Source organism: Eumetopias jubatus, unplaced genomic scaffold (assembly GCF_037043125.1).
Source record: "Eumetopias jubatus isolate StellerSeaLion01/CBP00866 unplaced genomic scaffold, mEumJub1_p1.0 scaffold_2, whole genome shotgun sequence".
NCBI lineage: Eukaryota > Metazoa > Chordata > Mammalia > Carnivora > Otariidae > Eumetopias > Eumetopias jubatus.
The window spans coordinates 132,059,396-132,181,291 of record NW_028274808.1 but is presented as its reverse complement, the minus strand read 5'-3'; the positions used below and the strand labels follow the sequence as shown (position 1 = coordinate 132,181,291).

General features: G+C 38.6%; 1 protein-coding gene, 1 long non-coding RNA gene and 1 pseudogene across 6 annotated transcripts; 1 reads left to right on the top strand and 2 right to left on the bottom strand.

Moving 5' to 3' along the window:
* Positions 1-2,834: 2,834 nt before the first annotated feature.
* Positions 2,835-61,412, bottom strand: KLHL8 (kelch like family member 8). 5 transcript variants are annotated; one of them, XM_028117802.1, is made up of 12 exons: positions 61,209-61,412; positions 51,096-51,138; positions 30,082-30,437; positions 22,366-22,512; positions 21,964-22,284; positions 20,551-20,737; positions 16,081-16,224; positions 15,027-15,138; positions 8,727-8,895; positions 8,341-8,500; positions 5,818-6,019; positions 2,835-5,575 (listed from the first exon to the last, which is right to left on the bottom strand). In XM_028117802.1, exons 3-12 carry the CDS (start codon positions 30,289-30,291, stop codon positions 5,452-5,454), a joined length of 1,776 nt encoding a protein of 591 aa, XP_027973603.1. In that variant the 5' UTR covers positions 30,292-30,437; positions 51,096-51,138; positions 61,209-61,412; the 3' UTR covers positions 2,835-5,451. The 5 variants fall into 5 exon arrangements, with proteins under 5 accessions (XP_027973603.1, XP_027973601.1, XP_027973604.1 ...); XM_028117800.1 differs by having other exon boundaries at positions 21,964-22,512; XM_028117803.1 differs by having other exon boundaries at positions 22,114-22,512.
* Positions 39,254-39,475, top strand: LOC148164895 (dynein light chain 1, cytoplasmic pseudogene; annotated as a pseudogene).
* Positions 61,413-80,255: 18,843 nt separating the features above from the next.
* Positions 80,256-84,861, bottom strand: LOC114220084 (uncharacterized). The gene is made up of 3 exons (XR_003611517.2): positions 84,776-84,861; positions 83,534-83,689; positions 80,256-80,440 (listed from the first exon to the last, which is right to left on the bottom strand). It is a non-coding gene; the product is annotated as an uncharacterized LOC114220084 (long non-coding RNA).
* Positions 84,862-121,896: the final 37,035 nt, after the last annotated feature.

Genomic DNA, 121,896 nt, shown 5'->3' with positions numbered 1-121,896 from the left:
ACATATATTGAATCATGGTGTACACCTAAAACTGTTACATGCCAATTACATCTCAGTTAAAAAATAGTGACCACTTTTATATTGCTAGACACTATGAAAAAGGAAATCATCTTCCCTTAAATGTTATGTATACTACCTTGTAAAAGCAGATGTATAGTATAGCTGGTTAGGTGGAACAGTGGGATTTTTTTGGTCACAAAGAATACTGGTCGTAACCACTCACTAGTTGTGGATCTTGGACAAGTCACTTAATGTCTTTGGCTCTTTTAACTGTAAAATACAGAATTATAAAGATTAAAATGCTATAAAGTGGTACAAACTACACATTTTTAAAAAATTATAGTTATTAATTCTCCCCTTGACTATTACCACAATTTAAGAAACCCCCTTATAGGGCACCTGGGTGGCTCAGTCGGTTAAGCGTCCAACTCTTGATTTCAGTTCAGGTCATGATCTCAGGGTCCTGGGATCAAGCTCTGCGTCAGGCTTCCTGCTCAGCAGAGAGCCTGCTCAGGGATTTCGCTCCCTCTCCCTCTACCCCCCTCCCCACATGTGCTCTCTAAAATAAATCAATCTTTTTTTTTTAAGATTTTATTCATTTATTTAATTGACAGAGAGAGACAGCAAGAGAGGGAACACAAGCGGGGGGAGTGGGAGAGGGAGAAGCAGGCTTCCCACCAAGCAGGGAGCCCGATGTGGGGTTCGATCCCAGAACCCTGGGATCATGACCTGAGCTGAAGGCAGTCGCTTAACCGCTGAGCCATCCAGGAGCCCTAAATCAATCTTTTAAAAAAAGAAAAAGCAGCCCCTTATATTCTAAAGAGTTTGCTCAGGTAGGCTGAACTTACCTTCAACCATTAATATAATGGAAGAGTAACTGTTTGAAACAACAAAACCACCAGAATTTTTGCATCAAATGTTTCCCCTCAAAGAAGCTATATACTTCTTTCACTGAAGTTACTATTGCTCAGGGGTGCCTGGGTGGCTCAGTTGGTTAAGCATCTACTTTCCGTTCAGGTCATGATCCCAGGGTCCTGGGATGGAGCCCCGCATCATGCTCCCTACTCAGCAGGGAGTCTCCTTCTCCCTCTCCTGCTCCCCCTGCTTGTGCTCTCACACACACTCGCTCTCTAATAAATAAATAAAATCTTAAAAAAAAATTATCACTTACGGTGATTTTCGAAATCTTCCATTGCAATGGTCTATTTGCGAAAAAATTTTTCCAGTAAAGGAAAATCTTAATTTTTTGAGGGTAGATGTCCCCTGTTGTAACTATATTTTTAATCAAGCTTGATGAATAAAGGACACATGGCCATAATCAAGATTTTCGTCAAAATTAACATGACTGGAGTGCCTGGCTGGCTCAGCAGGTAGAGCATGCAACTCTTGATCTCGGGGTTGTAAATTCAAACCCCACACTGGGTGTAAAGATTACTTAAAAATAAAATCTTTAAAAAAAAACTTTTAAAGGCTTCCCACCAAGCAGGGAGCCCGATGTGGGGCTCGATCCCAGGACCCTGGGACCATGACCCAAGCGGAAGGCAGACGCTTAACGACTGAGCCACCCAGGCGCCCCTTAAAAAATTTTTTAATTAAAAATAGCGTATGACTAAAATGACAAGACTAATTCTCTTGGATGCCTTACAAATGGATTCTTCCGGCCATTTTCAGAAAAATATTTAGCAATGGCAACAGAATTGGGAAAGAAAAAACAAACTTGGAAGGACAACATTCATCCTAATGCATAAAGAATCTCATTTCGGGGCGCCTGGGTGGCTCAGTCGGTTAAGCGGCTGCCTACAGCTCAGGTCATGATCCTGGGGTCCTGGGATCGAGCCCCACATCCGGCTCCCTGCTCAGTGGAGAGCCTGCTTCTCCCTCTCCCTCTGCCTGCCACTCTGCCTACTTGTGCTATCTGTTGAGTAAATAAATAAAATCTTAAAAAAAAAAAAAAAAAGAGGGCGCCTGGGTGGCTCAGTTGGTTGAGCGACTGCCTTCGGCTCAGGTCATGATCCTGGAGTCCCTGGATCGAGTCCCGCATCGGGCTCCCTGCTCAGCAGGGAGTCTGCTTCTCCCTCTGACCCTTCCCCCCTCATGTGCTTTCTCTCTCTCATTCTCTCTCAAATAAATAAAATCTTTCAAAAAAAAAAATCTCATTTCTATACAAGTCTGCAGTTGCTGAAGAGACCATTGCTTTAATCAGTTACTAAGATTAGAGAAACTACTTACATTAGTTGCCCACATCCTTTATTTTTTAATTATTATTATTTTAAGTAGGCTCCATGCCCAGCATGGAGCCCAATGCAGGCCTTGAACTCACGACCCTGAGATCAAGACTTGAGCTGAGATCAAGAGTCAGATGCTTGGGGCACCTGGGTGGCTCAGTCGTTACATGTCTGCCTTCGGCTCACGTCATGATCCCAGGGTCCTGGGATTGAGCCCCACGTTGGGCTCCCTGCTCGGCAAGAAGCCTGCTTCTTCCTCTCCCACTCCCCCTGCTTGTGTTACCTCTCTCGCTGTGTCTGTCAACGAAATAAATCTTAAAAAAAAAAAAGTCTGATGTAAAAAAAAAAACAGAAAACGTTCTTGACTGATAAGATATGAATTAGATTCTAAATGCATTCTCTACATGTAAGACATGGAGAGAAAAAAGAAAGAAAATTCTTAAGTTTACCCTTGGCAATAGGAGTTTATATAATTTCAACAATCTCTTATCTAGACATTTAACAGCATTATAAATTCAAATGTGTGTAGGAATTAAGAGAATAAATAATATTCCTCAGAGGGAGTACAAAGTTTATTCAAACATTTAAAACAATTTAAAATAATCAGTTACACAGAGTACAATGAAATTAACCAAAACCAATTATCAAGTAATTTGTTTTTAAAGTGGCAATATAATATAGGAAAACAGTGGCTTTAATAACTTTATAGGACAATCACACAAAAGCACCTATAATACTTCTTGAAGAAATAAATATGCAAATTTTCACCATTTCAAAATTTTATCTCTATTTTATATCACTTTTTGGTTTTCTTATTAACCTCTGAGGTTAAAATGAAAGGCCTCACAATTAAGTAGCCATATTCTTTTAATAATGTCATCTCTTTATTCCTATGAATTTAATCATCTTTCAATTGCACGATTCCTTCAGCCTGATTCTCATTTTATATCTCAAAGAACATTTTTAATAAACTGTGAATACTTGTTCCACTATTTATCTTTCATAACCATTTTCAGGTCCTTCAAAACTATGCTTCTAACGATCTACACATAACAGACAGCCACATGTTTTCTTCACTTCACTTTACTTCCCTTATGAGTAGTTCCTATTTTATGGGTAGCTAGGGTATGTTTGTATGTTAGATGACTACGGTATAGTAAAAACCAGAAATAGACATTTAACACCTTAAAATAAAAAATTTAACACCTTTATGTTCCTAAACTCTACACATGTGACAAAGGCAGAAATATGTTAAAGAAAAAAACCATTTTAAATAATCTTAGAAACAATAAGATCATGATCCTCTCTCCCACAAAATAAATATAACATACTAGTAACCATAGCCAGACAAGCATTATAATACAAGAATTCCAGACAGTTGAAGCCAGGTGTTGAGATTTATGCTCCACATCCAGCTAGTTATAACCAGTCCAGTGAATTCTAGAGAGTTAAATGCTTTGAGGAATGACTGAAATATGGTTATAGTTATACAAGAGAAGAACCCTGATTCAGATCCAGCAAAGACTTATGAACTTGCCTACAGGGTGATAGCAAAAAGTGGCATAATTTGGGAATTTTTAAATTTGCCTCATGAAAGACCTTTATCTGCTAGCCTGAGATCCTCTTACAATTTTTTTTTCTTTTTTTGGTCTAAAATACTCAATAGACACTGGCTTTTGTAATGTGGCTTTCTAACCCTACTATACTGACAAGCCAGGCTACATTTTAATGAGGACCATCAGAGTTAGTAGGCAATGAACTTTAGAGCTGGGTGGATGGGGGTAGTGTTCCTCAGTGACCCAGCTTCCTTGTGAACCAGCAATGAACTACACTAAATTATGAGGCATGTTGACAGGAAAATTCAGGGAGGCCTGAAAGAGAGGTACCAAAGTGCATTGCAAATACAAAACAGAATATTTTAATATTCACCATAAGTATTTATACAAATATTTACATATTATGAATAGGCAATTTTATAATACTGGCTAAAACCATGGAAGAGCTATTAAGTCAGTAGGTTTATCAATATCCTGGCTTCAAATTAATGCATAGAAATATTTTCAGTTGAAGTTCAATAAATAAATATACTGAAGGTGATTAAACAGAAAAAACAGGAAATTTCAATATTGCTCTGTTTTTAACAATATCTTTTATTGGTAATAATGGACTTGAACTAATCAGTAAACCATAATCTATAAAGAATTTTTGTAAAAATGCATTCATTTTCTGATAATAAATACATCCAAATTCCAGTTTTTTTAAAAACCAGGATGGTGGAAAAGAGCAAAATGGAAAGGTAATAATCCTGGGCTCAAAACCAAATGATTAAATCAAAGAGAGAAATATTTTCAGATTCCTCTCAGGGAATCATGTAATCGGCACCATTTCTTCTCAAGGTCTCTCAACTGGACAATAGAGTAATATCAACTCTAAAGCCTTCTCCTCTAATATTTCTTCTCGTTCAATTTTTGCTAATATGAAACAAATCCTTTTTGCATGAGATGAAAAAATAAAAGTGTAGATTTATTTAGATGGGATTAGTTCAGATAGATATTTGGTGCCCTACACAAGTCAAACTGAAATTAAGAGCTTCTTACAGCACTCCCATAAAGCTTCTGAAAATCCAGCCAAGTGGCACTGAGAAAGAGTAAACATTTTTTCTACTTCTATAAATATCCAAGAAATTGAAAAATCGACATCTAGAAAAAAGCAAGGCATAAATTCATCAGCACCAAGTAGAAATGATCTTCAAAAGGAGCAGTCTTTTATGTGTTCTGATATACTTGTGTTGATGAATAGGTTCTAATCTCCCCTCTAAGAAAAGTCCACTGCCTACAGTTAACACTTTTAGGCAAAAGAGAAGGTAAAACTCAGGTAAAATGGAAATGATTCCATTCTACATTTTGATTTATCCAAAATGTCTTTAAAGAGGGATTTCAAGGTTTCGGTACTACCTTAAACATTTTTCAGAGGAGGCATGGTTTCAGGTTAGATTGTTTTTCTTCCCTATCCCATTATTTGCTAAAGCGGGAAGTATCAAATTTACTTTTATTACAATAGATCTTCAGCTACCATTCTAAATGTTGCACTTAGTCACAATACAACAGTTTCCATTTAAAATAAGACTCTAGCAGTAGTGAAAACTATTCAAAGGTGGTCAAACAAGATCCTGGTTGTCCTTCTTGTCTATCAAATATGACCAAACTGTTGGTGGCTGGAGCTCATATTACATACAATCAACCACATTATTGGATCCATGACCTACATCTCGAATTTGGCTAGTTAAACAGGCACACACAGCTACGCCTGCTCCAGCTCTGCAGTGAGACACAGATCCAACCAGCTCCCACCTGAAAAGACAGAGAAAGTATGTTATCTTAAAACAAAGCATGATTTACTTTACTCAAAATACCAACCACAAACAAAAACTCCCTATTATTGGGACTGGTTCTGAAAGACAGCAAGGTTCCTCAGGGAGGTAAGATATCCCTAATGTTTTATCTTAATAGGTATGTCTAGTAGTATTTTAGCACTCTGGAATAAGCAATTACTGGAAGATCCCATTAAAGCATACAGAAAAAATGAAAATTACCTATTCAACACTGGATCAAATGCTTCCACTGTATTTAAGTATGCATTGCCATTATGCCCACCAACTGCAAAGATTTTGCCCATCACTGTTGCAATCCCCACTCCACCCCTGGGAGTGGTAAGTGCTGCTACATAATCCCATCTGTTGTTTCGAGGATCATACCGCTCAACTGAACTCAGAGGAGAATTATCATCAAAACCACCTATATATATATATATAAAAAAAAAAGATTTTAAAAATAGTACTACATTTCATAGAAATTAACTATTAAATCTCAATCCAATAGCTTCTACAACCCAATCTTTTAAAAACATTTTAGAAAATAGAGAAAATCGGGAAAAAATTCACCCCATTACCTGTCATCACTACCGACTCCTATTAGACATTTTTCTATAATTTGAGATAACTTAGTATTTTACCTCAATACTAAGATTAAAAATCTTAAAATAGAAAAACTGAAGTCCCTGTATCTAAGCAGGTAATTTAGGAGAAAAAAAACCCCTCATAACATTCATAATTTGTCCTTCACCTCCTAGAGGCAAGTAAGACAGTATTGAGATTCCTTCTCTGTATGTTGTGTATTATATTTTTAAACAGTAAGAGTGCCTGAGAAGAGAATCAACTACTACTGAATCATTTGACTCTAAAGTTTTCCAACTGTTTCCCCTAATACTGTAATTGTCATAATTACAGAGACGGCTATGACTGATCTCACCAATTTTTGCCAAAACTACATCTTCATGCTACATAATCTAGATGATGACAGTTCTCTCTATACATCATTCTAACAATGCTACTTATTATATTCCTGAGGGTTAAATATAGAGACTGTTATTTTGACAGTGTTCTTTCCCTTAAAAATAAATGTGCCTCTTTTTAGACTCCATCTCAGTCTACATGAGTAATAACTCTCTTCAGCAGCTAAGCCTATTTTCCTGAGGACAGGAAGTGTTGCTATTATGATCAGTCTATTCAGAAACAAGGTCAGTTTACAAAAAAAAAAAAAACAGTTAACTTCTCTAATAGGTTTAATTAAATCAATTTAATTGAAATAAAATTCACCAATTTTATGTGTAACTTGATAAATATTGACAAATGTGTACAGCAGTTTCCTCACCACCGCAACCATGATACAGAACATATTTTCATGACAATAAAGGGTTTAGCTCTCCTAAGTAGGGAGCTGTAAGAGGTAGCAACTGTGTACTGCAAGAACTCTGGTTTCTCATAGACCCAAGTTCAAATTCCAGCTTTGTCACTAGTTTAGAAGGTGTGTGACTATGAGGTAAATTATTCACGCTCTCTGAGTCTTTGCTACCTCACAGAGCTGTGAGCATCAGACAAGATCTAAAGTAAATTATGTTACCTATATTTCCAAGCACTGGAATATTCAGCATTACTTCTATTACTTGCAGATATTTCAATGCTAATAATATCCCACACTCTCTTGTCAAGAACTGTAAGTTATGTAATACCAAAGAGTTTACATCAACATAAGTGCGACATATGCTAGTTACAACCTCTCTGAACAATTTCTTTCTCTGTAAAGGAGGGAATTACTAACCACAATATTGCCATCCATGTACTGGGTAACTACAAAGCACCAGATGCAGTTTGAGATGCTTCATATATACTATCTCTAATTCTTAGAATAATTCTCTCAAAGATAATTCTCATTATTAGTTCTCATTAATAATTCTCATCATTATTCCCATCTCATAGTTCTTTAAAACCTTGCTACTGGAAGTGTGCTGAATGGACCAGAAGCAGCATTGATTATCATTTGGGAGCTGTTAGAAATACAGAATCTAGAGGCGCCTGGGTGGTTCAGTCGTTAAGCGTCTGCCTTCGGCTCAGGTCATGATCCCGGGGTGGGATCAAGCCCCACACCGGGCTCCTTGCTCTGCAGGGAGCCTGCTTCTCCCTCTCCCACTCCCCCTGCTTGTGTTCCCTCTCTCGCTGTGTCTCTCTCTGTCAAATAAATAAAAACCTAAAAAAAAAAAAAGAAAGAAATGCAGAATCTGGGCTCCACTCCTGCCGCTTAACAGTATCTTCAGAATATTCACATGCATATTAAAGTTTGAGAAAGCAATGCCCTATGGTTCCTTCCAATTCTGCAATTCAGTAAGTAAAAAGCAAGATAGAGATACCAACAGCCATTATGCATATGAAATAGCCACTGCTTTGCTTAAAAGAGTCAACGTATAATTCCCTTGAAATGAAGATAAGAAAAAAATTTCTTAAATCTTTAAAGATTTTAGCAAAGCACATTTGTGTTCTTACATTAAAAAATATGTATCTTATTTAAATATTATCCTCTACCTTAGATGTATTTGCTACTCCTAAAACATGAAACATGAAGGCATAAGCAAAAAAACACGAATGTGAACCTTAGTAATTTGAAAGCAAATCTTAGGACTATTCCATTTGAGCCTAAATGCAATATAATTTGTGTTATTGTGTTGTCTTATGACACTACCACTGTACATCCTGCAATAAATTAGAGAAATACCATCCACTCACCAACAACGTATAAGCAACCATGGAGCTCACTAACTCCATTGCCCGCTCTTCGTTGACCCATTTCTTTAACTTCTATCCACTTGTCCAGATGTGGATCATACCTCTCCACACTAGATAAAGAAGCTACTCCATCATTGCCACCTACTGCATAAACATGATTCTAAATAAACAAAGAATAAAAACACAAGACATTAGACTTTTAAGTGATTTATATGTGATTTATCGGTAGACCAGAATGTGTAAGAAAGCAGTGTTTCATGAGATAATATGGTATACAATCATTATCTGCATCCTGGAGATATGAATATAGCAGACCTTTCTTTACTTATTAGGGTATTAGGGCTATGATACAATGCAATCCATGAGCCAACTGCTACATAACTTACTACAAGAGCCACAGAGCCAACTCCTCCACGGGGACTATTCATTGGTGCCACTGTACTCCACTGATCAGATTCTATGTCATATCTTTCCACATCATTGAAGCAAGTGTTGTCATCTAACCCTCCAATTGCATAAATTGGACCTCCCAAGGAGGCCAAGGCAATTCCTCGCCTGCAAAGACAATAAAACATACTTTAGTATCCGGTTCTGTTTCCAGAAAAAAGGTAGTAAAAATATGCTAAAGAAAGTCATTTACTTTTTTAAACCTCAGTGAGGTTTTTGTCCCCATTATTTTTAGATTTATCAAGGCTTTTGAATAGATGGCTACAAGGCTGCCAAATTGTGTGACTATATGTGAATAGTGCCCTCTGGAGTTTTATAATGCACAGCCTACACAGGTTAAACTCAAATGAAATAAAGTGAAACCCAACAAAATAATATAAATGGAGTCCAAAACATTCAACAGTAAAACACTCCATAATAAGAGATTAACAAACTGACAGAAATGTTTTGCTGTGGAGGTCAGAAGTCAATCTCATTTCTAAATTCAAGTCATTGCAGAGCACATGTTTTGATGCAGGTTTTCATGGTACTACACAAAAGAACATCAATTTTTATATTACAAGCTTTATATCACATTGCTTAACTTCTGAAGGGCATTTATTTCTCTTCTTGGAAAGAGGGAGACTTAGCCCTTGTTAAAAGCTAATTCACTGTAATAGTGATCAGAAAAAAATTATACCAATTTCTTAAACAAACACTGCAGCAATAAAAAATTGAACTATTCTAAAACTATAAACTACCATTGACTTGATATGTACTTTGGACAGTGTATTTGCTAAACTTCTACCTTGCTTCTTCATCTGTAACCCATTTGAGAAAGGAGCAGACACAGGAGATATAGAGATAATATAGGTAAAGCACTTAAAACAGTGACTGGCCCATCATTAGTGCTATGTTATTAGCTATATTACTGGAGAGTGCAGCTGGTCAACCGAGATTCTAAGTTTACCAAAGAGAATCCTAAGAAGGATTCTTAAGGGTAATGTTGTTACTCATTTTCAATCCCCTTAATCTCTTTTGAGAATAGAGCAATGACTTACAAAATACTGTGGCTATAAAAATTTGCAGGTGTGTAAACGTGTGTGCACTCTAGAACATACAGGTATTATAATAATGACAGATGTGTACCTAGTAAATATCCCACCCCCTCACCATCCCAAACCAAAATAACTAATAATGTTATTTCCTACTCCTCAAAACTCTCTTGATTTTCATGAAATCACATCTTTGAATTCCCTCCTAAATCTTTGGCTGATGCTATTCTGTTTCCTTTATCAGTGCCTTCCTCTCTACCCCATCATTAAATTATCAAGTTCCCTAAAGGCCTATTATCACTTAAACGCTCTCTGCCAAGGCAAACTCATTCTTTCCATGGATTTATGATAACTCAAATGTATATTTCCAGACACATATCCAACTTCTACATTAAATCTGTCATGTTAGCTATTCAACCTTAATTTTTTTTTGCAAGTGAGTGAGGAGGGAGGAGACTAGAGGAAGAGGGAGAGGGAGAATCTTCAGCAGGCTCCCTGACACAGGGCTCAATCTCATGACCCTGAGATCATGACCTGAGCTGAAATCAAGAGTCAGATGCTTAACCAACTGAGCCACCCAGGCACCCCTCTTCTACCTTAACTTTAATCTGAGATCAAACTCACTGCTTACTTCCCTGTGATAGGCAAATTTTAAGATGTACCCCCCCACACACACACACCCAGTATATTCATCCTCTAGTTTTATTCCCATGCTTATACTACATTATATGGCATAAAGGAGATTACTTGAATGGTCCCAATCTAATCACACAAGCCCTATTAGAGAGGTTTCTCCAGCTGGTAGCAGAAGACAACTCAAAAACTCAAAGAATGAGATGGATTCTGCATGCCACTGCTTGTTTGAAGACAGACAGGAGCACCTGGGAAGGACCTGGGAGTGGCTTCTAGGAATTGAGACGGACACCTGGCAACAGCCAGTAGAAATGAGAAACTCAGTCCTACGGTCTCAAGGAACAGAGTTCTATCAAAAACCTAAATGACCTTGGAAGTAGATTGTTTCCCAGAGCCTCCAGGTAAGAGCTTAGTCCAGCCTACACCTTTATTTTGGCCTTGTAAGACCCTAAGTGGAAAACCCAGTCAAACCCACTAGACTTCTGATCTACAGAACTGTGAGCTTTAATAAACAGATACAAGCTGCTAAGTGTGTGATAAATGGTTTCACAGCAGTAGAAAACAAATACACCCATCACAAGGGAAACAAAAATTTTATCCTGTTCATTGTCTTTTTTTTCCTAATGCAGAAAATTATACCACTATCCACACCCAACTGCTTAAGCCAAAAACTGAAGGATCATCCTTGCTTCTTGTTCTTTCCACCTTACACATCTGATTATCATAAAATCTTGTTGATTGTATACTTCTGAATTATATCTCAAATATGTCCTCTCTCTCCCAACTTTTTCCACTTTAGTCCAAGCCACCATTATTTCTTGACTAAAATATTACAATAACTCTATTGGTCTCCCAAACTGTTTTTACTCTGGTCAAATCCTTTCTCCATTTCATTCCCCTGCTATTAAAAACACACACACACACACGTGTGTGTGTGTGACAGAGAGAGAGAGAAAGCTCACCAGATAAAATAAAAAAACTCTTGGCAAACCTGAAAGGCCCTCATCCTTTCCTATTGTTTCAGCCTTATTTTTTCACACCATTCACCTTGATCTTTCAGCCATACTAGACTTCCTTTATGCTCTCTCCTCTTGTTGACTTCCAGATTTTCAGACTTCATTTCTTTCCACCCATCACCCTTCTATCCACCAACACTTAACCAGAATATATTCTTCTATTCCTTCAGATCTTAGTTTAAACGGAACTTCTTTAAGATTTTTTCCATTCTCAAGCACCCTTTACTTAACCCTATGCTTAGAATTATTGCCCTTGGGGCGCCTGGGTGGCTCAGTCGGGTAAGCATCTGCCTTCAGCTCAGGTCATGATCTCAGGGCCCTGGGATGGAGCCCCACATCAGGCTCCCTGCTCAGCAGGGAGTCTGCTTCTCCCTCTCCCTCTGCCCCTCCCCCTGATCATGCTTGTTCGCTCTCTCAAATAAATGAAATCTTTTTTTAAAAAAAGAATTATTGCCCTTGTAATTATGTCTTTATTTGTATCTTTCCTTCTAGAATGTAAGATCTACAGAAGTAGACCCATGAGATCATGACCTGAGCTGATATCAAGAATCACTTAACTGACTGAGCCACCCAGGAACCCCTGTTGCATGTCTATACACTAATAATGAAGCAGCAGAAAAAAAAAAATTAAGAAAACTATCTTGTTTACAACTGCACAAAAAAGAATAAAATACCTAGGAATAAACCTAACCAGAGGTGAAAAACCTATACTCTGAAAACTATAAAGCAATGATGAAAGAAATTCAAGACAACACAAATGGAAAGATATTCCATGCTCATGGATAAGAACAATTTGTTAAAATGTCTATCCTACTCAAAGCAATCTATAGATTTAATGTAATCTCTATCAAAATATCAACAGCATTTTTCATAGAATTAGAACAAACAACCCTAAAATTTGTATGGAATCACAAAAGACCCTGAATAGCCAAAGCAATCTTGAAAAAGAAAAAGAAAACTGGAGGTGTCATAGTTCCAGACTGCAAGTTATATTACAAAGATGTAGTAATCAAAACAGTATGGTACTGGCACAAAAAGAGAAATATAGGTCAATGGAACAGAACAGAAAGCCTAGAAATAAACCCACAATTATATGGTCAATTAATCGTCGTAAAAGGAGCAAAGAATATGCAATGGAAAAGAGAGTCTCCTCAACAAATGGTGTTGGGAAAACTGGACAGCAACATGCAAAATGAAACTAGACCACTTTCTTTCATACACAAAAACACACTCAAAGTGGATTAAGGACCTCTATGTGAGACCAGAAACCATAAAAATCCGAGAAGAGAGCAAAGGCAGTATTTCCTGACATTGATTATAGCAACATCTTTCTAGATATGTCTCTTAAGGCAAGGGAAACAAAAGCAAAAATAAACTATTGGGACAACATCAAAATAAAAAGCTTCGGCACAGCAAAGGAAACAATAAACAAAACTAAAAGGCAACCTACTGAATGGGAGATGTTTGCAAATGACTTCCCAAAAAAGGGTTGGTATCCAAAGTCTATAAAGACCTTATCAAACTCAACACCCAAAACCCAAATAATCCAGTTAAGAAATGGGAGCAAGACATGAATAGACATTTTCCCAAAGAAGACATCCAGATGGCTAACAAATGAAAAGATGCTCAGCATCACTTATCATCAGGGAAATCAAAATGCAAATCAAAACCACAATGAGATATTACCTGACATCTCTCAGAATGGCTAAAATCAAAAACACAAGAAACAACGCTGTTGGTAAGGATGTGGAGAAAAAGGAACCCTTGTGCATTGTTAGTGGGAATGCAAACTCGTGTAGCCACTGTGAACACAGCATGGAAGTTCCTCAAAAAATTAAAAATGGAACTACCCTAAGATACACTACTGGGTATTTACCCAAAGAATATGAAAACACTAATTCAAAGGAGTATAGGCACCCCTATGTTCACTGCAGCATTATTTACAATAGCCAAACTATGGAAGCATCCCAAGTATCCACTGACAGAGAAATGGATAAAGAAAATGTGGTGTATATATATGTGTGTATACACACACGCACACACATGCACACACACAATGGAATGTTACTCAGCCACAAAAAAAGAATGAAATCTTGCCATTTGCAACACATGGATGGAGCTACAGAGTATAATGTTAAGCAAAATAAGTCAGATAAAGACAAATACCATATGATTTCACTCATATGTGGAATTTAAGAAATAAAGGGGAAGGAAGAAGAGATAAACCAAAAAAACAGACTTAAATATAGAGAACAGGGGAGATGGGTGGGGAATGGGTGAAACCGATGAAGGAGATTAAGAGTACACTTATCTTGGGTGATGGCTATTAAGGACACTTGTGATGAGCACAGCTAGCTCATCATGACCTGAGCTGAAGGCAGATCCTTAACCGACTGAGCCACCCAGGCGCCCTGAGGGATTTTTTTTTATTTTTTTATTTTTTTTTTTAATTTTTATTTTTTTTAAAGATTTTATTTATTTATTTGAGAGAGAGAATGAGATAGAGAGAGAGAGCATGAGACGGGGGGAGGGTCAGAGGGAGAAGCAGACTCCCCGCTGAGCAGGGAGCCCGATGTGGACTCGATCCCGGGACTCCAGGATCATGACCTGAGCCGAAGGCAGTCGCTTAACCAACTGAGCCACCCAGGCGCCCAGGGATATTTTTTTAGTATCTTAAAATACCTATGCCTTAGTCATAAAGGCAGTATCTCACTTAATAGGGAAACATTAGAGACATTTCCACTAAGATCAGAAATAAGACAAAAATAACTACCATCTCTGCTACTATTCACACTGTATTAGATTAATAGGCAATATAAAGAGACAAAAAAAAATTCAAAGCATAGGAATATGTAGAAAAACTGGCAAAAGTTGAATAAGATCTATATTAATTAATACCATTGTATTAATGTTAGTTTCCTGGTTTCAATAATTTTACTATGATGGTGTAAGATGTCAACATTATGGGAGCTGGATTGAGTATGCAGCAGGATTTCTCTATCTCACCACTACTGATATTTGGGGCAGGGAAAATTCTCTGCTGTGGGGGGGCTTTCTTGTGCATTATAGGATTTTTAGTAGCATCCATGGCCTCTCCCAACTAGGTGCCAGCAGCCCTCCCCCAACATCCCCACCCCCAAATTGTGACAACCAAAAAACGTCTCCAGATATTGCCAAGTATTCCACAGAGGAAGTAAAATCATCTTTTGCTAAGCATCACTGGTAAATAGGAACTCTACTATTTTTGCAACTTTCCTTAAATCTAAAATTATTTCAGAGTTAAAGTAAAAAAAAAAAAAATCAATGTTCAGGTTTAGGTGGAAACTATGTTAATCATTACCATATTCTAAAACATAAAAAAATATAAAATATATTCTCAAGAAGGAAAACATAAAAAGTTATAACAAAGCATCACATTGGATGCTAAATTTAACAAAATGTGTTTAAGACAGTATTTAAAGTTTCTAAAAATGTAAAAAGTAGAAAATTGGCCCCTTCAATTATTGGAAGCTTTATTCTCCATCAACAAATCAAAAAAATTTCCATGCTGATTCACCTCTTTGTGTTCATTGATGCCTTCATCATCCATTTATTAGTGAGAGGATCAAACATCTCCATGCTACCTAAATGTTCATTTCCATCATGTCCACCTACTGCATACACTTTACCTGTCAAACAGAGAAGCATGTTCATGATTCCAACTTAAGTAAATTGATATTTATGTATATAACATATACATAAGATCAAAATAGAATAGCATAATTTTCAACAAATATTCTTCTGTTCAACATCATGAATAATGTCATTTAAATAGTCAAATGAAAATAATCATAAGCTTCTACTTAATAAAATGCCAGGAATATGCTGTTAGATATGAAGTTATTTAAATGCTCAAACACTATCCCTACTTTGGTTTCCCAACTTTTTATTACTAAGTAGATGAAATCACTAATAATGCTGTCAAAGAATGTTTAATAAAATTAAAAAATGCTCCATGTTATATGAAGAAAAATAAAATTCAATCCAGTATGATCAAACTTTCTAAGTGAAGTTATTAAAAATACATATACAATAAATAATTTTAAAGGTTACATACAAGAATGTCAACTGTGACTATTTTTATTAGAATGTTTTCATATTTTCCCAAAAAGAATTTACACTTCTATAATCAGAAAAAAAAAGGTATTTTTTTAAAGTCCCCTAACAATTTACCCATGGTTCTGTAATTATTTCATTTTCAGTAACCAGTAAAAAATCCTCTCATTTCAATAATTAGGTATAGAAAAAAGCTGATATATATTTATTAAGTTCAATAAACACTTTTTGTAGTTTGATTATTTTACAAATATAACTCAGAAGAGTTTAACTCTTTATTTTAACTCCCTTTCCCCTAATACTCCTCTCCCAACAAGCACCTACATGCAAGAGATTATTCATTGAGCATCTATGGGCATAAGGCAAGTAAATAAAAAATCACCACACAAATATTTTATTGATATAGTAAAACATTTTATAATTTAGCAATTTTCTTACAGAAAGAAATTCTCATTTAAATATTTTAAAAGAATGTTATCATCATGTGCTATGACTTAAGACAATAATGGACCCACCTTCCACAGAGATTACACCCACGTGCCGCCTTCGACTATTCATTTCTGGCCCAAAAAACCAACTGTTTTTGTTTATAGAATAGCATTCAATACTGCGAAAGGGGTCACCAGATCCACCTCTACCACCTACACAAAACAGCACGCCTAAAGGTAAAGCCAGAAAATACAGATCAAAATTATAGCTCCCTAAATTTTTTTAATTAGTGTGGAAAAAATACTTAGAAAGTCAAAATTTTGATGAACTGCTAAAAAAATGAGTTATTTGGATAACTTCAATGTCATTATGTTACTAAAAATCTAATTTTTCCCCCTTATTTGAATTCCTCAAAGAATAGGATACATCAGCTATCTCTGTTTGCTAACATCCCATTATAGTATGGTTTAGATTTTCACCCACTCTGTAAAACTGCTCTTGCTAAGGTCATAACTACATCCAATTAACTCTTAATTTTAAGATTTTATTTATTTATATTTGAGAGAGAGAGCGTGAGAGCATGAGAGAGCATGAGCTGGGGGAGAGGTAGATGGAGAGGGAGAGGTAGGCTCCCCGCTGAGCAGGGAACCTGATCCGGCCTCTATCCCAGGACCCCAGGATCATGACCTGAGCCGAAGGCAGATGCTTAACGACTGAGCCACCCAGGTGCCCCTTAAGTTAATTTCTTACAAATGCAACACTCAATATGTTGATCACCCTGCGTTTTGGGAAACTCCTTAACTCTCTTGATTTCCATAATACTGAAGTATTATGGAAGTCTTTTGTCTCCAATAATTTCTCTTTCCTATGTTTCCCATGTTTCATCCTTTGCATACTTCTCACATACTTCATACGTTCACACAGGAAAAGTACATTCCTTAATTTTAAATTCCATCTGTATCATAATGCCTTCCAAGCTACGTATCTAAGCCACATTTCCACTTGATGTCCCACAGGCACCTCAAATCCAGTTTATTCAAAAGGATCACCCTTCCTCACCTACCTGAAACCTCTTCCTTCCCGGAGGGGCCCTGCCCTTCCTCTCCCTCACAATTCCACTGCTTTAGTTCAGGCCCTCATCTGCTATTACCCAACTACTGCAAAATCCTGTCCTTTCTTATCACTTAGTAATCTTTTTGCTTTCAGACCTTCAACAGAGTAAACTAATTAAAAGGCTCTTTCAACAGCTTTCTATTACCTAAATCAGTAGTTTTTAAAAACTTTAGCCAATGCCACTAAATTGTAGAGTTAAAAATGGTTAAAATGACAATTTTTATATTATACATATTTCACTGCAATCTAAAAAAACCAAAAAAAAACTCCAGTGTGGTTCAACAATCACCTGGAAGGCATAAACCACAGACTGATGGTCCTGACCTCCAGAGTTTCTGAATCAGTCGGCGTGGGGTAGATCCAAGAATTTATATTTCTAACAAGTTCCCAAGTGAATGCTTATGCTTCTGGGCCAGGGGCCACCACTTCTTTTATACTTTGAGAACCACTGCCCTACAGGATAAAACCCAGCACAGCATAAAGGCCTTGCACTGTCTAATCTGATCTTCTCCCTCCCTTTCTCTCAAACTTCATGTTCCCACAACACGCATACAGGGCTCATCCTCGATGTTCCAAAGCCAATTTTTGGTAACTATCATTCACTTAACACAGTACAGAAATGATCCATTATGCTGATATCTGTCTCCAGAGTCTAAGATAGGTTAGGACTGTATGTTAAGCATTTTGTACTAATCAGGGCTAGCACAGTGCCTGGCATGTACTAGGCATTCAACAGATGAAAAATGAACTGAATACCCCTTTCCTTAACTGACACCTAGAAAAACATCTGTTTATTATTCAAAACTAAGACTGAGGTTTACTTTCTCTATAAAACCTTTTCTGACCGTTCCAAGGTAAAAACAACCACTCTTTTGTGTTCCCCACTATACTTATATCAACTTCCCTTTACCACTTCATTGCATTTATTTATTCACATGTCTATCTCCCTATATTGGACTGCAAGTTCTCTCAAAATAGGACTGGCTATATTCTATGTGTATCTGCATTTCTAATGCCTACCCCAGAACCTGGCATGTGGTAGGTACTAAATAAATATTTGCTGAATGACTGTATTAAAAAATGTACAGAATTGCTTGTGTCATCTTTTCCAACTCAATCCTTGATTTTCCAAGTCAATACTTTAAGTCAAAGAAATTTAAAGTTGGAAAAGGCTTTAAAGATCATTTAAATCAAAATCGTTTATAAATAAACAGGCCTTCAGAGATTACAAAATCTGTCCCAAATTGTAATATTTAATGGCACAGCTGGAATTATAATCCCAGAACGTAATCTCAATGATTGAATAGATTTTCAGTAGAAACTAGTATTTCAGTTATACAGTTCACCAAGGAACATGGAATGAAGGGAAAAAAAGCTAAAAATGAAACAAAAAGATCAGGATATACATACTTTTTATGCTATTTCTCTGTGTGGCCTTGGGCATATTTTTAACCCTCTCTGAGTCTTAGTCTCTTCATCCATAAAATGGAATAACACAATCTGTCTCATAGTAAGTATTGAATCCTACACTAAAACCTACTCATTAAGTTCCTGCAATCATGTGAGAGATCATGTATACAAGGGTCTACGATATGCCTACTATATGCATATAATTCAGGCTACCAAGATGTTGTTTAAATTTAAAACTTAAAGAGGAATTTAATTAAATACCTTGACTTCCTGAAACAGGTTTCACAACTTAAAAAAGCCCTACACTTCAAAAAATTTAATTCTTGACAGCAACCTACAAAAAGAGGAGAATAAGCAGTCCTTTCCATGTTAAACTATATTTGACACTTGAACAACCCAGGACTTATGGATGCCAACTTCCTGTGTAGTTGAAAATCTGCATACACTTTTGACTCCCCCAAAACTTAACTCCTAATAATCTACTGCTGACTGGAAGTCTTACTGGTAACATGAACAGTCGGTTAACACATATTTTGTGTATGTATTATATACCATATTCTTACAATAGAGTAAGCTAGAGAAAAGAAAATGTTATTTAAAAAAATCATAAGAGGGGCACCTGGTTGCCTCAGTCAGTTAAGCATCTGACTCTTGACCTCAGCTCAGGTCTTGATCTTAAGGTTGTGAGTTCAAGCCCCTCACTAGGCTCCATGCTGGGCGTAGAGCCTGCTTAAGATTAAAAAAATAAGAAGAAAGAGAAAAGATATTTATAGTGCTGCAAAAAATGTACATACAAGTGGACCCATGCATGTAGTTCAAACCCATGTTGTTCCAGAGTCAACTGTATTTAGAAGAACGACTTCTTCATAGGTACATATATGGCAGTCATATTTTCTTTACCTAGATAAAATCCCACTATTCATAATCAAGTACTGCCCTTTGTTGTTTTTTTAGGCTGTTCCACAGATCTCTTTATTTGATAACTATACTGGGTAGCAACAAATGCAGACAAACTCTGTTTAGAATACCGCTTCCTGAATTCCTGGACTTTCATTTATCTTCCATCATCCCTCAAATATATTTTTTATACTTGTAAAAAGGAACATAAGTGAACATGAACCAATTAGGAAAATATAGTCTGAAAATTGTGGCAAATCAAGGTAAAATTGCATGCCTCCTTAAATATTAGACCTTTAGATTCTAAGAGTCTAACAATCTATTACACAAATTTTAAATGTATTTAGTGACTTTCAAGTTTGTTTTTTAATTTTTTTTTTTTGTAATCTGTACACCCAACGTGGGGCTAAGCTCATGACCCCAAGATCAAGAGTGACATTGCTCTTCCAACTGAGTCAGCTAGAGGCCCCGTTTAGTGCCTTTCTTTTGATAAAACACAAAAACTAGTAATATTTAAACACAAAATATGTGTCAAGTTCCATCCTTGACACTAGAGATATAAACCTGAATAAGATATTTACCTGTCTTTGAAGAGCTCAAAACATGTCAAATAAATAAACTTCAATGCAACACAGTAAGAGAAAACAAGTGAAAGTATTCTAAAAGTACAAATGACAGAGGAATGAACTCTGCTAGAAGCATCAAGAAAACTTCAAAAAAAAAAAAGATTTCAGCAGGCTCTTCAAAGTACATAGGACTTATGGCTTTTTAAAAAATTGGCTTATTACAGCGCCTGGGTGGCTCAGTCATTAAGTGTCTGCCTTCGGCTCAGGTCAAGATCCCAGGGTCCTGGGATAGAGCCCCACGTCGGGCTCCCTGCTCAGCAGAGAGCCTGCTTCTCCCTCCCCCTCTGCCTGCCTCTTGTGCTCTCTCTGTCAGATAAATAAATAAAATCTTAAAAAAAAAAAAAAACTGGCTTATTGGCAAAACTACCTGAATCATGTCCAGTAAGAATTCACATTATATAACCATACTTGCCAATTACTACTTTAAGACAATCAGATACTAATCATCTTACAATTAAGTTTGGGAATACAATCCTTCAGTAGAGATGATAAAATGAGTAATTTAATTACCAGCAGTTTGCTTCCTTGGGGTAGTCCGAATGGAGTATTCAAAGTCAGGTACTGCTCTGCTACTCAAGTGAAGATGGTAATTTCTTGCTTCATCCAATAAATCTCTACATTTTAGATTTTGCTTGACAATCTGTTCTTTTGCCACAACACCCATAAGAAAATCAACTGGCAACAGCGGCAAACGAACCTAAGATCATGAATAGTTGCAGATGTAAAATTTAAGTTGTAATCAGATAGTTTATGCTCTACTTTGTAGTATTTTATGTTGTCTTTTTAAAACTCATTTACTACACAAAGCCTTTCTAACATGTGAAGGAAGTTCAATGAGCCAAGTTCTAAAATGATTTCTAGTATGGTCTACACTAATGAAATCAGATTATGTGTTAAATGCATCCTCCCCCCTTTAAATACAGATTTAAGTAGACTGGATAAAATAATTCAATTGTATTCATTCAAGTTTCTTACTTCCAAAAATGGTAGTGTCATAATCAAAAGGCCCCACTGCTGCTAGAAAAAGGCACAATCAAAACAAAATTGCCATGTTTTGTTATTTTGCCTTTTAAAGCTAAGACTGAACAAATGGAAATGGGATTTCTTCATTACTTGAACACAGAAACATTCATAATATTAAATCAGTGTTGTTTTCTCCAAATCAATCACCTTGGAAGTTTATATATTAAATCAGGGATGCATTCCTACTTCAAGTAGAGGCACTCACCTTTCTTCCCTTAAAGATGCACTGATTTTCTAGTGGATTAAGGGGATGATCAAACCAGGTAATATGATTTTGAGTTAAAAGTACATATGCATACACACAAATAAGATAGCTGCAAGATAATGAAACTTTTTGTTTCTGTTGACAAACTTGTTTTCAAAGTAATTCTAAGGCCCATTTATTATCTCCCGACCCAGGTTACCCCGTTGACCGTAAGTAAGTAAATAAGTAAATAAATAAGTAAGTAAGAAAAAAGCCATGTTTCTGAGGTTACAGAAGTGAAACTGTGGTGAGGAAAGAAAATGGAAAGTTACATTTTGTGGTTCTTTCCAGCTAGCAAAGTAATTCACTACAACTCAGAAACTTCACTATAAAACAATACTTAGAGCTTGTTTCCTCAGAACCAGTTTCTATCAGCATAAATAAAATATTTATTACTACAATTTCAAAGGGCTATTTTCAACATTCAGGTTAAAAAGCAAAGAATTATATTTCTAATTAAATGTAACAAATTCAGACTTATCCTTAAATAGCATAGTGAATAAATAGGAAAGTAAAGAGAAAGCCATTTTCACATTGTATTACACAAAGATTTCTATATTCCTTTGGATAATCTACATGTTTCACGATCAATGAAACAATGTAATTTGCTTCCATATCACTTCATTTCTATACACAATCTTATTTCAGCCCCCTACCTGTGCAAGTGTTTCATCCAACCATTTGGAATGATGCTGAGGATTGGCAAGAAGCCACTTGATGGCTGCACTATAGACCTGCTTTTCATTCTCAATATTTAAATCACTGGAGGACAAAAGCTTATGGAGATGTTGGGGTGACACACTTACAAAGTCTTCACACTCCACTACTTCAGTAAAATGCTCACAGGCGTACTGATCCGCCATGTCCATTAAGTCTATTCGGTTGTGACTTTCAGCAAAGGCTCTCACTGCCAGGCAGTTGGAGGGATGAAAATGTAACTTCATGTATTCACAACAAGCTCTAGCCACCAGTTCAACCTGTAGAATACAGGCTGCATATAAGAGAGGTTGGACATTGTCAACAGTCAAAGTGAGCCGTGAAGAATAGACAAATTTTACCAAGTCTTCTATTGCATCACCATCAAAATCTCTGATCTCAATCAGTGTTTGCTTAGCTTCAGCCATTTCAGAGAGAAACATGGCTCTGAAGTAGGGGATAACACAAGCCAATACTAGTTTGTGACAAGAGATTAGCTTTGAGCCAACCTGTTCAAAGCAAAGAAACAAAAGAAGACTCAGTTTCACATAAATAACAGTTTTAGATCAGCATTGAGCATATGGGTAGCAGGGACAAAAACCCACGCGGATTTAGTGTATTTGTTTTAACAATGCAATCCTTTGGTCACTTATTTTAATCTAGGCCAGCTGCAATTTTCTTCTTCCAAATAAGCCACTTATCGTCTATATATTGTCTATAATGTATATATAGTAAAATCATAAACTATGATTTTCTATATTATCTCAAATTTCAGGAGCATTCTGTGAATAAATGAGAAGAGCAACACACATCATCTAGCACTAGTTGGGCACTATTTTTGTTTTAGGTCTGTGAATCCCTTTCTAAAAAAAATTTTTTTTCCAGTCTTATTGATATAATTGACATATGACATTTTGTAAGCTTAAGTTATACAACGTAGTGATTTCATATATGTATATATCATGAAATGATTACCACAGTGTTTATTAACTAACACCTCACATAATTACAATTTTTTCTTTCCTTGTGATAAGAGCTTTTTAAGATCTCTTCTCTTAGGGGCACCAGGGTGGCTCAGTCGGTTGGGCATCTGTCTCTCGGTTTCCGCTCAAGTCATAATCTCTAATGGGTCATGAGAGCGAGCCCCGCGCTGGGCTCCACACTCAGTGAGGAGTCTGCTTGGGATTCTCTCCCTCTGCCCCTCTCCCCAACCCGTGCTGAGGTATGCATGCTCTCTCAAATAAATAAATCTCTTTTTTAAAAAAAAAAGATCTCTTCTCGGGCGCCTGGGTGGCTCAGTCGTTAAGCGTCTGCCTTCAGCTCGGGTAATGATCCCAGGTCCTGGGATCGAGCCCCACATCGGGCTCCCTGCTCAGCGGGGAGCCTGCCTCTCCCTCTCCCACTCCCCCTGCTTGTGTTCCCTCTCTTGCTGTGTCTCCCTCTGTCAAATAAATAAAATCTTTAAAAAAAAAAAGATCTCTTCTCTTAGCAACTTCTAAATATACAACACAGTATTAATTACAGTCACCATGTCAAGCACTATTCTAAGTGCTTTTCACATATTAACTCAATTGTCCCAATGCCCCTATAAGTAGATACTATTATGATCCACTATTTATCAGTGAGAACATTGAAGCACAGAATAAACCATTAGTTAGTAGTATTTACTAAGAGCTTAACTAAAGTTTTTTCATTTCTTAAATTATTTTGAAATAATAAAAACACTGAAATCTTACCTTATTTGTTGAAAAATTACACTACTGTCAATAGTTTGCTGTTGTTATTGACACAGTAAACTTTGCTCACTAAATCTGTTCACACTCCATTATTTCCTACAGATAAATTCCTAAAAGTAGAAATGGTATTTCAAAGTATAGGTGCAGTTTGGATTTACACTGCTAAATTGTCTATTTCTGATCTACCTACAATATCTGTGCCATATTTTGACTGCTAACTTATTAAAAAATATGTCAATTTGATGAATGAAATATTATCCCACTGTTTTATCTTTTACTAATATATCATTGAATCATTCATTAATTTGGGGCTATTTTTATCTATGAACTTTTTCCTATGTGACTTTTTTCATATGTATTTGTAAGAACTCCTCATACATTTAGAGTGTGAGTCGTTTGTCATATTTCAAGCTTTTCTCTTTTATGATGTACTTTTTTTTATTCACCCCCTATAGATTTTTACACAATCAAATCGATCTTTGTCTTTATTATTTCTGCCTTAGATGTTATGCTTAAAATTGGAATCATTCTAATAGTCCATAAATGTTAACTTCAGGTATTCCAGTATTTTTATGACTTTACTGTTTTACACTTACATCTTTATTTCCATCTGGAAGTTTCTGGTACTGAGTATCCAGTTTTCCAAGCACTTTATGTTAAATAATCATTAAGTACAAGTAATAGGATAGTGTTTTATAAATTTTCCTGTTTGCCTGTAGCAGTTTGACTGTATAATACACTTATAGTTGTGTCTCATTATTTGGGAATGAATTTTAAAATGAGAACTTCTAAAGAAAAAGGCCTGAGGAGTATTACAATGTATAAAGGCTTTTGTTTATAAATGTTCCTCCCTGACCTTTTTTCACTAACGTGGAAGAAAAATGAATATCCCTTCAACAAATACAGGATAATCATTTCTTAGTTATACTATATTTAATTTTCTAAAAGAATTCACAAGGCAGGATTTAGATTCTACTGAGATTCAAGGTGTAACCTAGACTAAAGCAGAAAGCTTGGCATGTTTTCAAATTCACTTCAGTCCTAAAATGGGATCTGAAACCTGATATTAAACATTTTAAAAACAGGCTAAAAATATCTTTTTTTTAAGAATATCTGCATATGCTGGTGGCACCTGGGTGGCTCAGTCGTTAAGTGTCTGCCTTCGGCTCAGGTCATGATCCCAGGGTCCTGGGATTGAGCCCTGCATCGGGCTCTCTGCTCTGCGGGAAGCCTGCTTCTCCCTCTCCCACTTTCCCTGCTTGTGTTCTCTCTTGCTGTGTCTCTCTCTGTCAAATAAATAAACAAAATCTTAAAAAAAAAAAAAAAGAATATCTGCATACGCCACCATTGAGATTTCGTTTCTATGTAAATATCTGTAAATCTCACATGACATAAATCTGCTTCAACAACCTGCCATTACAAAAAACAGAATTCTACAATTTCCAGTTAAACATTATTTTAACACTGCTTTCTTATCCAAGCTGTATAAATCGATGGACCACAAACTATTTTCATATTGTTCATGAGGCTTTGTCTTGCAATAACTCTTTTAATTTGATTCAAATAAACTAAAATTTGAATATTTAATACACACACAATCACACCCCCTATGTGCGCTTTTAGAATAAAGACCCATATTAATTTTAAAAAGGTCTTTGAGCCATGCGTATGAAATAGCAACATCAAAATATTTGGCTTTTTATGCATTGATTCTCCTTTGACATTATATAGTCTCATTATATTACTGAAACTTTATTTCTATATTCTTCTGCTCTGGTACATAAAAATAATTATCAATTACCAAAAACATTTCATCAGAAATTTAGGAATGAAAGAACACTTCATCAGAAATTTAGAAATGAGGGATGCCTGGGTGGCTTAGTTGGTTAAGCGTCTGCCTTCGGCCCAGGTCATGATCCCAGGGTGCTGGAATCAAGCCCCGCATTGGGCTTCCTGCTCAGTGGGGAGTCTGCTTCTCCCCCTGCTTGTGCTCTCTCCCTCTCTCCCTCTCTCTTGCTCTCTCAAATAAATAAAATCTTTAAAAAAAATAAATTTAGAAATGAGGGACAACTGGGTGGCTCAGTCAGTTAAGCCTTTAGCTCAGGTCATGATCCCAGGGTCCTGGAATCGAGTCCCACATCAGGCTTCTTGCTCAGTAGGGAGCCTGCTTCTCCCTCAGCCTGCCACCCGCGCCCCCCCCCGCCGCTTGGGCATGCTTGCGCTCTCTCTCTCTCTCTCTCTGACAAATAAATAAAATCTTTTTAAAAACCTGCATAATGGAAACAATGGATAACATTTTAGAGATCGAATAAACAAGGATGGACAAATATAAATATTTAAATAGCTCCTTTTCTGAACATGAAAAAATCAAAATATCAATTTATTACTTGAACGTCAGAAAGTAAAAGTGATCATTTATTACACTGTTTAACATAGAATGCTTAAGTGTTAAATATAAAATCACCTCCTCTATCATTTTTCTTTTATTAGATCTGTCTGCCTTCCAGTCAGGAGTTATCTGTTACATTTATAAGGCTAATAATTTTATCATTTCTACCTCTTGGAAGTATGCTAGTATAATGTAGTTCATATATTTTGTTTCCCTGAAATCTTTTGGAGGACTTATTCATATCTGGTCATTTAGAAGTTTGACACCAAAAAATTATGACACTTAGTCTTGAAAGTATTTATTAGAATTCTATAAATATTTGTTTAAAAAATTACAGAAACATGTACCTTCAAAAAAAAAAGCCAAAAGATATGAATAAAACATATTCAGTGGCAGCATCAACAGGTGATGTGGGAGGTTTCCCTCCTCTAATAATCTGTTAACCTCTTTAAGTAAAATTAACTATAATCTTTAATAAGAATTACATTTCCTCAAACTACATAAAGCATGAGTATAAGCATCTTTGTAATGTTACTCCTTTTGATCTATAACATATAATTTAAGCATTATGAGTGCCATGCAATACCTCTGCAAGACAAATTTCCCCATCCTTTATCCAACCAAATTGTTGCCCTTAAGAAGCTTGCCCCATACATAATTTTAGACCTGCTACTGGATATACTGTTCAAAATGTTTTCATTAATAAACAATATATAAACAAGTTTTACCTCTCCCTGGAATGACCTCTAGATAATAATCTCTTATGTGAAGCCTTTCCAATCACCTCTCAGGCATAATTCATAAATCCTCTCCTTGGGGCGCCTGGGTGGCTCAGTTGGTTAAGCGACTGCCTTCGGCTCAGGTCATGATCCTGGAGTCCCGGGATCGAGTCCCACATCGGGCTCCCTGCTCGGCGGGGAGTCTGCTTCTCCCTCTGACCCTCTTCCCTCTCATGTACTCTCTCTCTCTCATTCTCTCTCTCTCAAATAAATAAAATCTTTTAAAAAAAATAAATAAATCCTCTCCTTTGCTACCATAAAAATAACAAAAATGATAATCACTAAATTGTACTATCATTCACTGTGTTTGTGCCTATCTCTGGCTAAATTTCAAATGCCTTCAAGGCAAGAAAAGAATATTATTCAAATTTCAAGTTTATTTATACTCTCCACGTACTAGAGTAAGACCTTAGTAAATATATGCTAAATAAATTTGTTATTTCTAATATAGGTGCTCATTTTGGAATTTAAAAATCAGCTAATGACCTTATATACAAATAAAATCTGGATAACTGCCTTTTTTTAAAAAGGATTTTATTTTTTTAAAGATTTTATTTATTTATTTGAGAGAGAGAGAGAGCACAAGTGGGGGTAAGGGCAGAAGGAGAAGCAGACTCCCCGCTGAGCAGGGAGCCCAAAGCAGGGCTCAATCCCAGCACTCCGGGATCATGTCCTGAACCAAAGGCAGATGCTTAACCGACGGAGTCACCCAGGCGCCCCTAAAGATTTTATTTTTGAGTAATCTCTATACCCAATGTAGGGCTCAAATTTACAACCCCGAGATCAGGGGTCACATACTCCACTGACTGAGCCAGCTCAATGATCTTTCTAAAATGTGTGTCTCAGGGCACCTGGGTGGCTCAGTCGTTAAGTGTCTGCCTTCAGCTCAGGTCATGATCCCAGGATCCTGGGATTGAGCCCCACGTCGGGCTCCCTGCTCAGCGGGAAGCCTGATTCTCCCTCTCCCACTCCCCCTGCTTGTGTTCCCTCTCTCGCTGGGTCTCTGTCAAATAAATAAAATCTTTAAAATAAATAAAATAAAATAAAATGTGTGCATTAAAAGCAATAATGGTCAAAGGAAACATACTAATAAAAGAATGGAGTGACTTTATATTAAAGAATCCTAAAAGTTATATGAATATAAAAAGTGAAGTTTATGTTGAACAGGGCATCATAAATTATCCATAACCCTATTTGACTTAGTTGTTCTATGACAGTTAAATTCTGACAGGTGAAGAAATGTTGAATTAGAGTTAAGAAACAATCCAGTAATAGACCTGTTAAAAGATTAAGTTGTAATACTTTTTAAAGATTTTATTTATTTATTTGTCAGAGAGAAAAAGAGCACAAGCAGGGGGAGCAGTGGGCAGAGGAAGAAGCAGGCTCCCCAGTGAGCAGGGAGCCCGATGCGGGACTCAATCCCAGGACTCTGGGATCATGACCTAAGCCAAAGGCAGACCCTTAACTGACTGAGCCACCCAGGCATCCCAAGTTGTAATACTTTAATCAATAGGAACAAAATATACCATAGCAGAATTATCTGATACCCTTGGAACAACAATAATAGTACACATAATGATCCAAATAGAGGATATTTGTGATCTATTCTATACCAAGCCTGCCATAAGGACTTCACTTGTATCAATTCACTTATTCCTCACAAAAACCTAATCACTCTAATTTTATAGTTGAAAAAGTAAAAATGATAGTCCCTTGAAATTAATGAAGTGTTTCTCATTCCCAAAAGATCTCTGTCACTGTTTAAAACACAGTATTTTAGTTTTCAACCACTGATTCTGTGGGAGTTTCTATTTCAATCTATTGCCTATGTTATGCAATAAAGTTATGAGTTTAGTTCTCACTTGCCCTAAAATGGCTATATCCCTATTTTTTACTTAAGAAAATCTGTATGCACTATGTTGTAAAAATCATTCTAAAATTCAATTATAAAATTTATAAAATCAATTCTTATTTTCCATTCATACATTGATATGTTGAATGATAACTGAATTAAAATAATCTATTTTACAGTTTTTGTTTTTGCCAAAGCCAGTGTGGGTCACTGAATTTCACAGCAAGGGTGAAAATTAGGGCAATGACATAAAATTAAACATACCATACAGAACAAAAAAACTTAAGTGTTCCTACATTAAAATATATACATGGCTAAATTTCACACAGAGCTAGAATTATATAATGGTTTTCTTCTCAATATCTTAGGACTTGGAAATACATAGGGAACAGTAACAGTTTATTCACAATATAATACTATAGTCCCAGACATTCTGGACCTGAAACTCAAAGCTTATGCTTTCAGTTTATAGACTTTTGTTGAGTGTTCTCTGATCTGATTCTTGAAGTAGGTTTTCAATCCCTATGACTCAGCTCTAAAAACTTGCCTGATCAAGAGCAGAAAGCAACATTTTAAGAGATTTCAAAGTGGCAAATCAAATGTGGAAAATGCTCCATGAATGCATATGAATCACCAAAAAAAATTTTCATATTACACTGACATAGAAGAATAGTAAAAAAAGTACCTTAAACAAGTAATGACAAACAATTAGAACATGGATTCTTCCACACTGCTTTATCACTCTTCCAATTTTACTAAAACTGTCTTTTGCAGAATAACATGATTCTATAGACCACAGATTTAAAATTTACTACACATTTTCATCCAAGTCTAAATAGATTCTACTTCACTATCAGGTATAGATAATCTCACTCAAGTGACAACTGTTTTAAAGTAGCACTTAAATTACCAGATAGGAACATACACTAAAATACTAGTGCAGCTGAATAAATAACCAAGACTTCCTAACTTTCTAAGTAATTTCTAAATTCATGAGTTAAAAGCTTACTGGTCAACAGCACTTTATTAATTTCATTAATAACTATTTAACGTTTTAAAGTTCCAGAACTCTCAGAAGTTAAATTAACCAAGAAATAATGAATATTAACATTTAATTAGTACAATAATTTTATCTTAGGCTAACCTCCCTTTATATACCTTCCCTTATGTCTTTTCACCTTCAATAAAAAAGGATGAAAACTAAAATCACCTTGACTGTAACAAATAAGTATGGCACCAAAAATCTGCCTTGTGTGGTTCTAGAAACCTTCATTTTTCATAATGCAATAAAGAGGTTGAAAAAGAAAAAAAGAGAGTCTCACCTTTAGTGTGACATCACAGAGTTCTCCATTTTCATAAAACCGAAGAAGGGAACCATGAAAATCTTTCCAAGCTTCATTTGCTTCAAAGATAAAGGAGTCTTCTCCATCACCATCACTAATTGAAGACCTATTCTTTATTTGCTGCTGCTGCCTTTTCCCCTTTGTGCAGTGATTCCTAGCTTGTTTTGCATTCACAGATTCTGAAGCCATTTGCAACACTCTTCTTTTAATATAGCTCTCTTCTCAAACATCCCATTTATTCTTTTGTAAAGAGTGGGGAAAGGCAGAAGATAGATGCTGCCCGCTAACCTTCAGACATTTTTCAAAATCCACTCAAACTGTCATTGTCCAGTTTCCTGAGATTAAAAAACAAAACATACAAAAATTCACCGAAAGAAAAAAATCATTGGTAATTAGTTTACCAAAGCTACATATGTAAAATGACCACATAAATTATTACTTAAAAAAGAAAAAAGTAACTTTGTAGCTTTATGATAAATGTCATGTAAGTTACCTCAGCTAATTATTTCAGTGAAGGAATGCCTTTAAAATCTAATTTGAAAATTCTGGGGGGCGCCTGGGTGGCTCAGTTGGTTAAGCGACTGCCTTCGGCTCAGGTCCTGCTCCTGGAGTCCCGGGATTGAGTCCTGCATCGGGCTCCCTGCTCAGCGGGGAGTCTGCTTCTCCCTCTGACCCTCTTCCCTCTCGTGCTCTCTATCTCTCATTCTCTCTCTCAAATAAATGAATAAAATCTTTAAAAAAAAAAAAAAGAAAATTCTGGGAAGATGGTGGAATAGAAGCATCAGGAATCTGTCTTCCCCACCTAAGCAACAATTGCACTAGCAGAATCTGCCTAATATAACTATTTTGGAACTCTGTGGAGTCTGTTGAAGGCTTGCAATTTCCAGGGAAAGACTTGAGATGTTTAGTTTTGGTCATTTTCAGCAGCAGCAGCGGCCCATCCCCACATCCTCAGTCAAGTGGCAAGTAAGCAGCTGTGTGCACGTTCCTGAGAGTTTGCACAGTTTTCAGGAATCAGGGTGGACAAAAAGGACCCAGTCCTCCAAATATCAGGGATCTCTGCTGATTGCTTACAGCTTCTGATCACAGAGGTGTAGATAAAGAGGTGGATAGCCATGTTAATACACCTCCATCTATTGCTGCAAGTCCCTCCCTCTTGGCTGAAGTGACTTCCAGAGGATTTAAAAGGCTTGTGTCCTTCCTTCCCACTCATTTGTTTTTCTTTTTTCTTTTCAGAAGCAAGACAATATAAAATAAGAGTATATACAAGTAAAATTAGAAAGTGACAATGCATGCCAAAGGAAATGCTCAGAAAAGACCTAAGACGACCTTAAATTATACCTCAGCTCAATCCTCAGCATAGAGATGGCCTATAATAATCAAAAAGGGGGAAAAAGTAACAAAAAAAATAGAACTTGAAGCAGAATTGGATTAAATCTGGACACTGATTTCCAGAAGTACTACATTATTAAATTCAAATGCCCAGTGTTCAACAAAAGAATCACAAGGCATACGATGGAATACATTTGGGGGGGGGGCAGGTGGCCAAACAATAAACTGTCCTAAAAAAAAAAAGGAACTGACAGGATTTATACTAAATGAAGACTTTAAAACAACTCTTTTAAAGATGCTTTAGGGGCTGACTGAACAAAATAAACAAATAAATAAATAAAGATGCTCAAAGAACTAAAGGAAGATGTGGAGTCAGGAAAACAATCAATACCATCAAACAGGAAAACTAAATAGAGACCAAAAAGAGTTTCTGGAACTGAAAAATACAATAACTGAAATAAAAAATTCACTAGAGGGACTCAGGAAAGATTTGAACAGGCAGAAGAATTATCAACCCTGAAACAAGACAATGGAAATTATTGACTCTGAAAAAAAAATTGAAGAAACATGAACAGAACCTAAAAGACTTGTGGAACACCACACAGACCAATATACACATTGTAGAAATCCTAGAAGAGTGAGAGAGAGAGAAAAGGGAAGAAATAATGACTAAAAACTCCCCAAATTTGATGAATATAAACATTCAAAAAGTTCTACAAAAGAGAACTCAAAGAAAACCACACCAAGGGCGCCTGGGTGGCTCAGTTGGTTAAGCAACTGCCTTCAGCTCAGGTCATGATCCTGGAGTCCTGGGATCGAGTCCCACATCAGGCTCCCTGCTCGGCAGGGAGTCTGCCTCTCCCTCTCACCCTCTTCCTTCTCGTGCTCTCTATCTCTCATTCTCTCTCTCTCAAATAAATAAATAAAATCTTAAAAAAAAAAAAAAGAAAACCACACCAAGACATCATAATCAAGCTTCCAAAAGACAAAGATAAAAAGAGAATCTATAACAAGAGAAAAGTAAATCATCAGATACAGGATTCCTCAATAAGAGTATCAGATTTTTTTATAAGAAACTTAGGAAGCCAGAAAGGGTGGGCAGATATGTTCAAGGTACTAAAAGACAAAAATTGTCAATCAAAAATACTGTATCAGCAATAATATCCTTCAAAAGTGAGGGAAGAATTAAGACATTCCCAGATAAACTAAAGCTGGGACAGTTTGTGACCATTAGACCCAGCCTGCAAGAAATATTCAAGAGAGACAAGTGGCTCAGCCGGTTAAGTGTCTGCCTTTGGCTCAGGTCATGATCCCAGGGCCCTGGGATCGAGCCCCGCATTGGGCTCTCTGCTCAGCGGAGAGCCTGCTTCTCCCTCTGCCTGCCACTCTGCCTATCTGTACTCTCTATCTCTCTGTCAAATAAATATATATTCAAGAAATATTCAAGCATTCAAGAAAGAATGCTAAACAGTAACTCAAAGCCATATGGAAAAATAAAGAGTTCAGTAAAAGTAAATACATGGGTAATTACAAAAGCTGGTATTACTGTAGCAATGGTTTGTAACCACATTTTGTTTTCTACAGATTTAAGAGACTAATACATCTAAAGAAGAAAAAGCAATTATTAAAGTAAAAGCTGATATTACTGTAACTTTCATTTGTAACACCAAATCTTATTTCCTATACAACCTAAGGAGGACTAATTTAAAATAAACTGAAAATCAGAAATTAAAAATTTTAGATCAAAATTTAATAATTACTAATTGTGTCCAAAGACACAAACAAGTTAAAATGAAAAGAATGGAAAAAATATTCCATGCAAATAGTAACCAAAAGAGAGCAAATACAGCTATACTAGTACCAGGTCAAAAAATGTTACAAGAAACAAAGAAAGATATTATAAATTAACAAAGGATCAACACAGCAAGAAGATATAACAATTACAAAGATTTATGCCTGTAATGACAAATCATGAAAATACAAGAAGCAAAAACTAAAAGAAATGAAGTGACAAATAGTTCCAGAATTACTGGAGACTCCAATACTCCAATGCATAGAACAACCAGACAGAATAGAGAACAACACACACAATAAACCCACTAGATCTAAGACATAAAAAGAACACTCTACCCAACAACACAATACACATCCTTCTCAAGTGCACATGGGACATTTTCCAGAATAGACCATTGTTAGGCCACAAATTAAGCCTCATAGATTTAAAAAGATAAACAGCATACCAAGTATCTTCTAACTACAAAAGGATGGATTTAGACATCAATGACAAAAGAAAAATGGGAAATTGGCAGGACTGGGAAAAATAATACACTTTTAAACAACCAATGGATCAAAGAAGAAATCACAAAACAGAAAATACTTAGCAAATGAAAATAAAAACACAACATACCAAAACTGACAAGTAGCCACAGTGAAAGCAGTGCTAAGGAGGAAACTTATGCTATAAACATATTTTTTAAAATCTCAAATAAAATCTCAAATCAAAAATCTCAAATCTAGCTTTACAACTTAAACAAGAAAAGGGGGCACCTGAGTGGCTCAGTCAGTTAAGCGTCTGCCTTTGGCTCAGGTCATGATCCCAGGGCCCTGGGATTGAGCCCGCATCGGGCTCTCTGCTTAGTGGAGAGCCTGCTTCTCCCTCTGCCTGCCACTGTGCCTATCTGTGCTCTCTCTCTGTCAAATAAATATATAAATTCTTAAAAAAAAAAAAACACTAGAAAAAGGAAAACAAACTAAACCCAAAGCTAGGAGAAATGAAATTAAGATTAGAAGAGAGATAAATGAAATAGAAAACAGATACACAATAGAGGAAAACAAACCAAAAGTTGGTTCTTTGAAGAGATCAACACAATTGACAAAACTTCAGCTGAATCAAGTAAGACAAAAAGAGACAAGGTTCAAATTAATAAAATCAGAAATGAAAGTGGGAACATTACTTCTGACTCTACAAAAATAAAAAGAATTATAAGAGAATACTATGAACAATTGTACAACAAATTGAGTATGAAATTGACAAGTTCCTAGGAAACAAAATCTAAATCACAAAGAAATAGAAAATCTGAATAGACATAACTATTAAGAAGATTGAATCAATAATCAAAAATCTCCCAACAAATTAAAGACTTAGACCTAAGGGCTTCACTAGTGAATTCTACCAAACATTTAAAGAAGAACTAATATTATTCCTTCCAAACTTTTCCCAAAAAATTGAAGAGGACAGAAAACATCCTAACTCATTCAATGAGGCCAGCACTACCCCGATACCAAAGTTAAACAAAGACTATGAGAAAACTACAAACCTATAAATCTTAGGAACACTGATGCCTGAAACTATAAAACTCCTAGAAGAAATCACAGAGGAAAAACTTCATGACACTAGATGTGGCATGACTGCTTGGATTTAACACCAAAAGCACAGACAACAAGAAAAAAAAACAGACAAATGGGACTACATCAAACTTTAAAACGTCCGTGCAGCACAGGAAACAACAGTGAAAAGGGAACCCACAGAAAGGAAGAAAATATTTGCAAGCCATAATATATATATAAAGGGTTAATACCCAGAAAAAAAGTCCTTCAACTCAACAATAACAAAAAAACCTCAAACAGTCCAATTTAAAAATGGACAAGGGACTTGAATAGACATTTCTCCAAAAAAATAGAAACGACCAATAAACACATGAAAAGATGTTCAACATCACTATCAGGAGTATGCAAATCATGACTCCAAACCATTAGGATGGCCACAATCAAAAATTCAGAAAATAACAGGGCGCTGGATGGCTCAGTCGTTAAGAGTCTGCCTTCGGCTGGGTAATGGTCCCAGGGTCCTGGGATCAAGCCCCACTTCGGGCTCCCTGCTTGGCAGGAAGCCTGCTTCTCCCTCTCCCACTCCCCCTGCTTGTGTTCTGTCTCTTGCTGTGTCTCTGTCAAATAAATAAATAAAATCTTTGAAAAAAAAAATTTTTTCCCCCAGAAAATAACAAGCATTGGCCAGGATGTGGAAAATTGGAACCCTTATGCACTGTTGCTAGGAATGTTAAAATGGTGCAGATGTAAGGTGCAGGAGAAAAATAGCAGATTGGGAGGATTCTGAGCTCACCTCGTCCCACAAACACTCCTAGAAAGCCACATCAGAGGAACTAACAGGATGCCTGGGTGGCTCAGTCGGTTAAGCGTCTGCATTCGGCTCAGGTCATGATCCCGAAGTCCTGGGATTGAGTCCCACATCAGGCTCCTTGCTCAGCAGGGAGTCTGCTTTTCCCTCTGCCTGTTGTTCCCCCTGCTTGTGCATGCTCACTCTCTCTCTCTCTCTCTCTCTCTCTGACAAATAAATAAAATCTTAAAAAAAAAAAAAAGAGGAACTAACTTAGAAAATGACCCAAAGACTGGCAGAACAAACTTTCCAAAGTTAATCATGGGGAAGAGGTCACATAAAAAAAGGGTAAGAGGGACAGAGACATAATCAGCAAACTAACTCCTGGCAAGACTAACCACAAATGGGAGGGTTACCACAAGCACAGAGAAGGGAGAAGACCCCACATGAGACTTGCACTGGTAAAACAATCCCCACATTTGGCTTTGAAAACCAGTAAGGATTAACTTGAGTTTTTACAACCAGTGGGGCTTAAAATCAGCAAGGCCTGGCTCTGGCAGAGCCAGAAGGTGATAGGAAACTGAGTCCTTGCTCTGAAAGACCCAGCATAAAAGCAACAATTTGAAAAGGGCCTGGGGTATGCAGGAAGAAGAGTTATTTAATCTCAGAACATATGCTGGAGAGGCAGGATCTTAAGAAGACTTCTTCAAGAACAAAAGAGCCGATGGGTGTCATTCCTCTTTCCACCCCCAAGCATAGAGAGCTGGACACTTCTGGGAACATACTCCATCTAGCTTGCTAACACCACACACCCTGACCCTACATTCTCCTGCAGATCTGCCCCATCCAACCCCGTCCCACTTGGCAAGCATCCCTCCAAAGCAGCCCAACTGGGGAACAGCACCACTTCAAAGTGACTCCTGTGCTGGGAAGAGGGGAAGATAACCACACACAGCAGTGTAACTGCAGCCTCAGAAGACTTACTGAGGGCAGGCATGTGGTCTGATTTCAGGCCTGCAATCAGATAAAAAGAACCAAAAGAAAAGAGATGAAAAACTCAGTATCTGAAATTAAAATTGTATACGCTAGAGGGAATCAATGCCAGACTAGAAAAGGCAAAAGAATGGATAAGCAAATTAAAAGACAGAGTAATGAAAAGCAACCAAGATGAACAAAAAAAATAGAATAATAAAAATTAGAATAGGTTATGGGAATTGACTGACATCATCAAGTGTAATAATACTTGCATTATAGTGATCCCAGAAGGAGAACAGGAGAAAAGGGAAGAGAAAACTTATTTGAAGAAAGAATAGCTGAAAACTTCCCAAATCTGGGGAAAGAAAGAGATGTCCATATCTAGAAGGCACAGAGAACTCCCAAGAAAATAACCCCCAATGAGGTCTACACCATGATACATAACAAAGTGGCAAAAAGTAGTGAAAAAGAGAGAATTTTAAAAACAGCAAGAGAGGGGGAGCCTGGGTGACTCAGTCATTAAGCGTCTGCATTTGGCTCAGGTCATGGTCCCAGAGTCATGGGATCGAGCCCCACATTGGGCTCCCTGCTCGGCAGGAAGCCTGCTTCTCCCTCTTCCACTTCCCCTGCTTGTGTTCCCTCTCTCGCTGTGTCTCTCTCTGTCAAATAAATAAATAAAATCTTAAAAAAAAATAAAAAAATAAAATAAAATAAAAACAGCAAGAGAAAAGAAAACAGTTACTTGTATACAAGGGAAACCCCATAGGGCTATCAACTGAATTTTAGGCAGAACATTGCAGGCCAGAAGGGAGTGGCATGATAGAGTCAAAGTGCTGAAAAGAAAAAACCTGCAACCAAGAATACTCTACCCAGCAAGGCTATCATTCAGAAAAGAACAGATAAAGACTTTCCCACACCAACAGAAGTTAAAGGAACTTCTCTGAGTGGAAAGGAAAAACCATAATCAAGAGTAAGAAAATTAGGGAAGGAACAAATTTCACAGGTAAATACAAATATAATAAAAGTACTAGATCAATCGGTTATAAAACCAGAACAGAGGTTAAAGCACAAAAGTAGTAAAAATCAATTATTTCTAAAATGTCAGCCAAGGGATTCACAAAAGGATATGAAATATTATATCATATACATAAAATGTGGGGATTAAAGATTTAGTGCTTTTAGAATGGGTTCAAAGTAAGCAACCATCAGCTTAATATAGACTGGTATATGCATAAAATATTACATGTGAACTTAATGGTAACCACAAATCAAAAATCTGTAATTGATATGCAAAAAATAAACAAAAAGGAATCCCCAAGCATTTCACTAAAGAAAGCCATCAAACCACAAGGAAAGAAAGCAAGGGAAGGAACAGAGAAGAACTACAAAAACAACCATATAAAGTAACAAAATGGCATTAAGTATATACCTATCAATAATTACTTTGAATATAAAATAACTAAATGCTATAATCAAAAGACATAGGGTGACTGAATGTGTATAAAAGCAAGATCCATTGATACACTGCCTACAAAATACTCACCTCAGATCTGAAGACACATGCAGATTGAAAGTGAAAGGATTAATTTATCATACAAATGGAAGTGAAAACAGAGCTGGGAATGTCCACAATAGCCAAAATCTGAAAAGAGCAGATGAACGGATAAAGAAGATGTGGTGTGCACACACACACACACACACACACACACACACACACACACACACTGGAATATTATGCAGCCATCAAAAAGAATGGAATCTTACCATTTGCAATGATGTGGCTGGAACTAGCAGATATTATGCTAAGCGAAATAAGTTAATCAGAGAAAGACAATTATCATATGATCTTATTGATATGTGGAATTTAAGAAAAAAGGCAGAGGATCATAGGGGGAGAGAGCAAAAATTAAGACAAAACCAGAGAGGGAGACAAACCATAAGAAACTCTCAATCTTAGGAAACAAACTGAGGGTGCCTGGAGGGGAGGTAAGTGGGGGGATGGAGTAATGGGAGATGGGCATTAAGGAGGGCACTTGATGGAATGAGCAATTGGTGTTTGCTATATGCAACTGATGATTCTCTAAATTCTACCTCTGAAACTAGTAATACACTATATGTTAATTAAATTGAATTTAAATTTAAAAAATTTTTAAATGAAAATAAAGCTGGGGTAGCAATATTTATATTGAACAAAATAAACTTTAAAACAGAGACTGTGACAAGAGACAAAGGAAACTACATAATGATAAACAGCACAATCCAACAAGAGGATAAAACAATTCTAAATATTTATGCACACAACATAAAAGCACTTAAATACATAAACTATTAACAGACGTAAAGAAAAGAATTTCAGTAATACAATAACAGTAGGGAACTTTAACACCCTCACTTACATTAATGGATAGATCATCCAGACAGAAAAACAAGGCAACAATGGCTTTGAATGACACAATGGATCAGATAGATGTATTCAGAACATTCCATCCCCAAACAGTGGAACAATGAATGGGCTAACCTAGAAATCAAAGAGGAAATCACAAAATACACAGAGACAGACTAGATGGCAGCAGCTGGCATACAGCTCCTTAGATGCCATGGCTTCAACAGCACGGTAGCTCCCACCAGGTGTGAGCGTCACCAGCCTCTCCCCCAGGAGGCCATTGCAGTCCGCCACCCCTGCTCCTCTGCAACCATGTGCTTACTGGAAGTCTGTAATCAAATGCCAGTATGTCAGAGAAGACACAACAGGACTCAGTGGAGTGTGCTACTCAGACACAATATAGGGAAGGACACTTCAGCTCATATTAAGGAGTTTAACAAGAAGTACAACCCCACCTTGCACTGCATCGTGGGGAGAAACTTCAGTAGTTACGTGACACATGAAACCAAACACTTCATCTACTACTACACCTGGGCCAAGTGGCCATTCTTCTGTTCATATTTGGTTAAAAGCAGGGACTGGGTGTCACATACCCAGTGGTCCACTCAAAAACAAGGACTACAGCCTAAATTCCAAATACCAGAGACTGAAATCTTAAGCCTTGCATGAGAGAACACCCTGATCTCTGAACCTCTATGGGCATTCTCTGTACAATTTTGTTATTGGTTATTAAATTACCAAAACAAAACAAAGGCAAATGAAAATGAAAACACAATGGTCCAAAATCTTTGGGATGCAACAAAAACTCAGGAAGATTAAGCAGTACAGGCTTACATCAAGAAGCAAGAACAATCACAAATAAAAAACCTTACACCTAAAGTAACTAGAAAAAGAACAAAGCCCAAAACCAGAAGGAAGGAAATAATAGTGATTAGAGGAGAAATGAAATAGACCCTCCCCCCAAAATCAATAAAACCAGCAGTTGGTTCTTTGAAAAGATCAATAAAATTTATAAACCTTTAGCCAGACTTATTGAAAAAAAAAAAGAGGAACCAAGTAAAATCAGAAATGAAGGAGAAATAACTGACACCCCAGAAATTCAAAGGATTATAAGAGGATATTAGGAAAAATTATACGCCAACAAATAAGAATAACCTATAAGAAACAACCTATAAGAAATGGATAAATTCCTAGAAACATAACCTTGCAAAACTGAACCAGGAAGTAACAGAAAATTTGAAAAGACTGACTACTGGCAATGAAATTAAATCAGTAATCAAAAAGTTTCTCAAAAACAAAAGTCCAGGAGAAGATGGTTTCAGAGACGTTTCTACCAGACATTTAAAGAAGAATACCTATCTTTCTCAAACTATTCCAAAAATAGAAGAGAAAGGAAAGCTTTCAAATTTATTCTATAAGGCCAGCATTGCCCTGATACCAAAAAAAGACACTACAAGAAAAAGAAAACTACAGGACAATATCTCTGATGATCATACATACATACCTATGATAAAGTTTAATATATAAGTTAGACACAGTAAGAGATTAACTATTAATATAAAACAATTATAATATATGGTAGTAAAAGTTATGTGAATGTGCTCTCTCAAAATATCTTACTGTATTACACCCACACTTACTGTCATGTGAGATGACAAAACGCCTACATGATAAGATGAAGTAAGATGAATGACACAGGCATTACGATGTACTGTTAGGCTACAATTGACCTTCTGATGATCATCAGGAGGATGATCCTCCATCTGCTTCTCAACAGCAGCTGACCTCACAAAACTGAACCTGCAGAAAATGAAGCCATGGATAAAGGAGGGGTGGGGGGACCACCCACATTGGTACTGTGAAATGTACCAATCTTGCCTAGATTATAATAGCCCCCATTAACCAATCACCATGGCCCTATCATCCCTAAACATCTATTACAGGCAATGCTGCCAGACTTACCTAGCTCTCAGTGTCAATTCCAAACTGTTTGATATATGTAGTTCAAACTGCTTATCCTGGCATTCATTGCTCTGGTTCCAACTTACCTTCTAGTCTTTTCCTCCATTAATTTTTGACATAAAGTAGGGGAAAGGAGGGGGAAAGGCTACTTACTAAACCACTATGTGTCACATATTTTGCCAGAAATCTTACATAAACTTTCTCATGTAAACATCATGAATACATTATAGATGGCCTAAACATCCCTGATTTGCCCAAAGTGACACAGATACAACATGGGAACTTAGGATTTTTTTTAAGATTTTATTTATTTATTTGAGAGAGCGTGCGCACACCAATGGGGGGAGGGGCAGAGTGAGAGGGAGAAGCGGGCTCCATGTGGGGCTCGATCCCAGGACCCTGAGATCATGACCCCAGCTGAAGTCCGATTTAACCCACTAAACCATCCAGGCACCCTGGGAGCTAGAATTTCAATTCGGCTCTGATTAAGCCCATTCTTTTTCTATTAAATGAGACTTCACTATTCCACTTTTCTCAAATATATGTGGAAGTACTCAAGCTATTTCTTGTGAGGGAATGATGTGTAGGCCCAACTTAAACAATGTTTCTGAATTGCATGAAGCCTCTAAATTCTCCCAATGGGGTGTGATCACCCTTCTGTGAACCCATATGGTACAATGTACTTCTGACTTTATTCCTTTTGTATTTTAGATTTGTCTACTTAACACAGTGTTAACTCTTAGAGAAAAGTATCTTAATGATATCTATGTATCTTGCCCACATAAGCCTGGGTCATAAGTGATTGAGTCAAAATGATTTTTGTGGGCTATATGTTTTTTCCCCCAATATAAAATAACTGAGTCAACTCTTCTTTACTGGTTAGGCTATTGAGTCTTCTTTCATCAAGAACTTTCATCATACCATATTTTGTGCCCTAAGAGTCTGAGTATTAGTAATGGCAAGCATTACTAATACGTTACTTCTAAATTTCACTAGGTTTACTTACCTACAATTCAAAATTTTTTGATTCATTACATTCATTACATTTTTTCATTCAATTTTTACATTGATATCAGATTTGGGCAAGACACAACAGCTCAAAAACTTTCTATACCAAATTCTCTTAAAATGGTCCATTCAAAAAAAATGCACTGTCCTCAACTTTTTAAAAAATCTATCATATATAAATAAAATAGGAAGACAAGATCAGGAAAAGAATATTTACCCTGACATTTCACTCCTCTAAGGAACTTCACAGATTTTGGGACTCCTAAAGACTGTATTAAGTGGAAGTAAACTCTAACCCAAAATGTTAAAAAACTGTATCTAAGATTCTGACCCTTAGGGAGAAAAAAATAAGATACTCCCCCTTCCCCAATATATTAAGAGATTTAAAAAAAAGAAAAAAAGAGATGATTCATGGAAGTCTATCACACCATAGTGTGTTATGACACTGAAGCAGACAAGAAGTGTCTCTAAGTGCTAGTAAAGTCATTCTTAATCCAACAAAATAAGTTCTGAAGAAAAAAGTATTTCAAACAGAGGCAGATAGGTTTTACTGGTCCAGTGCAGAGACTATATAATAAAACTAATGTGTTTTTACATTTAAACACAACTTACAATGAATTTCAGAAAACAAAACTTACAGCAAAAGGATAACGATACTATGTTAAGTCACTCTTCTTTTTCTAATTTCTTTGTAGTTATAATCTGTATCACATATTAGCATGTACTATCAATATATATAATACCACTATGTAGAACATTGTATTAACTCATACTGTACTGTTCTCATAGCTAAAATCTTTGTAGGCAAAGAGTGACTTTTATACTACACATTAATCAGAAGAGTACTAAGTAGAAAGAGGAACTTCAAAGGGCACTGCCGCAGTACCTACTACCGGCAGCAACAGTACTCTTAGACTCATTCTTCTTTTATTTTTTTTAATTGAAGTACAGTTGACATAACTGATTAGTTTCATGGGTACAACATAGTGATTCAACAGTTCTACACATTATGCAATGCTCACCACAGTGAGTGTAGTTACCATATGTCACCAAAGTTATTACAATATTATTGACTATATTCCCTATGCTGTATTTTTCATTCCTGTGATTTATTTTGTAACTGGAAATTTGTACCTCTTGATTCACTTCACCTATTTCACCAATCCCCCCCAACCTCACCACTGGCAACCACTGTCTTGTTCTCTGTATTTAAGAGTCTCTTTAGTTTTTTGTTTGTTCATTTTTTTAGGTTCCAAATATAAATGAAATCATATGGTATTTGTCTTTTCCTGTCTGATTGATTTTACTTACCATAATATCCTCTAGCTCCATCCATGCTGTTACAAATGGCAAAATTTTGTTCTTTTTTATGGCTGGGTAATATTCCACTGTAGTTATAACACATCTTTATCCACTCACTATTGATGGACACTAGGGCTGCTTCCACATCTTGGCTATTGTAAATAATGTTGCAATAAACATAGTGGTACATAGGCATTCCCATTTTTAATTTTTTGAGGAACCGCCATACTGTTTTCCATAATGGCTGCACCAATTTATATTACCAACAGTGCATAAGACTTCTCTTTTCTTCATATCCTTGCCAAGACTTGTTATTTCTTGTCTTTTTTTTAACAATTTAGAGAGAGAACACATGTGTGTACATGGGGGAGAGGGGAGGAGCAGAGAGAGACCCAAACAGACTCTGTGCTCAGTGTGGAACCTGATGTGGGGCTCAATCTCACAACCCTGAGATCATGACCTAAGCTGAAACTAAGAGTTGGACACTTAAGCAACTGCACCACCCAAGAGCCCCTTATTTCTTGTCTTTTTGATAACTGCCATTCTGACAGGTATGAGGTGATATTGCATTGTGGTTTTAATTTGCATTTCTCTGATGACTAGTAATATTGAGCATCTTTTTATGTGTCTTTTGGCCATCTGTCTTCTTTGGGAAAATGTCTATCCACGCCCTCTGCTTGTTTTTCATATATAGCCTTTATTATGTTGAGGTATATTCCCTCTAAACCCACCTTGTTGACTTTTTATCATGAACGAATATTGCATTTTGTTAAATGCTTTTTCTGCATCTATTGATACATGATTTTTCTTTCCTCTTGTTAATATGATATATCACATTGATTGAGTTGTGAATATTGAACCATTCTTGTATCCCTGGAAAAAATCCCACTTAATTGTGGTGAATGATCCCTTTGTATTGTTGAATTTGGTTTGCTAATATTTTGTAGAGAACTTTTGCATCTATGTTCATCAGAGATACTAGCCTATAATTTTCTTTTTTTGTGGTGTCTCTGGTTTTGGTATTAGAGTAATGCTGGCTTGGTAAAATAAATTTGGAAATACTCCTTCCTCTTCTATTTTTTGGAATAATTTCATAAGAATAGGTACTAATTCTTCTTCAAATGTTTGGTAGAATTCAGGTGTTTGGGAAAGCACCTGGTCCTGGACTTGTGTTTGTTGGGAGTTTGATAACCAATTCAATTTTGTTACTAGTAACCAGTCTGTTCAGATTTCTATTTCTTCCTAATTCAGTCTTAGAAGATATTTCTAGAAATTTATCCATTTCTTCTAAGTTGTCCAACTTGTTTTCATAGTAGTCTATTATAATCCTTTGTATTTCTGTGGTGTTGGTTCTAACTTCTTTTTCATTTCTGATTTTATATACCTGAGTCTTTTTCTTCTTGATGAGTCTAGCTAAAGATTTGTCAATTTTATGTTTTCAAAGAAACAGTTTTTAGTTTCACTGATCATCTACCATTTTTTAAAGTCTCTATTTCATTTATTTCTGCTCTGATCTTTGTTATTTTTTTCCTCCTACTAATTTGGGGCTTTATTCTTTTTCTAGTTCCTTTAGGTATAAGGTTAGATTGTGTGAGAATTTTCTTATTTCTTGAGGTAGGCCTTTGCCACATACCAGAGAATTTGCATTGTGTTTCCATTTTCATCTGTCTCCAGGTATTTTTTTAATTCCCTCTCTGATTTCTTCATTGACCCACTAGTTGTTTAGTAGCATGTTGTTCAGCTTCCATGTTTATGTTTTTCAAGTTTTTTTTTCCTGTAAAAAATCGTTATGGTGAGAAAAGATGCTTGATATGATTTCAACCTTCTTAAATGTATTGAGACTTGTTTTCTAGCCTAACACGATCCTGGAAAATGTTCCATGTGCACTTTTAAAGAATGTGCACTCTGCCCTTTTTGGATGGAATGTTGTATATTTATATGTTAAGCCCATCTGGTCTAATGTGTTGTTCAAGCCCTGTTTCCTTATCTGGATGATCCGTCTCCTGGTATGAGTGGGGTTTTAAAATTCCCTACTATCATTGTATACTGTCAACTTCTCCCTTTATGTATGTTAATATTAACTTTTTATATTTAGGTGCTCCTATGTTGGGTGCATAGATATTCATAACTGTTATATCTTCTTGTTGGAGGGATCTCTTTATCATTATGTAATGCCCTTCTCTCTTGTTACAGTCTTTGTTTTAAAATCTATTTTGTCTGATATAAGAATTGCTACTCCAGCTTTTCTTTCACTTCCATTTACATGGAATATGTTTTTTTTTTTTTTTTTAAGATTTATTTATTTGAGGGTTTCCTGGGTGGCTCAGCCGGCTAGGCATTCGACTCTTGGTTTCAGCTCAAATCATAATCTCAGGGTTGTGAGACTGAGCCCCACATCAGGCTCTGCACTCAGGGGGAGGGGGAGTCTACTTCTCTCCTTCTCCCCTTCCCCCTCCCCCTGCTTACGCACTCTCTAAAATAAATCTTTAAAAAAAAAAAGATTTGAGAGAGAGAGGCACCCCAACATGGAGTATCTTTCCGCATCCCTTCACTTTCAGTCTGTATCTTTAGGTCTGAAGTGAGTCTCTTATAGCATATAGATTGGTCCTGATTCATTATTCAGTCACCCAATGTTTTTAAGATTTTATTTATTTGAGAGAGCGAGCGAGTGAGAGATTGAGAGAATGAGTGGGGGGAGGGGCAGAGGGAGAAACAGACTACCTGTGGAGCAGGGAGCCAGAAGTGGGACTCGATCCCAGGACCCTGGGATCATGCCCTGAGCTGAAGGCAGCAGCTTAATGACTGAGCCACCCAGGCGTCCACCCTATGTCTTTTTACGGAGCATTCAGTTCATTCACATTTAAAGTAACTACTGATAGGGGTGCCTGGATGGCTCAGTAAGTTGAGCGGCAAACTCTTGCTTTCAGTTCAGGTCATGAGATCAAGCCCCATGTTAGGCTCTGTGCTCAGCATGGAGTCTGCTTGTCCCTCTCCCTCCCACTCTGCCTCTCCCCTAACTTGCATGTGTGCACTCTAATAAATAAATAAAATCTTTAAAAAAAAATAAGTAACTACTGATAGATATGTACTTATTGCCGTTTTGTTGTTTTCTGGGTTTTTTTTTATAATTCTTCACTGTTCCATTCTTCTCGTACTCTCTTCCCTTGTGATTTGATGACATTCTTTAGTTGTATGACTGGATTCCTTTATCTTTAGTGTATCCATTAAAGGATTTTGATCTGTGGTTACCATGAAGTTCATATTTAACATCCTGTGCAATACAGCAGTCTATTTTAAGTTGATAGTCACTTAAGTTTGAACCCATTCTAAAAGCACATTTTTATTCTCCCCTTCCATGCTTATGTCATATTTTACATCTCTTAAATTTGTGTATCTTTTAACTAATTACTGTAGATATAACTAGTTATAATAAATTTGTCTTACAACCTTCATACTAGCATTATAAGTGACTGATCTACTACCTTTACTATTATGTTTGCCTTTACCAGTGGAACTTTTTCCTTTCATGATTTTCTTCTAGTTTTGGCCATTCTTTTCCACTTAAAGAAGTCCCTTTAAAATTTCCTATAAGGTCGATTTAGTGGTAATGAATTCCAACTTTTTTTGTCTGGGAAACTCTTTAACTCTCTTTCAATTCTGAATGATCTTGCTGGGTAGAGTATTCTTGGTTATAGGTTTTTTCCTTTAGCACTGTGAATATATCATGCCACTCTGTTATGGCCTGAATAGTTTCTACTGAAAAATCAACAATGGCCTTAGGTTTCCCTTGTATGTAACTAGTTGCTTTTCTCTTGCTTTTAAGACTCTGTTTTTAATTTTTTATATTTTAATTAGTATGTCTTGGTGTGGACCTCTTTGGGTTCATCTAGTTTAGGGCTCTCTGTACTTTCTGGACCTGGATGCCTGTTTCCTTCCTCAGGCTAGGGAAGTTCTCAGCAATCATTTCTTTTTTTCTTTTTTCGATTTATTTATTTATTTATTTGAGAGAGAGAGAGAGAGAGAGAGAGAGAGAGAGAGAGAACACAAGCAGGTGGAGCAGGAGGGAGAGGGAGAACACTCCCCACTGAGCAGGGAGCCTGATGTGGGGCTCAATCCCAGGACCCTGAGATCATGACCTGAGCCCGAGCCAAATGCAGATGCTCAACCAAATGAGCCGCCCAGGTGCCCCTTCAGCAATCATTTCTACAGATAAGTTATCTGCCACTTTCTCTCTCTCTTTGCTTTCTGAAGCCCCTATAATGCAAATGTCAGTATGCATGATATTGTCACAGAGGTCCCTTAACCTACTCTCATTTTTTTTAAACAGTCTTTCTTCTTTTTTGCTGTTCAACTTGGATGATTTCCACTCCCCCCCCCTTCCAGATCAGTGATCCATTTTTCTGTATCTTCTAATTCACTGGTGATTCCCTCTAGTGTCTTCTTTGAGTTATTATACCCTTAAGCTCTGACTGGTTCTTTCTTATATTTTCTCTTTGTTAAAATCCTCACTCAGTTCATCCACTCTTCTCTCAAATCTGGCAGGCATGTTCATGACCATTATTTTGAACTCTGTATCAGGTATATTGCTTATCTGTTTCATTTAGTTCTTTTTCTGAGGTTTGTCTTCTTTTATTTGGAACATATTCCTCTCTCCCCTCATGTTGTCCGACTCTGTTCCTATGTCAAGTGGGTCAGATATGTCTCCTTGTCTTGAAAGTAGTGGCCTTGTGTGAAGGGCCTCCTATGCAGCCCAGGAGCACAATCCCACCCCTGGTCACCAGAACCAGGTGCTCCAGGGGTATCACCTGTGTGGCTGCATGTGCCCTCCTATTGTAACTGGTCCATGACCGCTGCCAAGTACATTGGTGGGTGGGGATGGCCCCCACCCAGGATGACTACATTGACCAGCCTCAACTACCATGGGCACACTGATGAGCAGGGCTGGTCCCTAGCACAGCTGGCTAAATGGCCTGGCTGCAGCTACTATGGGCATGCTGGAGGGTGGGGTTAGCCCCTGGTACAGCTGACTGAGAGGCCTAGCTGCAACTGTTGTGGGAGTGCTGGTGGGCAGGGTTTCCCCAACCTGGGGCAGGAATTACTTGGGAAGAGCTGCCTGCTTGGTATGAGGGGGCAGCAGTTGCTTTGGCGGGGAGGGAGACACCAAGGCTGCCTGCTGGGTATGACAGGATGGAAGCTACTTTGGAGGTACACCTGCAGATTGGGTGGGGCAGATCCACAAGAGAATGCTGGGCAGAGGAGCAATACCAGCAGGCTAGAAGGAGAGTATCAGAACTGAGTCCCACCAGCTTTGGGCCAGTTAGGCTGAAGGAGGGTAAGAAAAATGATGCCTGCCAGGACTTCCATTCCCAGAGAAAGTTCCTACAGATCTCAGCCTCTTCAGCACATTCTCTAAAATTAGTCAATAAATCTCCTTCATATATAAGCTAGGCATTTTTCAAACTGCTGCCTCTGTGCTGGGTCTCAGAGAGAGTAATATAGGGTGCTGGCCCTTTAAAAGCAGAGAGTCTCAGTTTCCTTTAGCCCTCCAGCTCTTCTACAGTTAAACCCTGCTGATTTTCAAAGCTAGATGTTATGGAGGCTCATTTTCTCAGTACAGATCTCTGGAGTGTGGGGTACCCAATGTGGGGCTTGATCCCTTCACTCAAGGAAGACCTCCAGGCTTGTGATATCCCTCCCACTGTGCAGAGTTTTGGTTCCCAGCCACATCTCTGCCCTTCCTACCCTTCTCAATGTGACCTTTTCTTTATGTCTTAAGCTGTGGAACAGCTGTTCTGTTAGTCCTTATGTCATTTTCAAAGTGAGTTGCACTTTATGTAGCTGCACCCTGATGTGTCCATGAGAGGAGGGCTCAGAATCCTATTCCATCATCTTCCCAAGCTCCTGTTCCAGAAAGTCTAGATTCATTACTCCTTAAAATAACTGGAGGGTATTATGCTGAGCGAAATAAGTCAATCAGAGAAAGACATGTATCATATGACCTGATATGAGGAATTCCTAATCTCAGGAAACAAACTGAGGGTTGCTGGAGTGGTGGGGGGTGGGAGGGATGGGGTGGCTGGGTGATAGACATTGGGGAGGGTATGTGCTATGGTGAGCACTGTGAATTGTGTAAGACTGTTGAATCACAGACCTGTACCTCTGAAACAAATAATGCATTATATGTTTAAAAAAAAAAAGAAGAAGATAGCAGGAAGGGAAGAATGAAGGGGGAGGAATCGGAGGGGGATAAGAACCATGAGAGACTACGGACTCTGAGAAACAAACTGAGGGTTCTAGAGGGGAGGGGGGATGCGTTGGCCTGGTGATGGGTATTAAGGAGGGCACGTACTGAATGGAGCACTGGGTGTTATATGCAAACAATGAATCATGGAACACTACATCAAAAACTAATGATGTAATGTATAGTGATTAACATAATAATAAAAAATAAATAAATACCTGTAGTTTGTACTCTTTATGATTCAGTTAGGTGAAGATTTTAAAATGATACAAAATATTACATTTAATACAGTATCTGATAGGCTATACTCATTATTTCATTTTTATTTACAAAAGCAAATAATAGAGATTTTAAATTTTGAATCAAGCAGTCCAAAAGAAAATACATTATGCCAATAATTAAAGGAGAAGCTGCTGCTTTGATGAACTGGGTTACAGATACAGTAGTTCCTACTTAGTCAAGGTATATATGACTTCGAAAAATTTACTGCTGTAATTCAAAACATGTTTTTCTTAGCATTACCATGTATAAGATTCAATTGTTATCAAAATCTGCTTGTTAATGTAATGTATGGTGATTAACATAAAAAAATTTTTTAAAAAATCTGCTTGTTAAATACTCGTGTCATTTCCAGAGTTGTTCTACATGTTGTTCTACAAACAACATTTTCACTGCACTGAATACTTTGTAAGATGTTTCTATTTTGGGGTCTGCTTTATTAAGAAGGCCATCTATTAATATTTCACTACTATAATCATTCTTTTGAACTGGACCACATAACTTATAGTCATTATAGTTGGGAAGTCCAGTATAAAGTAGTAAAAAAAATTTTTATTTTATTTTTAAAGATTTATTTATTTTTAGAGGAGTGGAGGGGCAGAGGAAGAAAGAATCTTAAGCAGACTCCAAGCTAAGAATGGAGCCCCATGCAGGGCTTGATCCCATGACCCTGAGATCACAACCTAAGCGAAAACCAGGAGTTAGACACTTAACCAATTGCACCACCCAGGTACCCCTAAAAAATAAAAATTTTTTAAAAAGACTTGAATTTTACCTAAGTATGTGAACAACATGTATGAACTGTCTCTTAGGTAGGGACTCTATTACTTACTCGTTTTGTTTAAGAATGTCATAGAAGTCACAGGGTTGTACTTAAAGATAACAAATGATAATTATTTGAATAAAAATATAAAGTCTACCAAAAAATAAATTTACCAATAATCTGTTTCTAAGTGTGAAAAGGTATTTCCCATTCAATATCTGAAATGAAACAAAACACACAAAGCTAGATAATAATTACTTACTTAGAGAAAGCTATGCTTCAGGCACAGTCCTTCTGAGTACAGCAGATTGCTAATCTTATATAGGTTTTAGGAGGAAATGTGGAGTCCAGGGATTGGTGGATTTTCAGAGGCTTTGAAGCGTTACTAGAAGAGCTACCACTGACTGGCTGGCTTGCAAAATCCTGTTCACTAAGGCAGGTTGTTGTTGATTGATTACACTGACTTAAAAACAATTCTAAAGAACTGTCAATTACTCAGTAAGCAGGTTTAAAACTGGTTTGAGTGACTGTTACCATGACTATACAAGAATCAGTCTTCTCCTAGGAGCTTGGAAACTTCCTTTCATTTTCACAAGGTAAGCACATAAACCAACATAGACATACATATACATACCATGTATGTAAATCATATGGTTTTATAATCACATTTCAAGAAACTGCAATAAAAAAATAGAAATACTGTCAGTGTTAAGGGGAAATACCACTTGTCTTACAATATATTCATTTAATCAGTCAGTCATCACACAGTATACTGCAGATTATGTTAATTCAAAGACAAATACAAAAAGCAACAAACAAGTGCTTTTTTTTTTTTTAAGATTTTATTTATTTGACACACAGAGAAGCACTGTGCCACAGAGAGAAGCACTACTTCATAAGACTCGGAAAGTTAATATCCACAATAGATGAGGGTGTTATGTTTTGCTATGAGGATACAGGCAAAAAGAATGTGTATCACATACCAAGCAGGTAGACACCTGCATCAAAACTGGAAGAATGGTGGGGTGCCTGAATGGCTCAGTTGGTTAGGTGGCTGCCTTTGGCTTGGGTCGTGGTCCCAGGGTCCTGGGATCGAGTCCCACGTCAGGCTCCCTGCTTAGCAGGGAGTCTGCTTCTCCCTCTACCTCTGTTCCTCCCCTCTGCTCATGCTCTCTCTCTCTCAAAATAAAAACTTTTTTTTAAAGATTTTATTTATTTATTTGACAGAGAGAGACACAGTGAGAGAGGGAACACAAGCAGGGGGAGTGGGAGAGGGAGAAGCAGGCTTTCCGCTGAGCAGGGAGCCCGATGCGGGGCTCGATCCCAGGACCCTGGGATCATGACCTGAGCCGAAGGCAGATGCTTAACGACTGAGCCACCCAGGCACCCCTCAAAATAAATAAAATCTTAAAAAAAAAAAATTGGAAGAACGGTGACAAAATTGGAAGAATGATGACAAAGCACATTTAAAGGCTGTATCATCTATCCCCTGGATGCAGATTATGCTGTATGAAAAAACAAATGACTCTGAGATAAAAACTGCTTCAAAAGAATCAGACTCTAAATGTGAAGAAATTTAGGAACACCTTAACCTATCTATCTCTTCTGTTTTCCTTAAAAAAAACAAAAAAAGTATGCACAAAAGTAATCTAATCTTTAAAAAGGTTATCTAAGATAAGTCTCCCCTAAAAAAAGATGATTAAGACATGACATAATTCCTACCATTAATGAGCCTGAATTATCCAGATGGGACAAAAACAGATGCTAATAATAACGTGGTAAAGGCAATAGTAAAGAGATATACTGGATATTATGGGAGAACCCAAACTAGTCTGAATGATCAAGGCTCCCCACTGAATGTGAAAGCTCCCATGTACTCAAAATTCCCAATCCACTCTACCAAACTATAACCAAGTTCCATACAGTCTACTTCCTCAGTTCCTCTCATACTGTTGGCCCTGCTTCTCCAGCAATCCCACTTTAGTCCCAGGCCCCATCATCTCACAGCTATAATGACAGCTTCCCAACAGCCTCTTCTCTTACCAGTGCATTCTTCCTACTGCTGCCAGTGATCATTCCCAAATTTAAATCAGATCATATCACCTCAATGCTTAAAAAATTCCATGAATAATGTTAAAAAATTCCACGAATAATGCAAAAGTAAGGAGAAAGAAAACTGGATATAAGATGTATGATCTCTATTTTGTAAAGATGTACATGTGAGGGCGCCTGGGTGGCTCAGTTGGTTAAGCGACTGCCTTCGGCTCAGGTCATGATCCTGGAGTCCCGGGATGGAGTCCCACATCAGGCTCCCTGCTCAGCAGGGAGTCTGCTTCTCCCTCTGACCCTCCCCCCTCTCGTGCTCTCTCTCTTCCATTCTCTCTCTCTCAAATAAATAAAATTAAAAAAAAAAAAAGATGTATATGGGATAGGTTTCCAACCACAAGATAGTTCCAAGTGCAATTGCTGTTTTGGAATCAATTAATGAAATGATTCCAAGTCTCTATTTATTATAGAGAAATCTGTGGAGGAAAATAAGGAAACGTAAGTTTAACATGGGTCACAGAAATTTACAGAATGGGGCATACAAATTATATTCCCAAAGCTTCATCAAATTCTAAGAACGAAAGGGAAATGACTTTATTTACTGTTATTACAGCAAGCGTGCCTGTTTTAACTAGGTTAAATATTCTTATAGGTCATAAACATTTTATAATGCTTTAAAGTCCCTTATATAATGACCATAAGGTACAGCTGCTGATTTTATAGAACTTAAAAAGAGGTAGCATGGGGCACCTGACTGGCTCAGTTGGAAGAGCATGTGACGCTTGATCTTGAGGTTGTAAGTTCGAGCCCCATGTTCAGTGTAGAGAGTACTTAAATGAATAAATTAAAACTTTAAAAAATAAAAACAGGGGTGTGCCTGGGTGGCACTGTCAGCTAAGTGTCCAACTCTTGGTTTCGGCTCAGGTCGTAATCTCAGGGTTGTGAGAATGAGCTCTGCGACAGGCTCCATGCTCAGCACACAGAGTCTGCTTGAGATTCTCTCCCTCTTCCTCTGCCCCTCCCATTTGTGCGCTCTTGCTCTCTCTCTAGAATAAATAAATCTTAAAAATAAAATTTAGGGGCACCTGCGTGGCTCAGATGGTTGAGCGTCTGCTTTCGGCTCAGGTCATGATCCCAGGGTGCTGGGATCGAGCCCCACATCAGGCTCCTGGCTCAGCGGGGAGTCTGCTTCTCCCTCTCCCTCTGCCTCTCCCCCTGCTCATGCTCTCTCTCTTTCTGTATCTCTGTGTCTCAAATGAGTAAATAAAATCTTTAAAAAAATAAATAAAATTTAAAAATGAAAATAAATAAAAAGAGGTGGCATGGTATAGCAGAAATAAGAGTGACTTAGGTATCAGGATAATTGGATTTTAACTAGTTACATTTTTGGGAAGTTACCTAATCTCTCCAAGTCCCAGTTTTTTCATTTATAAAAGAACAGGATTGGATAGGTCATGGATCGGTAATCTTTTCTGTGAAGGGCCAAAGAGTAAACATTTTAGGCTTTGTGGGCCATACAGTCTCTTTCATGACCACTCAACTATGCCATAGTAGTATGAAAGCAGCCAGAGACAATACATAAAGAAATGAGTGTGGCTGTGCTCCAATAAAAATTTATTTACAAAAGTTAGAGGGGTGCCTGGGTGGCTCAGTCATTAAGCATCTGCCTTCGGCTCAGGTCATGATCCCAGTGTCTGGGGATCGAGCCCCATATCGGGCTCCCTGCTCCGCGGGAAGCCTGCTTCTCCCTCTCCCACTCCCCCTGCTTGTGTTCCGTCTCTCGCTATGTCTCTCTGTGTCAAATAAATAAAATCTTAAAAAAAAAAAAAAATGAGAGCAAGGGGTGCCTGGGTGGCTCAGTGGGTTAAGCGCCTGCCTTCGGCTCAGATCATGATCCCAGTATGCTGGGATAGCGCCCTGCATCACGCTCCCTTCTCAGTGGGGAGTCTGCTCCCCCTCTTGTGCTCTAATAAATAAATAAAATCTTTAAAAAAAAGTGAGAGCAAGCTGTTTAGCCTGTAAGAACCTAGTTTTAGGTAATCACTGTTTACCTTTAAAATATGAGAGTATTTTTTTTCTATTTAAAATTCCCTAAGCTGTTACCTTTATTTTTATATATTTTAAAAGATTTATTTTTTAAAAGATTTTATTTATTTGAGTGAGAGAGAAATAATGAGGGGGGGAGAGGGGCAGAGGGAGAGGGAAAAGCAGGCTCCCCGATCCCAGCTTGATCCCAGGACTCTGAGATCATGACCTGAGCCAAAGACAGAGCTTAACCAACTGAACCACCCAGGTGCCCCTAAAGATTTATTTGAGACAGAGAGAGAGAGAGAGACAGAGAGCACCTGTGCATGCAGTGAGGAAGGGCAGAAGGGGAGGGGGAGGGAATCTCAAGCAGACTCCCTGCTGAGCACAGTGCCCCAAGCAGGGCTCCATCCCACAATCCTCAGATCATGACCTAGGCTAAATCAAGACTCCAATGTTTAACTAACTAAGCCAGGTGCCCTGGTTGCCTTGATTTTTAGAGAAATCTGTTAGCCATATGTAACACAGGGCACACAGACTAGTGATTAATAGCAGACTTTAGGATCAGACAGCTTTGGGATTCTCTATTAGCTGTCAGCCTTGGACAAGTCACTTAAAATCACTCTGAGCCTCAGCTTTCTTGTAAGGTTCTTGTGAAGTTTAAATGAACTAATAATAGGGGTGCCTGGCTAGCTCAGTCAGAAGAGCATGCAACTCTTGATTTTGGGGTTGTGAGTTGGAGCCCCATATCGGGTGTAGAGAGCACTTAAAGAACTTTTTTTTAAAAAGTTTAAATGAAGTAATAATATATGAAGTATTTAACCCTATATCTAGTATACAATAAGCATTCAATAAACGAACATTACTTTTGCAATAATTTTACATTACTAATATATTACATATAACATATTACTTAATATTACATTATTATAAATTTATTTTTTTAAAGATGTATTTGACAGAGAAAGAGACAGAAAGAGAGGGAACACAAGCAGGGGGAGCAGGAGACGGGAGAAGCAGGCTCCCCACGGGCTCCATCCCAGGACATGGAGATCACGACATGAGCTGAAGGCAGACACTTAACAACTGAGCCACCCATGCGCCTCATAAATTTTTTTTTTTAAACTATGTGATCCTGAGTCCTTGGTCAGGAACACAATACTCCATTTTTTTCCAGCAAACAAATAAAATATGCTTTATAATGATCTACATTCAGATGCATTTTTCACTAAAGCAAAAGATGAGGACTGGCTATATTACCCTAAGTCTTCCTGTTGTTTTGTTTTGTTTTTAAATGACAACAGTCAACTTTGTAGACAGCAGATAGGAGGGGCAGGGGAAGAGGGAGAGAGAAGATAGTTGGCACTACCTACTTACTAGCTGTATGACCTTGGTAAAGTTATATAACTTTTTATTAGCCTCCATTTCTTCACCTGTAAAAATGTGAAAGTAACAGTACCAACTTCATAGGACTGTTATTAGAATTAACTGAGTTAATAAATCGTCTGGCACATAAACTATATAGTAACTGTTATTATCTGAGTTAGATATTTAACATTTGTTCATTTCAGTCCTCGGACAACCTGAAGAGGTATTATTCCTATATTTACAGCTGTAGATAATAAGGTTCAGAGAAGCTAAGAAACCTACCCAAGGTCACCAGTGATTAAGTGGCAATGCCCAGGACTCAACATAGGCTTGCCTGACTACAAAGCCAAAACTCTTACCACAAGGCTAAAGATGACATCAACTATATCTCTGTATGGTATATACAAAGGAATTTTAAGAACTAAAATAGGGGTATTAATAATAATCTCCCCAGGCAGGAAAAGTTTTTGAATTTTTTAAAGTTCAAGGGTAAGAGAATACACAAAATCACGGATCTTCTTAAAATGATAGTATTCCCATAAGTAAAATTTTTCCTGAAATGATTCCTCTTTTTAACTTATGTCTAATTAATTTAACTCAAACGTTCATTATTAAAGTAATAAGCAATCCTCGGCACTAAAATAACTAAAGATGCAGCATAGTGACTTATCTTGTACACAGAAAGTACTATGCAAATGCTGGCATTCACCTCTACTTGATCTCTGAGATTTATATAGGACTCTCAGACTAATTTTATAAGAAGCAAACGTAGAGAGCCAAACACACTTCTGTTTACTTTATTCCATAAATTCCCAAGTATTGATTTAGAACTTGAGCTTTGAAAAGCTTTCCCGTTCAAATGAAAACAGTAACCAATATTAAAGGGGAAAAGTAAAAGACACCTCAAGGAAAAAGACCAAAAGACATTACTCCACTGCATAGATTTATTCTTAAGTTTTCTGCATTATTTCATTCACCCCATACTCTTTAGGCCTTGTGAGTGCCTGGCCTGGTAACTGATCCAGAAGAGAAGTTGGCTTCACACTGTAAAGCCTCAGAGCTCAGCAACCTAATACTAACAAGAAACATACGGCAGGTTGATGTAGCTTATTTCCAAACTCTATTACAAGAATGAACCCAAACTTAGAACTCTAACCTAACTCTAAAATTCCCCAAGTGCAAATAAGATTAATCTTCAATGTTATAAAATTACAAATTATAATCTAATCTACTTAAGCAGATTGTCAATTTTTTTCAAACCAGAAATTCTGAAAGTCAAAATAACCATTAATTAAGAATTAATAAAACATTACACTCTGTGCTATACAGGAAGAAATATAACAACAAATACACTATGTAAATGTCATTATCTAGTTTGGAAGACAAAATAATTTTCTTTAGCATTTGGTGTTCTGTTGAGAAAAGAAAAAATGTTCAAATTTTAAGTTAAGGAAACCAAATCATCTTTTAGCATTTCAAAATAATATTCTAACATGCTGGATTGTATTAGGGTATCATTCCTTGCCAAGTATTCTGTTGCCCATCAAGACGGGAGGGGAGGGGAGGAATGGACAGTATCTGCCTAACAATAATGGATCCATCAGTAGTGTCATCTCCACATATAAGAAACAGCACTATCATTCATATGAACACAGTATATCATAAATATCAACCTCTAGTTCTAGAAGAAAAACAGGCACTCATGGTGGTTCAAAAATTACCTTTCTCAAAAAAAAAACAAATATTAAAAATAATCTGCAAGGGGTGCCTGGATGGCTCAGTCAGCTAAATGTCTAACTCTTGATCTCGGCTGAGGTCTTGATTGTGAGTTTGAGCTTAAGTTGGACTCCATGATGGGCGTGGAACTTACTTTAAAAATAATAATAATCTGCAAAACTTTGTTTAGTAAAGAAGACTGCCTAGATAACTGATGCTAACAGTTCTTCAACCTTTGCCAGGGGTTGTCCATGAACCCCCTTTGAACAGCTGTTGAAAGTTATAGGTCTTTTCCCCACAAAGTACAGATATACAGAGTTCAGACTCTTGTAAGACTATGGACATGTCCATAGATCTAGGTTAAGAACCAGAAACATGAAGTAGAAATTTTCCCAAGGTACCTTTGACTCTCTTTCATAATTTTACCTCTGACTCACAAGACCCAACTAAATCATTCATAACCAGACAATGAACTCTCATGTAAAGCCAGCCCTTAAAAAAAAAAGTTTGATAGTATTTACTTAAGCAGTATTCACCTGAAAATACACTGATAGCATTTTATTTTATTTTTTAAAGATTTTATTTATTTATTTGACAGAGAGACAGAGAGAGAGCATAAGCAGGCAGAGCGGCAGGCAAAGGGAGAGGGAGAAGCAGGCTCCCTGCTGAACAGGGAGCCTGACAGGGGGATCATGCCCTGAGCCAAAGGCAGATGCTTAACCCACTGAGCCACCCAGGTGCCCCAACAGACAGCATTTTAAAATACAGCACGTAACTAAGTGATATCAATAAACATTATAGTGTATTAATTTATAAAATGATTTCACATAACAATTAATACTCTATCTCCCTTTTAGAGCTAACAAAATGGAGGTTCAGAAAATAACTTGCCCTGGTCACACAGCCAACAAATGGAGAGCTGGGATTCTAATTGAGTTGTCTAGTTCCAGAACTGAGCTTACTTAGTACATTATTATATCCTGATGCTGCCACAAAAACCCCTCAGAGAAAACAGATTTAAAAAAAAAAGAAAGCCTAATGGGTCACATTCTATTGTAGATACATCTTGACATCAGTAAAAAAAAAATTAGTGTATTTAAAATGTTTGATTTCCTCTTGCTTCATTGGTTAACATAAAACATGGTTTTCAGAAAAATAAATGGTCAAGCTAATGAGTTTCAGGACTGAAAAATAAGGATATTTTGTTATTCTATGAAGCATTCCTTCTCATTCATCTCTTTAATTCTTAACATGCAATGTTAAGAAATGTAAATGTAAATATAAGAAACTGAAAGTTTAAACATCCAATTTCTTTTAAAACACAAAAACTATTTGAAATTAATTTTTAGGATGTTCAAAATATTCCTTGTAATCTTTTTTTTAAATAACAATACTTCCATTCTCTACAAATCAAAATTTCTTGATTTTTTTTTTAAGTGTCATTTGTCTAAACCCATAGGATACACAACACCCTACTGTAAACTATAAACTTTAGGTGATAATGATCTGTCAGTGTAGATTCATCGATTGTAACAAACGTACCATTTCCATGTGGGAATGGAATGATGGTGCAGGAGGTGTGCCTATGTGGAGCCAGGCAGGGGGCATATGGAGGCAGAGGGTACACGGGAAATCTGTACCTTTCACTCAATCCTGCTATGAACCTAAAACTGCCATAAATATAAACTATTTTGCAAAAGGGCTGGGGCGGAGGTGTCAAAATTTACCTCATTTTGTTAACAAATGAGGAAATAATTGTCTTCTAAAAATTACCCTGTGGAAAAAAAAATAAAAATAAAAATTACCCTGTGAATTAAGTTTCCTGCCAGAATACAGAATGTGCAATTATTACAGCATATATCATTTAAAAAGCCATTAACAGTAATCTTATTAAATGCTAAAAGAATTAGTTTTAAATGTTAATACGAAGCTAAGTGCACATGTGAGTATAGTTATCTTAAGATTCCTTTTTATATTTATGTTCATACTATTTGGTATTTTAGGGGACTAAAAGTCTGAAGTGGGTGGCGGGTTGACTGACAAACTAAATGGGGTGCCAGTGGGAGGAGGAAAAGCAACAACCAATGAAAAAAGCCACCGCCAAGCAGAGGTCCTCTGTTCTCCCAAGTCGACCCTCTGCCAGGGTCAGGATTCAAGGGACATGGAGAAAGGATTTCCTCATAGAGTGAGAATGAAGAACAGCAAGAGTCAAACAATCATCGACTCATATAAAAGAAAAACAATAAAAAAAAGAAGAAAAGAAAAAGTGCAACTAGTAGATAAAATACTTGTGTCAACCCAGGTTTTTCAAGCTTTCCCCAAAGTATCTTCCAAATGTGGTAACCACCCACAGGGGTAACATTAGCATAAAGGGCCAAAAATAGTTATGTTATTAAAACAGATTAAAAGGCGGGGCGCCTGGGTGGCTCAGTCGTTAAGGTCTGCCTTCGGCTCAGGTCATGATCCCGGGATCCTGGGATCGAGTCCCACATCGGGCTCCCTGCTCCGCGGGAAGCCTTCTTCTCCCTCTCCCACTCCCCCTGCTTGTGTTCCCTCTCTCGCTATGTCTGTCAAATAAATTAAATTAAATTAAATTAAAAACAGATTAAAAAGAATACTGACTGAGAAAGGTTCAATTTTCTACGAAAGTCCTCTGATTCAACACTGCCCAGTGGGAATACACGTAGAACGCTTTTCACACCCAGGCGCGCAAACGCTACGACTGTGCAAATCCAGTAAAGGACAAGCCCCGGGCTAGAAAACTCCCAACTCTGTAGACAAATAGCCCAGCCTGAAGAAGCCAGCAAGTTAACTAAGCCCAGAACTGAGTGGAAGGAAGAAACAGCTGGCTCTGGGGCAGTAAAACAAACTCCGCGGAGCGGCTGCGCCTTCGGAAAGGGGCTGCAGTTGCTGATGTCACACCAGGAGGCACTCTTCCACAGGGTCTCCACCACCGCGGAAGAGACACTTGGCACGAGCCGCAAACCCCCAGTACCAGCAGATTCCGTCTAGCAGCAAGCTCCGCGGAGAGCCAAGTGCCGACAGGCAGCGAGCCCCTCCGGCGGGTCAGTCCCGGGCCGGCGACAAGCCCCCTGGGCAGGCCAGTCCCGGGCGGGCTGCGAGTCCCCATGCCGCAGAGCCGGGAGAGAGCGCACCTGCCGCGCGCGCCCACGGGCCGGCCGCCCTCCCCCGGCCCCCGAACCCAGCCGGCCGCACCGCTCCTGCTCATTCCTTGCACCCCACCAAGCACCTGCCTGTCCCTCTCTTCCTGGAAAGACCGACCAAGAGGAGAGAGCCAAGGGAGCCACCGACGCGGCTGACAAAGCCAGAGGCTGGGGATCTCCTCCGGGAAATGCAACCCTGTTCCTCCCGCCAACGGGAGCGACAGAAAACGTGCAGCGGTTTAATGGGCCCCAAACCCTCTCAGCTGCGGAGTTTTAGTTACTGCTCGTAAGGCTGGAGTTTCCTCGAGCCGGAGGCGCAAGCCCGGGCGGCGTTACGATTTCGGGTTGGGGTAAGGGAGGGCTCGGCGTGAACCGACAGCACCGCACAAAGGGAAGAGAGGAGTGAGGGGGGGAATGAACGCAGTTACCTCGGTCCTCGGCTCGTCTCTCCTCTCGGTTCCTGCCGGCCTCGCCAAGGCTGCAGCTGCCCTGCCAGGTTCCCGCAACCCAGCGTTCTCCCGCAGCACCCAGCAGCGCCGCACTAACCCAGCTGGAGCACCCGACGGACGCGCGCCCTCCTGCGCGGCCCCGTAGAGCCCCGGTCGGCGCCCGGCGTCCTCCCGGCTCAGCCCCGAGAGCGGCGGCCTCTGAGGTTGCGAGCGGAGCGCGCGCCGGAGCCTGCGCACTGCACCCTGGGAGGTGTGGTTTATGGTTACCTCCTCCGGGTGCCCGTCCCCCCACGTCCTCTCCGCCCCGCTGGCTCCCGGGCGGCGGGAGAGTTCCCGGGACTCGCGGTGCTGTGCTGCTGGGGGAAGGTAGACCAGGGCCTAGGGGACGTCCTCAAAACAGTTCTGGATAGTTTATTAATATCTCTGAAGTTATTCGTTTCTTCACTTCGGTGGCCGTACAGAATTTGGTTTCTTTTTATATCCATCAACTCCCCTGCCGCGCGCGTTGAGTGTTCCTTGGGTTTCTATCGCTTTCTTAAAAATGGTGGGGGAGGGGGGAAGACTTCTGTTTTTATTCCTATGTCACTTTCTCCACATGTTCCCCAGAGGATATACAACAGCAGCTTGTGAGACCCACAGTTTATAAACCTAAGGAAGCAGTTAATTGACCTAAGCAGACACTGGCAAAAATCATTGCAAATAAAAATGATGTTGAAATAAACCAATTTTTCAATAAAGTCAGTGGAATGTAGAGGTGGGAGATTAAGAGAGAGCAAAGAAAAATTTTTTAAAAGATATTCTCCTAACACTGTGTCTTTTATTAGAACAATCTCAAGCTTTCACAATCCCAGGAATCTATGTCAGAATAAATTCAACCCTAGGTACATTTATGAATGTTAACGTATACGTTTGTATTGATTTTGCTCGAAAAAGAGCTTTTTCAAAAGTAGTAGCATCTTATGTTAAAACCCCAAAATGACTACTTGAATTTGAAGTTTCATTTCTAAAAAACATCACCTTTTTTACATAAAAGAAATTGAAATAATCCTTAATATTTCAAAATATTCCTCTTCAGAGCAATGTATTTTGCAAATTTGATGTCAATGCCCTTAGAAAGATAGAACAAGACCAGTTTTAAAGTATACACTCACACACACAATTATAAAATTTGTCTGGAAGCATGATGCAATATATATTTAATAAAACCATGTTCTAGTAGAATTTTTTATATAATATGAACTTTTCTTTTTAGTCAGGTGTACTATGTCTCCTAAAAAATGCTCTATAGGGGTGCCTGGCTGGCTCAGTTGGTAGAGCATGTGATTCTTGACCTCAGGGTCATGAGTTCAAGCCCCATGTTGGGCCTAGAGTTTACTTTAAAAAAAATTAAAATGAAATAAAAAATGCTTATAGAACAGAGTGGATTTTTTTTAAGATTTTATTTATTTATTTGACAGAGAGAGACACAGTGAGAGAGGGGACACAAGCAGGGGGAGTGGGAGAGGGAGAAGCAGGCTTCCCACGGAGCAGGGAGCCTGATGCGGGGCTCGATCCCAGGACCCTGGGACCATGACCTGAGCCGAAGGCAGCTGCTTAACGACTGAGCCACCCAGGCGCCCCCAGAGTGGCTTTTTCTTTTTTTTTTTCAAAGATTTTATTTATTCATGAGAGACAGAGAGAGAGAGAGAGGCAGAGGGAGAAGCAGGCTCCCAAGGAGCAGGGAGCCCGATGCGGGACTCGATCCCAGAACCCTGGGATCATGACCTGAGCCAAAGGCAGACACTTAACCATCTGAGCCACCCAGGCGCCTGGCTTTTTCTCTTCTAATTGACATATACAAAGCAATAGATTTCTTGTAATTACCAACTACATCAAAGAAATATACACAAAATTTTAATACTCTTATCATTTATTTATTCAAGAATAGTTATTGAGCATTTAACTATGTGCTAGACACTGAGCCAGAAAATGGGAAATACACAGTGAACAAAACTAAACAGACCTGGCATTCTAGCGGAGGAGACAGAAAACTAACAGAGAAATGAAAAGGTATGCATAGAGTTACAAGAGAAGTGGAGAGCATACAAGGTACACCAATCTAGAGCTTTTTGTTGGGAGAGAAGAATCACACACAAAAAAATCTGAAAATTAAATGAAATTTTCAAACCAAATGTCAATAAACTAGGGGTAGGGGAGAGAGAGTCCTTCTCTAAAAAGTAATATGTCAGGGCACCTGGGTGGCTCAGTCGGTTAGGTGTCTGCCTTTGGCTCAGGTGGTGATCCTGGGGTCCTGGGATCAAGCCCCACATTGGGCTCCCTGCTCCGCGGGGAGGAGGCTTCTCTCTCCCCTTCTCCTTCTGTATGTGGGCTCTCTCTCTCTCTAGTTCTCACTCTCTCTCAAATAAATAAAATCTTTTAAAAAATAAATAAAAAGTAGTATGTCCACAGAAATACTCTCGGGCACTGGGTGGCTCAGTTGGTTAAGCGACTGCCTTTGGCTCAGGTCATGATCTTGGAGTCCCAGGATCGAGTCCTGCATCAGGCTCCCTGCTCGGCAGGGAGTCCGCTTCTCCCTCTGACCCTCCCCCCTCTTGTGCTCTCTCTCTTTCATTCTCTCTCTCAAATAAATAAAATCTTAAAAAAAAAAAAGAGGGCGCCTGGGTGGCTCAGTTGGTTAAGCGACTGCCTTCAGCTCAGGTCATGATCCTGGAGTCCCGGGATGGAGTCCCGCATCAGGCACCCTGCTCAGCAGGGAGTCTGCTTCTCCCTCGGACCCTCTTCCCTCTCATGCTCTCTATCTCTCATTCTCTCTCTCAAATAAATAAATAAAATCTTAAAAAAAAAAAAACCTGCCATGTAAAAGGTGTACCAGGAGGAAAGACATTTTTATCACCAGAAATGGAATTTAGGGCCAAGAAGTCTATATAAACAAACTTTGTTAAACTTACCCTTATCTTCCTAGTTACTTCACTATTTGGTACCCCCAGCCCAAATCCCTTTGTCTTGTCAGTTTGTCCCAAATTTCTTACTTCTTTGTCTAAAAGTATGAAAGCTTCCTACTCTGGTCACTTCTTCGGGTCTTCATTGGGAAAATGCCCATGTACATGTAAAAGTTCAATAAAATGTGTATACTTTTCTCCCGTTCATCTGTTTTTATCAGTTTCATCTTCAGACCCAGCCAGGGATCCTAGAAGGGTCAAGTAAAACGTTTTCGTCCCTAACCTCGACTGAAAGAAAAGAACACATATTTCCATAATCTGACAAGGATTATTTTCTTAGCTTTTACTGATTCCTCTCTAGCTCCATTTGCGAATAAACAGCACTGGCCTTAATAAGTGAAGATCTTTCTTCCCTTCCCTAAATCTCACAAAGTCCCATAAATTAAAACTGGAAAAGGGCTGATATCTGTTGACTCATTGTCTGATGTACTTTGGTCTGAATAAATCACAGTGTTTTAACCTTAATTGACATTTGCATTTTAAGCTAAAATAGAAGGCATCTTTATCTCTAATCCTGAAATAAAAGGCTTTATAATCTCCAAAAGAATTTCAGATGTGGCCTGCGGAGGGATATAGGAAGATTAATGAAGAGGACAATTTTTATCTTCATTTGCAGTGGGGGCACAGATTTGCAGCCAGAGAGACTGCCAGAATAGAACTTCCTTGAAGAGCCTGAACACTACTAGCAAGACCACCACCTCTCCCTGCCCAAGTCAGAGTCACTGGCTTGCGCTTTCTTGCCCCCCTCCCCCCTTATCTTATCACCCTCTTGCATGACCAAACTTGACTGAAGTGCTTCAGCTTCCCTTTAACAATTACCACTTCCTGCCTTCTGGCCCACAACACACCGGATGCCTACATTTTCTGGCCTTTGTCCAGCGGCCCAGCTTATGCTATTTTAGTTAATTTATGACCGTTCTAATATCCATTACCCTTGCCAATAATCTGACATAGTTATCTCTAAACCTTTGCTAACCTTTTTCCGTTGTGGTCTCTGAAATACTTGCATTTCCCTAATTTCCTTCTGGGCCTTTGTAATTGTTGTGCCTTCTCCCTCTTTGCCTGACTCCCACTCATCATCCAATATTAACTTAGATACTATTTTCATGAGGAAGTCTTCCCTGGTTAAGGGCCCTCTCCCCAATTCTGGGTTAGCTCTTTACAGTTATGCTCACACTGCAACAACCTATTTTTGCCCCAAAGGTAGCACTTACCAGTGAGCATTTTAATTAAGTTATCTACCTCTTTCATTTATCTGAAAGACTCTTAAATAGAAAGTAGGAGCATAGTACTTGATATATAGTAGCTGTTTAATAAACACTCTAGCAACAAATGAATGCATATCAACTGAGTGCCATAAAGAAGGTTTGAGCAAATATTTTCTGTAAAGGGCCAAATAGTAAATATTTAAGGCTTGCAGACTCTAAGACCCTGTCACAACTATACAACTCTGCTTCCTAAAGGACAATAGATAATTCCCACTGGTGGCTTCAGAATATCTCTAAAAGACAGAATTTGAGTTAAAAAAAAAAAAAGGAGTGGAAGGAGTGGGGTACAGCTCTGGGCTAGAGAACATTACTTGAGAATATATATACACAGTAGATCCATAGTTCTTGTTTAGAGTGATAAGTATTTTGGGTAGTTTGGGGTGGGTCAGTGGATGGAGCTAAAACAGAAAGCATCCTTGGTATGGCCACTGTTTGTTCAATTTGTGCACTAAATTTTTCTTTTTGAAAATTACTTGTGTTTGTGAGTTTTTACAATTTATAATTTAATCTGAGTTTACCCCCATATTTAACATTTCACTTTTGCTACTCCATCCTGCCCAAGTCAAATCACTTTCCATTTCCTGTGAACTTGCTTACACGTGGTGGAGATTTCAGCTGCGTATGTGGGGAGCTGTGGAATTCTCTCCATGGCAATCCGTGAAGTGACAGGACAAGAGCAATTTGCCTCCATCCCTACACGACTCTGTAAGTATTGTCACTTTAGTCATCAAAAAAACATATTTAGAGAAACTCTGTTTTCTGACATCTGGGTTTGAAATACTTGCAATACACTTCTGAGCAAAATTGTATCCATATATGTGGGAGAAACTGACACAGAGAAACAAATGCAATTGTGTTTCAATTCTGACATGCATTCCAAATGTATGATCTATATGAAAAGCACTTGTTTTGGGGCGCCTGGCTGGCTCTGTCAGAAGACTGTGAAACTCTTGATCTTGGGGTCATGAGTCCAAGCCCCATGTTGGATATAGAGATTACTAAAAAGATAAATGAAAATATAAATTCAAAAAAAGAAAAGTACTTGTTTCATTAAAGATATAGATCTATATTACATTAGACTTCTGATAACATCTTCACAGCGTCATAACGGAATCTCTCTGAAAAGTTTATTTTTTAAAATATTAATGTAAATTAAAATAAATGCAGCATGGCAGGTACTGTTAAGTGTTTACACAGTATCTTCTTGCCTTCTTTGTGAATAAGAGAACTTCAGGTTTCTTGAGGGGTGGCTATGTACCTAGCTAACAAATTATCTTTCAGCCTCTCTGACAAAGTAAGTTCTTTTTTTTTTTTTTAATTTTATTTATTTATTCATGAGAGACAGAGGGAGAGAGAGGGAGAGAAGCAGAGGGAGAAGCGGGCTCCCAAGGAGCAGGGAGCCCGATGTGGGACTTGATCCCAGGACCCTGGGATCATGACCTGAGCCGAAGGCAGACGCTTAACCACCTGAGCCACCCAGGCGCCCCAAAGTAAGTTCTATTCATTAGATACAAATACAGGTGTTGCATGGAGTTGTGGGGATGGCTGCTTAAAGGGAATTGATTCAGCTGGGAGGATCTTCTCATCCTTCCCTCATCCTGGAAGTAATAGCTTGTGTTTTAGCAGACATCTTGGACGAAGAAGTTATTTGAGTCATGTATAGGACGATGAAAGGACAGAAGGAGCCTGAGTCCCTGCTGACCATCAAACCACCAAAACAATTTCACTACAGGCCTTGAGGGGTGAAAATTTCCAGTTGCAAAAAGATTTTATAATGTCTCTATCTGATAAACAAAATGTGGCTGCTTCCAAATTTTGGAACTGGCACAGTGGCCTGCCCAGGCTTGCAGGCTTTCTTTCCTTATTAATTAGCAATTTAGGACTGCTTTTTCACTGGGTCAGCAGAGAAAGATGGTACAACAGTCAGGAGCCAAGAAGAGATCAGCAGATGAAAAGACTGATAAAAAATGATAAACCAAGGTTGAGTAATCAGGCAGAATATATGAATTTACTTCACCAGGCCTTGACCATTTTTCATAGAAACTTTAAGAACACACTTTGAGGGGCGCCTGGGTGGCTCAGTCGGTAAGTGTCTGCCTTCAGCTCAGGTCATGGTCCCAGGGTCCTGGGATCGAGCCCCACATCAGGCTCCCTGCTGGGCGGGAAGCCTGCTTCTCCCTCTCCCACTCCCCCTGCTTGTGTTCCCTCTCTCGCTGTCTCTCTGTCAAATAAATAAATAAAATCTTTACCAAAAAAAAAAAAAAGACCACACTTTTGAGGTTATCACATTGCAACCTTTTGCAGATGTAACTCTTTCCCCTAAGTAGTTACTGGCTGTCGTGTAGCCATCATCTAGAACTTGTGTATCCATAATCCTTACACAGATGATCCAGAAAGTAGCTCAAATTTCAGATCCTTTTTGAAAGTGATTCTCTTTGGGAGTTTATAAGTCAACACTGAACAACTAAAATTGTTATGAGTTCATTTATTTTTTAAGGAAGCAGAATCAGAAGTAAACCTTTCAGCCAATTTCCTCAGAGGCAAACTGGATTACTAGAATAGAATAGCCTGTTGTTCAGCCTATTTGGAAGGTTTCAGTTGCTACTTTTACCATCAGCTGAAGCTTGGATCACAGAAGACCAGAGGGTAATTGGATATGTGCCTACCTGGTGGAGGTACCCACAAAAAGACTTCCTTTATGCTCACAACTGTGGAGCAGAAAACAGATGAGGCCTAAGAGAGCTCAGAATAGAGAACATGTGATGCATGCTCATTGGCAAGCAGCCATTTACACATCAGTCAAGAATGTTTACACTTCACTCAGAGTATTGTCCTCAGATCTGTAGTATCATTTTTCTTTGGAAAAAAATTAAAAGGAAAATGTCCATCTTACCTGCCTCTACTTCGCAACATGAACTCTTTCCTCAAGCTCTGTCAAACATTTCACTCTTCTCTCAATGGAGCCCCTTACCATCCTTTCAATCAGGCAGTTGACAGAAAACTTGCGGGACATTTGAGGAGCAATCTGAGGAGAATTTGATAAAGGTATGGATAGGCTCTAGGAAAGGCTCCTAGGAACAGTGCAGTATTCCTGAGTTAGTAAAAGAATAGTTACTAGAAGGTGGAGAGGAGAGAAGGCCTCGTGACTATAATAAAGACTTCCTAAAGGAAAGCGGGTAACTTGAGGTGACCCTGAGAGAAGGAAGTTGGAATAGAAATACCCCAAACTTTCTCTCCTTCTCTTTGACCTCAAGTGACAGCCCCTGCCAAAGGCAGCTGCTGGAAGCCAGAGGACAAGGAAGTCTGCTAATTTTGTTCATAAAGGTCAGCTTTTCTGGCACAAAGCAGGATAGAGACAACTGGAAGATATTCAGCACACCTGCTATTACATTTTTGTTCATGCTGGGCTTATCACCTAGAATGCTGTCATTCTCAATTGTAATATAATCCTCTGGTCTGGTCTATGATTCAGTGTATGACCTACTTTTAAATGTGGAAATGCCTCTCTCTTCAGCATTTTATCTGTATCACTCACATGGACACTGAACTATATACATCCTTTATTATCATTTTAAAGTTTCCCATGTATATACATATTCCATTCTATGTAAGCTCTGTGAAGAAAATTTGTGAATTATACTTCTTTTCTATTTCCACACCATGGAACAGTGTTCAACCTAGAGCAGTTAACACAAACTGTAATCTTCTTAATCCTCTCCCTCTTTTTATCAGCACACCCCACCTACTCCTTCATATTATACCTTCATATTATTATGCGGACGTTCAATGGGGGAAAAATCAGTCAGTATTGGAAAGCACAAGACCTCCAGATGTTAGGATTTTTACACAAGTGTGTCAGTAGGGGTGTTTGCTCAAGTTGGGCAGTGAAACTGCAGGTGGAACGGAGGCTTCTCCGTGTAGACATCTGTAACTCTTCACCTGAGGGTTTTTCTGTCTGCCTGATGACCCAAAGGCAGGGGAGGCTAGAAGTGCTGGGAAGTTAGCTGTCTTCCCTCTCTCTCACAAGCAGCTCTCCAACAGTGAACTGAGGGAGTTGGTGACTAAAAATCACAGCAAACTCACCTACGTGATAAGGTGCAACTCTGAGGTACCTTCTACAGGGTTTCCCAGAATTCCTCAGGGGATTGAACCCAGTTGCCCACAGTGGTAAGCTGCATGATAACACACCTTTAATAGCTTCCTTCTCTTTTCTTTTTCATTCCATCTTTCTGCTGCTAATGCTACTTGGAATCATCTCCCAAATGAAATAATTCTGACTTAAATTCTAATCTTCAGGTTCACTTCTAGGGTAGAATGATAAGATACACCAATGATAGTCAACTTACTCGTGGCAGGAATATACAAAGGATGTGCTTTGTTTGATATAAATTCTCTACCCTGATATTTTCCTTTTCCTTTGCTTTCATGGTATCTAAACATATTTTTGAACCACCAGAGGAAAATTACAAACACATTTTTTAAAACAAAAAGTAAATGTTAGTGTTATTTTATCTTATTATAAAAGCAACATATGCTTATTGCTGAAAATTTGAAAATAAAAATAACATCACTATTCTAAAATAGCAACTGTTAATGTCTTGTGGTGTATCCTTTGAACCATTTTCTTTATATGAATTAATATTTTTTAATTGTTTTTTTCTCACTTGATAATATATACTGAATAACTTGTCAAAAAGTATTTATAGGGGCACCTGGGTTGCTCAGTCAGTTAAGCATTTATCTTTGGCTCAGGTCATGATCCCAGCGTCCTGGGATTGAGCCCCCACAGACTCCTGCTCAGCAGGGAACCTACTTCTCCCTCTCCCTCTGCCTGCCCCTCCCCCTGCTTATGCTCTCTCTCTCTCTCTCTCTCTCTCTCTCTCTGGTAAATAAATAAATCTTTTTAAAAAAGTATTTATATTTAACATTGAAAAATTATTGTAAACTGTTTCACTATATGGATTTACTATTATTATCCCTTTTTAAAAATTTTTTTAAAGATTTACTTACTTATTTGAGAGACAACTCTATCAACTGACAACTCTATCAATTCTATTTTCTTTGTATAGTCCTTGCCAATATTTAATTTTATTTCTTTGATTAATAATAAGGACAAACTAGCGCCTGGGTGGCTCTGTCGGTTAAATGCCTGCCTTCGGCTCAGGTCATGATCCTGGGGCCCTGGAATCAAATCCCACGTCAGGCTTCCTGCTCAAAGGGGAGTCTGCCTCTCCCTCTGCCCCTCCCCCTAGCTTGTGCTCTCATTAGAGTTCGTGCGCGCGCACGCTCTCTCTCACAAAAATAAATAAATCTTTAAAAAAAAATAAGAAAGAACTTTTAATATTCCCGTTGGTCATTCTTTTCCTTTTTTTAATGAACTGCCTTATTTCTATACATAAGGACAGTTATAGGAAGATGCTGCTGTAGTACCAACTGAAGGTCATGTTATATTTTTTCTTTTTTTTATTATGTTATGTTAATCACCATACATTACATCATTAGTTTTTGATGTAGTGTTCCATGATTCATTGTTTGCATATAACACCCAGTGCTCCATGCAGAACGTGCCCTCTTTAATACCCACCACCAGGCTAACCATCCCCCCACCCCCTCCCCTTTAGAACCCTCAGTTTGTTTTTCAGAGTCCATCGTCTCTCATGGTTCGTCTCCCCCTCTGATTCCCCCCCTTCATTTTTCCCCTCCTGCTATCTTCTTCTTCTTCTTTTTTAACATATAATGTATTATTTGCTTCAGAGGCACAGATCTCTGATTCAACAGTCTTGCACACTTCACAGTGCTCACCATAGCACATACCCTCCCCAATGTCTATCACCCAGCCACCCCAAAAAGGTCATATTATATTGTTCTTTGTTACTTAGCTATTCTTCCTCTAAGGACAGACCTATCTAATAGAGGCCTCTGACATCTCCTTGCTTCAGGTATCTAATTCACATTTAAGTTTAACCTTGATCTCTGTACCAATGACCCCTCACATGAGTCTTTTTTTTTTTTTTAACTAAACTCTATGCCCAATGTGGAGCTTGAACTCACAACCCCAAGATCATGAGTCGCACCTGACTGAGCCAGCCAGGTGACCCTCACATGAGTCTTTCTATAACCTACTGAATCTCCCCATTGGCTCTCCTATCAATAATGAATATCAGCATGTTGAGTCCTGACTTGCAATCAGTTACTCTTCCCAGCTTTCTCAGTGACAACCAAATTTTCTTGGCCTCCAAAATTTGAAATAGGGGAACTTCTTTTTAATATTTTTTTCTTTTTTGTACCCAAATCCAATCAAACATGATTATGCAGTTTCTTCATTCACAAGATCTCATTTTCTCCTAACATATTATTTCTACAACCATGACTCTAATTCAAACCTAACAAAGCTTTAAACACACAATTTTTTAAAAAAAATTTTATTTACTTATTTGTCAGAGAGAGAGAGTGAGCACACAAGCAGGGGGAGTGGCAGGCAGGGGGAGAGGGAGAAGCAGGCTCCCTGTTGAGTAGGAAGCTTGACATGGGACTCGATCCCAGGACCCTTGGATCATGACCCAAGCCAAAGGCAGACACTTAACCGACTGAGCCACCCAGGAGCCCATTTTATTTTTTTAAGATTAGTTTTTTAAGAGCAAGTTTTCATTTATAAGTAGTAATCCTCTGTTTATTATATGAGTATTACATATCTTCTTCAGTTTGTGGCTTGTCTTCTTACTTTTTAATGGTAACTTTTGATAATCAGTTCTTAATTAGAATGATAACAAAATGTATCAATGTTTACCTAATGGGCTGAGCTTTTTATAACTTTTTAAGAAACACTTTCCTGGGGGAACCCTCCTACACTGTTGGTGGGAATGCAAGCTGGTATAGTCACTCTGGAAAACAGTATGGAGGTTCCTCAAAAAGTTGAAAATAGAGCTACCCCATGACCCAGTAATTGTACTACTGGGTCTTTACCCCAAAGATACAAATGTAGTGATCCGAGGGGACACCTGCATCCCAGTGTTTATAACACCAATGTCCACAATAACCAAACTATGGAAAGAGCCCATATGTCCATCGACAGATGAATGGATAAAGAAGATGTGGTATATATGTATGTATGTATACACACACACACACACACACACACACACACACACAATGGAATATTATGCAGCCATCAAAAAATGAAATCTTGCAATGACAGGAATGGAACTAGAGGATATTATGCTAAACAAAATAAGTCAATCAGAGAAAGACAATTATCATATGATCTCACTGATATGTGGAATTGGGGAAACAAGGCAGAGGATCATAGGGGAAGAGAGGAAAAAATGAAACAAGAAGAAACCAGAGAGGGAGACAAACCATAAGAGACTCTTAATCTCAGGAAACAAACTGAGGGTTGCTGGAGTGGAGGGGGGTGGGAGGGATGGGGTACATACCTACATACATTATATGTTAATTAAAAATTAATTAATTAAAATTAATTAATTAATTAATTAAAAAAAAGAATGTGAGCCCAGTGATATCAAATGCTCTGATACTGGATATTTATATAAAATGTCACCCATGACAAAAAAAAAAAGAAAGAAACACTTTCCTATTCCTGAAACATAAAGATATTTTTTTCTAAAGCTTTTGAGGTTTACATTAGTCTGCCTGGAAGTGATTTTTATTTTATTTTTTTTAAGATTTTATTTATTTGACAGAGAGAGAGAGAGAGCACAGACGGAGAGTGAGAGGGAGAAACAAACTCCCCACTGAGCAGAGAGCCCAATGCAGGGCTAGATCCTGGGCCCCTGAGATCATGACCTGAGCCGAAGGCAGACACTTAACCGACTGAGCCATGCAGGCGCCCCTGGAAATGATTTTTTATAAATGAAATTTTTTTATCATCATAGCCAGCCTGTAGAAGATACTCAGTGTTTTTCCATCTCTTTTTTCATTGTTTAATTTATTATTTTATTTATTTGTTTTTTTCAAGTAGGCTCCACGCCCAATGTGGAGCCCAATGTGGAGCTCAAACTCAGGACCCTGAGATCAAGACCTGAGCCAAGATCAAGTGTCAGATGCCTAACCAACTGAGCCACCCAGGTGCTCCTGGTTTATTATCTTAAATAAACATATTTTTAAATGTTTATTTCAAACTATATGTATATTTTAGAAGCATTCCACCATGCATTCTTTGTCATTGTTTAGACATTGCTTAAACTACCAAAAACACAGGCTAGCCAACAATTTGCTGCAATCAGCATTCAACTCTTGGATGGATCAGTATGTTTTCATTTAGACTGGGGTGAGTTTTGGGTCCATACTGTAGATATAAAGCTATTTTTTAAGGATTTGACCTACTAAATGAAGAAAATATAAAAATATTCTTCCTGTCCATTTACAATAGCCAAATTATGGAAGCAGCCCAAGTGTCCATCGACAGATGAATGGATAAAGATATTTTACACACACACACACACACACACACACACAGGAATATTACTCAGCCATAAAAAAGAATGAAATCTTGTCATTTGCAACAACATGCATGGATCTAGAGGGTATAATGCTAAGTAAAATAAATCAGTACAAGAAAGACAAATACCATGTAATTTCACTCATACGTGTAATTTAAGAAACAAAACAAACAGACAAAGGAGAAAAGGACAAACCAAAAAACAGACTCTTAAATACAGAGAAAAAAGTGATGGTTACCAGAGGAGAGGTGGGGGGGGCGGAGAATGGGTGAAATAGGTGAAGGGGATTAAGAATACATTTATTGTGATGAGTACTGAGTAATGTATGGAGTTGTTGAATCACTGTATTGCACACCTGAAAGTAATATAACAGTGTGTGTATACTAGAATTAAAAAAAAATAAAAATAAATAACTAAATAGAAAGGGAGATACAAAAGTATAGAGTATAATCCCTACTTTATAAAAACAAACACGTTTGTCTATGCAGAGGAATTCTGGTTAAAAGGCACATTGCACAGTGGTTATCCCTAGTGATGAGATTGTGAAGCACAGAGCATATCGTCATTAAAAAGTACTGTTTTGCCAGGAAAAAAAAAATTTTTGTGTATGTGTCATCCTTCGAGATGGATTGGGCAAGCTGAACCTTTGGAGGGGGTGGGGGAAAAGCATGGTTGTTATCATTTAATCATCATCTATCACGATCTCCAACTATAGCAAATCAAGCATTAAAAATTATATTCTATACTTCATAATAAATATTTAAATATTACCTTAATTGAATATGGAGATGTATGATGCAATACAGTCTCTCTCTCTTCAAGTTGTTCACACCCTACCAGCTCCCTAATGTACCCCTAGGGAAAAGTCCGAGACCCATTCAAAGACTCGGTACCAGAACTAGGCCAAAATTTGTCTTTGGGATAGGTGGAGTGGGAGGAAGTGAGGCGCCATAGTTTTGCTGCTGTAAAGCACTTGGAGCTCCCTCTGCTGGAATATATTAGTAAAGGAGCAGCCGCAAGGGAGCACTCCACCTTCAAGGTGAAAGGAATGCAAACAAAAAGGAAACAAACGACTCTCTCAGAGTTAGCTTTGATACCAGGTCAAGGGAAAGCTTAAAACAGCAGTCTCTCTTCTAGGATTTTTGGTAAAATGTGCCACTTTTCTCTCTACTTTAGGAATATTTGCCTTCTACCAGGAAAAAAACATGAACTTGATTTGTTAATAGATATCTTACAGGAGTGTAGCCTCAGAGAAGGGCATAGCATCATTTTAGCAGGCTGATGACAGAAAATGTATCCTAAATAAATGTAAATGCAATTTAATATTTAAATGAAAGCCAAGACTTTTTTGGGTAACTTTCGGGAATTCATTTAAATTCTCTGTACTATACCTCTCTAATTTTTAAAGTGAGGATGACAATATCAATCCCAACCACTTTGATAATGGGAGAGTAAATGAGAAGACCACAGAGGCTAAACGAACTTCCGAAGTGCCACCTATTCTCATGGCTGAAATCCCAGTGCTGGCTGGTAGCCATGTTCCAGATGAATACAGTGCTGAGTCCCAGGCACTGCGTCAGGCCCTAGAGGTGAATAAAGACATTCCTCAACCTCCCAGAACTCACAGTCTTACAGTCTACTGGGGAAGACACTGGAACACACATAACAACATTAACACATGGCAGATCCTATAAAATAAGGCAGAATTGGAAAATTATGGGAACACATAATTTTCTGGAAGACCAGAAAAGGCTTCAAAGAGAAGTTGTATTTGCACTGGGACTTGAGGGGTGAGGTACTTGCCAGTACATTTTTCTTCCTTAAAGTTGTTTATTTAGCTGTTCTCAGGAGAAACTCTCTTCAAAAAAATGTTTGTTTTTTAAAACATAATTAGAAGAACTGAAAGTTAGTTTAGTTCTAGTTTCTTTCATTGGCAGGCCTAACAATCAACACAGAGATGCAACCATTGGTTAAATAAACAAACCATTAGACTGAGATAGGTCTATCAGCACCGACGTAAAGCAAACGTCGGCTGATTGATAAGGTGAAACTAATGGATTGTATTATTTATATTCTAATTCTGAAAATAGGTCAGGCTTTATAGCTTTTAGTTGGTATATTGAAGATAATAAAACAAATTTAACATTGATACGGTTTCTTGCAGAAACACAAATCTGTGTCCTATTAATAATACTTTTTAGCTCCTCAGATGCTAAACATTACATCTTATATGCCATGCATTTAATCCTGAATGATTTCTCAACAAGCGTGTTTTTAGGGCAGGAAAAAAAATGTATAGCTGCAATTGCCTATATGGGAAAAAGAAAAAGAGCTTAAATCAGTAACCTAACTGAATACATTAAAGAACTAGAAAACAAAGAGAAAATTAAACCGAAAGTAAGTAAAGGAAAAGAAATAGTAAGTGGGTGGAACTATATGAACTAGAGAATATAAAAACAAAAGAGAAAATCAAAGAAACCTAAAGGTTTTTTGAAAAGTAGTAACAGGATGACAAAGATTTAGCAAGACTGACCAAGATAAAAAGACTAAAATTACTAAAATCACAAGTGAAAGCAGGGTAATTACTACCAACCTTAAAGAAATAAAAAGGATTACAAAGGAATACTATAAACAATTAAATGTCAATTATAGGTCTAGATAACCTACATGAATGAACAGATTCCTATAGGGGTCCCAATTTCCCAATTCATTTTATGAGGTTAGTATCACTCCAGTACCAATAAAGACATCACAAGAGAAGAAAACTATAGATCAATATCCCTTATGAATACAGATGCAAAATCCTCAACAAAATACTGGTGAACTGAATCCAGCATCATATTTAAAAGATCATACACCAGGGTGCCTGGGCAGCTCAGTTAGTTAAGCATCCCACTCTTGGTTTTGACTCAGGTCATGGTCTCAGGGTCATGAGATCAAGCCCCATGTCACACTTTCTCTAAAATAAGATAAATAAATAAAACCTTTAAAAAAAAAAAGATTGTACACCATGACTAAGTGGGATTTATCTCAGGAATGTAAGTATAGTTCAACATATGAAAACCAATCAATTTAATATATCATATTAAAGAGTGAAAGGGAAAAAAACCACATGATCATGCCAATAGATGCAGAACAAGACACTTGAGAGAACCTAACAACATTTTATAATAAAAAATACATGACAAACTGGAAATAGAGGAGAACTTCCTCATCTTGACAAAGGGTATCTATGGAAAACCCAGAGCTAACACTATGCTTTTTTTAAGAAAAGATTTATTTATTTATTTGAGAGAGACAGTGAGTGGGGGAGGGGCACAAGGAGAAGGAGAGAATCTCAAGCAGACCCCCAGCTAGGCACGGAGCCTGACACAGGGCTGGATCCCATGACCCTAAGGTCACAACCAGAACCAAAACCACTAATGAGCCGCTCAACCAACTGAGCCACCCAGGCACTGCCTAATATCATACTTAATAGTGAAAGACTAAAAGCTATCCGCTAAGATCAAGAACAAGACAAGGATGCTCCCTCCTGCTACTGGAGGTGTATCCAGGGTAATTAAACCAAGAAAAAAAGATAAAATGCATTCATATTGGAAAGCAAGAAGTAAAAGTTACTCTATTCATGGATAACATAATTTTATACATAGAAAATCTTAAGGAATACACATACACATGCAAAAACTATTAGAGCTAATAAATGAGTTCATTATGTTTGCAGGGTACAAGATCAATACACAAAAATTAGTTTTATTTCTATACACTAGCAATGATTAGTCTGAAAATGAAATTAAGAAGACAATTCCGCTTATAATAACATCAAAAGAAATATAAGGCTTGTACACTGAAAAGTATAAAACATTGTTGAACAAAATGAAAGAAGACCTAAATAAATAGAAAATCATCTCATGTTTATAGATTGGAAGACTTAATATCAACATTATTAAGATGTCAATGCTTCCCAAACTGATCCAGAAATTCAACGTAATTCCAACTGCCTTTTTTTTTTTGCAGAAATTAACAAGCTGATCCTAAAATTCATATGGAAATACGAGGCACACAGAGTAGCCAAAACAATCTTCAAAAGAAGAATAAAGTTGGAGGATTCACACTTACCAATTTGTTGGAGGATTCACACTTCCCAATTTCAAACTTACTCTAAAGTTATGGTAATCAAGACAGTGTAGTACTGGTGGATAGATGGCTAAGATATACTATCCAGTACGCAAAAGAATGAATTTGGATCCCATCTCATACCATACACAAAAATTAACTCAAAATGGATCACATATCTAAATGTAAAAGCTACAACTATAAATAAAATGCTTTAGAAGAAAACCTAAGCATAAATCTTCGTGGCTGTGGATGAGGCACTGGTTTCTGGTATGATACCAAAAGCACAAGTAATAAAAGACAAAATTAAAATTTTTTAAACGGGCTTCCTCAGCAATAAAAACTTTTGTGCTTCCAAGGACACTATCAAGAAAGTGAAATGACAATTCATAGAAAGGGAAAAAAATACATGCAAATTATATACTTCATTAGGGACTTACAACCAGAATGTATAAAGAATATTTACATCCCAATTTTAAAATGGGCAAAGGACTTGAATAAACATTTCTCCAAAGATACAAAAATGGCCAATAAGCATATGAAAAGATGCTTAATGCCATGAGTCATTAGCAAAATTGCAAATCAAAACCACAGTGAGATAGCATTTCTCACCCACTAGGATGACTATAATCCAAAGGACAAACAATAACGAGTGTTGATGAGAATGTGGAGAAATTGGAACCTTCATATATTGCTGGTGGGAATACAGAATGGTGTGATTACCTTGGAAAACAGTTTGGAGGCGCCTCAAAAAAGTTAAAAATAAAGTTATCACATGATACAGCAATTCCACTCCTAGGTATTTACCCAAGAGGATTGAAAACTTATGTCCACACAAAAATTTGTATATGATTATCCATAACAGCATTATTCATAATAGCCCCAAAGTGGAAACAATGTAAATGTCCATCAACTGATGAATGGATAAACAAAATGTGGTATGTCCATACAACGGTGTATCACTTAGGCATAAAAAGAAATGAAGTACTGATGATACATGCTACAACATGGATGAACCTTGAAAATACTATGGTAAGTAAAAGAAATCAGACACAAAGGGCCATGTATTCTATGATTCCATTTATATATAATGTCCATAACAGGCAAATATAGAGACCAAAGGTAAATGAGTGGTCGCCAGAGGGTGGGGAGTAGCATGTAGGAATCTCTGTGCAGTGATGAAAATGCTCTCGAATTACACAGTGGCGATGGTTGTATGGCTTTGTGAATATATCTAAAACCATTGAATTATGTACTTAAAAAATTAAACTCAAAAAGAAGGAAAGAAAGAAGGAATTATAGCCTCAAAAACATTTTAAAACTTTGGAGGCAGCTAATAACAATACCTAATACTTGATAGCACTACTGTTAGTGTTCAAAATCCATTAAAGAGATTAACTCAGTTGCGTCCTCATTACAAGCCTATGACATATTTTTATTACTATCTCCAGTTTTTAAAGGAGAAAACCTGAAGAGGTTAAGCATCTTGCCTAAGGTTACACAATTAAGAAAGAGACAGAGCTGGGATTCAAACCCAAGCAATGTGACATGAAAGTCCCTTCAGCCAGTACATCTATTTGGCTTGTCAATGTGATTATGCCACAGAGTTCCAAAGGAACTGGTAAACAGGAAATAACTTTATAAAAAATAATTCATGGTGACAAAAATTAGGAAATTAAATTTCCCAAGGACATTGGGAAATTTAATCTTTCTAAAGAGAAGAATAAAACAATTTATTATTAATTATCTGGGTATAGGAAAGGCCCTTTCCTGGCACTTACATTTCAGATGTGATTGGCAGCATGCAAACCCCAAAGTTTCCATATTAATTCTCTTTGAAAGGTGTGTTTTATTAAATCTTTGAGAATTAGAAATACTGATTTTATTTCGAAGTGGAAGCTGGAAAAAACGGATGGGCGTTTAGCCCTGATAATTAACAAGGGCCGAGTTTCTTTTAATGTTGCCAACTGAAGCAGACTCAGGGAGGCTTGTGCTACAAGCCGCTGTGAACAGTGGGGTTCAGTTCATGCTGGCGAGTCTGGCCGAGGTCCACTTTGTCTCTGCACAGAGGGGAGCACTTCAGAGCGAGTGAGCGCTGATTCTTGACCATGCCAAGATTAATCTGCTGTACATTCACTCGTGTTCATTATCAAGAATCCCGGAAAGAAAGTTGTCTCTTAGCCCAAAGAGAGCTGTTTGGTAGGAAATGTCCACATCCAGTGTAGTCACTGATAATCTCGAAAACAGGAAAATCTTCATGTGAAGTCATAGTGGAGGGACACAAGATTAAGGGAAGTGTCTAAACGCTGGCGATGGCAAGGACTCCGCCTGTTTCCACTCTTGCCCCCTATGATCTATTGTCCACATGGTAGCTAGAAGGAGAATGACACTGGATAAAGTTGAGATCACATTTTACTTTCCTAATGGCCTTCCATTGCACTTAAAACCCGAAGTTCTCTCCATGGCCTATATCTGAGCCTGTCTCCTACTTCTGGTTTCTTCAACAACATACTGCCAAGAAAGTGTTCAGGGGAGAACTACAAGTTTCAAGAAACTTAAGAGACTTAGGAACCACATGCAAAGTGTGAATTCTGGTTGGATTCTGAATTGAACACAACTATATAAAAATTAGGAGGCAAAAGGAGTAACTTGAACATGGATTGGATATTTGGATTAAGAATTATTGTTAATATTTTAGATGTCATAATGGTATTGCAATTATGGGGTTTTGTTTTGTTTTTCTGTTTTTTTTTTTTTTACAACAGCCCCTGTCTTTAGAGATACATACTAAAATCCAGGTGAAATAACATGGTAGGTATATGGGATTTGCTTGAAAATAATCTAATGAGTGGGGGAAGGAGTGAGCAGGTGTAAATAAAATGAGATTGGCTACAAGGAGATAATTATTGACGATGGATGAGGAATACTTGGCAATTTATTTATTTATTTATTTATTTATTTATTTATTTATTTATTTATTTATTTATTTTTAAGGATTTTATTTACTTATTTGACAGAGAGAGACACAGTGAGAGAGGGAATACAGCAGGGGCAGTAGGAGAGGGAGAAGCAGGCTTCCCACGGAGCAGGGAGCCCGATGTGGGGCTCCATCCCAGGACCCTGAGATCATGACCTGAGCCGAAGGCAGACGCTTAATGACTGAGCCACCCAGGCGCCCCTGTACTTGGCAATTTATTATACTATTCCTAAATATCTCTGTAGGTCTGAGAAAGAGCACAAACACACTTTATAAGTTTGACAAACAGGAGATGGCATGACATCTTGGGAAGAGTATAATCTTTGAAGTAAGACATCTGGAATCCTAAACTCCGTGTTTTATTATCAGCATCACCTTGAGTGACCTCTCTGAGTATCTGTTTTCTTTTCTATAAAACTTAGGGATTATAAAACCTCCTCTGAAGCACAGCAGCGAGAACTAAATGAAATCACATAGGTCTATGGCCTAGGACAGTGGCTAGCACGCAGAAGATACGGCATAAGAAACAGAAATACAGCAGTTTACTCCTGTTAAGAGTCACTCAGTTCTTATTTCTCTGTACTGTTATTTAACTTTTCCTACCTGTGCATTGTTTCTTGCAAACCAGAATGCAAACTGCCTAAGGAAGCTTTAATTAAAAAAAAAAAATTCTTTATTGTGCCTAGAACAGTGATGGGCATAATAAATGACTCTTGATTGAACAAAGCAAAACAAGACGTTTGGCCTCTGGGTTTGGACATCAAGAACTAATATTGAATTGCTAACATGAACAATGTTTGTGGAACATCAACAGGTGAATGGTTTTCTACTAGAGTTATTAAATGCATATTTATCTGTACCACGCTCTGTTCTAAGCACAAGAGAGTACTAAAAGTTGGAAAGAAGAAAATTTTCAAATACTGGTGAACATTTGAGATTCATTGTATATATATTTTTTCTATTATTTTTGTGAGCGCGAATAGTAGCGCTTTCATGCATTTGCTGCAGTTCGTCATGTTTTGTATCGAGACCAATTTACTTGACATTGTATGTGCTTGGCATTAAAAACAGGGTAAGAATTCTATTTTCAAAAGGGGCATAGTTAACTGTTAGCCTCTGCCAAAGCAATTTTCCCCTCCCTTCCTTTAACCTCCCAAGGAGACAATTGGTAACATTCTAAGCAGATGCTTGCTCAGAGAGTGGGCAGCAAGCCGTGGGCAGCCTGCTCGCCTAATTTTAAGCAAGATCTTTGTGTGTTTTATTATATTAATTAGTGTATTGGCAAGGTCCAATGGGATTTTTAAACCAGCAGGGGTTTTGCTGATCCCTTAATTTGCAGTTTGTGATGGCTCTTTTGTTTTTGTTTTCATTTAATTCTTCCACCCATTAAACATTTCAATCTAGCATTAGCTGTAACTCCCTGTAATGCTAGAGCTTTAGGGAGTGATGCATGAAGATGGATGGTGGCCGTAGGAAGGAGGGGCAAAGTGCACTTTTTCTTTGGTACTGGTTTGAAAGGGGGCAGCTACTTTCATTTTATGCACGTAGGCGTTTCACCGGAGGAATGAGTGCTGAGAAAAATGATGCCACGTTGTATGTGCTTTTTAGGGATGTGTAGAAAAATTCTTCAACCTTTCATTCAAGCTTTAGGTTATGCAAGTAAAAACACCTGATTTAGACATCTTGGGCCAGTGAAGAGAAGACTGGAGGAAATGCATCAGAAAGGGACGTACTTGAGGATTTGCGTAAATGAATATTGAGGGAGATTTTCCTGTTGCCCTTGAATGAACTATTCGTCTTCTCACCACCGTTTGAGGGAAAAGATGCTTCCTTACCTCATCTAATCCCTACCATACCCATTTTGGTTAATAATACTCAGTTCAGTTCAGCTTAATGCTTCGTTCTTAAATCCTTTATGAATCTTATTTCTTTCTCTACCCTCTGTGCAGGCTTGACCCATGGCTTTGAGGGGAAAACTACATGGTTAGCACTGACACCCCTCTGTCTATAGGCAGAGTCAGGGGTCCCCAGAAAAAGAAAGATGACACATAGCTTTCTGACATAAAAGAAGTCATTTGAGGCCCTTCGCCATCTTGTGATCTATGCCTGACTGGCACTCTTTGCCCCAAGCACATTTCTTGCAGAACTTCCTGGGATATGTTGAAATCGCAGAAGAACAGACCTCAGTGGTCAATGATTTTAAAAGAACAAAAGAAAAGCAAGAACAAACAGCCACTCTCAGGCCAGGAGATAACCTAATCATATCAGGGACAATAAATCAATGGTAAAACTCTCAGGGTTGGTTCAAAAGTAAAAATTGAGCTGACACACATTCTTGAGTTAACTTTGCAGGGCTGAATGCCCTTTGGGCACTCATAAACCGGACCAACTGGAGCCAGAGAGTTGATGATGCCCCAATTCCATGCTGAATTCCCCCCTTGCTCAAGCCCCTTCATGAATATGTCTGCACCCTTAGCTTACCACTTACCCAGTTGTGTTGTTCAAGGAGACACTGTTTTTAGGAAATATCCCCAGTGTTCTCCTTGTTTCAAGTATAGCCTTCCCTTTCCTAGTCTTCGGCTTGCTTGTGGCTTTTGGCTCTTCCACAAAAGGTGAATCCAGTTTCGGGTAACATGTCCGACACCTAAAAATGGAGGAAATTCTTTATTACTTAAAAATGTGTTTTGTTGAATATTCAAAAAAAATTTTTTTTAAATGAGGCCATGGTGGGGGAGGGGAGAAACGCAAAGGAGTTATTCCTGAGGAAAATTTGAGAATTAAGGATTGATGAATTAGTAAATAGATGCCTTATGGTTAATTTGAAATATAATAACGCATCCCATTTTAAATAAGGTGTTTTTTTAATATTTTCTTAAGTGTATTTTGATAAATTCCTAATGGAACAGGTAAAGTTTGTGTAAAAAGATCATAACCAAACAAATTCTTCCAAAACAAATGGAGCTTTTATTTTTCAAAAGTTACTACTCTTTTTTGGGGGGGGTAGAGGGAATGGAGTCCATTTGTAACTGAAGAGGGAATAAAATGAAATGGCAACCCTTGTCTCCCCCCCAACCCCCACAATGAGACCAAGGTAATTGCTTGGGAACACTGGGATCCTGAGAAAAATAATAATAAGTAAAATAACTTAGAAAAAGAAAGACATGAATATGGAGAGTCTTTTAAATTATTTGCAATAAGATAGCCAAGTTATAAATAAGCATGTAGAATGGCCTCCAAATTATAAATTAATCCATCTTGAAAAAACATCAGGTATTGTGTCTAAAATCCATTTAACGTACACTGTTTCCTTTTGCTTTCTCTTTTTGTTTCTTTTTCAAGGACATGATGCTTGAAAGGGTACAGGGCATATTTTTTGAAGTGTTGTCTTCATTCATTGATAATGGAAAATAGAGAAAAACAGAGACAACAAAAACAGTGTGGTATTGAACACCCACGGGGACCACTGAATACTGTGAAGACCGTCTAGGTTCTGAAAACTTATTTGGGAAAAGTCAGGACCGTTAAGTGTGTTGAGGAAGACTCTTGTCAGGGGTTTGTCAAGTGTATGTTTTTCTGAGAAATGTTCTGGAGGAAATATTAGCGACAATTATGGCTTAGAAGGGATGCTTCCTTATAGTTTGATTTTAAAACTTCCATTTAAATTTTATTTTCTGGTATTTATTTGTTAATGAATTATTGATTATAAAAGGTTAGTCACTGGGTGGCTTACCATTTTCAGAGGAAGAATTTTATTTGTAAAGAAGCTCCTGGCTTCTGCTGTTCCCCAAGCTCTTTCTTTGAATATTCTTGTAAGGAAATAATCCATCTTGGAAAATGACACAGAATGATGTAGGGTTGTAGACAAAACAATGATCTTCAGGGTGGGAGAAATTTGGCTTCAAGTCCAGGCTCCACATCCATTGGCTGTGCCACACTGAACAAGTTACTTAACCTCTTTGCGTGTGTGTGTTCCACAAAAGACTTCATTTATGGATACTGAAATTTCAGTTTCATATCATTTTCACATGTCACAAAATAGTATCCTTTTCATTTTTTCTCAATCATTAAAAAATGTAAAAACCACTTACTTGGGCCAGAGTTGGCCTGTAGGTCATAGTTTGTCTACCGGATCTAAAGCGTCTACCCTCCAACCTGATACTCTGCTCAGTCCCTTAGCAGAAAGATTCTCCCACGCCGGACTGAAATAGACCAGGCCCTGGGGTAGGAAATGGGTCGTTCCCACTCAGCCCTTAGTCTTAGGAAGAGGCTCTATTCAAATGCTCACAGTGTTACTTGCATAATTTAGAACCGCAAATAGGTGAAGGAACAGAAAGTCAGTTTGTTGCTCCTCCTTTCAGATGTATGGTGGAGGCTTTAGGAATTCTGAGAACCAGACTTAGGGTTCAAGCCCTAAACTCTTACCTTACAGCTCAAAAACACCAGGACCCAAAGAAGGAAAGGGATCGGCCCAGGTGAGAGGGTGTGGGGACCCAGGTTCTCTCCTCCTCAGGTCCAAGGACTCCTCACTTCCAAATGTAGCTTATGTAAAGTTAGGACTCAGGGCTGAGGGTCCTAAATTCCCGTCAGGAGGTAGATGAGCAGGCCCTCCTTACCTCCAGAGTGATTACACACCTGCCCTTCCAGGCTGTGCTCCAAACCCGGGGGGATCCCTGACCCCTCTGCTGGTCCCAGCCACCTGTGAGTGAAAATGAAGGCCAGGGGCTCTGGCTGCAGACTGCAACTTCTGAAGAACTTTCGTGCCTGTCGAGGATCATGTTTTCCAGAACACCGCCTGTCGAAGGAAGGGCGCAGAGAATGGCGACCATTTCCTAAACTAGAAAGCTGAGGCCGAGTGACAGCAAAGTGGAGTCAGGACTTGAACCCAGGTCCCTGAACTCCCTCCAGGTTCTTTCTCATGCCTGAACCGCAGAGGGAGGCAGGGGTCCCCATGAGCTGCCTCTCACTACCCAGCGCAGTGCTGCCGCAGCTCCCCAGGTTCCTGAGAGATGGAATCAGGGACTCTCAGGCATCCCCACCAAGCTGGCACCGCTGCCCTAGAGCCTTACTTAACCTCTTTAACCTTAGTTTTCTAATCTATAAAATGGACATTATAATGGTACTTACCTCCTAGAGTTGTGTGGTGCTCAGGAGAGACTGCACATAAATGTGCTTATTAGCACATTGCCTGGTGCATATTAACACCAGAGCCGAGTGAATATAACTTTTTTTTTTTTTTTAAGATTTTCTTTATTGGGTGCCTGGGTGGCTCAGTTGGTTGATCCTCTGACTCTTGGTTTCAGCTCAGGTCATGATCTCAGGGTTGTGGGATCCAGCCAGAGTCAGGGTCTGTGCTCAGCACGGAATCTGCTTGTCCCTTTTCCTCTGCTCCTCCCCACCACCACTTGTGCTTTCTCTCTCTCCCTAAAGAAAATCTTTTCTTTTTTATTTTAGGCAGAGCGAGAGGGAGAAAGAGTCTCAAGCAGACTCCACATGGAGTCCAATGGGGAGGGGGTCAACCCCAAGACCCTGACATCAGACCTGAGCTGAAACCAAGAGTCCAGGGTTCAACGACTCCACCACCCAGGCACCCCAGTGATAACTATTTCTTCCAAGACTGTCAGTTTATAAAAATAAGCCTCTCTTTCTTCGAGAAACAAAGACACATATCTGCCCTATGTAGAATGGGATCTCACTGAAAGTTCATGGGCCATTACACTGAATGAAAATCATAGATTAGGCATCAGACACAAGTTCTTACACATGGGCAAAGAGGATCATGTTTTCCAAGTTTCAGCAGAACAAAGAGAAGTCAGTGGGGGGGCTCTGAAAGGTACAATAAAAACACAGCAAACTAAACCTCTGGGTGGGAAGCACGGACATGTCATAGTCCAGTGAAAAACAGCAAGACACTGTGGCCAGTCTGCGTGGGTTCAAATTCCAGCTTTGCTACTTACTCGGTATGTGCTATCAGGCAAGTTACTTAACCTTGCTGGTCCTCAGTTTCTACATCTACTAAGTGGGATAAATAAGAATAGCTGAAAGAGTTATTGATATGATTCCCTGAGTGAATCTTCACAAAGGGCTCAGGACAGTGTCTGGCACTGTGTAGCTGTTTGTTTAACAAATATGGCTGTTTTCTTATTACTCTGAAACACGTCCATATTTAGTTGGCTAGGGTAATTTAGTATGAAGAGACTCTCAGAAGAAATACCTGTAACACACACAAGGCCCATGTTTGTCCTTTCGCTGTCTCCTCTTTTCCTCAAAAGGGATATTTATTTTTATCCACTTAATTGTGGAGGGAGGAGAGCCATGATTTAACCATTTATCTTTTAAAACTTTTTTTGGGTGCGTGAGCTCGGTTTGTTCGGCACACAGTTTGCTGTTCACCCTTCATGCTTTCACAACTGGCATTTTTGGACCAGACCAGAAGGGCATAGGAGAGTAATGGAAGAGTTGGTTTTGAGGTGTTTTTATTTATTCCTCTAGTTCAAATGATCAGAGGGACCAATACAAAGAGAGTATGCTGGTTCCAAGGTTGGGAGTGAGCCCCCATTCCCCAAAGCGCTGGCAGCTTCCAAAGAATTGGAAGCTATCATTTTGATGAGGCTGTAACAGATTTTTATTTTGAAGCAGAAAGCTTTTATCCTTGATAAAGAAAGATCTACTTGTTGCTCATTATGCATCATTATCACTGTCTCTGAAGTAATGTTTAGGGAAAAGCATATCCTCAGTTTTCCTTCTGGGGGTAGTTTACTAGATCTTAAAGCACTTTAATCTTTTTTTAAAGGCATAGGATTAATTGGGTTTTTTTTATATTTATTTTATTTTGAGAGAGAGAGAGTGCGAGTAGGGGTAGGGGCAGAGGGAGATAATCTTCAAGCAGACTCCCCACTGAGCACGGAGCCTGCTATAGGGCTCCATCTCATGACCCTGAGATCATGACCTGAGTCGGATGCTTAACGGACTGAGCCACCCAGGTGCCCCCATGGCATTACTTCTAATTAGAAATATTTTTACTATTAAAACTCAATTTGTTTTCCTAACATCTAATTTTTTCTTTGTTTACTAATTACAGAGTTACTACACCCAAAACAATTCCAAACTTGGTAACTATAAATAACAATCTCATTGACTTATAAGGAACTTTCTTGTACAGGCAGTCCTGTCTTTGCACACTACTGTGGGACCATAAAAATGACTATGCAAACCAAAACCGTGCCAAGCAATCTTAATAATCAATGGGAAGAATTACAGTTGTTCTGTAACCTTTTGTCAAAACATTAAGAACTTTTTACTGTTGGTCATACATATATAAGGAAATGAAGAAAAATAGTAAAACTGATATCTATTTGGTCCACTGTAATTTAAAACCTTAGATTGAGAATTAAAATGTTTGTAAAAAACTTATCACGAGGAGTCTGACTAGCACTTGCCTTCTCATCATATAATTTAGGATGTGGAACGAGCGTCTGTTCTCTACCGTGGCTAATTCTCAAACTCCTTTCTAAGTTTGGATCAACATTTTTATCCTTAGTGTTTTCCGTGTTGTAAAATAATTCTGAGAACTGCCTTAATGTAAACTTTTTTTGCTGTTGTCATTTCCCCTGGGACATCTTTATCCTTTTTGTCAAAACTACTTTGTTCGCTGACGGCCACAGGTTTGCCGTCGCTCGGTTCCTCTGGCTGCATATGTACTGTCTCCAGTCCCGGGGTCAGCTGTGTCTTTATAGCTCCACTTATGGTCAATTTGAGTTTGACATCTAATGTTACCACTTTTTGTTCCTTGGCTGCACTTTCATCTTTCTTGGCCAATTCCCTCTTTCAATGATCTGTTTTTGTAAAATGTCACATGGGTTCATCACCAGGAGACAAGAAGTCTCCACAACTACATGTTTTCCTGACTGAGTGTGAACTGACTTACAGATGTGCAGTGACCGATCACTGATAGACTTTGCATTCAGTGATGTGATGGGTCACTGATCATGATGGGCCTCTGTTATTGACATAGTGATTTGTGGGCTAAAGAACAAGCAGTGAGTTGATACCTTATATAATCATGCAGAAACTATACCCTGCTACCAGAGGTTGGAACTGTGTTGTTGGCGAATGATGCTATTTAACTTAAACCCATGGTAACTGAATTTTGTGCATATCAGAACCATGGAAATTGAAGGCTGTATATAACTCATGTGTTTTCTGTAGTATAATTTGAGGGAAGCTAAAGCAAAGGCTCTCAACATACTGTTAGGTATGTTGATATCAAATGCTTATTTGATTACATTATTCCTCTGCTAAACATCCTTGAGTGACTTTCTATACAAGATAGCAAAAATGACTACAATCCTTCACTCCTCTCTGTGCCTCAACCATTTTCAATATGACTTTTTATCTCCTCCTGTGAAGAGGTGAAGTCTCTTTCCCCACTTCTTGAATCTTGGTTGACCTTGTGACTTGTTTTGGCCAATAGGATGCAGTGATGTTATGCTAGGGCTTAGCACACTTCCTCTTATTTTGTTGGGACCTTCCTCTCTGCCGTGGGAAGCTAGCCAGCTTCAGGATCAATGTCACAGGAGACAATGTCCCAGTTCCTAGTTGACTCAGCAGTTGACTGTAGACATATGACTGAACTTAGCCAAGATCAGGAGAATTGTCCAGCTAACTTACCTCGAAGTGCTGACCCCCAGATTTAAATAGTTTTGTTTTAAGCCATTACACTTTGGAGCGGTTTGTTCTGTAGCAATATCTAACTGATATTCTTCCCAGTGCTTATAGGACCAATTCTGACCAAGGGGCTTTCCAGCCATGGCTTAGACACCCCTAGCAACAGAGAACTCCCCACCTTTAATAATAATCTTCTCTACTTTTCCGTAAAAAAAAATAATAATAATCTTCTCTACTTTTCTGTAATATGAGATTAAAAAAAAACAAAACCCCAAAAAGGTGGTTCTGGTAATTACTCTTAATCAAATCTTTAAGTAGCACTGAGTATATTTGAAAGTTATTTCTTTGTAATAACTGAAATCTATTACCCTGTAGTTTCTATTCATTGGTCCTAGTTCCACTTCTTCTTCTTCTTTTTTTTTTTTTTTGAGATTTATGTATTTATTTGGGAGAGAGAGTGCAAGGGGAGGGCAGAGGGAGAGAATCTTCAAGCGAACTTCTGAGCTCAGAGCCCGACCTGGAGCTTGATCCCATGACCCATGAGATCGTGACCTGAACTGAAACCAAGAGTTGGGCACTCAGCTGACAGAGCCACCCAGGAGCCCCAGACATAGTTCTACTTCCTAGGGATAAATAAAATAATCTGAGTCTCTCTTCCACATGGATGCTTTTCAAATACTTGAAGATAGCAATTGTGCACTTCCTGAGTCCCTGCTTCTTCATGCTCTGTATTTCCAATCCTGAGTGACATACAACTTTCTCCAGAAATTCTTGTCATTTCCACTTCAACAACAAATTCCTCCCTGTTGATCATCGTTTGCCACAGAGTAGCAATTCCCCTAGTCAGTTCCTTTACATGATAAAACTGTCAGGCAAGTTAGGACATTTTCAGATCACTGCTCTTCAGCTGATTCAATTTTGTAATCTACACTATGAAGGCAGCTTCCTTCTTCTTTTTTTTTTTTTTCCATCTGGCCTGCCATAGCATGGACTTTTTGAAAATGATCCTGAGACTATTTCAAGGACAGAAAAAAATTAGGGAGGCTGGGATTCAAGTAATACACTTGCCAGGCACAAGTTGGGACTGTTCTAGAATATTTTGTATCCTGCGTTTTTGTTTTAGGTACGTTCCTTGGATTTTTATTTTTTTCAGGTGTTGGAACCTTGGAGAAAGACTTGTTAAACCTTGCATATTGCTTATGTTTATTTAATGTTGCTATTTTGGTCTCTAAGTCCATAAAGATTGATTTTCGTCTGGATGCCCTCTCTTTATATCTTGGGCCCAGGAACAAGGGTATGGAATCCTTGCCTAAGATAATAATTGTGCTCCTGCCAGAGAGCTGTACAAAGGAAGCAATATCCTGGTGCTAGGACAGAGTGCCAGAGGAGAGACTGGAAGTAAGGACACATTCTGTTTGCTGAATATGTAGAGAGAGCCAGGAATCAAATCTGGGAAGATGTGGGGTTTCTTAGGTGAATGACTTGTATATCCGAACACCGTTTATTGGTTAGAGAGGATATAATGCATGGATGTGTAATTAGCTATCAGGCATCAGGGTGAACAAGGGGGATTGAGTCACCTCTATATCACTTCCAAATCTGAAGTGGTATACTATTTCACCCCGGGAGGGGGAGGGAAGGACATCCTTGGAACTTGACTTTTTACAATAATTTTTTGCTTAAATCGCTATCAGAGCAATGTATTCCAACTGGCCCTGTTTTCCAAATTATGTTCCCTGCCATCTCTCGCAGCAAAAGTTCTTTGAATGTGGACATCTATGTAGAGACCTTTCCAAATTCCCATTTGTGCATAGCCCCCAAATTGGCAGACGAGTTGTAGCAATTTTCTTTTGAACTCTGGCCGGCATTTTGTCACCAATATAAATACGCTGATGCCTTTGAGCCCCTGCCAATCCCCAGTGCTGGACCCTGCGCGTCTTATATTAGCCATGTTCTGCTTAGAACTCCAAATCCTCCTGTTCCATCCTTGTTTTCTTCCCAATTGTCTCTGGTAACTGGAGCCTAGACCACTTGTGCCTGATCACCAGCTCCATAGAAGCCGCTCTGTCTTTTGAAAATCCTTTTCAGGTCGGTAAAGTAGGATAAGGGCTTGGGGGCGGGGGGGCATATCAAACCCAACCTCCTAGATCATCGAGAGTTTCTTGGACTTTTGCATTCCAGGAAGCTCATTATGGCACTGGGTATGGCTGGGCCTCTGTCTGACACAGTCTCACTTAAACTGTACCTCCCTTAACTCTCACTCCCCTATCCCAGTCTGTAATCATTACCTCAGCAGTCTCCTTAATTTCCCTGCAACACAGGTTGAATTCCAAAAGCTCTTACAGGTCATGACCCCTTCCTGCAACAGGAGTCTCATAGTTTGGCAGTTACCTGTGAGGGGCATACCTGGTTCTAAAATGATGATTCCAACTGAGATCAAACTGGGTGTTTCACCTTTGTTCAAAGCAGCCTGGATAAGCTGAAAAGCAAAAGCACAAAATAAAACTGTGAAAGGTGAAATGAAATGGAGTCACTTATGTCAAGGAGTTTTAACATGCAGCCAGGAGGCCATTAAAGAAGTGGGGCTTATGCATGTCCTCAGCGGATGGAACCATCAACTTCTGAGCTGGTCCAAGCTGCAAATATTTCAAAGACTGCACAAACACCTGTGATTTGCTGTTTTGCTTAGTGATAGCCTTAGCAACCAATTGTATTCAGCCAAGGTTCATTTTCTGCGGCCAACACCAATCAAAATTACTTGTAAACAACCCATACAAGCATTCTCTTTTGTCTTTTAAAACCCTTGCCTTTTTTTTTTTTTTTTTTTGGTAAGACTTTATTTATTTATTTGACAGAGAGACACAGCCAGAGAGGGAACACAAGCAGGGGGAGTGGGTGAGGGAGAAGCAGGCTTCCTGCGGAGCAGGGAGCCCGACGCAGGGCTCAATCCTAGGACCCTGGGAGCATGACCTGAGCCGAAGGCAGACGCTTAACGACTGAGCCACCCAGGCGCCCCTAAAACCCCTGCTTTTTGTTCCCTAGGGGCACACAATTTGGATTGTTACCCATGTCTGTGCTCCCTGAATTGCAATTCTGAGACCCCCAGATAAATGCTTTTGTTTTATTTCTGCTCTGCCTCTTTTCTCGGTCAACAAGTAATGTGTTACCTCTATGTCATTTGGGCACCTGGCCTCTCAAAGAGTTGGCCAAGCTTGGTTCAAAACCCTAATATCATGGTCTGTGAGGGTCTGATGTCCTCTTGATGCCTCATGCTTTCCTCTGCCGTCACCATTCCTCTTCCCTTCAGATGTATCTCCAATCAGCCCCGACGAGATCCTGGAGATGAAATCTGTACCTTCACCACTTTCTACTCACTCACCTCAAGCCTTCCATGATTTTTTCCAGGAGATCTGCATGAAGAATGGCAGTGGCAGTCTTCAAGAGATGTCACATCGTGGGCTTTCTTCATCCTCCTTCCACCCCTGTGTCTTGCTCCTCCTTCTCTGAAACTACCACACAATCCATCCCCTTGTCCTACAAAGGGCATTTTACCCACATTCAGACGCTCTCCATTTCTGAGCTTCCAACATACACAGATGCGACAAGGCTCGTCTTCCGCACAAATACAGCCCTCTCCCTGAAGGGAATTCTGGTAAATTTGATTTTTCTGCTTCAACGCACTAGAAAAACAGATTTGGAAAGGTCATGCTAAGGCCAGAACTACTTAGTGCCACATCTTGGGAGGAAGTAATATTTCATCTTTACTTTTGTAGTCTATTTTTTTTTTTTTTAGTTGGTTTTGCCAAATAGCTTCAAATAGCCCTAGCTGGAATAATTGTTACGGACTCCATAGACAGAGAAATACTTCACCTTTGACCCAAATAGTGTTGATTTGGTAATTCTTTCTGTTTGCATCTCCTTTCCTTAAGACTCTAATTTGATGCAGAACCTCTGCTAGTGTAATTAACGAATTTCTCTTTATTGCTGTGAAAAGCAAAGCTGAGATACTCCATGCCCTCATCCCTCACCATTTGTCCCTATTTAAACAGATTGTTTGAAAAAAAGGAGGAAGAGTAAGAGGAAGAACAAAAGGAAGGAGGGAGGAGAAGGGCTACTTTAATCACTGTTGCTGTTTTCCCTTACGTACTATAAAGACAGTCTGCAGTCCATTTGATAGACATTATTAAGCATGACATTAGTAGGTGAACGGGAGGACAAACGATTAATGGGTACATGACCAAGAATGGATTATAGGGAAATACATTTTTTTCATCTTTATTGTATCATTAATCATCGAGGGGTGGATAGGAGTTTTTGTCCTTTTATTCATTCCATTATTTCTCTTTCTTGGAGAACCTCTGTGTTTTACTTATTTAGCTAAACTTTACATGAAAGAATTTAAAGAATACTTCTTTTATTTTAAATGCTTGGGGAATTTACAGAGTTATTTTCCTGGATCAGTACTAAATCCATCTCAGATGAGACTTCAGGGTCATTTGCCCAAGGTTTATATAATAATAAAAATTGCAAGTTATAAAATTTTCTTTAGTGCACTTGTGCTCTCTCTCTCTCTTTTCCAGTTTTATTCCCTGTGTTTAATACTTTACAAATATTTAACATTTTTTCCTCTTACATCTTCTGACACTGAGAATTTATTGCCACTTCCCTTTTAGGGAGGAAAGAGAATATGAGTCTAATCTTGCTGCAAAATGACTCAGAGTTCCCTTACAAACATGACTTCCATGAAAAATGAGAGATGGTGAGCAGAAGGCAGATCAGAACCATCTGCCTATTTAATGATCCACTGTTGACCCACTGCCTAAATTGCTTTAGCCCTTTCCTGATTTAAATTTTTTTTTTTTTTTAAACTACTGGGGCATCTGGGTAGCTCAGTGAATTAAGCATCCAGTTCTTGATCTCAGCTCAGGTCTTGATAATAGGGTTGTGAGTTCAAGCCTTTTATTGGGCTCCACGTTGGACATGGAGCCTACTTAAAAATAAATAAGTGAAAATCAATAAAATTTTTTTTACTATTGAATTATAGTTGACAGACAATGCTGCATTAGGTTCAGGAGCACAATATAGTGATTCAACAATTCTACACATTATGAAATGCTCACACAATAGGTGTAGTTACCTGATTTCTCTTTGTTCTAGGGTAACGGACCAGGACTTATTTTCACGGATGACTTATTCCTTTGTTCTTTCTTCAAATTCGGTGAGTACCTGAACTAGCCAGAAAAAGAGCACTTTTTAAAAATTTGTGAAATAAAACAGATTTATCAAGTAATCATTTTTCTATTTTATTATACATTGTATGACAACTGCTTCAAGTAGCATCAATTTTAACTATATTTTTATAATTTAAATTTTTATTGGAGAAATACATGTATTCAGATTTTAATAAGACTTGTAATGAAAAGCAGTATCCTCTGCCATACTCATCCCCCCCATCATCCTTCTCACCAGAAGAAACATTTACTTATTTTTAAACAATTTTAAACAATGTATTATTCACAATGTTCTGCACAAAACTAAAATTTTTCTAGACATACCAAGAAGCAGGAAAGAGTGAACACAAAATCAAGAAAAACAGGAATTAATAGAAACTGACCTCAAGATGTGTAAACTGTTGGAATTAGCAGAAAAACTAAAAAAAAAAAAAAAAAGTCCAAGTACTCCTCCACTCCTGCCCTCGCTACCACCATCATCCCCACTCGTCTGTGTGTATTTTTGGTTTTGTTTTTTGTTTCTTTTGTTTGTTTTTTAATTCCAGCATGGTTAACATACAGTGTTATATTAGTTTCAGGTGTGCAATATGGTGATTCAACAATTCTACACATTACTCAGTGCTCATCCTAATAAGTGTACTCTTAATCCCCTTCATCTCTTTCTCCCATCCCCTTGCCACCTCCCCTCAGGTAACTATTCTCTATAGTTAAGAGTCTGTTTTTGGTTGGTCTCCTCCCCTCCCCCTTTGTTCATTTGTTGTTTCTTTAAATTCCACAAATGAGTGAGATCATATGATAGTTGTTTTTCTCTGACTGACTTATTTCACTTAGCATTATACTCTCTAGCTTCACCCATGTCGTTGCAAATGGCAAAATTTCATCTTTTTTTCTGGCTGAATAATATTCCATTGTGTACATATACCACATCTTCTTTATCCATTCATCTATCTATTTTATTTTATTTTATTTTATTTAAAGATTTTATTTATTCATTTGAGACACAGAGGTACAGAGAGAGAGAACGAGAGAGAGAGAGAGCATGAGCAGGGGGAGAGGCAGAGGCAGAGGGAGAAGCAGGCTCCCCACGGAGCAGGGAGCCCGATGCGGGGCTCGATCCCAGGACCCTGGGATCATGACCTGAGCTGAAGGCAGACACTCAACCATCTGAGCCACCCAGGTGCCCACTCCATTCATCTATTGATGGACACGTGGGCTGCTTCCATAATTTGGCTATTGTAAATAAGGCTACAATAAACATAGGGGTGCATGTATCCCTTCGAATTAGTGTTTTTGTATTTTTTGAGTAAATTCCCAGTAGAGTGATTACTGAATCTTAGGGTAGCTCTATTTTTAACTTTTTTGAGGAACCTCCATCCTGTTTCCCATGTGGCTGTACCAGTTTGCATTCCCACCCACAGTGCATGAGGGTTCCTTTTTCTTTACATCCTCACCAATACTTGTTTCTTGTGTTTTTGATTTTCACCATTCTGAGAGCTGTGAGGTGACATCTCATTGTTGATTTACATTTCCCTGATAATAAGCCATGTTGAGTAGTTTTTCATGTGTCTGTTGGCCATCCGTATGTCTTTGGAGAAATGTCTGTTCATGTCTTCTGCCCATTTTTAATTGGATTATCTGGGTTTTTTGGTGTCGAGTTGTACAAGTTCTCTAAATTAATATCCAACATCCTCTATATTGGATATTAACCCTTCATTGGATATGTCATTTGCAAATATCTTCTCCCATTCAGTAGGTTGTCTTTTAGTTTTGTTGACTATTTCCTTTGCTGTGCAGAAGCTTTTTATTTTGATGTTGTCCCAATACAGAAGAGGCAAGAATATGCAATGGAAAAAAGACAGTCCCTTCAACAAATGGTGTTGGGGAACTGGACAGCTACAGGTAAAAGAATGAAACTGGGCCACTTTCTTATACCATACACAAAAATAAAATCAAAATGGGCACGCCTGGGTGGCTCAGTCAGTTAAGCATCTGCCTTCGGCTCAGGTCATGATCCCAGGGTCCTGGGATCGAGACCCATATTGGGCTCCCTGCTCAGCGGGGAGCCTGCTTTTCCCTCTCCAGCTCTCCCTGCTTGTGTTCCCTCTCTCTCTCAATCTCTGATAAATAAATAAATAAATAAATAAATAAATAAATAAATAAATAAAATCTTTTAAAAAACCTCAAAATGGATTAAGGACCTAAATGTGAGATCTGAAACCATAAAAATCCTAGAAGAGAGCACAGGCAGTAATGTCTCCGGCACTGGTCATAGCAAAATTTTTCTAGGCACGGCCCCTGAGGCAAGGGAAACAAGGGCAAAAAAACAGTCTGCTTAATTTCAACTGGCTGACAGTTATTTATTTCCTGATAAATAACATGTTCACTCTTTTTTCTCCGATTTTACATATTCTTTTTTTAATTTTTTTAGAGAGAGAGAGAGTGAAAGCATGGGTATGAAGGAGGGGAGGGGCTGTGGGAGAGAGAGAGAGAGAGAGGCAGAGAGAGAGAGAGAATCTCAAGCAGGTTCCATGCTCAGAACGGAGCCCAAGATGGGGCTCCATTTCATGACCCTGAGCTGAAATCGGTCAGACACGCAACCAACTAAGCAACCCAGGCGCCCCTATTTTACATATTCTTAATTACTTTCAACAAATTAGTTATCTTACACCTGCAAAAAATTGCCTTTTTTGTTTTTAGTGTATTCTTATTTTATTCACCCATCCTTTATTCATTCATTCATAATGCTTGATGGCAGGATAAATATCCTCTTAAGTTATACATATGTATCAGGTAATCTACTCCCTGAAACCCCATTCTCTTGCTCTCACTCTTTCTGCAAACAGCTACTCCCTGGAGCTCCGTGGCCTTCTGTTCCAAATGGGATTGGTTGCTCTCTAGGTCTGATGCACAACTATCATCCTGGAACTTCCTTTGCCTTTCTTGTGTTGGATTCCCTATTCCCTAGATCCTACATCTTTTTTAGTTAACTTTCCATTGTGTGGAGAACCTCTTCTAAGTAGCTTCCCAATAAAAGCTACATAATAAATAAAAGTTTGAAAACTTGGAACATTTGAAGATGACTATATTCTACCCTCACGTTGATTTGGCTGGGAATTTAATTTTCAGTAGAAAATAATTTCTTCTGGGATTATGAAGACATTGTTCCATTGTCTTCTAGTTCCTGTGTGTATGTTGAGAAGCCTATTTTTTTCATTCACAAGATTTTGTATGTAAACTTTTTCTCTTTGTGGAAGATTTTAGGAGATTTTCATCATCCTGGTGTTCTGAAAATTTATGTTGATGTGCTTTACTGCCAATATTTTTTAATTTATTGCATATGATATTCAGTGGGCTCTATCTGAAGAGTTATAACTTTCATTTCTGAGTGAGTTCCATGAGATCAGGAATTTTACTGCTTTACTGTTGACTGCTGAGTTCTCATCATCTAGCACAGGGTCTGGAACATAGTAGGTACTCACTAAAAGTGAACGAATAAATTCATGACTAAATGAATAGGGGAATTTTTTGGTAATAATTTTTTGTTAATTTCCTCCCTCTCTTTCCTTTATTATCTAGAACTCTTCTGGTTCTCTTGTTTTGTTTTTTTTTTTTAATCTTTCTTTTTATTTTAAATCTCTGTGAAATTTCCTTGGCTTTACCTTCTTTTTTTTTTTAAAGATTTTATTTATTTATTTATTTATTTATTTATTTATTTGAGAGAGCGAGAGCAGGCGAGTGAGCAAAAGCAGAAGCCGGGGGAGTGGTAGGGGGAGACGGAGAAGTAGGCTCCTTGCTGAGCAGGGAGGAGTCACCCAGGAGCCCTCCCTTCTTTTTTTGCCTTTCTAATGTCCATAATATATCTAAGCTCCAAGATTTTCCCTTTTGTTTTCAAAATGTTCCTTTTTTTTTTTAAGATTTTATTCAGGGGTGCCTGGGTGACTCGGTTGGGCCTCTGCCTTCTACTGGGGTCATGATCTCGGGGTCCTGGGATAGAGCCCCACATGGGGCTTCACACTTCATGAGGAGTCTGTTTCTCCCTCCCCCTCTGCTCATGAATGCTCTCACTCTCTCGTAACTAAATTTAAAAAAAAGATTTTATTCATTTATTTGAGAGAAAGAAAAAAAGAGAGAGAGAGACCACAAGCAGGGGGAGGGGCAGAGGGGAAGGGGAAGGGACAAGTAGACTCCCCGCTGAGCGCCAAACCTGACTTAGGGCTAGATCCTAGGACCTCAAGATCATAACCTGAGCTGAAGTCAGATGCTTAACCAGCTGAGCCACCCAGGCGCCCCTCAAAATGTTCCTTTTATAAAATAGTGCATTTTTCTTGTTCTAAGAGTATCTTATGTCCTATACAGTACCTTAAAACTTGAAGATATCACACTTCTTTGCTTGTTTTACTTTAATTTACTCAAAAGTTATGTGCAAAGATTAGTTTGTTTCTTTTTGGTTTCTGGGGTTTAGGTTCAGCTTTTTTCTGTTCTGCTAAATTACTTGGCACACATCCATCTGCTTTCTACATTCTTCTGTGTTGTAGTCTTTTTTTTTTTAAGATTTTATTTATTTATTTGACAGAGAGAGACACAGCGAGAGAGGGAACACAAGCAGGGGGAGTGGGAGAGGGAGAAGCAGGCTTCCCGCTGAGCAGGGAGCCTGATGCAGGACTCGATCCCAGGTCCCTGGGATCATGACCTGAGCCCAAGGCAGGCATTTAATGACTGAGCCACCCAGACACCCCTGTTGTAGTCTTTTTTTTTTTTAACATTCTGTCCTTCTATACTTTCTAAAGTTTCCTTAATTGATATTTTAGAGAAATTATGAAAAGGAAGGCGATAAGTTTAGGTCTCAGTCTATCAATTTAACTAGAATTTCCCACTACATTTTCAGTGAAAACCTTAAAGGATTAGGATTAGGTAACTTTTTTTATAAAGATTTGAGCACAGCATGGGAAAATAATCTTGATCATGAAGATGGTGAATGGGTTATTATTGGTTTTACTTTTTTTTTTAAGATTATTTATTTATTTATTTGACAGAGAGAGAGACAGCGAGAGTGGGAACACAAGCAGGGGGAGTGGGAGAGGGAGAAGCAGGGAGCCCGATGTGGGGCTCGATCCCAGGACCCTGGGATCATGACCTGAGCCAAAGGCAGACGCTTAACGACTGAGCTACCAAGGTGCTCCTATTATTGTTTTTAGATAATAAAATATAATGTTTTAATAAACGGTCGTAGCATATAAGACATTTTTTATAAGTGTGAAAAGTTACTCTCCTGGATTTTATTTGAAAGTTCTAGTGAACTTTTTGAGGATTTATACCACTTTTGATGGCCTTTGCAAAAATTCTAAGGCAAAATAATACGAAGCACGTGTCCTACCCAAAATGGGGAGGATAGGAGGGAAAAATAACATCTCTAAAAATTATTCTTCCACATATATTAAACATAGAAACAACAACCCAAGGACATTGCAAATAGTGCTTTCATTTCAGAATAGGCCCTTCGATGGCTGATTATTTTGCTCCCTCTTGGTGGAGCTGTCTGCAAGGAGTTTAATGAATCAGCCTGAAACCACTGATGCCCAAACGAAAGTGCAAGGAGTCATTGTATAGACTGACCGTCTTCTAGAAGTACAGCTTATAAAATCAAGATAAAATCTTGGTTTCCCTCAACAATCTAAAGGAAGCAATGTCTACAGCAGTGGTCTGTCATTTTAAAAACAATTTACTTAAAAATATGCATGTAAATGTAAAAAAAATAGCTAAAAGAAATGATAAAGGGGCATATATTTTTAGAAGTCTTTAGCACTACTCGATTTTTTTAATATGTGTATATATATGCATATTCTAGGAAAATAATGTATATACAGCCATATTTTGATGATTTTTAGGTATTATTAATGGACTTCTGTGTTAGTCCAGACCCTCCAAGAGGCAGACACAAAAGTGGGGAATTTATTTATTTATTATTATTATTTTTTAAAGATTTTATTTATTTATTTGACAGAGAGAGAGACAGCGAGAGCAGGAACACAAGCAGGGGGAGTGGGAGAGGGAGAAGCAGGCTTCCTGCGGAGCAAGGAGCCCGATGTGGGACTTGATCCCAGGACCCTGAGATCATGACCTGAGCCGAAGGCAGACGCTTAACGACTGAGCCACCCAGGCGCCCTATTTATTATTTTTTTAAAAAGATTTTATTTATTTATTTGAGAGAGAGAATGAGATAGAGAGAGAGAGCACGAGAGGGAAGAGGGTCAGAGGGAGAAGCAGACTCCCTGCTGAGCAGGGAGACCGATGCGGGACTTGATCCCAGGACTCCAGGATCATGACCTGAGCCGAAGGCAGTTGCTTAACCAACTGAGCCACCCAGGCGCCCAAAAGTGGGGAATTTATTAGGGAAATGCCTATAAGGAAAAATGGAGAGAGAACCAAGGGAAAACTGAAGTGCTATCAGACTGCTCTGTGGGTCTTACTAAGTCAGAGAGAGGGAAAGGAGTAAGTCTGGGTAGAATCACTTTATAGAGCAGAACAATTCAAAGGAAAGGTCAGCAAGGCCCTTGGGGACTCCTTGAATCATAGTCACCCCTTGGAGAAATCCTCTATCTCCCAGAAACCAGTTTACCTTAATAACCCTTTCTCTCTCAGTCCCTGCTGGGAGCAGCCCATGAGAAGTATGGACTCCACATAAATGTAATGATGGATTTCAAAGTGCAGCGACTGGGCCCATTGGACTGATATGTTTGTTCCCTGCAGTTAGAAATCTGAGAAGGGACGTTCTCATGCCTGCCTCCAGTTCCAGTATGACAGGTGAAGATTTTTGCTCCCTTTCACGGACCTCTTCCCCTCTTTTCTTCTCTCCATGATCTATCATGATACTCCAATTTTGATTACATCCATATTCAGGGTTTTCATTATTATGATTACATAAAATTTGCTCATAGCTGAGCCAGATAATGTGTTATAATTATAGTATTTTTACTGTGTACTTTTTGTTTTTCCTAGAGATAGTAACTACCTCATTTTTTTCCTACTTGTTTAGTTTTGAAATTATGGCTAAAGTTTCCCACATTCCCAATAGCTTTGTAAAATACCTCTTACTATAAATTTCCACATAGTCAAACTTAACAGCAAATCTACTAAGTTCAGGAGTGGGCTGGTAAATGATTAACAACTAGCTATCCTTGGGGGGTTGGGGCACCTGAACTCTGAAGTTTAGCTTTTCCCCTTCCATTGTGTAAATACAGATTTACATATGACCCATTTCAAGCTGCCAGTCGTGATGTCACTGAATGCAGGGTTGCAAAGAGAAGCACAAAGTGTATTCCTGTGAGCCTGTACAAGTTGGCTCCAGCACATTATGGAGGTAGCCCTCCTGGAAATCCTCTGCCTCCTGCTCGGATCTGGACTTGTCATTCGGGAGGCTTGCTATAACTTCAGCTCTCTTGTATTTCCCTGGTTTTCTTCTAATTCTTGCAATAGGTATTATCTTAGTTTATCTGGTCATTTTGATGAACCATATCTTCTGGTTACCGCCTGAGAAAGGCCATATAGCAGGTTGACAAGCTTTCAATTCTTGCATTTACATTTTCAAACTTGCATCTCTGAGAATGTCTCCCTCTACCCTATATTTTCTTGATAATTTTCTCATAGAACTCTAGTTTTAAAATGATATCTCCTCAGAATTTTGTAGGCATCGCTCCCTAGGTTTTTAGCTCCCTAATGTTACTGTTGAGAAGTGTGATACCGTTACCTCCTCAAACTTTTTTTAAAGGTTTTATTTATTTATTTATTTATTTATTTATTTATTTATTTATTTATTTATGAGAGAAAGAGAGCACGAGGAGGAGCAGAGAGAGAGGGACAAGCAGACTCTGCACTGAGCACGGAGCCCAATGTGCGGCTCAATCCCATTACCCTGAGATCATGACTTGAACCGAAACCAAGAGCTGGGTGCTTGGGCCCCTGGGTGGCTCGGTTGGTTAAGCGACTGCCTTCGGCTCAGGTCATGATCCTGGAGTCCGGGACTGAGCCCCACATCGGGCTCCCTGCTCAGGGGGGAGTCTGCTTCTCCCTCTGACCCTCCTCCCTCTCGTGCTTTCTGTCTCTCATTCTCTCTCTCTCTCAAATAAATAAAATCTTCAAAAAAAAAAAAAAAGAGTCGGATGCTTAACCAGTTGAGTCACCTGGGCGCCCCATCTCCTCAAACTTTTCTGATTTTTTTTTAAAGATTTTATTTATTTATTCATGAGAGACAGAGAGAGAGAGAGAAGCAGAGGGAGAAGCAGGCTCCCCGCTGAGCAGGGAGCCCCATGCGGGACTCGATCCCAGGACCCTGGGATCATGACCTGAGCCAAAGGCAGACGCTTAACCATCTGAGCCACCCAGGTGCCCTCTCCTCAAATTTTTAAATGTGAAGTTTTTTTTTTCTCTCCATGAGTGTTTAGGACCAGCTCTGTCCTTAGTGTTTTGCAATTTCATGATCATGCACTTTGGTGTAAATATTTTCTTATTCACTGTTAGTAGCAATCTTTCAAACTGGACACTCACATGTAAGTTGCCCTTTCAGTTTGGACAATTATTTCCATCAATTCTAGTTACCTTTCTTGTTTTTTTTTTATTTTTTAAGATTTTATTTATTTATTTGACAGAGAGAGAGACAGTGAGAGCAGGAACACAAGCAGGGGGAGTGGGAGAGGGAGAAGCAGGCTTCCCACTGAGCAGGGAGCCCGACGCGGGGCTCGATCCCAGGACCCTGGAATCATGACCTGAGCCAAAGGCAGACACTTAATGACTGAGCCACCCAGGTGCCCCTTTTCTTTGGTTTTATTCAAATTTCCTCTCTTTCTTATTTTTAATTATATCTTTATTTTTCTGGCCTTCCTATTAGACAGATATTGGGCATGCTGGATAGACTAAAAAAAAAAACCAAAAAACAAAAAACCCTTCCCCTTATTTTCCATTTCTTCCCTCTTTTTGTTCCTCTTTCTAGATATTTCCTCAATTTCACCTGCCAAAGATTTCACAGAATTTTTTTATGTCTGCTGTCTAATCTATAATTGTCAAGAACTCTATTTTGTTGTCTCTTGTTTCCTTTTAATAATATCCTCTTTGTTTCTTGTATGCAATATCTTTTCATATCTCTCTGAGGATATCAATTAAAGTTTAAGTTTTTATTTTCCTCTCTTTATTATTTTTAGTCTTTAAAAAATTGTTTATGATCTTTATCTGCCATGCAGGAGGCATATTTTTTCAAATACCTGGCAATCTTGGGTCTCCAGTTCTAAAAAATCAAACAAATTCTGGAGACATGGGCTGGTTCACTGTAGTTTTTTTTCAGAAGACCATTCGATGTTTCCATTTTGGACCCCCAGTGTCAAAATCTATAGACCTTCCCTCTTGTGTGATTCAGTTTCTTAAAGACATAGCAGCCAATCTCTTGCCTGGGGGTTATAAGTCTCTCTACTGGCATTCTGGAGGAGGATGTGGGAAGCATTCCTCTCTCAACATCGTTTCAACAGTGTTAGCATAGAATTTCATCCAAACATTAATTGAGGCCTTACCGTGCAGAGGCACCATAGAAGAGCTGGGAATATGAAGAAGGAAGGACAAGGTTCCTACACTCAAGGAACTTGATCCAGTGGAGAAGCCCGAGAGCAATAGACAGTCGTAATCCAGTGTAGAAAGGTTATGAGAAGGTAGTGCAGATTGCTCTAAGAGCCCTGACACGGTGGTATACGTGACTTTGTCTGGAAGTGATTAAACACTACCACATCTCCAACTCAGATATGCACAAGCTACACACGCACCTTCCTCCCGTCCCATTTCCTGTGCTACTCATTAGATCAAAGTTGTGTTCTCTTGCCTTCTCTCCCATGAGCTTCATTTCCCTTTTCTTCTGGTGTTCTTAGTTTTCTGGGATTAATTATTTGGTTTCTTCCCCAAAAATTATCTTGTAGATGCAGTATTTAAGTTTGAATTATAATACTGTTTGCCTGAGGAGGAAGACATGTGTTATAAATGGAGAAACTGATTTTTACAGAGATTGTTCTATAGAAGGTCACAGAGAAGAGGAAGACAATATGACATCACTAGGGACACCCAAGAAAAATAGCCTGACCATAGCTTATTGGAAAAAAATGTAATGTTTTCACTTATAATTGCCCTAAGTATTTACCAAAAGTTAACTTTATAATTTTATTTTCCTTTAAATTTGTGATATTCTGTTACAAATGAATGCATTTTACATAAACAATTTTTCTTTACGTTTTCATGTTTGACCTTTTTACTGTCTTTGGAAACATCGGGACAAGAGGAGACATTTTAGTGCTTCTGTGACTGACTTGATGCACTCCTTAATCAATGACAGCTTCACATTTAAAAGAAAATTTTTTAAAGTAAGCTTGATGCCCAACATGGAGCTTGAACTCATGACCTGGAGAGCAAGGGTTACACGCTCACTGACTGAGCCAGCCAATTGCCCCTTGAATCAGAAATTTTGGAACAGACTTCAAACTTACAGATTTTGAACGAAGTAGCCATATGAATGAGCACCAGCCAAAATAAATCAAGAGGAGGTAATATATGTCACTTCTAGTCTACAAAAACTTTCCCTGCTGATTCACCATCATCTTATTCCCTGTGCTGACTGAATGCAGAGGACATGAAAGCCCACTAGGAGAAAAGAACCACACACACACACACACACACACACACACACACAAAATAGCTTGGTCTCCTGAATGGACTGCATTTAAATAATAAATAAAATTCTATTCTACAAGCCACTGGGATTTGGGGATTTATCTGTTACAGTGGTTACTGTTCCCTTAATGGATACACTTCTTCATGAAACTATCTTGCCCCTTCATTTATTTTATTTTTTTTCAAGCTTATTTATTTATTTTAAGTAATCTTTACACCCAATGTGGGATTTGATCAAGATCAAGAGTCACAAGCTCCACTGACCAAGCCAGCCAGGCACCCCTTGCACATTCATTTATTTAAGAAATATTTAACACCTGGGACGCCTGGGTGGCTCAGTCGTTGAGCGGCTGCCTTCGGCTCGGGTCATGGTCCCAGGGTCCTGGGATCGAGCCCAGCATCGGGCTCCCTGCTCTGCGGGAGGCCTGCTTCTCCCTCTCCCACTCCCCCTGCTTGTGTTTCCTCGTTCGCTGTGTCTCTCTCTGTCAAATAAATAAATAAATAAAACCTTAAAAAAAAAAAAGAAATATTTAACACCTAATAAAAAGCAGCCACTGTATCAAGTCATTGAGATACAGTAGTAAATAAGACTGGTAAGGTGCTTGCTCTCTTGGAGCTTACATTCTCATGGAAGGGAGAAAACCATTGAATGAGTAAGCAAATAAATAGTAAACAGGTGTCTGATAGTAGGAGGTGCTAGGAAAGAAATATGATAGAGTGAACACTGGCAGGATAAAGAGGTTGATGTAGATGGGGTGGTCATGAAAGGACACCCTGTGGATATGACATTTGGGCTGAGGCTTGAATGACTTTGACTACTGGGGAATACTGTAGGAGGCCCAGGAAGAAGCCGGGAGAACACCTAGGAGGCTGTTGCAATAATCCAGGCAGAGCAAGACAATGACTTGGACCAGGATGGCAGCAGAGGACACATAGTGAGGAGGGGTTGAATTACAGATGTGGTTTGAGTGAAGAGTGGACAGGATTTGCTGATGGTTTAGATATGAAGATGGAAAATGACTAGTAAATGGCAAGGCAGATTAGAGCCTGAGTCTTTTGGAATCCAAAATCAGGGTTCATCCCACCACCAATCTGTGCTACCTACTTCCACAGACTATTTTTCACCTTATTCTCTATGACCTAGAATTTCTCCAAGTCACTTTCAATACAAATTCTTCTTAGTAACTCTCCATCTCTGGTACCTGGTTACTACATATGGTCTGATGATTAAGCATAGGATTTTTACGTGATGACCATGCATGGCAGAGACTGCTAATAATCAAATCTCCCCTGAGTTTTGAATGTGTTCATGACTGCCTAGCTGGACACTAAATTCTCAGCTCCCCTTATAACTACGTGTGACAATATGACTAAATTATGGCTGAACTATAGGAACGGAAGTGTTATGTGTATCATATCCTTAGAAGGAAGCTGTTTTCCTTTCTCTTCCTCTTTCCCACTTCCTTTGGTCTTGAACCAGGATGTGCTGGATCACAAGGGATACACCTTCAGGGAAGGTGGAGCAAAAGGAAGAGTCCGGGTCCCTAAACAATATTGTAGAGCAGAGCTGGCTTCTTCTCCTGGACCATCCAACAGCTTAGACTTTTAAAATAAGAGAAATTAAACCTTCTCTATTGTTTAAGCCAGTACTAGGAGCAGGTGAACTACTGTCTTCACCATATATAGCACAGATTAGTCAGTATAGCACAGCTTCCCAGAAGGTAGTATGGTATAGTGGTCAAGAATACAGGTTCTAGGGCGCCTGGGTGGCTCAGGTGGTTAAGCAACTGCCTTCAGCTCAGGTCATGATCCTGGAGTCCCGGGATCAAGTCCCACATCGGGCTCCCTGCTCAGTGGGGAGTCTGCTTCTCCCTCTGACCCTCTTCCCTCTCGTGCTTCTGTCTCTCATTCTTTCTCAAATAAATAAATAAAATCTTAAAAAAAAAAGAATACAGGTTCTATCGGACAGTGGGTCCAGTCCTGTCTATGCTATTCAGTAGCTGTGTGTCCTGGCTTAGTTACATAATCTCTTTGTGCCTCAGGTCCTGTATTTTATTTTTTGAAGATTTTATTTGTTTATTTATTTAGAGCATAAGTGAGGGGAGGAGCAGAGGGAGGAGGAGAGAGAGAATCTCCAGCAGACTCTGTGCCAAGTGTGAGCCCGATGTGGGGCTCGATCTCACAACCCTGAGATCATGACCTGAGCCGAAATCAAGAGCTGAATGCTTAATGGACTGAGCCACCCAGGTGCCCCTCAGGTCCTGTATTTTAAAATAAGGATAACAAGAGTATCTACCTCATAAAGGTTTTATTCTGGTTAAATAATTTAATATGTGTAGGGCATTTATAGCACTGGTTGGCACATGGTAAGGGCTCAATAAATGCTAGCGACATAGGTAATATTTTAAACTATTTATACTGAGAGCAAATAATGACCCAGAAAACATCTTATTTGAATAGGGACGAGTGAGGATCAGGCCGGGATCATTTTTAAAAAGAATACTTGAGTATTTGCCCTTTCCTGCTTATGGCAGAAAAGGCTAGCTGTCCACCCAAACTCTGGGCTTCCTCTCACAGTGTGGTGTTCTCACTCGCTATCCAGCCAGGGGCTATTAGCTCCCAGGCTTTCTTAACTAGTTCTTGGCTGAAGCCTTTATTAGTAGTATTATTGTGATAAAATATACATAATATAAAATTTACTGTTTTAACCATTTTTAAATGGTTCAGTTACAGTCCAGTGTTGGTTAGTACATTCACATTGTTGTACAATTATCACCACCATCCATCTCTAGACCTTTTTCATCATCCCAAACTAAAGCTCTTTTTAATTAATTTATATATATATATTTAAAGATTTTATTTATTTATTTGAAAGAGAGAGAATGAGAGATAGAGAGCACGAGAGGGAAGAGGGTCAGAGGGAGAAGCAGACTCCCTGCTGAGTAGGGAGCCCGATGTGGGACTCGATCCCAGCACTCCAGGATCATGACCTGAGCCGAAGGCAGTCGCTTAACCAACTGAGCCACCCAGGCGCCCTATATTTATTATTTTTTAAACTTTTTAAAAATTAAGTTTTTAATTTGAATTCCAGTATAGCTAACACACAGTGTTATGTTAATTTCAGGTGTACGATATAGTGATTCATCAATTCTATACATTATCAGTGCTCATCATGATAAATGTACTCTTTAATCCCCATTACCTATTTTACCCATCCCCTCCCACACACCTCCCCTCTGGTAACCATCAGTTTGTTCTCTAGTTTGTTTCTTGGTTTGTCTCTCTCACTCTCTTTTTTTTTATATTTTGTTCATTTGTTTTGTTTCTTAAATTCCACATATGAGTGAGATCATATGGTATTTGTCTTTCTCTGACTGACTTGTTTTGCTTAGCATTATACTCTCCAGCTCCATCCATGTCATCGCAAGGGGCAAGATTACATTCTTTTTTATGGCTTAGGAATATTCCATTGTATATATCTACCATATATTCTTCTTCTTCTTCTTTAGAGAGAGAGAGAGAATGAGTTGGGAGGAAGGGGGAGAGGGAAAGAGAGAATCTTAAGCAAGCTCCACGTCCAGTGCAGAGCCCAAAGTGGGGCTCAATCTCATGACCCTGAAATCATGACCTGAGCCGAAATCAAGAGTCTGACACTTAACCAACTGAGCCACCCAGGCACACTCCCCTTTTTAAAAACGATTTATTTATTTTTATTTTAGAGAGAAAGAGAGAGAAAAAGATAGCATGCATGTGAGCAGGGGTGGGGGGCAATGGGAGAGGAAGAGAGAGAGACTCTCAAGCAGACTTGGTGCTGAGTGTGGAGCCCAATGGGGGGCTCAATCCTACAACCCTGAGATCATGATCTAAGCTGAAACCAAGAGTCCAACGTCCAATTAATGAGCCTCCCAGGACCCCTATACCACATCTTCTTTATCCATTCATTTGTTAATGGACACATGGGCTGCTTCCTTATCTTGGCTATTGTAAATAATGCTGCAATAAACAGGGGTGCCTATATCACTTTGAATTAGAATTTTTGTATTTTTTGGGTAAACACCCAGTAGAGTGATTACTGAATCTTAAGGTAGCTCTATTTTTAATTTTTTGAGGAACCTACATACTGTTTTCCACAGTGGCTGCACCAACATTCCCACCAATAGTACATGAGGGTTCCTTTTTCTCCACATCCTTGCCAACAGCTGTTGTTCTTGTGTGTGTGTGTGTGTGTGTTTTTATTTTAGCCATCCTGACAGGTATAAGATGATATTTCATTGTGGTTTTGATTTACATTTCCCTGATGATGAGTGATGTTGAAACTCTGTATGTTTTAAACAATAATTCCCCATTCCTTCCTCCCACCAGTTCTTGGTCACCACTGTTCTACTTTCTGTCTACACATATTTGGTTTTTTGTTTTGTTTTTTTTAAAGATTTTATTTATTTGAGAGAGAATGGAGAGAGGGACAGGGAGAGAGAATCTGAAGCAGACTCCACATGAGTGCAGAGCCTGACATGGGGCTCCATCCCAGGACCCTGAGATCATGACTTGAGCTGAAACCAAGAGTCAGATGCTCAACTGACTGAGCCACCCAGGTGCCCCTGTCTACACATATTTGGCTAGTCTAGGTACCTCATATAACTGGAATTATAATATTTGTCCTTTTCTCCCTGGCCAACTTCGCTTAACATGATGTCTTCAAAATTCACCCATGTTGTAGCATGTGTCAGAATTTCCTTCCTTTTAAAGGTGGGATAATATTCCATTGCATGCATCTACCACATTTTGTTTATCCATTCATCTGTTGATAGATGTGGCTGGGCTATGGGATCTTAAGTGGATGAGGCCTCTCCATTCTCTCTTACACCATCCAGTTTAGAAAGCCCTGAGATCTTGGAAAACAGATGAACTTCAAGAAGGAAGGAACTTGCACCCTGGAAAAACTGCCCTCTGACCAGGCATACCTACCTGGGTCCTTTAGATGAGTAAGAAACACATTTTCATTGTATTAATTAACCACTGGAAATGTGGAGTTTATTTGCTACAATATCTTGTGTTACTGCACACTACTCATATTCCCTTATTGGCTTGACAAAATACATTTTGGTCACTGAACCACAAAAAATTTTTTCCCCTCTATCTACTACCACAATGTCTCTGCTTCTAGAAAACCACAGTCCTGGGGCTCCTGGGTGGCTCAGTTGGTTAAGAATCTGACTTTGGCTCAGGCCATGATCTCAGGGTCCTGGGATCGAGCCCCACACTGGGCTCCCTGCTCAGCGAGGAGTCTGCTTGTCCTTCTCCCTCTGCCCGTCTCCTCACCCATTCTCTCTCTCTCAAATAAATAAATTTTTTTAAAAGATTTTATTTATTTATTTGAGAGAGAGAACGAGAGAGAGAGAGCATGAGATGGGGGAGGGTCAGAGGGAGAAGCCGACTCCCCGCTGAGCAGGGAGCCTGATGTGGGACTCGATCCTGGGACTCCAGGATCATGACCTGAGCCAAAGGCAGTTGCTTAACCAACTGAGCCACCCAGGCACCCCACAAATAAATAAATTCTTAAAAAAAAAAAAAGAAAGAAATCCACAGTCCCTTAATAAAAAAAAAGCAAGCAATATTGAAGGGGCTCTTTGTACTTTGCCCCCATCAGTAAGAGTAAGAATTATGACTTCTTTTCCAGAACCTACTCAAGATTAGTGCATCTCTTACCTTGACTGAACTAAGATAAGAGACTCCTCTGTGCGATCCTGGATCATGTTTCAGTTCAAATAATGAATTTTCTTTTATGAAACTGCACAAAGTCCTTCAGACCAAAATCATCAGGCCTTCACTTGGCAGGGGTCCTGGCAAATCAAGAGCAACTTCTGCCATTTGTGTTGGCACCACCCCCAGATGTGTTTGTTTAAGCTCTGCCAGCCAAAATGTATAATGCTTACCTTTCTCATATTTAGCAAGGTTTTGAAAAAAGAGAGCAGTTCCTTCTGTGAAGCACGTACAGACTGATCTTAACCCCATCTGGTGACAGGTTACTAAGTGCAAATAAAACATATTAACAGTTTCCATGCTGACAAGAGTGACTACAGGCAGACTGGCTTACCCAGATTTCCAAGATTCCGGGAGCCCTCCGGGTGTCTGGTCTACCTCGTCTCCCTCAGATTCATCTTCAGGTCCTTCCAAAGAGCAACTTGTTTTCCAACACATCCTTTAACTGAAAGGGGGATTTCCTGGCATTCAGTCTGGGAAAATTAGAAAGCAAGGGATACAAATTTTAAATGTGCCTTGGAAAAGTCAAGGGTCAGTAGTTGACTCCATCTCTGCCGGGTCGAAAGGACCTGAGAGCACAGTCACTCTGGGAGCGCAGAGCCGGCGTTAGTGGGAACGCTAAGCCTGGTTGTTCCCAGTCACACTGGCTCCTGGGGTACCAGCTCTTGAAGGTCTCATCCTGAATGGGGAATGGGGGTGGGAGAGGATTTGATAGAAAGGAAAGGGGGAGAGAGGAGTGGGAATGTGAGGCATCAGAAATGGGAGAGAAGAGGCGAATGAAGGAGGAAGAATGGTAAGGTGGTGGGTGAATCAGGAGGGGAAGAAATGGAAGGAGAAAAGGAGAATAAAGTGAGGAAGAGGGAGAGAGGAGAGGAAGAGGGAGAGGAAGAGGGAAAAGGAGAATAAAGTGAGGAAGAGGGAGAGAGGAGAGGAAGAGGGAGAGAGGAAAGGAAGAATGCGAAGGAGAGAGGGACAGGGATGGAAATTAACATTCACTGAGTACCTTTTAGGTAAATGATAACAATCTTAAGGCTGGAACCTTACTTTTCAGCTTGATGGGACAGGGGTTGGGGCTGGGCTTGAGGCACTGAAGGCCATGATGTCCACAAAATCTTGTCCTGGATGAGAGCTGGTTGGTAGTTCAAGGCACCTTCAGCCTGCCACAATTTGCAGGGCCCTGCACAAAACAAAAATCTGGGATCCCCTGTTCCAAAATTATTATGACTTTCAAGATGGTGGCAGCAGAGTATGAAAACAATCATGGGGCCGTTCTGAGCACAGGGCCCTGAGCGGCTGCACAGATTTCATTTCCATGAAGTTCATCTTGTTTTCAACATATTGGTGTGACTAGAAACCTAGAAAAGGAACTAACATTCAAGTAGTGTCTATATGATAGAAAACCATCTGGTTGACTGAAACTGCATCTTTGGCACCATTTAAGTGAAGTGGTGGTTTTGAATTTTTCTTAGACCATCTATTTGCCTTGTGTTATATCAACTTAGCTCAGTTTTCTTTCGTACCTGGCTCTACTGCCTAGAGCTTTATCTTTAAGTTAAGACTTGTGCTTGCTTACCGGACAATAACTACTATGAAATTAATAGCTACTCGTAGTTTTAAATATCAGGCTCAAAGATGGTATTAATTGCACAATAAAGGGTCAAGCGTCCACTCAAATTTATCAAACACAGGGAGCCCTTGTGATAAGCTCATGCAGACACACAGGAAGGAAGCATGAAGAATAAATTCATAAAAACGTAATTATGTCCAATTATTAGGAAAACAGGTGTAGTTTATTTAACTTGTATATTTTCCTTTACGCTTATGATAATAAATTAAAATGACTCTAAGTCCCCTTTCTCCTGTATTCTGGGTGCCTCTAAGTTTCATATTTAGTTTGTCTATTTTTTTAAAATTTTATTTATTTATTGAGAGAGAGAGAGAGATTAAGAGAATGAGTGGGAGTGGGAGGAGGGGCAGAGGGAGAAGAAGACTCCCTGTGGAGCAGGGAGCTCAATAGGGACCCCAGGATCATGACCTGAGCCAAAGGCAGATGCTCAATGACTGAACCACCCAGGTGCCCTAGTTTGTCTTTTTGCAGATACTAATTCTGGTTTGTTGTTGTTGTTGTTTTTTAAAAAGATTTTATTTCTTTATTTGAGGGGAGGGGGCATGAGTGGGATGGGGGGAAGGAGAGGAGGGAGAGGGAGAAGCAGACTCCCCAGTGAGCAGGGAGCCCAACACTGGGGCTTGATCCCATGACTCCGGGATCATGACCTGAGCTGAAGGCCGATGCTTAACCAACTGAGCCCCCTAGGCACTCTGAAAAAAATTCCATTTTATGTAAAGAGTCACAGATTAAGAACTTGGTGGGTGTCTCTACTTGGTTGTTGGCCCTTGGCCCTCCTTTACACATCAGAAAGGTAACTGGGTCTCTAGGCGGGAAGCTCTCTGGCAAGCTCCCTGCTGCTTGCTCGGACATAGTATGACCAAGACCAGCACCCTTTCATCTTTACCTTCTCACAATGTGCATTTCTCAGCCTCTAACCATCAGGCTTGGAATTTTAAAAGGGCAAATCTAAGTTTTACTCAGAACATGCCAATTACATATAGAGAGACTAGCAGTCAAAACCTTTTTCATTTTGAAATAATTTCAGATTAACATAATGGTGGTAAAAATAGTACAAGCATAACCTTCAACCAGTTTCTCCAAATGTTAATATCTTACATAAACCAGAGTGTGATTATTAAAACTGGGAAATTAGCATTATTATAATTTTATTCAAATTTTGCCAGTTATCTCACTGATTTTAAAATGTTCAAACTATACGGGCACCTGGCTGGCTCAGTCAGTGGAGTGTGTGATTCTTGTTCTCAGGGTTGTGAGTTCTAGTCCCACGTTGGGTGTAGAGATTACTTAAAATCTTAAAAAATGAAATAAAATGTTCAAACTACATGGAAAACAACGTGGTGGCTGCCAGAAGGGAGGTGGGAGGTGAGGGGGTGAAATAGATGAAGGTGACTAAGAGCACACTTAGCATGATGAGCACTGAATAATGTATAGAATTATTGAATCATTACATTGTTCACCTAAAATTAATATAATACTGAACATTAACTACACTTGAAAGAAATTTAAAATGTCAGAATTGAGTTTTAGTAAGATATAGCTGATAACATATAGTTTTTTGATTTAAGAATTTTTCCCTAAAACATGTTTACCATCTGAGTTTGTAATCTTAGAGCAAACACTGATACTGGTGAAAATCTGAAGTTATCATATTAAGGCAATCTCTATATAAATTATCCAGTTTTAGTGCTTGAATGGGACATTTGTTTTGTCCTAACTCTGGAAAGATAAATCGGTGAACTTCAATATCAATACAAGTCCCTAAATTTTAAAAAATTGAACATTTTACTCACTGATAAGCTCTTTCTCTTCTTTTATTATGCCCTTTGCCCAAATATATATCTTGTAACATAATTAACATCCAGATGTATATAATATTGTATTAGGGGCTTGACTTACTTAATTTGAAATAACTTGGATTGGATTAATATGAAATAAAGAATATTTCCAAAAATATGATATATAGGATTTCCTTAAAAATAATAAAGAGGTGGAAGCAATCCAAATGTCCACTGACAACCAAATAGACAAAGAAAATGTGGTACATAGGTACAATAGAATATTATGCAACCTTAAAAAAGAAGGAAATCTGGTCACATGCTACCGCATGGATGAACTTTGAGGACATTATGCTAAGTGAAATGGATATGATTCCACCATATGATTCCACACATATGAAGTATTTAAGGTAGTCAAAAGCACAGAACAAGAGGTAGAAAGGTTGGGGGCAGGAGGAGAAAGGAAATAAGTATTTGATGATAAAGAGTTTAAAAAAGTATAGAGTTTCAGTTTTGCAAGATGAAAAAGTTCTAGAAATCTGTTGCATGATAATGTGAATACTCTTAACACTACTGAACTATACACTATAAATGGTTAAGCAGGAAAACTTAATGTTATGTGTTTTTTTTTTAAAGATTTTATTTATTTATTTGAGAAAGAGAAAGCAAAAAAGTCCTAATCCAGACAAACAAACAAACAAAGGATGGAAAGACCTTGAAAATAGAGACAATAGAAAAAAATAAAAAATCGTCTCAAATCCTACCATCCACTGGAAGGATTTTGGTGTATATCCTTCCAGAATTTTTAAAAAAGAAATTAAAAAAATATATCATTTGTTGCTGTCAGATAAAAAGAACTTATACTTACACTCTATGGGAAATGACTCTTTTCTTGTTTTTTTGTTTTTTTTTTAAAGATTTTATTTATTTGACAGAGAGAGACACAGCGAGAGAGGGAACACAGCAGGGGGAGTGGGAGAGGGAGAAGCAGGCTTCCCGCTGAGCAGGGAGCCCAATGAGGGGCTGGGATCATGACCTGGGATCATGACCTGAGCCGAAGGTAGATGCTTAATGACTGAGCCACCCAGGCGCCCCGAGTCCTTTCTTGTTATCAAGAAAGTCTTTCAGGGCATCTGGCTGGCTCAGGTGGTGGAGCATGCAACTCTTGATCTCCAGGTTGTGAGTTCAAGCCCCATGTTGGGTGTAGAGATCACTTAAAAAAAAAAAAAATCTTAAAAAAAAAAGTCTTTCAAAATAGATCCATAAAGTAGCAACTACACATTGTATATACAAGATTATGTGTTTATATATACACTTCCCCCCCTCGAGTTATTATTGAAAAAGATTACATTCTAGAAATGGAATGATTATAGCCTGAAAAGTTTAAGACAAAACATAGTTGGAAGACGGTTGTTCCAAGCTGTGCTATAGCATTCCACGTAATAAATTCAACATGACCAGAAAACAAATTATTCACATGTTCCTGTACACTCTGGGTCAGACATGAATTTGTGATTATTATCAAAGAAGTGCCATACCTGCCAGCATTTACAGGTAGCACAATGGATGATGCAAAGTCAAAGGTAATGATGCAACTAACATTAAATAAATGGTAGTAGGGTCTTGTAGAGGCTAGGAGACTCGTATCATTTCAATACAAACATGTTACAAGCGCCATGGCATTATGAGTAATAACAGCATTGCTACCTTTTCTTGTGGCAACGGAGATAAAATTAGCAAGAAATAGCTCATTTGATAATAAAAAAGAAAGGAATGATTCCTGGACCACACAAGAAGAGATGGTAGCTGGATACCAAGAAGAATCTTTACATGCACGGACTGGACAATAAATAAATAAATCTTCCTGTTATTCTAAATCTTCATCAATAAGTCACTATACTTCACATAGACTTATGAATTTTATAATATATATTTTTTAAAAAATTTTAAGTATTAACCTCTACCCCCAACATGGGGCTCAAACTTATGACCCTAGACAGAGTCGCATGCACTACCATCTGAGCCAGCCAGGCACCCTTTTATAATATATATATATATATATTTTTTTTAAAGATTTATTTATTTATTTGAGGGGGGAGGGGCAGAGGGCGAGGGAGACAAGCAGACTCCGCCCTGGGCAGGGAGCCCAACCCAGAGCTCAATCCTGGGACCCTGAGGTCATGACCTGAGCCGAAATCAAGAGTCTGATGTGTCACTGATGTTTCACCCAGGCGCCCCTTATAATATATTTTTAAATCAACTTATTTTTATAGACAGGAGTCCCAAAGGAATATTGTCCCAGGGACCTACACACCCTAGAAATAGCCCTGGAAATGGGATTTTAGTGGAAGTGAGAACTCTTAGGGAGAATCATGAGATGGAGCCTGTCATGGTAAAGCATTTAGAAACTCAGTTGGAACTTATAAGGAAGGAGTCTGCACTCAAAATATGCAGGCAAATTGGCAAAGAGAGCTCAGTATTTGTGCATCCAAGCATTTCTTCAAGTTTCCCTCACAAAGGATTAAAGCCAAAAGTGGAATTAAAAAGGAAAGTTTTCTTCTTTGCAACAAACACTGGGATTTTATTTATTTGGGTCTATTCCCACTTAAGTTTCTCAGATCCTTCCTCTCACACTCAGAAAAATCAAAACTTCTTACTGTGTCCTGTGTGATCCCCAGTAATCTGGTCGCTGCCTACCTCTCTTAGTGCATCACCTACGGTTCTGCCCACTTGCGCTGCCCCTCTGGCCTCATACAGCCCTTCACAGAAGTTTGGCTTTTTGTTGGAATGTGCATGTTCTTCACCCTAGGTATTTGCAGGGGCCATGCCTTAATGAAGAAATACATATTTCTGCCCCAAAATGTTGCTTCTCAGAGAGTTCTTCCCTGACTCTGCTATTTTAAATACTCTCTTATTATATTTCTCATCTATTGTTTGCCCCACCTGCTAGAATGTGAGTTTCATTAAAGCAGGAAATATATATATCACATCTTGGCTTCTTTAACCACTCATCTATCAATGGACACTTGGGCTGCTTCCATATCTTGGCTATTGTAAAGAATGCTGCAGTAAACATAGGGATGCACATGTCTTTCTGATTTAGTGTTTTTATTTTCTTTGGGTAAATACAGAGTAGTGGAATTACTGGATCATATGGCAATTCAAGTTTTAACTTTTTGAGGAACCTCCATGCTGTCTTCCACACTGGCTGCACCAATTTACATTCCCACCAACAGAGCACAAGGTCCTTTTCTCCCCATCCTCACCAACACCTGTTGATTTTTGACTTTCTTATTTTAGCCATTCTGACAGGTGTGAGGTGAGAGCTCATTGTGGTTTTGATTTGCATTTCCCTCATGATAAGTGATGTTGAGCATCTTGCCATGTGTCTGTTGGTCATCTGCATATCTTCTTTGGAAAAATGTCTACTCATGTTTTCTGCCCATTTTTTTCATTGGATTATTTGTGGGGTTTTTTTGGTGTTAAGTTGTATCAGTTCTCTGTTTTAGATATTAACCCCTTATTGGATGTATCAATTGCAAATATCTGTTCCCATTTGGTAAGTTGCCTTTTTGCTTTGTTGATGATTCCCTTCACTGTGCCAAATTTTTATTTTGGTGTAGTCCCAGTAGTTTAATTTTGCCTTTGTTTCCCTTGCCTCAGGAGATACGCGTAGCAAAATGTTTCTGTGACCAATGTCAAAGAAATTACTGCCTATGTTTCCTTCTAGGAGTTTTATGGTCCCAGGTCTTTAATCCATTTTGAGTTTATTTTTGTGTATGGTCTAAGAAAATGGTCCAATTTCATTCTTTTGCATGTGGCTGTCCAGTTTTCTCAACACCTTTTGTTGAAGAGACTGTCTTTTCCCATTGCATATTCTTGCCTCCTTTGTTGTAGATTAATTGACCATATGAGCATGGATTTATTTCTGGACTCTATTGTGTTCTACTGACCTATGTGTCTATTTTTGTGCTAATACCATACTGTTTTGATTACTACAGCTTTGTAACATATCTTGAAACCTGGGATTGTGATGCCTCCAGCTTTGTTCTTCTTTTTCAAGATTGCTTTGGATATTTGGGTCTTTTGTGGTTCCAAACACATTTTAGGATTACTTGTTCTAGTCCTATGAAAAATGCTGTTGGTATTTTATTTTTTTTATTTTTTATTTTTTTAAAGATTTTATGTATCCATCTGAGAGAGAGAGAATGAGAGAGAGAGAGAGCACATGAGGGGGGGAAGGGTCAGAGGGAGAAGCAGACTCCCTGCCAAGCAGGGAGCCCGATGCGGGACTCGATCCAGGGACTCCGGGATCATGACCTGAGCCAAAGGCAGTCGCTCAACCAACTGAGCCACCCAGGTGCCCCGCTGTTGGTATTTTAATAAGGATTGCATTAAATGTGAAGATTGCTTTGGGTGGTATGGACATTTTAACAGTATTGGTTCTTCCAATCCATGAGCATGGGATATCCTTCCATTTGTTTGGGTCATCTTCAGTTTCTTTCATCAAAGCTTTATAGTTTTCAAAGTGTAGGTCTTTCTCCTCTTGGTTAAGATTCTTTCTAGGTGTTTTATTCTTTTTGGTGCAATTGTAAATGACATTGCTTTCTTAATTTCTCTTTCTGCTACTTCATTCTTAGTGTATAGAAATGCAATAGATTTCTGTATATTTTTATATCCTGTGACTTTACTGAATTTTTTTTTTCAGTTCTAGTAGTTTTTTGGTGGAGTCTTTAAACTTTTCTATCAATAGTATCATGTCATCTGCAAATAGTGACAGTTTAACTTCTTCCTTACTAATTTGGATACCTTTATTTCCCCCCTCCTTTTTTTTTTGCCTGACTGCTGCAACTAGGACTTCCAGTACTATTTTGAATAAAAGTGGTGAGAGTGGACATCCTTGTCTTGTTCCTGATCTTAGAAGAAAGGGTCTCAGTTTTTTCCACTGATTATAATGTTAGCTATGGGTTTTTTAAAAAATAGGACCTTTATTATGTTGAGGTATATTCCCTCTAACCCCATTTTATTGAGAGTTTTTATCTTGAATGGATGTTGAATCTTGTCAAATGCATTTTCTGCATCTATTGAAATGATCATAGGGTTTTTATCCTTTCTATTGTTGATGTGATGCATCACGTTGATTGGTGAATATTGAACCACCGTTGCATCCTGAGAATATACCCTACTTGATCATGCTAAATAATTGTTTTAAATATATTGTTTTTAGTTTGCTAATATTTTATTGAGGATTTTTATATCTATGTTCTATAGAGATATTGGGCTCTAGTTTTCTTTCTTTCTTTCTTTTTTTTTTGTAGTGTCTTTATCTGGCTTTGGTGTCCATGGCAATCCTGGATTCAGAATAAATTTTGGAGCTTTTATTCCTCTTCTGTTTTTTGGAATAATTTGAGAAGAATAGATATTAAATCTTCTTTAAATATTTGGTAGTTTCAGGGATGCTTGAGTGGCTCAGTTGGTGAAGCGTCTGCCTTCAGCTCAGCTTGTGATCTCAGGGTCCTGGGATCAAGTCCCACATGGGGCTCCCTGCTCAGCGGGGAGCCTGCTTCTCCCTCTCCCTCTGTCCCCCAGCTTGCACTCTCACTCTGTCTCTGTCAAATAAATAAATAGAATCTTAAAAAGAAATTTGGTAGTTTCACCTGTGAGTCTGTCTGGTCCTGGACTTTTGTTTGTTGGGAGTTTGTTGCTGTTGGGAGTTTTTGATTCCTGATTCAATTTCATTTGAACAAACTGTAATCAGTTTATTCAAATTTTCTATTTCTTCCTGATTCAGTTTTGGAAGGTCATATATCTCTAGGAATTTATCCATTACTTTTAGGTTGTCCAGTTTGTTGGCATATACTTGTTCATAATACTCTCTTATAATCCTTTGTATTTCTGTGGTATTTCTGTGCTATTTCTCCTCTTTCATTTGTGATTTTATTTGATTCCCACCCCTCACACACACTTCATGAGTCTGGCTAAACGTTTATCAGTTTTCTTGATCTTTTCAAAGACCTAGCTCTTGGTTTTCTTGACCTCTTCGACTTTATTTTTTTAGTCTCCATTTCATTTATTTCTGCTCTATTCCTTATCATTTCCTTTCTTCTACTGGCTTTTGATTTTGTTTTTTCTTCTTTTTCTAGTTCCTCTGAGTGTAAGGTTAGGTTGTTTGAGATTTTTCTTGCTTCCTGAGGTAGGCCTATACTAGTATAATCTTCCCTCTTCAAACATCTTTTGCTGCATCCAAAGATTTGGGACCATTGTGTATTCCTTTTCATTTGTCTCATGTATTTTTTTAAAAATATTTTATTTATTTGAGAGAGAGAATGTGAGAGTTGAGGGGAGGGGCAGAGGGAGAGAGAATCTCAAGCAGACTCCAGGCTGAATGCAGAGCCTGACACAGGGCTCAGTCTCACGACCGCGAGATCGTGACCTGAGCCAAAATCAAGAACTGGATGCTCAACTGAGTGAGTCATCCAGGTGCCCCTGTCTCCATGTATTTTTTGATTTCCTCTTTGATTTCTTGGTTGACCTATTCATTGTTTGGTACCATGTTACTTAGCCTCCAGGTATATGTATTCTTTCCAGAGTTTTTCCTGTGATTGATTTCTAGTTTAATACTGTTGTGGTTGGAAAATACGCATGATATGATTTCAACCTTTTTGGATTTGTTGAGTCATAAGAAATTGGAAACATCCAAAATGTCTATTACAAAGGAATTGTTAATTATAATATCATTTAGTACTGTGAGCCCAAGAAAAAGGATGAGGTTAAAGTCTACTGAGAGAAAAGGCTGTTTGTGATACATTGGTAAGGTAAAAAAACAAGTTACAGAACGTAATGCATGTTATCAACCTATTATGTAACACAAACAGTAAAACATACAATAAAAGAATGTAATGTATTTATCATATATATGCTTGTATATGCATTAGAAAATGACCAGAAGGTTGTGCATGAATAACCTGACCGCTGGGGAATGGGATTGTGGGAGGTAGGCTTATATTTTCTACTTTACATAGTTCTCTTTTGAAGTTTTGTAATCACACTTTTAAAATAACACATTTTAAGCTTCACTTATACAGTTCTTAGTTTT

What these genes read in the sequence shown, in the direction of transcription:
- KLHL8 (XM_028117800.1), bottom strand. Translation starts at nt 30,291, where the DNA reads ATGGCTTCAGAATCTGTGAATGCAAAACAAGCTAGGAATCACTGCACA. An exon ending in TCTGTGATGTCACACTAAAG is followed by an intron (nt 22,513 to 30,081) that starts GTGAGACTCTCT and finishes TGCTTTGAACAG; the next exon opens with GTTGGCTCAAAGCTAATCTC. An exon ending in TGGATGAAACACTTGCACAG is followed by an intron (nt 20,738 to 21,963) that starts GTAGGGGGCTGA and finishes TCATGATCTTAG; the next exon opens with GTTCGTTTGCCGCTGTTGCC.